At 32.2% G+C, this 136268-nt stretch overlaps 1 protein-coding gene across 1 annotated transcript; it reads left to right on the forward strand.

Annotated features, from left to right (window-relative positions):
• The first annotated feature begins 35361 nt into the window (after positions 1-35361).
• Positions 35362-120897, forward strand: LOC140435661 (prostatic acid phosphatase-like). The gene is made up of 5 exons (XM_072524381.1): positions 35362-35633; positions 37318-37416; positions 39693-39958; positions 85315-85544; positions 120483-120897. The coding sequence occupies exons 1-5, from the start codon at positions 35520-35522 to the stop codon at positions 120887-120889; spliced, it is 1116 nt and encodes a 371-aa protein (XP_072380482.1). The 5' UTR covers positions 35362-35519; the 3' UTR covers positions 120890-120897.
• The last annotated feature ends 15371 nt before the right edge of the window (positions 120898-136268 follow it).

Below are 136268 nucleotides of genomic sequence, written 5' to 3' on the forward strand. Positions count from 1 at the left end.
GGTTTTAGTATTTTTTAGGGATATTTTGACGGGTAAGTTTTTGAATAGTTTAGTAAGCTTGTTCGTAATTTGTGGGAAATAGGAAAGAGAAGCATATTTTGTGGCTGGTTTTGGGGTTAACGGGGAAATGTTTGTCTGTATGCTATTGGATATGGAGGCTAGTATTGCACCGTTGGGTGCTTCCGAAATAGAATGACCATAGCTTTTAGAGAAAAGATATCTGTTGATGATGGATATGGGGTAAGAGTTATCAATGAGAATGGATTTGAGTAAATCCAAGGATTCCCTCTTGTACCGCGTATGGGTCAACGTATGTACTCTAAAGCTAAGAGCTTGTACAAGGTTATGTTTGTATCTTATTGGGTGTGTAGAGTGGTAATTTAAGAACCGGTTGCTCGCCATGTCTTTCCTGTACCACGTAGTGCCCAATGTGTTACTATGTGTGCGTATGATTCGCATATCCAAAAACGGTATGCTGTTATCAACCTCCAATTCACAAGTAAATTGCAGGTGAGGATCAACGCTATTGAAGACTGATAAGGTGCTTAAAATCTTATCAGGTGGTGTTGCTAGGATCAAGTCGTCGACATAACGCTTTACAAAGGGAACCTGGAAATCTAACTTACTGATACTCTCATTGATAAGGTCATCGAGTACGAAATTAACTAGAATGGGGGAAATGGACGATCCCATGGGAGTTCCAAAGATTTGGCGATAATATTTGTCATTAAATATTAGATAATTGGTGTCAAACGTCAGTTTTAATAATTCCGAGAATATTTCCCATGATACTGGACTGTGTGGTTGGATTTCATTCCAATGGTTCCGGAGTGACGTGACGACGCTGGAGAGTGGGAGGTTAGAAAACAGTGATACTACGTCGAAGCTTACTAAGACATATTCTCTTGGTAACTGATAATTATTGATGAATTCACTGAACTGGAAAGAGTCTACTATGTTAAAATCGTTCTTATAGTTGTATGCTTGTGAAAGAATGTCCGTTAGGAATTGGGCTACAATAATGTTAGGAGCGTTTATTGACGATAGTATAGGACGCATACTCAGTTGGGGCTTATGGATTTTAGGAAGACAATAGAACCTGGGGGCGTTGCTATTATAGTTATGGAGGGATTTGGCTAGTTTATCATCGATGATTTTTTTATTTTTTAGTTCAGTGATGAATTTATTTATTTTATTTGTGTAAGTTGAGGTGGGATTGCGGAGAAGTGGCTGATAATATTTATTATCATCTAGAAGTTGTTGGCTCAGGTTTAAGTACTGCTCTCTCATCATTAGTACTGTTGCATTGCCTTTGTCACTGGTTAATACCATCAGGTCAGGGTGTTCTTTAAGGAATGTGGACGTTTGTCTATAGACATCATCTATATCCGAGCTGGCATAGGGAGGTTTATGTAAAAAGTTGGTGAGAATATTATTAGCAGATGATCTTAATTCGAGGAGTTCATTGGCTTTCGAATGTGAAAGTATGTTTTCTATGTCAGCTACGAAATTACATACGGAATAATCGTTAAGCGAGGGTTGTAATCCGAACTTAGGTCCGAGAGATAGAAGTTTTAAGATATTTCTAGGGATTTGGATGTTTGTGAGATTTTTAATCCATTTATCGTGAAATGGTAGACGACTGAAAGAAGTGGACCCTAGATTATTTAATTTTGTTTGGAGGTGAGATAAAGAATTGTTTAGAAAGAACGTATATTTTTTGAGAAGCGAAGTTTCATACTGATCCAAAATGTTGGAAGGTAGGAGAGGTTCAAGTTGGACGAATATGTTTGACATTTGTCGATGAATGAATGCTATATCGGAATGTACCGAGGAAATGTGGAAGTTCAATAATCGTGCTCTTACCTGTGTGTTGATGGCATCCGCTCTTCTTTTTAATTTGTTAGATAATGTTCCCATGGTGGACTGCATCAGGTGATCGGTGCGATCATTTAAGAACCTTGGGTATCTCTTCGTCTTTCTGCATTGAATCAGGAAGGTCTTTTTTGCTTCAGTTCTCGCCAGTTTTTCATTAAGTTTGCTCCATCTCTTGAGTAGTAAGGTACAGTTTAAGCCATATTTTCGTTTGATGGTCACGAAAAAACCCTCTGTATAAGTAGACATTGTAAAGACTACGACCGTCAATTTATATTTCTAAAGTATTCAACTAGTGAATTCAGAGGTTTAATCGGTCATTCAGGTTGGCAAATAAAAATAGAAGTCAACTACTTCATAAGTTTATTGAAGACGTTTCGCTTTATATTTCTAAAGCTTCATCAGTTCTCTAAAATATAACAAATGACATTGAGTTTATAAGAAATACAGATATAGTTCATAACTTACAACTCAATATGTAGTATGTTATCGATGTTATCATATCTACTGTACACTTTACTCCTTATTTAAAACTAACTTAACCAAAAAAGAAAAAACAAAAAACAAAAACAAAAAACACACAAACTTTGCAGAAAATAATGTTTATATTCGTAGATATGAATATTTAAAAAATTTTAAACGAACATTTGGCTTCATTTAGATGGTTCTCCACTGAAGACCAACAAAGTTCTGATTTATTGCAATCTAAGCAAACTACTTGACGCGATACCGAAAATTTTTTTTTAAGGGCCATGTGTCACCAAATTCCAAGGTTTGAGACAATTATGAACTTCTACAGGGGACATTGCATAATTAGTTGGACAGGTGGAATTTATATGGCGGAAATATTTGATATATTATTTTTAATTTATGTTTTAATGAAACTTGGAAATAGGGGATAATTTTGTTATTATTTTGAACAAAAAATACGCCAACTTTTAACTGAAGAATAATTGGTATCATTTATTTCGTAAGATGAGAGAGTGGTAAACCTGGCTCAAATTGTCGATGTCGGTTCTTTTGTTTATTGCCGATGAGTTCTTGAGGATCTCACACATTTCAATAAAGGAGCGTTTCTGATGGTTGTTTTGTTTCGCCAGTAATTTGGTATTTGTGAAATCAATGTGATGTTTAGTGGAAATGGCGTGTTGTGCAAGGGCACAAGAGGGTTTGGAAAGTCTGATGTCGCTTTTGTGTGAAGTTATACGCCCTAGAAGAGATCGACTAGTCTGGCCAATGTAGCGGGAGTTGCATTCTGAACAAGGTATCTGATAGACAACATTAGTGTGCTCTAACGAGCTTAGTGGAGTTTTAGACTTGGAGAATAACTTTCCAATGGTTTTAGTATTTTTTAGGGATATTTTGACGGGTAAGTTTTTGAATAGTTTAGTAAGCTTGTTCGTAATTTGTGGGAAATAGGAAAGAGAAGCATATTTTGTGGCTGGTTTTGGGGTTAACGGGGAAATGTTTGTCTGTATGCTATTGGATATGGAGGCTAGTATTGCACCGTTGGGTGCTTCCGAAATAGAATGACCATAGCTTTTAGAGAAAAGATATCTGTTGATGATGGATATGGGGTAAGAGTTATCAATGAGAATGGATTTGAGTAAATCCAAGGATTCCCTCTTGTACCGCGTATGGGTCAACGTATGTACTCTAAAGCTAAGAGCTTGTACAAGGTTATGTTTGTATCTTATTGGGTGTGTAGAGTGGTAATTTAAGAACCGGTTGCTCGCCATGTCTTTCCTGTACCACGTAGTGCCCAATGTGTTACTATGTGTGCGTATGATTCGCATATCCAAAAACGGTATGCTGTTATCAACCTCCAATTCACAAGTAAATTGCAGGTAAGGATCAACGCTATTGAAGACTGATAAGGTGCTTAAAATCTTATCAGGTGGTGTTGCTAGGATCAAGTCGTCGACATAACGCTTTACAAAGGGAACCTGGAAATCTAACTTACTGATACTCTCATTGATAAGGTCATCGAGTACGAAATTAACTAGAATGGGGGAAATGGACGATCCCATGGGAGTTCCAAAGATTTGGCGATAATATTTGTCATTAAATATTAGATAATTGGTGTCAAACGTCAGTTTTAATAATTCCGAGAATATTTCCCATGATACTGGACTGTGTGGTTGGATTTCATTCCAATGGTTCCGGAGTGACTTGACGACGCTGGAGAGTGGGAGGTTAGAAAATAGTGATACTACGTCGAAGCTTACTAAGACATATTCTCTTGGTAACTGATAATTATTGATGAATTCACTGAACTGGAAAGAGTCTACTATGTTAAAATCGTTCTTATAGTTGTATGCTTGTGAAAGAATGTCCGTTAGGAATTGGGCTACATTAATGTTAGGAGCGTTTATTGACGATAGTATAGGACGCATACTCAGTTTGGGCTTATGGATTTTAGGAAGACAATAGAACCTGGGGGCGTTGTTATTATAGTTATGGAGGGATTTGGCTAGTTTATCATCGATGATTTTTTTATTTTTTAGTTCAGTGATGAATTTATTTATTTTATTTGTGTAAGTTGAGGTGGGATTGCGGAGAAGTGGCTGATAATATTTATTATCATCTAGAAGTTGTTGGCTCAGGTTTAAGTACTGCTCTCTCATCATTAGTACTGTTGCATTGCCTTTGTCACTGGTTAATACCATCAGGTCAGGGTGTTCTTTAAGGAATGTGGACGTTTGTCTATAGACATCATCTATATCCGAGCTGGCATAGGGAGGTTTATGTGAAAAGTTGGTGAGAATATTATTAGCAGATGATCTTAATTCGAGGAGTTCATTGGCTTCCGAATGTGAAAGTATGTTTTCTATGTCAGCTACGAAATTACATACGGAATAATCGTTAAGCGAGGGTTGTAATCCGAACTTAGGTCCGAGAGATAGAAGTTAAAACATCATTCACAAATAATACATCATAACAATATATATATATATATATATATATATATATATATATATATATATATATATATATATATTGTAACGAAAATATTTTGCCTACCTCAAGGTAAGAATATGGGGTAGAAAATTGGGGACTGAAACTATGGGGGCGAAGATAGGGCAAGCAAAATAAACGCTACTATTGCGTACGACACTCAGTTGGTTGTTGGAGAGCTGGGGTCGTGGATAAGTGAAATAAATGGGTCGGATTGGGGCAGCTACAAAAAAAATGAAAGGGTACTTACATAAATCTCCTGGACAAAATGAAATAAGATATGGCAGACAAGGTTACCTCTAGCTATTTAAATTTGGACGACGCTTCGAAGAAAACTTCCTGCTGGAAAAAGAAAGAAAATTTCTTCTTCCCTAAAATCAAAAATACATACAAGGGTTAGGAGATTTTCTAAACTAAAATAAACAAAGGATCAGAGAAACAAATCAAACGTTTATTTTTGTCTCATACAAACAGTTATCAAACATAAAAATGGCACAAAAAAGATACTATAAAAATAGTTGCCAAATACAGTATAAAAAAAACTTACATGTGTCTGTTTACAAACTTCGTTTACAAAGGGGTTGGAGATACTACATACTACAAAACTTACAAATGTTATCGCACAGAGATTAACCTTTTTTTAAACAAACAAAACAAATGAATATCGAAAAGAACAAAGCTAGCTGTCATATGTTAACATTATATTAAAAAAACAATTAAAAGGACAGCTGTTAAACCATAAAATTTACAATTTATTGTTTATTACAAATCCTTTAAATTTTAATGAAAGCAATTATTAATAATTATCAAAAAAATTGTCTGTCTTTACTTTAAAAATTAAAATGTTAATTGTTACCTGGATTCACAGTTTAGCACTTAACTTTAAAAAAAAAACTTGTTAACATCTATGGGACTGGAGCTGCAAAGGACATAACTCTCAACTTGAATAAAAATAAACCATTTCCATACGTAGGCAGGAACGATTGGAATAGAAACTTGATGGAGGAAATCAAGCTGTCGACGGGGACATTCTATATAAACATTTTCCAAATTTCATCAGTGCCGGTGTACTGCACAAATCTTATGGGTGGTTACTCTGATCTAAATTGCCACATTGCATAGAGTATCATCACCTTAACCGGTCTTAAGATATTACACAAAAAAAATTGAATCGACTCGCGATTCAAAATCTCTTCTGTCTGCTTTGCTTGGGGCTTAAATGTCGACTCCTATCCTATATAAACATTTTAACAAAATTTCTTCACTGCCGGTTCACAAATCTTATGGTGATTACTCTTTTCTAGACTGCCATATTGCAGAGAGTATTATCACCTTAACCGGTCTTAAAACATAACACAAAGAAGAAAACCGTAGCACGTCTACTCTGCTTGGGGCTTAAATGTCGAATCTGTCGATGCCTTACATTTTACAAATTTCAACGCAAAATAAATTTCCCTTTACGTCTCACAACTAGTTTTTGCCTACAAACTTAAAACAAACAATATACCCTTTTTTGACCTCGTTCTTAGCAACGAACCGACAAAAAACTTCTTGAGTATTTACTTTTAAATTGGTAAACTGAAAATTTTTTACCTCACAATACATACAGAGAATAGGGGAATATTAATGTAAACAAAGACAAAAAAATATTCTCAGTTAAATACGTCTTAGAAAAACCGTATACCTGACTTACAATATTATATTAGGGGACTAGAAACAACTTTTAAATATTCCAGTTTATTGCGTTTTAACGACAAAAGATAAAAAAAACAGCTGAATACCAAAACTTGATATTTAGAATCTCAACTTAAAATGCCATAATATATTGATCGTTTTAAAATTCATTTGCAAACAGAAAAACGAAAATATTCCACCAAATTTAAAACGCTACAATATATATATATATATATATATATATATATATATATATATATATATATATATATACATCCGATTAGTTTCTCTTTATTTTTTTTGTATAGGCTGGTAAAGTTCCTTGTACAATTCGTTAGTTATCTCTCTATGATTCTTTTTTTATTTACAAAAAACACATAATCCACATCAACCACGCAGGGTTATTAGTGGAGTAACGTACACAAGAGTTCATTTTATTTGCATTAAATAGATGTATATAAACGTAAATCTTTTAAATAATTTATTACATGGTCAGTGTTTATGGTTAAACTGGTTTTGATGTCATCTGAGATTCCATATTTTCTTGTTTCTTCGTGGTACTGGCAGTCAATCAGAATATGCTTTACCGTTAATGGGAGAGAACAGTTTCTGCAGGTTGGAGAAGGTTCTTTGTTGATTAAGAATCTATGGGTCAGTGCAGTGTGTCCAATTCTTATTCGCTTAGTTATTACTTGATCCCTTCTATTGCTACTTTTTTTCGAGTTGATTGAATTATATTTATCTTAATTTTTATAGCCCGAAATATTAGATTTGTAGGGTATATTTGTTTTACACCTAATAAAGCATTTAATAAGTCAGTGATGATAACACATTTATTCTCACTACGCGTTTTGAAGAAAATTAAGGCTTCCGAAATGGCTGTGGTCTCGCATGTGAGGATGCAGCAGTTTGTAGGTATGGATATAGTGTGAGTAGTATATTTACAGTAGTATGCAGCAGCATGTCCGTCATGAGCTTTAGAGGCATCACTGAAAATTTGGAGATGATAAGGATAATGAGATATCACTTCGGAATACAAGTGTTTAATGAAAATCGGATTTGTAGTTGATTTGGGGTATTTTGTGAGGGTTAAATCAATGGTAAGTGGTTGTATTATCAATGGAGGAAAATTAACACTGACTTGTAGAGAGCGATTTAGCTTATCCATATCAAAGTTAGAAGATTTTATTCGTTCTATAAGGGGAGTACTATTTTTAGTTGGTTTTGCCATCTCAATACTGGGATGGCAAATTTGGGAGAATACTGGATGTTGTTTCTGTGCTGATATTTTCTCTATATAGTTTAGGGATAGTTGTTGGCGTCTAATATATGGAGGTGGTTCTCTCGCTAAAACTTGTAAGCTAATAATAGGACTAGTTCTGAAGGCACCCAGTGCTAACCTCAAAGCTGTAGATTGTATGCTATTTAGTTTTTTTTTTTTAAAGCAGTTTTGCTTGCAGCGCCGTAAGATATGCAACCGTAATCTAATTTACTTTTAATAAGTGATTTATAAAGGTTAATTAATGTTTTACAGTCGGCACCCCAAAATTTATTAGATAATATTTTAAGTATGTTTAACGGCTTTGGCATGCTTGTTGTAATTTATTAATATGCACATTCCAATTTAATTTTTTATCGAAAGTTAGGCCTAAAAAACTTACTTCTGTTAACTGCTTTATAGGTAAATCATTTAATGTTAAATTAGTTGTATGGTGAGTTTTATTTTTACTTAAAATTACGTATGGAGTTTTTTCTGCAGAAAAATTGAATCCGGTTTGTAATGCCCAATTTTGAAGTCGATTTAACATAAGTTGTAATATATTTGTTGCTGAAACTTTTTTAAATATTTTTAAGGAAACTTACTGATGTAACGTTGTACTACCTAAATGTACATATAATATGTCTATCAATATATATTTTTATAGTTTACTGCGAAATAACTAACACCATTATTTTTTTACAAGAGTTTATTAAAAAAATCATGAACGGCAAAATACAAAAGAAAAATATAAAAGAAGACAATATTATTATTATATATAGTTACACTAATACAAGTAAAAAGGATACATCAAAAATTAAAATTAGAAACAGAAAATAGAGGGGGTTAAATTATGTAAATTTTCTTTCTACATGATCAGCACAAAATGCTTTTATATGTTCCATACATAACCAGTGTTGCGTTCTGCACATACGATGACCTCAATATAACAATTGGGGTCATCCTGAAGGGGGAGAGAAGATATTTTGTTCAATCTAGAACACGCTGGTTGCCCCCTTTCGGATTGGGTATGTATATTAAAATAAAAGAAATGAAAACAAGTGGACTGTATAAAACTCTATTTTAACACGAAGTAAAAGCAATCATAAATATACATAACCCAATATACCTACAATTATAAATAAAGAAGAATATAAACTTAAAAGAAGAAGAATATATGTAGTACAAACTTACACACAAAAAGAGAACCATAAACAAAACAAAACTGTCGATTGTATATATACCACGTTATAGATAGAAATAATATACAAAAAATAAAAAATATGAATATATATGTCATATAAAAACAAATTATTAAACTCAATGCAAAAGTATACTCATAATACACATTATGAGTTAATATTAGGCAATAAAATACACAACACTGTGATATATATACAAAAGAATAGTGAAATTATTATAATATGAAAAATATACAAATCTACATAAAGGTAATGAAATGTTCTCAATCAAGTTCAATCGCGATCGCGGCACAACTGATAAAAAGTTCGAAGCAAATATGACATCTATATACCAAGTAAACGTACTTGATATATGCAGCAACAAAATTATGGTGTATTGTAGCTTACCCCATAAATCACAGCACCAACGACGTCTTCATCGACGTACATCAGGAACCACAAAATTTCTAATTTCAACTTTTCTGCATCAAACCGACTTCCTCGGTCAAAGGACCGCTGGCAAGTGTCTTAAGGTACTCTTAACCCAAACGCACACACATCTGTGTGGTTTGAGAGATAAAACTCGACTCTGATTGTGTAGACGCATCGCTTATCTCGAATACACATCTGTGTCATTTTGCAGATTGCCCGTCTCGTAGCATGTAGTTTTTAACCCAGATGCACCCTAATACATGAAATCTTGATATACGGGGAGAATCAAAACTACCATAAAGTCTTAATATTTAATAAATGTTTATTAATAGTTGCGAAACTGCAACAACCAGTTTTTGTACAATTGGCAAAAATACCTAGTTTTTCTTTTTATATAATACTTATACATCCCTGTTTTCGTGGGGCTGGGTCATTCCTCGTCATTTGCTCAATTTCAGAAAATTGTGCAGCAAGTAACTGTGATGTTCTCTATATACGCATATTTAGGGCTCGTATTTTCATATTTTTCTGGACTAACGCAATACCTAAAGACTTCCTAAAGAAACAATCGACGAGAAAACCGAAATTCTGCATTCGTATTATTGGATCTCAGTATATAATAAATGCATTTATAGCTGCAATATTAACCAAGCCATAGTACAAAACAAGAAACGCCCACCCACGGGTGGGGTCTGTCAGGATACTTTTGCAGGTAGCGATTGAAGGGATTCATACAATTTTACCAAATTATGCTAAAATGTACTATTCAGTGCTATTAAAAGGTACACCAAGTCTAGGAAAAAAATACAAAAAAAAATTTAAAAAATTAAGCAATTTCATTTATAGTTGTACTGATAGACCCCACCCGTGCGAAGGAGGGTTAAGTGTTGCTAATATAGAGTGTTTCCATGTCCCATCAAAAGTCTGGATTATGTAAAAGAATATTGCAATCAACTTCTGAGTGTTTGCAAAGGCTTCATTGATTGAGGTTTGCAGTGAAATATGATTATCTAATGTAGACCGTCCCTTGCGAAAACCACTCTGAAATGGGGCAAGGAGATCTTTTGTTTCTAAATACCATGTTAGACGGAGATTTAGAATTTTTTCCAGTATTTTGCACATACTGCATGTGAGAGAAATAGGACGGTACGATGAGGGTATATCTTTGGACTTATTGGGTTTAATAATGGGAATAATTATTGAATGAGACCAGAGTTTTGTAAATTTATGATTTAAAAGACAGGTATTGAATAAATCTAACAATATTATTTTTGCTCTGAAAGGTTGGTGTTCTATGAATATTGGTGAAATATCATCATGTCCTGGAGATGATTTTTTGGAGTTTACAATAGAGTTGTGGTAGCATTTAATGGATCACCAGATTCCTTATCAACGTTTTCGAATGATTCTATATTTTGCTTATGTAATAATAATTGCGGCGTTATATTTTGTTCGCTAGAATTTTCTTGGTAAACTTCGGCTAAAGTTTCACCAATAGCTTTTTTACAGGTGACTATCTCATTATTATGTAATTGCATTGATATGCCTAAAGAAGTTGGTTCCTTTAAGTTTCCGAATTTTAGACCAAATAACCTGTGAAGGTGTTGATGAATTTATAAACGATACGTAGTCTTTCCAAGTATCTTTTTTGCTTTTTTTCATAAGACATCTTGATTCGGATCTGAGTTTTTTAAAATTTAGTAAGTTTTCGCCTGTATTATGTTTTTTAAATTTATTAATAACATGTTTACAAGATGAGAGTGCTTTTGCAATTTCACTATTCCACCAAGGTACGGGTTGCCTTTTACAGAGTTTTGTCTTTCCTATATTTTCTAAAGCTGCTTCTAAAATAATATTATTTAAAGAGGTGATATCATAGTTTATATCATTGCTTAAATGGAAGTTTTCAAGTTTATTATTGATATAGGATTGATTGGATTCCCAATTTGCATTTTTTAATTTCCAGGACTGATATATTGGGAAATCAAGGGGACGAATGTGATCTGATGTTATAGAAATTGGAAAGCGGTCACCATTAATATAATGAGTTCAAAGTGTTCCATGACAATGTAGTTGAGAGTGATTGACTGCATAATGATATATCAATGGCCGAAAAAGATCCGTTATAAGAATTAAATCTAGTTGGATTCCCTGTATTAAGTAACAATAAATCAGAACAATCAATTAGGTTTTTCAATAAGTTACCGTATTTATCAGTTTTGTGACTTCCTCATGCCGAGTGGTGGCAGTTCATATCTCCTAAAATTAATTTAGGATGTGGAATTTGGTCTATAAGATTATTTAATTCGTGCCTATCTAGATTACTAGGGTGTGGTAAATAAATGTTACATATGTTAATCTTTTTATGATAGGTAATAGAGACTGCTACAGCTTCAAGATTAGTACTTAGCGCGATCGGTTTAGCTTCCAAATCAGCTCTTCTAAGTTTTTGTAATTCTTGTTTAATTTATTTCTTTAGGGATTGTAGGACATGCGTTAGATATTAGAAGTCTCTGGGCTGGAGAAATGAATCTTCCTACTTTGACTTGACATCCATTTATTTCGATATATTTATAAGAACGAAGAAGAGCATCAACAGTATTTTTTGAAGAGAGGTATATGCATATCCTATTGTTAGCAATTCTGGAGGCAAAAAGTACGTTGGACCCACTAGTGATCCAACATCTACGACGTAATCATGGATTTTTGTACCTTCAATGCTGAAAATGACTATTGCTTGTTGTTTTGTTGGATGTTTAAAATAATTTACGACATCTGAGTAACTGTGTTTAGCGGAGTTGTGTGTAGTATTATTGTTGTATCAAGTCATTTTATTAATTTTCTTGATCAGAAGTTGAGCCGGTACTGTGGTCGGTCCAAAAAGCTGGTCAAGATCCAACTGGAATTTTTGTTATTTTTTTGCATCCTGTATCATTATCGACTACTATCATTGTTGGGGGTCCATGACGTGTTACATAAATTAATAGATCGTTTAGTACATCGATGGCATTTCCTCTATCTATTGGGTAGGCATGTCCTTACTTCGAAAATGTAAAAAATGATTAGGGTTAAAAACTTCTTTCTATTGACCTGGAATAAATCGGTATGAACTATTTCTAGTGGTTTAGTAGAAGTTGGTGTAACCATAAATTTTGGTTCGGGAGGAAGTCTGTCATATTTATTTTCTTGACAAATATCGCAGAAAGTTTTGATATTTTCTATGTCTTTTTTCATATTAGGACAGTAATATCGTTTTCTTATTTGGGTATAATGGTTCTTAATAAATTTTTATTGTTTTTTATGAAGTTAGTTAGTTCCAATAAAAGATTACATTTGTCTAGGTCGTATGCGTGGTTTTTCCAGATTTTAATAGCTAAATATAAGAACGCTTTTTATTAGGAAACGTTTGGACAATTGCTGGAGCTCGTGGATTGTAGTTGACGGTTTTGATAATGATTTAGTTATTATAAAAGTTAAGTGGCTTTTCTGAAATAGGTCGGTCAAGAACTGGATTTTCTGCTGCTGTATGTCTTGTTTCATCTCCGTTGCATCTATGTTTTGTGTCTTTGCAGCGGTGTCGCCAAGAATATTTTCTGGGATTAATTGTTTGCTTTTTCCTTTACAATCTCGCTGACAATTCGATCTTCTTCTGATATATTATATGTTAACCATCCATCATTTTTCATGTCACCTAAATAATCAAAAAATTCTTAATTTGTGAATCAATGTCCTTTTACTTTACCTTTTTTGTAAATAGCCTCGTAGTCAAATTCTTTTAATTTTAGTCTCTAACTTAATAATATGGACTTCGGTTGCTATAAATAAAATAGTTATTGCAAGAGGCGATTATCTGAAAGTATTTTAAATTTTCTTCGAAATAAGTAAGGTTAGAAATACTTAGTTGCGCACACTATCGCTAGGATTTTCTCTTTTCTTGTTGAGTTATTTTCTGTTTAATTCAATGTTCTGGAAGAGAAAGAAATTGGTTTATCACTACCAACTGATCTTTCGAAAAGTACTGGTCCGATGGCGTAATGGGTGGCATCAGTTGTGTGATTAAATGGTTTGGGTAAAAATCCGGGTATTGCAATAACGGGTCGTTAATAATTAATTTTTTGCATGTGTCAAAGCATTCTAAAATTTGGGTGTATGTTTGATTTCTGCATCGTTTTTTAAGCATTTTGTTAGAGGTTTTGTGATTTTTGCGAAATCTCGAATAAACTTGCTGTAATATCCAAGAAACCCCGTTATTTCCTTTGTTATTTTCAAAATTTGGTATTTTCGATGGCTTCTATTTTGGTTGAGTTTGGTTTTATTCCTTATTGTATGACTACTTGTCCTTGAACATTAACTCCCTTTTTAAGAGCTCACATTTGGCGACTAGGATTTTTAATTAGACTTTTTTTAGTCGTTGAAATACCTTTGTGACATTTACAATATGTTCTTGCAGTGATTTTGAATACACGATTACGTCGTCCACGTAGAAGAGACGTATCTCTCCTTGGAGTTCTTTTAATATGTTGTCCATCATGCTTTGGAACGTAGACGAAGCTTTCTAAGTCCAAGTGGCATTCTAACATATTCATAGTGTCCAATCTTTACATTAAATGCTGTTTTGTAATGTCTTCTTCAGCCATCTCAATTTGGTGAAATCCGCTCGCTAAGTCGGTAAAATACTAACATCTAACCAATTTGTCAAGAATATCGCTAATATGAAGAATCTTATCGGTCTTCTATTGTTTTCTCGTTGACCTTTCTATAATCCACCGCTATCCTTCACTTTATTTTACCAAACGAATCTGGTTTTTTTGGCACTATCCATATGAGTGACGACCATGGTGACTTGTTTGGTCTAATGTTGCCTTGATCTACAATTAAAGATATTTGTTTCTTTACTTCTTCTTTGTACACATATAAGTACCGGCATGATTTCTTATATACTGGCTCTTTATCTTTGGTGGTTTTGATAGGGTGTTTAACTTCGTTGGTAAAGCTTAAAGGAGCTTTTGGTTGGTAAAATATAGCAGAGCATTTTCGGTACAAGCAGTGAACTTATTTCTCTTCTTCTTGGTTAAGATGTTTCGTTTTAGTCAAGTCCTCGATGTCGTCACTGTATTCTGGTCCGGAGGTTATTTCCATGGAATATATATGGAAATCTTTAATGTATATTTCATCATTATCACATAGCGCTACAACCCTGGGTGGGTCTTGGCTGACTGTACAATTTTTTTTCTATTTGTTCGGTCTTCCATCAACCTAGGGTCAAATGTAATGTTCATTTTCTGGAGATCTGCTTGGATGTTATCTCTCCATCACATTCTGGGACGTCCGAGTGGTCTTTTGCCTGTGAAAATCTTCTCCGATACCAGATTTACAAGTCTCTCCTTATGCAGTCTGTGCACGTGGCCTGCCCATCTTAGTAGCAGTGATTTAACTTCTTGGACAATATCGGTGTCATTGTAGAGTGCTTTTAATTCGATATTGGTTCTGATCTTATACTGGTTTGTGGTGATGTCATGGTAAGGTCCGAAAATTTTTCGTATTTTTCGTTCAAAGCGTTTGAGCTTTTCTTCGTTTGCTTTGGTCATGGTCCACGTTTCGTATTCGTATGTTATTACAGGTATGACGATGGATATATAGATTTTGATCTTTGAACTTCTTGTAAGATTTTTTGATTTTATGAGCTTATCCAGTGCAAATAGACAGCAGTTTGCAGATTGGATTCTGTCTTATATTTCTTTAGTAACATCGTTGTCAGCTGTGATTACGGCCCCCAGATACTTCAAACGTTGTACTCTTTCGAAATTGAAGGTGTTGACCGTCACATTTTGTCCTATTCTGTCTCTACGTGTCGTTCTATTTATACACATATATTTCGTCTTCTCTTCATTAATCTTCAGCTCTACTTCACTTGTTGCTCCTTCCACCTTGTTGAAGATGTCTTTCGTGGATAGGATGGAGTCTCCAACGGGATCTATGTCATCTGCATATGCGAGTAATAGCTTGGGACCTTGAACCGATAGCAATTCTGTTTTTATTTCGGCCGACCTCATAGCTTTCTCTAATACAAGATTAAAAAGTAGTGGAGATAACGCTTTACCCTGTTTGAGTCCACTGTTGATTTCAAAGCTGCCAGACAGTTTATTATTTACACGTACTTTAGATATTTCACCCTCCATACAGACTTTGGTCATCCGAATGAGTTTCTTTGGTATTGAGAACTCCGCCACCTCATTCCATACTTGGCTTCTTTCTTTGCTATCATATGCCTGTCGAAAGTCTATGAAAAGATTTTGTATAGGTCTATGATACTCCCATCCCTTTTCTAGAAGTTGTCTCAGCGTGAATAGTCGATCTATTGTTGATCTGTTTGCCCTAAAAGCTGTAGTACCTGTTTTATATGCCGTGTTAAGGAGTGAAATTCCTCTATAATTCGCGCATTATGTTTTGTCCCCTTTTTTTGGATGGGCACTATTATGTTTTCCTTTCATCATGCTGGTATCCTTTCTTCTAACCATATGTGCGTTATTAGCTGGTAGATTTGGCAACGTAGTGCGTCTTCCCCATATTTCAGAAGTTCTGCTGGTATCTCGTCCGTACCCGGCGGTCTGTGATTTTTCAGCTTATTTAATGCCTTTTATGATTTTTATGATTTTTAGGGGTGTAAATTCTCTGACGACTGGACTAGTCTGCGAATATATGAAATAGTTTTAAATATAATAACCATATCAAATTTTTAGGAAAGTTTTTTGATAAAAAACTATCTTGGAAAACGCACATTATGCGTATTAAGATATATTGCCAAAGTAGCCTTAATTTAATGCGAACTTTGTGTAACGACAATTAGGGATCAGATTTTAAAAGTCCTATTCACATTTATAAAACTTATACATACTTGATTATGGATCAATTGTTTACTCTTTTTCAAAGAAAACAGTACTTTCTCAACTATACAAAAAACAGAATTAGGGATAGCTAACAATAATAATAATAATAATATGTAATAATAAATGAAAATGGACTACCTAAGTCTGACGCCACAATGAGCGAGGCTTAGCAGACCTTTCCAAACAAATCTCTTTTACGTGTATTTCAAGAAGTTAAAAATGTTTATTTTTTTAATATTTTAAAGAATAAACAAGGAATTTTGGATATAAAAATTTATTCTGTGCGATTGGTTTTATTTGTTGTTCGTGAATTTATGAGGTAAGAATATTAAGGTATTAAGATATTTACTGTCAAAGTTCATATTTTAAGGTTATATTATCTTTGATTAAAACTTTATTTTTTTCCTTATTTCAAGGTATTTTGTTGTTGTTTTTATTGAAGTTATTTTAATGTAAATCAATAAATAATTGAATTTATGTATGAAGTTGAAAAATATATAAATTATTGTTTTATTCTTTGTAGGTGTCAGTGATTTTATCCTGTAAAAGACTAAAGATATTCGTTTTCTTCTAGTTTAACCTTTTAAACGCCAACGTTCCCATTTTGGGAACACAGTAAAAAATAAGTTGGATTCAGAAAATATTGAAATATTTTCAAATATTGTAACAAATATGCTTTCTGTATGTCCCATTCTTACTTTCTGTTAGCTGAAATGTTTTTTTTACTTACGGGATTCATCTAGAAACCGCGCAAAATGACGTCCAAATTCATATCACTTGCTTTTTTGTGCTAAAGTTGTTACTGGGAGTCGATATGTACCAAACTGTGATTTATTTTTGAATAGAAATACAGTAAATGAATTATATAAAGGAAATATTTACAAAAAACACATTTACGTAACTTATTTCTAAAGATATCACGTTCAGCATTCATTGTTCCCAAAATGGGAACGTTGGCAACAGCGAAACACTGTTATTCAAGGTTCCCTAGAGAATGACCGCGCGTAATTGTAACGGCTTGGATTAGTCGTCACGACGTTACGACGAAGAAAACACGTGGTGTTTATAATAATTTTGAGTTTTAGTTTTATTTCAGTGAAAAAATGGATATATCTTTGGATCCAAAAAGTTTTTATGGGTAAGTTGGTGGCAACAAAAAAAAGCATAATACTTAGATATATTTTTATACACTTAGATCATCTATACGAAGGCATAGATTTCTAATACATGCACTCGACGATGTGGAAGCTTCAACGTCCGCAGAACCAGTGGATATTGTTATTCTTCCACCTGATTCAGCTGATCAAGGTACTGAAAGCGACGAGGATACTATTGACGATCAGGTGTTAGATATTCCTGATATACCAGACGAAGTACCCGGTGAAGTAGAAATTCACGCTTATGAATCTTCCGACGAAGATAAGGAAGAAAATGTATCGGTTCAACGTAAATGGAAAAAGAGTGAGAAGGTTGGAATTCAAGCTCAAGCTTCCACACCACCAAGAGTAGGCGATGAACACTTGGGCAAATCTGAGTTCGAAATTTTTTCATTATTTTTTACATCTGAAATAGTTCAATTTATTCGTAATAATACCGAACTCTACGCTCATAGAGATAAAAATATTCACAACTTTACTGTTTCTGAGGAAGAACTTCGTCAGTTTTTGGGGTTACTTTTGATAAGCGGATATCACCATGTTCCTTCTGAGGATGATTACTGGTCTACTGCAGATGACATGCAGGCTCCAATTTTTTCGAAAATAATGAGTCGGCAAAGGTTCCGACTTATAAAACGTTATCTTCATATTTGTGATAATGCCAACCTTCCAGTTGGTAATAAAGTTGCAAAAGTTGCAGAATTATATGATATGCTGAAACAAAACTTCAAAAAATTTGGAGTTTTCCATGAAAATCTCAGCATAGATGAATCGATGATTCCGTATCATGGGCATCACTCGGCTAAGATGTTCATAAAAAATAAACCAATACGATTCGGTTTCAAAATATGGATGTTATGCGGACAAGATGGATTCCCCTATAATTTAGAGATATACTGCGGTAAAACAATAGATAGAAAGATGCCTTTAGGTTCCCACGTTGTAAATAAAATGTTAGAAGTAATTGAGAACCCCAACAACCATAATGTATTTTTTGACAATTTCTTCACCAGTTATTCACTATTGTCAAGCTTGTGTGATAGAGGTATTCGGGCATGTGGAACTGTGCGTGAGAACAGAATAAATAAATGTCCATTGGTATCATCAAAAACAATAAAGAAGCAAGATCGGGGAACATTTGATTACAAATCCGATGGTACAGTTATTTGCGCCAAGTGGAATGACAACGCTGCAGTTACAATAGCAAGCAATCATTTCTCCATCAGTCCGCTCCAAAATGCGACAAGAAGAGTAAAATCTGAAAATAGAAAAGAAGTTCCACAACCAAATTTGATCAAGAAGTACAATTTTGGAATGGGTGGTGTCGACCTTTGCGATAGAATGTGTGCTAGTTATCGTCCAAGATTAAGATCAAAAAAATGGTGGTGGAATTTATTTTCTCACTCCTTAAATTTAGCGGTGGTAGCAGCATTCCGTTTCTACCAACACGTAAGTCCTGAAAGTACTATAACTCATTTGGATTTTCGAAGAAATGTTGCTATGGCGCTAATCAAAGTTGGAGCAAGCTCAAGAAAAAGAAAAGGTGGTCCAACTTGTCCAGTTCTTAGAGATATACGATTTGATGGAATAAATCATATTTCTAAAAGTACATCACAAGGTAGATGTACTGTATGCCAAAGAAACACACGCTTAGAGTGTACTAAATGTGAAAAGCGTCTACATAAAAATTTTTGTTTTGATAAATATCACTCACCTTGCTAACATATTATTTGTAACATTAGATTTATAGTTTTATTTTAAATTTTGTTAGTTTTGTTATAATATATGGAATAAAATATGTTTTTACTGCAATGATATTACTTTGTTATATGTTGTGACTTATAGATGCCAACGTTCCCATTTTGGGAACATGGTTTTTTTCTCAAAAACAGCATTTTATTTTTTTTTTCACAAAACAAAATTATAAAAGATATCCCAATAACATCTTTTTTATGGATAGTTGAAATTTGTTTACAGTTTTTAATGATTCGGCGTTTAAAGGGTTAAGTATTGAACAAGGACTTTTAGTTGTAATATAACATTGTGTGGAAACCTTTCTATCAAATTGCCACAGTAAATGCACACAAAAATGCACAAGTCTGGATCATCTGGACGATGAATGTCACTCAGAAAATGTTTGCATATACTGTAAAAAACAATGAATACACTTCAATCTCACGAAAATGCCCTGTCTTCACAAAACAAAAACAAATAAAAGAGATTATGGCCTAGGAAAATATTTCCTTTAAAGAAGCTGAAAATAAGTATATAAATCCTTCTTATGCAAAAATTATTACGAATAACAAGTTCTCAATATTAATTAATATTCATAACTTTCCACCATCACCTGATGTCAAGTAAAAATCCTCTCAACCTTTTTCAGCAGTCTTAAGGAAACCTTTTATCAAAACAATTATACCTACTTCAAAAAAAAACGAAAACCTTCCCCTCTATCCCCCACTACAGAAACTTCACTAATAAAAAAACTTCTCAATTAACATTAAATGCTAATACTGTTCTTCCTAATCCTTATAGAGACGAATATATGAACTATAATAAAAAGTCCGTACTTATACTATCTACATTCGTTAAACAACTTTATATAAACAACGATATAAGAGAATAATATGTTTGATTCCGATAATCCCACTGATGGAATGGACTTTAATATTAGCGGGTCTGAATCCGAATATTATTAACCTTCCCGATTCCTAACCACAAAATTACAAAAGAAAAACTATGTATTTTGCAATGGAACACTAGATCATTAAAAACAATAAAGCAAGTTTAATTATTTTGTTCAGAGTACACAAATTGACATTATTGTTTTATTAGAATTATGGCTTAATTCCGACGAAAACTTTTGTTTGAGAGGTTTCAATTTAGTTAAAAAATGTAGACTTGATGGTTATGGCGGGGTAGGCATTTTTATAGCTGAAGGGTTAGTGTTTAAAGAGGTTAATACTATTCAATCGTCAAACAAAGAGTTAGAAGTTTGCGCAATTACTTTATCTGCTATAAACTTGTCAATAGTATCTATTTACCGACCACCCGACGTGATTGTCAAATTTACCGATTGGATATAATTATTTCAGCAGTTCAAGGCCCATACTCTTTTTTGCGGAGACTTTAACGTGCACCATGATAGTTGGGGACCTATAATCGACATCAAAAATTTAAACAAGATATATTTTAATTTAATTTAAAAACACACAAAAAGGTAATCTCAGAACGCTTACGATGTTAAAATAACTGATTGTTTAAATGATAAACCAAAATCAATAAACAACACATTAAATTTTAAAATACATTTTACATGTAGTGACTTAGTGGGTCTGACATCAGAAAAAATTTTAGCAGACGCAATAGATCATCTATAAAAAGATCCTTTAAAGATTTAGACCTTGTTATAACAAATGATGGTACTCCCACTAGAATTAATTGTAGTGGAAATCATTCAGCGGTGAACATAACATTAACTTCCCATTTTTTAGTTGATACATTAACTTGGACCGTCTTAGATGATACAATGGGATCCGACCACTACCCAATAGCTATCGACATTCAAACTAATCCTTCATCTTTTTTAAAAAAATCACTTTACTAAATGGAATGACATATTCGCGGACTGGGAATTATTTCGAATACTCTTGGAAAAAGATGTTACTGAGTTACTTACTGAAAATAATATGAATAATGTAGCAACTTTTTTTGAGATGATTTCCACTGCAGCGAATCTGTCTATGCCTGTTAAAAACTCTTTTACTCCCATTTCTCCTAGACCAGTTTGGTGGGATCAGAAATGTAGCAATATGGTAGAAAAACGTAAAACGGCCTTAAAAAATTATAGAATTCAGTCCAATCATAATAATTATTTAGTATATCAAAATGTAGCTGCCCAAACTACACGTTTATTTAAAAACAAACAACTTTGCAGCTGGATTAACTTTCTAAATAAGCTTAACAAAAATACACCACTGACCGAAATTTGGAAGTTCGTTAAAGCTGTAAATAACAAAATTTTTATTTGTCCCAAAAAACCCCTTTCAAAAAATTAATAGATCAAATTCTAAACAAAACAGGTCCTCCTTCTGCTTTTAATTTCGAAGTAAAACCATTTAACAAATTTCTATTTAATCACTAAGATGAATTGTCTTCTTCTTTCACAGTGAACGAACTGGATTTAGCGATTAAAAATAGTCGGAACACTGCTCCCGGGTTAGATGGCTTTACCTATAAAATGATTTATAACTTACCATATTCTGCTAAACTTTTTCTTTTGCAGTTATTTACTGACTGGTGGAGGAAACAAAAATATTCCGACTGCATTAAAAATATTATAATTTGCCTTAAAGTTAAACCATATAAAGATCCAGAAATTCCATCTTCATACCGTCCAATCTCGTTAATATCATGTGTCACCAAAACATTCGAGAGATTAATTAAGTTTAGATTAGAACATTTTGTTGAATATAGATCCCTATTACCAAGCATTCAATATGGTTTTCGTAGAGGACAAGGAACAATCGATGCTGTGAGTCATTTAGTTTCAGAAATACAAATAAGTTTTTCCAGAAACGTATATACATTATGTTTACTTATTAATCTATCAGGGGCCTATGATGTAGTGGATCTAAATATTTTAGCAAAAAAAATGGAAACAATTGGAATTGATAAAACTGTATGTGCCAATATCGTAAGTCCCTTTCATAATAGAAAAATATTTATTTTACTGATGATTTGTGTTTTTACTTCAGCCATGGTTCATATGAGAAATGTTTATATGACTTGAGAGAATGTATTCATTTACTAATAGAGTGGTTTAGGCACATGGGTTTTAGTGTTTTTCGGGATAAGACAATCTTGGTATGTTTTACTCGTCACCGAGTTAAAACTGCTAGAGCTGCTTGTCTAGATGGGTTCACGATTCTATACGTCGACGAATATAAGTACGTAGGTATAGTATTAAATAAAAAATTGCTTTGGACTAACCACATAAAATATATTAAAAAAAGATGCGAAAAAGCCATAAATCTGCTAAAAGTAGTTTCCAAGAAAAAATGGGGAGCTGATGTTACTGTATCGTATACATTCTACAAGGCATATATTCGTTCCATATTGGACTATGGCTATACATTATATGGGGCAACATCTAAAATGAATCTAATAACTATCGATCGTATACAATACAAAGCTTTAAAAATGTGTATGGGTCTAATGATGTCATCACCTAACCAAGCATTCCTTGCAGAAATACAAGAACCTCCGTTAAATATTGTAATGTAAACATAGCAAGGAAGTAAAGAAGGAAAAATTAAGAGGTAATTAGCTTAGTAAAGAGTAATAATTATTTAAGTAATTATTATATATTCCAAATTAATAAAGAATAAATTCGACACAGTTTAACGTATACATTTCAAATTAAAAACAAAACAATTGACCCAGTTTAACACAAGCCTGAATGTTTAAAAAATTACGACACTTAGACCTTGTTGGAAATTAATACAAGGTACAAATTGTTAAACAAGTGATAAGAATTGAGCTGACTAAGAAGTTTTACATAGCGTGATCCAGTTTAACACTTGGAATAGATGGCATAATCAGCGAAAACGTAGAAACAAATCTCCACTTCGGACGTGACAAAAAGAATCTAAGGTACGAGTTGGCAATAGATAAAAAACGGAACGAAGCGGGGGCCAGGGTCCAGTAAGAGCGCGGCGCCCGAGAGTGGCCCCACGCGAGGGGCGGACTAGTGGGAAGTTGGCACTATAGAGCGCTCCACGCAAGAAGTGCGGAGGTCGGACGATACGCAGCCAGTGAGCGCGCTATTTAACTCAACGGGATAGTGTGACGTATAAGTGCCGGCAACTGGAGATTCGAAAGTTCGCGATCTCGAATCCCTGTAGGACTGGAGGCGTATTCATTAGCTAGAGCCTAAATACGCTAAGGTAACTAAGATCTATATACTAACCCAAGGTATATCTAACGATACGGAATTGTCCGACCTTTAATTCCTTGCTTTGTCTCTTCTTGTCTCCCTTCGCGCTTGATCGAAATATTATTGGTCATAACTGATATTTTATAGTGTACAGTCTGTTTAATACATTGTAAACTCGAAATTTGTTTTTGTTATTCCTGGCCGTTACAGGTAGAGACAAGAAGAGATACACATTTCCGCTTATGCAGTGCTCCGGCTTCTAACGTAAGCCCATAGCCTCTCACTCTTTGCAGGACCTGAGACCGAGAAGTCCTTAATCCCTTCCTTCCAAAAATCTCCCTACCCTCTGGTAAATCCGCGAGGGCGGAACCAGTCAGTCCAGACTAGTGGAACCAGTAAGCCTTGTCCCGCTCGCAGGGATAAGTATCCCCTAAGAATTGTAGATGCAATGATAAGGATATTGAGACAGACGTCTTCCTCAATGGTGACAGCCTTTAATAGAGTGGTGACAATTTATTAGAGGGGTTTATTGGATTTATATTTACAGCATCAATCCTAAATTATTACAGCTAGCCACCCTAAATTATTACAATGGTAACAGCGGTCCCGGTTTGGGGAAATTAATTCGGAAAATAGGGATGATTAAGTCACTTCTACAGTTGTTTATTTTTTTTTTTTTTGGTAAACTTTTGGTAAAGTTTTTTTATATTTATAAGAATTTCTTCCATCGTTGAAATCTTGCTTCGCCAGTGGCATTCCAAATTTTTTTTTCTAGTATAGAAACAGTACAGTATCCAGCAAATATTATCCAGCAGGACTTCTTTTCTGAAAATTTTTTTTTCACCATTGACGTTTTGCGTCCAGAGACATATAGACCCTCGATCAACTTTGAAAAATTTTAGGGTATAAGCAAAGAAATCAGTTTGTAAAATTTCCGTCAGGTCCCTCAAGTACTAAATAATTTTTCGTGCTGTAGCACAAAACTTGTTTTAGCGAAATTTTTTTTTTATCGCGAGATAATACCTTCATAACAATCCCGTCCGAAAATCAAAAATTCCAAGAGGCCATAAAAGGTAGGTGAATCGCTTTATAATCAATTAAAGGGAGGACAACTGAAATATTTTTGCTTGAAAAATAAATACTAACCATTATTTTAACAGTTGATTTTACTTGAGATAACAATTCTAATTTATTTTATTTAACAACAAATTATATTCTCTATATATTTATTTTTTTTTAATTCTTAAATTTATCATATCATACTCGATATTAAGATTCAGAAGTTTGCATATCCAAGGAGAAATCCGACGGACTCTGAAAGTTTTTATGGTGGACAATAGATTGATATTATATAAATATGAATTAACCATATTGATTATTGATTTGTAATAGTGGACGGTATCATTCCAGAAATTTTAGTAACTTTTAGTTGTCTATTATAGATGAGATTTTTTGTGAGATTCGCTGATACTCTAGCGAAAGAGAGGAGTAGAATTTGTTGTCGTCTTAGATAAAGTAGAAGTTCGAAACATTCTTCGTGTATTCTATATTTATTGGACGTAGTAGTGATTACTTGAAGATTTGTAGAGATTTCTACAATAGTAAATTTTGGACGGATAACAGCTCGGTATATTTTTAATAGTGTTTCCTCCTCGACTCCCCAACTATAACGAGCCAGTGATTCAAGGATTTTTATTTTTGAGGGCAGCTGACCTGAGGTTCTCGAATATGTGGTCTCCAGGAATGTTTTATCGAAAAATAATGCAGAGAAGCTTTCTTTGATCTACTACTTGGAGAAAATTTCTATTCAGAGAGATGGTTAGAGATTGCGTGTTTTGTCTTCTGGTAAAATGAATAACTTTGGACTTCGATAGGGAGAAGTTAAGGCCGGATTGACTGACCCAGTTGTTTATCTTATTTACCGTTTTCTGTAGTAAAGTGTTTGTGGAGGATATGACATTTCCATGACAGACTAATATTATGTCGTCAGCATATATTCCATATTGTACAGGATCATTTATGAAGGAACTTAAATCGTTATACTAAGGAAAAATAGTATGCTGCTTAGAGCAGACCTTTTTTGATTCTATGGTGTGAGAATGTTTGACGTCGTATAATTTGACTTAGTGTTTAGTATCAGAGAAATCGGTATAGAGTCAAAAGCTATTTCAATATCAAGGGAGATTGCAATTATTTCATCTTGTTGAATAGTGTATGCATAATTGGGGATCGAAGAAGTAGAAGATTGTCCATGGTGCATCGATTTGGGCTAAAGCTGGATTAAAATGGGTCGAGAACATTATTTTGTTCAGTGTGCCAAAGTGATCTTTTACTAATTATTTTTCTAGAAGTTCGCATGATGTACAGGTGAGAGAGATTGTCCTGTATGAGTTTAACGTGTTTGGAAATTGATCGTCCTTTTTGATAGGAATCGTTAAGGATTGTCTCTATAGTGATGAGATGAGAATTGTTGGGAAAACCAAATGTTGTTAAACAGTTGGAGTCTTTTTTTCGTATGTATTTTGGTGAAGAATTTTAAAAAAGATAGAGGAAATAGTAGGATAATAGACGATTAGGAGACGGAAGGCGTCGGAGAACGCTGTGAACCGATAGTAGTAATCGAGGAAATATTAGCATTACAGGAGATAAACCGATAGTAATAATCGAGGAAATAGTAGCATTACAGGAGATAAACCGATAGTAGTAATCGAGGAAATAGTAGCATTACAGGAGGTAAACCGATAGTAGTAATCGTGGAAATAGTAGCATTACAGGAGATAAACCGATAGTAGTAATTGAGGAAATAGTAGCATTACAGGAGATAAACCGATAGTAGTAATCGAGGAAATAGTAGCATTACAGGAGATAAACCGATAGTAGTAATCGAGGAAATAGTAGCATTACAGGAGATAAACCGATAGTAGTAATCGAGGAAATAGTAGCAATACAGGAGATAAATCGAATGATGATACAAGGAAAAAAAATGTAGAAACAAAAAATTATGGAAATATAAGTGAATATGAAAGACACGATACGAGGATATATCGTAATAGATGTTATAGAAACAGAGGAGATTTGCAATCACAACGAAGAAGAAGAATAATAAATGGACACAGGTGAGATGCCACAGAAATAGAGGCACAGCGAGAGGATATTTCGCACCGCATGCGAATACGAATACAGTGCCAGAAGTAAATTGTTTCTACAGCAATGTAGGCAAACTGCATATGGTTCGACCTTAATGTTGAAACCTACGTCGAGCAGAAGACTGCTAAGAGGATAAGCTAGGGTGATACTTGAATACCAACCCGCTGAGAGTCCTGCGGCTCCAGCACGACACTGCAGTAACTACAGACTGGATCAAAAATTGCGAAACGAATTGGGAATTAGGATTTTTTTTTCAATTAAGTAAATAGGAAAATTATTGAAAAAGAAGTTTGTCACAATGAAGGACGATTCCCTATGAGTATTGTATTTATATGCAAGAGAAGAAAAGATGTTGAGTAAATTAAGTACGCACAAAGGCGAAAAATGATGAAGAGATTATTGGGAAAAGTATATGTCAATATTATTACATATTTGACAAAATTAACTTCGAGATTGAACTGAAAAAAATAGAAGAAACAGTTACGATAATATAGAAACAAAAAGTTGCGAAGGAATCACAGAAGGATCAATAGATAAACCGATTCAGGGTATGTTATCTATAGGAATCATAAATGTAAATAATCCAGAAACATAATTAGAAGTTTTATTCCGAAGATACAAAACCAGGAAAAAATTTTATATATGTTATATTTGAAAAAAAAAGGCCATCGAAAAAAACGCAAAATATGCAGCTGTTTTATTTGTAAAAGACGAGAAACCAAAGAAACAAAAAACCATAACTAGAATATTTTATTACGATAGCAAACAGAGTATTCGTTATAAAAACATTACATAACGAAATTAGGTTAATAGTATGATATTTGATACAGTTGGAATGTGCGAGTAAGCAAGTCCATAAACTTGAAATGTGTACAATTAACTGACCAGGTTAAATGTTTTATTATTACAATCCGTATATTTAAAATATTATTTACGATGCAAGAAGAACTAACGAGTATGGAATTTTTTTTTGACAGAGAAGAAAAATCGATGAACAGAAATATGTTTATGTTTCTACAATAAGAACTCTTTGGACATAAGTTTTCGAATTAGTATCTTACACCTCAGAATGCAAGAAAAAGCAATTTTGCGAAAATAGCAGCACCACGTAACAGATTATCTAGGAAAAAAAGTAAAGTTTAATGGACTAATTAATGTCAAGAAGCATTTAATAATGGAAATATCTAATAAGCGCCGTTAGGGAATTCTCCAATTTATCGAAGAAAAAACAAATTTATTTTAAGGATTTATGCTTCAGAGTTCAGGAATAGCATTAGGAGACTTGTTGAGATTTTGGCTCACAAATGCGAGTACAGGCGATTATTAAGAAAAGGATAATATTGAAAAATGAGAATAAGAAGAGATGAAAAATAAGAATCAGCCAATTCTTAATGAAATACAAAAAGATTAAAAGAATCATAATTATTTTAAAAAAAGGTACAAAAATTTGTATCGTACAAGATAAACAGGTCAAGAAGAGTTATAATTAACGACTTCCACATGTTACAGGAAGGATATGGAAGAATAAATAGAATATATAGTACAGAAATATAAGCACTCAATCATAGACCAGGAACCATACCCAACAAACCGCCGAGAAGAAGAAAATGAAGACAGGGAGACGTCAGCCAACCAAATAGATCAGAACGGATAAGGAATAGATTACGCAGCAAGCCCGAAAGAAAATGTTGCTGCATATTCCATAAAACGAAAAAGAAAGGATGGAACTCATACAACAGAATAAGAAATAATAATGGGAAAACAATAATAACACAGAATGATGACAACGAAGAAATGTTTTTCGACGCAGAAGACCAATAATGAAAATATCAATCAACGACAAGAAAGGTTAAAAGCTTGGTATTACAAGAGACGGCCGCTCGAATAATGCTAAAATTTTAACAAGAAATTTAATATAGTAAGGAATCCGATAGAGAAGAATATCATTACCAGGTATAAGTCAAAAATGTACATTACAACAGTAATAAACTAACATAATGTGCTCAGCTGATTATCTCGTTCGTCTGTTGTGTTCTTATTATAAATGAATTTTATGTGTATGTATGTATGTATGTGTATATCTATGTGTATATATAAGAATCATACTTGCCTTGTTGGAACGTATTAATGTTCCGATGTGCATTCGATAATGTTTGCAAATACCCCACATCATCTCCTGGCATATTATTTAGTGTCTCTAAACCTTGTTCACCCCCGTAAGAAATTATTGTGCCTGTGACACGATCCTCTACCGACATACCACATTAGCACGGAAAATGTTACCTCCCATAATCCGAAAATATGGAAAACAAATAACTATAGAAAGGGTAGGTTTTGCAATCCAGTATAAATGTAACGACGGATTAGAATATGGTCGTCACCCTTCCTAACAGAAGCACACATGTTAATAGGTAAAAAAACTCGCCATTAACAACAAGGGACGAAAGACCAAACACAGGTAATATACTCATTCACAGTTAAAAATAAATAGAGGGAATGAAAATAATTTCTTTGAAAATATAAATAGGGCAGGCTCGAAAATTAAACAAAAAAAAGTTAAAAACTAACACGGAAAAACAAATCACTAAATAGAAATACAAGATTATTATTTTATCATAAAAATAAGCAAGAAATGAGGAAAAGAATAAGTATATTAATCAAGGTTAATAAGGATCTAAGCCTCTGCTAATTAGTAAAGAATAGGAGACTGGATTAGTACGGTTCTATACGCTATCCATTACTGCTATGTCGGAAACTAGTTGACAGACTTGGATTCCTATCAACGTAGAAAACAATAATAAAAAAAAAATTTTAAAGGTCAAGTTAGAAATCGTCCACAATTAAAATGTAGTATAGTGAAAATGTAATTCAATACCAAGAATTCATAGTATAGGTCAGTATGCAGTTTTTTCAACAAAGATTTGCCGCTCAGCAAAATGTAATTAATTAGCCTTGAAACATAAACACGATAAGCATTTGAAAAATACGAATTACGAGGCATTTTGTTTTAATAAAGAAATAAAGTTAAACTCTATCTCGGAATTATTATAATTTTTAGGAAAGAGTTAAGGAATAATCTTGAATTTTAAGAATTACATTTGAAAATAGGATACTTGATATAGCTTTCTGATAAAAGCAGAATTCAGTACACATATGATACTGTAAACAATAAGTGATGACAAGTTGAAAATTAAAAATATAAGGCTTAAATTTACAGGGTGTATATATAACATAAATATCATATAGTATATTGTAATCGTTAAAAATGCAAAGTCCCAATTATCAATATAACCTTTAATAACTATTTAAATATCAATTTATTTTATTAGTTTATGGTCATAAGGCATACTAATATGCTATACAATGTAGGTTAGTTTATAAGTCAGAATTATGTAAAGCTATCGCTACAATTGTCTGCAATAAGCAGCTATGCATGTATTTATAGGTTAAGGTGCGTTGGACTTACGCGTAGAAAGTACTAATGCTAACTAAAGTTTGCTAACGGGAGTGCAACTACTCGGACAGTAATAACAGTGCGATTTGTTACAAAAACCGAAAAGAAAACCACAGATACCGTTCAAAACCGATTACATTATTAACTACCTTATTCCTGGAAGCAGCAACCACAACCAGACAGAAGAAATCCACCTACGAGAGGGAGTAACATGTCCATTCATCAATGGCTATTGCTTAGACTCTACAATAGGCGAAATAACCTAGAAACAATACAAAGACAACAGTTGTGAAAGTCAATTGTCACAACTTTATAAAGGGCACGGTGAAAAGATCACTAATGAACAATCCCTAGAAGAGCTGGTAACAGTAGAACAAGATAAAAACATATTTGCTCTAACGATACACAAAAGGGCTATAATATGTAACACAGAGGTATGGCAAACTGAACACCCCCGAATCCTAATAAATTTCCTCGTAAACAACAAAATAAATCCTAGTATGCCACTCCTTCCCCAAAACGTAGACCTAATGACCTACATAAATAGCAAATTCTTTTACATCGAACAAGCCTACCAAAGAGAAATAGAGAATCTATACTTAGACACAGTACTGCGTCGATGTCAAACAAAGAGAGAAATTTTAAAAAACAGATTACTAATGGCCTCATCCCTACCTAACGATGTCAGTCAACTCATGCAGAACATGCCAGGGTACACTGGAAGAGTACTAGGAGAAGTACTTTACATAATGCAATGCACACCGAAACCAGTGGCCATACGAAGAACAAACAAATGTTTCCATGAACTACCGATCTCACTACTAAACCAGTCAAAATTTATGTCACCAGTAACAAGAATAATCCACGAGTACGCCGAAGAAATAGATTTCAACCATGTAACACCTCCGATGTACTACGTAGAAGGACAATGGATCAGCTTGACACCAGACCCAACCAAGGCAGTCAGTTCAACAGAAATCACAGTAGAAGCAGAATCATTAATATACATGGTACCACTACAACCATTAGCAGCTGGCGGAATATACACACAACAAGAAATACAAGACGCACAAAGGATAGTCACGTTCGGATCAGAAAGAAAAGCAGTAGAGAACATAATCACCAGAAGAACAGCAGGCCTAGAGACAATAAATCAAGGGTATACATTAACCAAAATATTTGACAAAAATGAACTAAAGGAGATCGCTCACTCCACCCTCAATAGAATATGGGGATGGTTATCCACATTAGGAAATATCACCAGTAGCCTAATTGGCGTATATTTAATATATAGAACAATTATATATGCTTGTGAAATAATACTGAATGGGTTAAGAATATACCAAACAATAGGATGCAGCTACATAATCATAGCAGGGTTATGGACAAACCTCACCAACTGGGTAATACACCGACATCAAAAAATCAAAGAACGAAGAACAAAATATAAAGCTGAATACAAGCAATGAGCAACCTGAATCAGAAGATGAACATTGGACAAAGAGATGCAGCAAACACATACCAGATACCAATTTATCTGAAGTATAACGCGGCAAAGTAAAGCAGTACCAATCAGAAACTACCAACCAGCGAGAGCACCCCAATGGAGATAGACAGCACTAACAAGATAGTTAACGCGGTACGTGAAAATTGGCAAACGGACATTAAAAGCCAAGACGACGCAAGTGAAGTGCGAAAATCCCCACAGGGATACGTCGATAGTGAACGATCATAAGCAAAACCGCGATTGCCGAGAAACGCGAATTACATTCGGATAGAACAATTTTAGAATTTTAGAATTTTAGAATAAATGACACAATGTAGTCACAAAACACTGTAATAAGTCAAGAATGTTTTCACTTGAAAATTTCAATAAGAATTTAATACAAAAGTAACTCAACTTGTCATACACATAGGTACAATACGGGGGCAGCACGATACATTCACTGACCACCGCACAATATTCTATAAGAAACAATATAATATAACATAATAATTGGGACTTAATATAAAAGAGTACAGTAGGATATAAGTAATGTAAGATGTAAGTAGAATAATTATTATGGGTTGGAAAAGGAAAAAGCCTCTCAGGCCATTTCTTTTTTTTGCAAAGGGAGTAATGTAATGTAAACATAGCAAGGAAGTAAAAAAGGAAAAATTAAGAGGTAATTAGCCTAGTAAAGAGTAATAATTATTTAAGTAATTATTATATATTCCAAATTAATAAAGAATAAATTCGACACAGTTTAACGTATACATTTCAAATTAAAAACAAAACAAGTAACCCAGTTTAACACAGGCCTGAATGTTTAAAAAATTACGACACTTAGACCTTGTTGGAAATTAATACAAGGTACGAATTGTTAAACAAGTGATAAGAATTGAGCTGACTAAGAAGTTTTACATAGCGTGATCCAGTTTAACGTGATCCAGTTTAATAGATAAAAAACGGAACGAAGCGGGGGCCAGGGTCCAGTAAGAGCGCGGCGCCCGAGAGTGGCCCACGCGAGGGGCGGACTAGTGGGAAGTTGGCACTCTAGAGCGCTCCAAGCAAGAAGTGCGGAGATCGGACGATACGCAGCCAGTGAGCGCGCTATTTAACTCGACGGGATAGTGTGACGTATAAGTGCCGGCAACTGGAGATTTGAAAGTTCGCGATCTCGAATCCCTGTAGGACTGGGGGCGTATTCATTAGCTAGAGCCTAAATACGCTAAGGTAACTAAGATCTATATACTAACCCAAGGTATATCTAATGATACGGAATTGTCCGACCTTTAATTCCTTGCTTTGTCTCTTCTCGTCTCCCTTCGCGCCTGATCGAAATATTATTGGTCATAACTGATATTTTGTAGTGTACAGTCTGTTTAATACATTGTAAACTCTAAATTTGTTTTTGTTATTCCTGGCCGTTACAGGTAGAGACTAGAAGAGATACACATTTCCACTTATGCAGTGCTCCAGCTTCTAACGTAAGCCCATAGCCTCTCACTCTTTGCAGGACCTGAGACCGAGAAGTCCTTAATCCCTTCCTTCCAAAAATCTCCCTACCCTCTTGTAAATCCGCGAGGGCGGAACCAGTCAGTCCAGACTAGTGGAACCAGTAAGCCTTGTCCCGCTCGCAGGGATAAGTATTCCCTAAGAATTGTAGATGCATTGATAAGGATATTGAGACAGACGTCTTCTACAATGGTGACAGCCTTTAATAGAGTGGTGACAATTTATTAGAGGGGTTTATTGGATTTATATTTACAGCATCAATCCTAAATTATTACAGCTAGCCACCCTAAATTATTATAATATACGTAGACAGTATTTACCTGAAAAACAAATAATTAATTTCATTTAATACGAATATGATCCAGAAAATAGGTTTTATTAATCCTTGTAACCTTACAACTCCTTATTGGAGAATAAAAAACTCCCCTCCCTTGTCAGATGGCTTTATTAATACCAATCAATATGACATTTGTATATTCAATAGTACCAAATATCCAATATATGAATATAGTTATCAAAGTATCATATTTCGGTTAACCATTATATACCCTGAATATACTGAAAACGCTAATTTAAATAACCTAATTTAAATAAATAAATCAACCACATTAAATGCTTTTGGAAAAAATGTTACTAAAATATTTACAGATGGGTCGAAATGGGAAAATGGAACAGGTGCAGCATTTTTTGTTTCAGACATAAACCATGTCGAAAAATTTAGACTAGCAGATACAGTCTATTTACAGTGCTGAGTCTATTGCGATAAAAGAAACCTACTATGGTGCAAACTAAATCCAGTTCAAACGGTTTCTATTATGTCAGATTTAAAGTCCGTTCTGCAAGCAATTGAAGGATCTGCAATAGATATTGTGGTAGATGAAATGGTAGATTGTGAAGCAATAGAAGCTTGTAAATCAGATAAATTTGTAGAAATTTTTTCTTATACCGACTTAACAACTAACCTAAAAAAAGCTATTAAAGTCAGATGGTCAGAATCTTACAATAATTTTAGCAAGACATCGAAAAATCTTTATTTCCGGCTTTACCCACAGCTTCCAAATAGAATACCGGATATAACTTTTGATTATATAAAAAGATATACTTTAACAGTAACACGTTTAAAATTGAATCATGGCAGTTGTAAGCCGCCCTACATAAATTAGGGATACTAAACTCCCCGTTATGTGACGGTGCATGTTCATAGGTGATAATAATTACATATTTCTGGAGTGTAAAAAAAATGATACGGCTATCTCTAGACTATATAATTCTCTAATAAAATACAACATTCCTCTCCCTCTCAACTTTGGTTCCCTGTTATCAAACCATAATAAACGCGTTTTAGATGCAATAATAAATTACGTTAAAGAAGCTAAAATCGAGATTTAACCTTATTGGCACCTAATATGGACCTATATGTGTATAAATAAAAATGAATCATGTAGCTAATAGACTATGTCTAATGCCATCCCTTTCCTCTACATACACACAACCACTTTTACCCCATGAGATTTATCCCCTTATGTCTCTCTAAAATTTTAGAAGGAAATACTAAAAACTTAGTGCATTGTTTTTTGTTCACTCTAATTTTTCCAGCTTCGACCAAAGCACATAAATATTTTATTAATTAGATGGATGTAATAATAAAATAACAGTCCTTATTCACCTCTTAAACTACAGTCCTTATTAACTGCAAAACGAATATCTTTAGTCTTTTTATGGGATAAAATTACTGGCACCTAAAAAAAAAATAAAACATTAATTATTTAAATATTTTTCAACTTCGTAAATAAATTCAATGATTTGTTGATAAATTTTGAAATAACCTCATAAAAACAACAACAAAATACCTTGAAATAAAGAAAAAATAATTAAAGTTTTAATCAAACATGATATAACCTTAAAATATGAACTTTGACAGTAAATATCTTTGATAAAAGAAAAAATACTTCGATATTCTTACCTTACAAATTCACGAACAACAAATAAAACCAATCGCACAAAATGAATGTTCAGAACCAAAAGTCGTTATTTATTCTTGGAAATATTTAAAAAATCAACATTTCCAATTTCTTATGGGAGAAATACACGTAAAACAGATTTGTTTGAAAAAGTTTTTAAAACCCCAGACATTGTGACATCAAGGCTTACGTAGTCCATAATTCAAGTAGTCGTAGAGATATGACAGCAAAAAACTTTTAATAAGGAAAAAAGAAATATATAAAAGAAAAAAACCGATTTTATATTACATTAGTTTGCATTATACTCTTGCTAATATTCCATTCCTATTATAAAATTTCTACCCTGAGAGAAATCTTATAACCTGGCAACTACGCGCTAAGTATCCATCAATATTTAACTTGAATCATAATAAAACTAAACAATCTGTGAGATACCAACGAATTTATTTTCGTTGGAGATACTTAATCAAAGTTCTATTTGTAAATTAGGTCATTACATTATTTCTAATAGTTTATATTTAGATCACCATACAATTGGTCGGTGCATACATTACAGTGTCATCCAGAGAAAGAAATAATTTTCACACAAATAGCCACTAATGTATTCTTTGTGCGTGTTGTCACCAATTTTATTCTTTGTTTTCTATGACGGAATTATAACGTCTGCTAATTTATCCAATTCGCAAGTTGGAAAATTAATTGCTGTTGCAACGGTATGTATATATTAGACTATATTAAGCAATAAATATAATGATCGTGTTAATTGGAGTAAGTAACGTGCTTGTTAACAAAATGTAAGGAGAGAGAGAGTTCATGTTGTTATTTTAGAATTCAGAGTACTAATAGACTTCTTTAACATACTTTATTTAAACACCAATATTATTGTGTGCAACCATTCAATAACTAATGTTGTTAAACTGCTAACTCTAATTCTCTATGCAAATAAATCTCACGGAACTGCCGTAACACTGGTTCCTCCTTTATAGATATTCGCTATATATGATCATAAGTGACTCGACAATCCATTGTGGATCTTGGCCTGCTTACAAAGAAGTCGCCACTCATGTCCATTCCTGGCAACTTCTCTCCATCTTTTGACCCTTAAAATCTGTAGGTCTTCTTCCACATCTTCATTTCTGGTTTTGAAAATGTTAATCTCTTCGTGTATTCGTGATCTAACATCCTAGCAATATATCCAGTCCGTCTAAGTCTTTACCGAATTTCACAATATCTGGATCGGTGTATAATTGATATAGTTGAAAGTTTTATCTTCGACGCCATTTTACGGATTATTTTAAAACACTGCACCATGTCTCTCATACTTATGTCTACTATAAGTATATCGTCAGCGCATGCGAGAATTTGCGTCGATATATTGAAAATAGTTTCATTAATTCTAATATTTAATTGTCTGATTGCCTTATTGCCTTTTCCAAGGCAATATTAAAGAGGAGATACGCCAGCGCTATTATTTTCATGTAGTTTTTTGGGCACTCATCGTACTCTCGGTCTAGTGCTTCATAGAACATATCTTTTTCATCATCGTCTTTTTCTTCCGCTGGAGCATGGATGCTAATAATGCTAATATTAGCGAACTTCCTTTTAAGTCTTATTCGACATAGCCTATAATCCATAGCTTTGAAATCGATTACAGTAGTACAGCAAGTTTGACCTTGCTGCTTACAATTAATTCGGTACCAAATTCGTGTTGGGTAGGATATCCCTTGTAGTAAATATTGCAGTTTTTTTTCAGGATTCCTAAGCTAATCCACCTCATTTCCTGCAAAGCAATGATATCTGCTTTGGCCTTATTCATCTCTTGTATGAGCAGAGCCGTGGCTCTATAAGCTCTGGCTGATAAAGGCTTCGTACGTCCCACGTGTAAATTTTTAAATCATTATCCCTATTTCGTTGGCGAGTTCGTCGTAAGTTAGACAGTCCGGTACCTTTCTTTGTAGCTCTCATAACAAAAGGTTCTTACAGGGTTGGGGAGTTAACCCAAGCGCCAAACCCCTTTTCGGAGGGCTATTTCAGCCGCTCCCGTCAGCTCCCGACCCAACTCTCCACCCGGGTTGGATACCGGATCTCCAGTAGGGTTGCTCGGTTTACAGGGGACACCAGTATAACTTAACAGTAAACATTAAAACTAAACGAAAAAAAAACAAAAAAAAACATAAGAAAAACTGTCTACAGTCACGTATGTTATCCGACCTGCACATTGGACGTGTTAATACCGTGTAAAAGAACACTAACTTATACACACGTACTAGAAATTCGACATGACTTAGTAATGCTTTTGGCAAGTATATAAAAAGTCTGTGTTGCCTGTCCATCTCATTTAAGGATTATTGAATGTACTTTTAAAGAGCAACAACATAAATACCGATATCTTTTTAGGTCTTTAGACATGGAGAAAGGGCACCTGTAATTTCGTTTCCACACGATAAATACTATGATCCATCATACTGGCCGATGGGTATGGGTCAACTAACGCAGGTATTAAACTTGTATTAACTATTTTTTTTTAATCGATTATGTTTTAATATTTGGTTTCATTAATTGGTAATTGGTTTGGAGTATATTATTATAGCGATAATATTTTGAACATAGCACGTAACTCATCTTGTCTTAGATTATATATTATTTATTGTAGATACTTTAACGATTGGTTTTACAACGTATGTTTACCCTATAGTTAAAAAAAATCAATTCTTCTTCTTAGAGTGCCATATCCCTACGGAACGTCGGCGACTACCATGCTTATAATATTTTTATATTGATCTCGGTCTTGCGCTACGTGTAGCAATTGGTCCGCTGTCAAACCTGTCCACTGCCGCAAATTCCTCAACCAAGAGAGTTTCTTCTTTTAAAAAAAAATCAATGGCTACCCTAAAATACTCCTCATGCAACATAAAATCAACAATTGGTGTGTTAAATACTGTAAAAAGTTTTTAATCTAACTTTAAATATATATCTAAAAATCGGTTTAAAAACTCTAAATTATTTCATTTAAAATCCGTAAACTAATTTTCCAAACCAAATTCTGAATTTCGCTTTAATCTGTGCCTTCTAAGAATTGCAAAGCAAAACAGACGTTGATAAAGATGTAATTAGAGACATGGGGAATCTAAAAATTGCATTCCACAACATATCTCCTCAATTAAGCAAAATTTTTAGCAAATTGGTTTCTAGTACTCGTACAGAGTATATCGGAATAAAAAGAAAAAGACAGTTAAGGTTTGATTTCACGTACAGGGCGCCTGCGCATCCGCTTATACGTATTTCGGCCTAATAGGCCTCATCAGACCGGCTTTCGTAGTCGCTCTGAACGTGAAAATAAATCTTTTCTGTCTTAGGAAGCACCTCTAACATGGCTTCGTATAGACGCAAATAGCGACATCTGATAATAAAATCCGTAAACTAATTTTCAAAACCAAATTCAGAATTTCGCTTTAATCTGTGCCTTCTAAGAATTGTAAGGCAAAACAGACGTTGATTAAGATGTTATTAGAGACATGGGGAATCTAAAAATTGCAATCCACAACATATCTCCTCAACTAAGCAAAATTCTTAGCGAATTGATTTCTAGTACTCGTACAGAGTATATCGGAATAAAAAGAAAAAGACAGTTAAGACACCTAAGACAGAAAAGATTTATTTTCACGTTCAGGAGCGACTGCGAAAGCCGTTCTGATGAGGCCTATTAGGCCGAAATACGTATACGCGGATGCGCAGGCGCCCTGTACGTGAAATCAGGTCTTAACTGTCTTTTACTTTTTTATTCTGATATACTCTGTACGAGTACTAGAAACCAATTCGCTAAGAATTTTGCTTAGTTGAGGAGATATGGTGTGGAATGCAATTTTTAGATTTCCCATGTCTCTAATTACATCTTTATCAACGTCTGTTTTGCCTTGCAATTTTTAGAAAGCACAGATTAAAGCGAAATTCTGAATTTGGTTTCGAAAATTAGTTTACGGATTTTATTATCAGATGTCGCTATTTGCATTTATACGAAGCCATGTTAGAGTTGCTTCCTAAGACAGAAAAGATTTATTTTCACGTTCAGAGCGACTGCGAAGGCCGTTCTGATGAGACCTATTAGGCCGAAATACGTATAAGCGGATGTGGTGGCGCCCTCTACGTGAAATCAAATCTTAACTGTCGTTTGCTTTTTATTTCATTTACTGTAAAGGACAGCAAAAAATAAAAATAAATTGTTTTCGTTCATAGTCATCAAAGTAGATGGAACCTTTATACGTTTACCACTTAAGTGGGAAACAGTGCAAATGTAGAGACTGATAAATCATTTTAAGTGTTTGAATTTGAAGTAAACAACTTAGTTTACTTAGAATCATATATCATAATCATGTTATTTGATACATATCTGTAAAATATATTTATAGATGATAGAAATGTAAAAAAATGGCAATTTTCAACTTCGAAGATGACATAGCCCTAAGTAGTATAAAAATAAACAATTTATGTTTATTTTTAAAATATGCTAAAAATACTTTGGTAACCATAGATATATTGAAAGTTTTACAAAAAAATTTTTAACAAATATCAATCAAAAAGAGTGAAGAACTTTATATAACAATGTAAAGTAAGTAAACCACACTTTTCAGAAGCGTTGTAAAAGTTCAAGACAATATTGACACTACGCTGATGATAGTCATAATTATGTGCGAAAGCCATATTTAATAAAAATGTGAAGAACATTATCTTTAATCTAAACGGTGCTTGAAAATTTACTTCATTTTGTTTTTTAGCAAGGTATTAAAAAACTTTACAACCTCGGTCGATCTTTTCGACAACGTTACCAGAATTTTCTTAGTGACATCTATTCTCCGAATGAAATATATGTGTATTCGTCACAAGTTGATCGTTGCCTTATGTCAGCTGCAGCAAGTCTGGCAGGTCTTTATCCACCAAAAGACTTTCAGTTGTGGAGTGAACACATTCTTTGGCAACCCATCCCTATTCATACAACTAATATAAAAGACGATCATATCATTACTGAAAAAAGATACTGCAGGTAAGTAGACATAAAAGTTTATATATATTGTGATGATGTATTGTTTGTGAATGATGTTAATGAGCAATGAGTGTTTTTTAATAATAATATATATATATATATATATATATATATATATATATATATATATATATATATATATTTATATATAAGTAGACATAAAAGTTTATATATATTGTGATGATGTATTGTTTGTGAATGATGTTAATGAGCAATGAGTGTTTTTTAATAATATATATATATATATATATATATATATATATATATATATATATATATATATATATATACATAAATATATATATACATATATATATATATATATATATATATATATATATATATATATATATATAGGGTTTTTATCGCGGTTCTCAAAGAATTAGTTTGTAAGCACTTTTTGAAATTATCTTTATTATATCTAATATGAAACACACATATATATTTAACATAGCCAATGTAAATTTAAAATAAACTATCTTTAAATTGAAATTGCTATGACACTAACTAAATTATATTAACAAAATTTTGTACCTTTCTGTCACTGAATGCCTAAATGAACTGTTCTCCACTATATAGATTTTAATCACCACTCAATGTCTTCGTTCTCAGCCTCGGTTATCCTTGTTTTTGTGAAATTCCTTTTTCCAATTATCAGCTTCCACCAATTTAAAATATTTTTATTCTTAATAGCATTTATATTTATTCTTTTTAATATACCAATATCCAATCACCACATATATTATATAATTTTAATTTTCAATTAATAGTTTCTTCCATTATCCAATCACCATTTATACATAACATAATTTTAAATCTTCAATAATATTCTTCTAATATACTTTCCAATACTATAAAATTTTAATACTAAATCACTGATTATTGCATACTTTATACTTTCTTCCTAATCACTAACTGTAACTAACTGTGTCTGTCTTCTTAATAACTAATTGTCTAACTGATTACTAACTGACTGACCGACCCGCTGACTGAACTCTCTGAACAACTGACTTCACTAACTGTAACTAACTGTGTCTGTCTTCTTAATTACTAATTGTCTGACTGCTTACTGACTGACTGACTGGCCCCGACTCCTCCTTCTTGAATCCAAATTACCGAGTATTTATATCTTTTCATTGTTCCATAATCATCTGGCAAGAAATCATATTCGAATTGTTCTATTTAGTAAATATCTGAGTCTTCTCGAATACTCTATTTCGCAAACAGGGTTAACTTGAACGTGTTCTAGAGAATTCTTTACTTTTCTATTAAGAATTTTATTGACATTTAGGCTTTTCAGATCAGAATATAAACTTATATGTAAATAAAACAACCTAAATTAATAAACTACACTACCTCAAATCCGTAACTATATGTAAACTAAACATTTTAAATTAACAAATAACCCCACTTTTACATTCGCAACTATTTTTATCTGTCACTTATTCAGAGTAGGTATACTTGGTTGCCTATGTACATGGCTCACTTAAATATATTTACAATATTATAATTATTAAAAAAAACTTTTTACACTTACTATATGCTAATTTATTAAGAATGCACTCATATAAATATATTCTATAGTATATAACTTATTAAAATAACAAAATACTTTTTATATCTAATATTATCTAGTATATAACATAAATTATTTTTTTAAACACTATTTTTCTTTCTTCTATAATTAATATCATTTCAATACTCCAAAATTAATTTTAAAAGAAATAATTCACTTATTATTTTTTAAATATTAATTTTCTTATCCACATACCTTATAGTGGAGTTCCTGGAGCATTCAAAAGAGTAAAACCTCGGATTAGAGTTACAGTGAACGAATTAATATAATCGATGTGGGATATTGTTTGTAAAACTATAAATTGCAATGTTTACCCAAAATTTTTTTGTGCACTCTATTTTTTTTTATTGTTAAAACAAATTATTATAAAAAATTAATGTTTGTTCATATATTTTCACTTTAAACATTTTTGTTTATTTATGTGTTAAATCTTACCTGAGTAGACATATAGGAATATTTTTCAAAGATACCTGTGTATAAAAATAGCAGTAGGGATGTCGAACAGATAGAAAAACGTGGAGGGGAGAGCAAAGCGACAGCTGCTATGTACAATGGAATGTCTCAGCTAGTTTAGTTGCAAGTAACACGTGTTCTGTGAATATTGTGCTTTTATAACAGTAAAAATTTAGTTTTTTAGTGGAAAATTCTTGTATATTTTTGTACTGGAAGGTGTATTGAAGACGACGTTTTTATATTGAACTATTACAAATTATTTCGTATTTCTTAATTTGGTAAGTGATTAGATTGATAACTACAGTTCATTATTGAATTAATTAAATAATAAATAAATCGAAAATTAAAGATCAGTTTCAATAAAAAAAGAAATATATGATAATAATGAATCAAATGCAATTAATTAGATATTAATTTTTTTTTTTTAGATTTCGAACAATGGATAAACCAACGGCTAGCAGCATGGCTGATGAAAATAGCTGCATAATATGTATACACCTGGGTTCATCTTCCAAAACATATTCAAATTTAGGTGAAATTATAAAAATTGGTAGAGGAGTAACCTCTTTAAAAGCTGCTTCAACCGAACGGCAAGATTGATTGTTACCTCACCTACAAACTGAATTTGTTTATGCTCATTCAAATTGTCGACAAAAATATATTAATAAAAAGTATATTGGAGTGTCTAAAAATAAGGCCCGTGAAAATCTCTCATTAACGCCTCCGAAAAAAAAACTTCGAAGTAGCATGAATTTCAATAACTTCAATTGGAAAAAAACTGTTTTATTTGCGGACAAGAAGCTGATAAAACAAAAGAAGCAAAATTAAATAAATCTCGGCGTAGGCAGATTTCATACATCAACACTCCAACTTTAAATGAATCCTTCACGAATTTTATAGCCGTCCAGAAAACTGATTATTATCGAGATATCCATAAAAGGATTTCTTTTATAACCGACTTACAGACACTTGCAGCAAAATATCATTCGGATTGTTATAATTTGCTGAAAAATTCAATTCACCTCTAATGTTGAAAAGAAAATTAATTCAAAAATTTCGATGGTAGATGCAGCAATGGAGCAAATATACAAGTACATAGAAGAGAATGATGATATATTATCATTTCAACTAAATTTGGGTCCAATACCATTATATGCTTTAAAAAAATTAACCATGATGTATTAACAGAAAATTGGTACAATCAAAAATATAAGAGTAAAGAAGAAGAAGAAGAATTTCATATTCTGAAAGCGGCGATCGAAATTATTCGGAGGGATATAAGAGCCCAAGTATACGATAATGTAAATTATACGCCAAGTGACAAAATGTAAATCGATAGCTCATGCAATTATATCAGCTGTACGACCAAGATCTTTTTTATCGCCACTTCATATTACTTTGGCTGTGATGTTTCATATGAAATTTGGCTCTATATAAATATATATATAAATAAATATATGTCATTCTTTAGGCTTCTGTGCTTCGTACAAAGAGGCTACATTATACGAAGCATCAGCAACTTTTACAGCTCCACCAGAAATAAAACCTGGCACTTTCGTTCAATTTGTGCATGATAATGCTGATTTCAATATCAACACTATTGCTGGTAAGGGAACGTTCCATTATATGGGAAGCATTGAAATAGTTACTCCAAGAGATGGTATAAAACCTCGATGGCCTATCAAGCGTCTGAAGACACTACCACCAGAATCTGAATTTATCAAACACGGAAATATCCCTCTGCAAATATATCCAGCTTCTACAGGTTTAGGATTTTCAAAGATAGTAGTTAAGTTACCTGAAATTAAACCGGATATCAAGAAATTTACTACAAATGGGCAATTAAATATTTTGTGGACGTATTTGAAGTTTAAAAATAATAACAAATTTCTCGGATGGAATGGATTTATGAATTTATTAACTAATGCACGTGATTTTGATGTGTCATCGATAATTTTTTTGCCTTTTATTAATGCAGCTCCAAGCGATTAACACAATTTACACAACTATGAAAAGTTCCGTAGAAAATGCTAAAAAATTGAATATGAGAACATGCATTTTAACATTCGATCAACCTCTATACATGAAAGCACGGGATATTGCTTCTGCTGTGCATTTTTCTGATGAAGTATTAGTTGTTGTGAGGCTAGGCTCTTTTCATGCTCTTATGTCTTACATGGGATCTATTGGTTATATTGTGGCTGGAAGTGGGATAAAAAAAGCTCTTTCTACCATATATGCTGAAAATACAATTGATCACATAGTATCTAGACATGCGTATGCTAGAGCTGTACGTGCTCATACTTTCTTACAGCAAGCGTTATCACAATTAATTTTTAAAAATCTTATGGAACACAATACAGGTTTTGCAAATGTACTGAATGATGAAGATAACTCTATGATTTTTGAAATGTTCAACTACACCGAAATAACTGAAAACCACGGATTTCAAACGCTTACTAAAATTTTTGAAAATAAGCTACTTGAGCTTGAAAATAAGAATAAAACTTCAAAACTATGGATTACTTATTTTCGAATGGCTACAATATTGAAGGACTTCATTGCTACGGACCGTATGGGAGATTGGAATTTACATTTGTATAGTATTGAGCTAATGATTCCATTATTCCATGCATCAGGGCATTTTCCCTATGCGAAGGCTTCACAAATTTGTCTACAAGATATGAAAGAATTACAGCATAAAATGGACCTGACGGAGTTTCAAAAATTTTCGGCAGAATATTTCACATCTAGGCGTTCGGATAATTATTTTTCTGGCATTGCAAGTGATCAGACTATTGAGCAAACTTTAATGAAAGGGATGGGTGTCGAAGGAGGTCCTTTTAAACGTGGTGCCACTGAAAGTGTTGTGTATAAATGGATCAGAGGAGTTATTTACAGTAAAGATATTATTGAAGCTATAGAAAAATTTTGTGACATGTCTTTCAGAATTTCACTTTTTTAAATGTACACAATAGAGTACGTTTCATTTATAATTAAACTATAAACTGGCCGAGAAATTCCATTGTACATAGCAGCTGTCGCTCCGCTCTCCCCTCCAGGTTTTCCTACCTGTTCGAGATCCCTACTGCTATTTTTATACAGGTATCTTTGAAAATTTTTCCTATATATCTACTCAGGTAAGATTTAACATATAAATAAAAAAAATACTGTTTAAAGTGAAAATATAATGTCAAACATTAATTTTTTATAATAAATTGTTTAAACAATTAAAAAATAGAGTGCACAAAAATTTTTTGGGTAAACATTGCAATTTATAGTTTTAAAAACAATATCCCGAAAACTTGATAATTAAAAGTTCTCCTATTAATTTTTAATAATTGTGTGTATATTAAACAGTATTTAATAGTTATATTACAATTAATTAGTATTCAAGATTCCCATTGATGTAGCCAACGAGTAAACATTACCTTGTGATGTGATAATTCGAATTATTTTGTGTGTTATGGAAAAAGCAATTATTATTGGACTATAATATTATTATATTCAACTGAAGTAAAACTGCAGATACAGGCAACTGTTATATTCCTATTATTTTATCCACAGTGTCCTAATAGGACGACTGTTGCAATACTAAAAATTAAGTGAAGTGTTTTTGGTATCCAGGAACACTCACAAAAATGAACTCAAATCAAAACCTCACAACTCCACAAGTCCTCCCCACAAAATCATATGTCGCTGCTACTTTATCCAAACCTCCACCTCCTACTTTCCCACGTAAGGAGCAAGCCATTTTAATGCACGCTATTCCAAATACTGTTTTATTTGACTATGTTAAAGCTATAGGGGACATTGTTATCCCAAAAAACATTACCTTTGCATCACGTATTCCAAATAACCGCATCTGTATTTATCTTTCCTCGCCTACAGTTGTCGATAACCTTCTAAAAACACATCAAAATATCTCTATCAACTCTACAGTAGTTCCCATCAGAAGACTTATCACCCCAGCTAAACGCCTTCTTATATCTAACGTATCTCCTTCAATTCCACATTCCATAATTGAGAAAGCCCTTAAAGATATTGGATTACAGCTGGTCTCTCCTGTATCATTTGTGAAATGTGGTGCACTCGGAGAAGGTTATGCACACATAATGAGCTTCCGAAGAGTAACGTATATTATCCCCGATAAAGAGAACTTTTCAATAGATAGAAACTTCGTTATTACATACGAAAACACACCTTATAGAATATTTATTTCTACGGATAAATTGCATTGTTTTTTATGTAAAGAGGTCGGACATACCGCTGACTCATGTACCAATAATCCAACTACTTTTTCTCAAACTGAACTACCCCATCTAGAGCCCTCTACATCTGAAATTACTGATATAATTTCTGACGTAAACACTCCTGTTCAATCAGACCTAACTACTTTAAATTGCACAGAAACCCACACTGAAATAGATACTGAAACTATACACCCATCAATTCCACCCACACAAGGACAAAAAAGAGCTATATCAACAGACAGCAATTCTGATATTCCTTCTCTATTATCTTCAGCAAGTACACCCGAACCAGCGTCTAACCAAATGCTTCCTCCGTTATCCACAAACACAAACACTATCTCCAAACCTCACAAGAAAAAAGCAAAAACTACAAAATCAGAGGAACATAATCTAACAGCTAGTTCACTACAATCCGTAGCGGCCATTTATAAAAATAATCCATCTGGTTTAACTTTGACCGAGACTCAGTTTATTGCTTTCCTAGAAAATACACATGGTAATCCTAGTCCACTTAATGAAGCTTTTGTTTTTACGTCAAATATTGAAGGACTTTTACAAGACATAACAGTTCTCCATTCAGAAACTAAGGAAAGATCCCTTAAAAATCGACTTACGAGACTTCAAAAGAAAATCAAAAGACAGCTAAACTCAGATGACTCTGATAATATCAGCGTCTCATCTGAACTCCTAACCGATGATGAAACCAAAATCCTTATCTCCCAACAGCCAGAACAACCATCTCAGTTGCCCCTTACCCCTTCAACTCAAGATTCACCTTCAATTTAATCCAATGGAACTGCGATGGGTTCTTTCCCCGTATTGAAAGAATCCAACAACTAGTGACAGAAAAACAACCCGATATCATATGTCTACAAGAAACGAACTCAAAAATATCTAAGCTTCCCACACTAAAAAAGTTCGAAGGATATCATTATATCAGAACTAATTGTGACAGAGCCAGTGGTGGGACATCTATTTTTATTTCAAGTGAAATATATTCATCCCATCTTCTCATCACCACCGAACTCGAGGCTATCGCCGTAACTACTTGGTGTCCTAATAAACTTACGATATGCAGTGTTTACATTCCTCCTAACTACCCCCTTAAAGAAATTGAAATTCTAAATCTTATATATCAGCTCCCCGTTCCATATATTCTAGTAGGTGACTTCAATGCTCATAACTTTATGTGGGGGTCAAACCATACTAATGGCAAAGGTAAAACTATAGAAAACGTTATCAATTGCACAGGCTCCTGTCTACTAAATACAGGCTCTAATACGCATCTGAACTTTTCCTCTGGCACATTTTCGGCGATAGATCTTAGTTTTAGCGACCCAAAAACATATACTTCACTAACTTGGAAAACTTCCGATGATCTATATGACAGCAACCACTTTCCAATATTTGTATCATCTGATATCTCCAACCATGAACAAACTATAACCAGAAACTTCTGGCGGCTAAAAAATGCCGACTGGATAGACTATACTTCACAAACAGATAACACCTTACCTTCTCTATCCCTATCCGACAATATTAACAATAATCTATTATTAATCACAGATTCCATACTTAAAGCTGCAAATTTGCACATAGGCAAAAATAGTATTTCCCATAAAAGAAAGGCAGTACCTTGGTGGAATACATCTTGCCAAACTGCAACAGAACAACAAAAATTAGCTCTTAAAAATTACCGTAAAAACAAAAATCTGGAGAATCTTATTGAACTAAAGAAAACTAGAGCCAAAGCCCGATTTATTATAAAACAAAGTAAAAAATCATCTTGGAGAGAATATGTATCCTCTATTAATTCAAACACCAATCCGGCGGACCTCTGGAAAAAGATTAGGCAAATCCAAGGAAACAACACCAACCTCAAAATCTCTAGTATTGCTGTAAATAACACTACAATCACTGACAATCAAGAAATCGGTGAAACCCTAGCAACGCACTTCGACACTAAATTCAAAAGTAAAATAGATGCCTCCTTACGAAAACCATTACCTAACGCCCCACCCTGTTCCTCACCCGAAACAATAATGGACATCACACATCTTAATTCTCCCTTTCTTTTTGAAGAACTAGTATCAGTTATTCAAACTTGTAAAAACAATGCCGCTGGTCCTGACGACATTCCTTACATATTAATCAAAAAGCTCTCAAACTGTAGCCTACTCAAAATACTTGAGATGTATAATTTAATCTGGTCATCTAACCAATTTCCCAATCAATGGCAAACCTCTATCGTAATACCTATTAAAAAGCCTAACCTAGAACGTTCCTTGGCCAACTCTTATAGACCTATATCACTAACTTGTACGATGTGCAAAATATTCGAAAAAATGATTAATAAAAGACTCCTATGGTTCATTGAAAAACATAAGATATTTGCTAGTGAACAGTCAGGATTTCGTCAGAACCGTTCAACCCAAGACAACCTTGTAATCCTCCAAACTCATATATCAGAGGCCTTAAACAAAAGACAAGAAGTCGTAGCTGCCATATTTGATATTGAAGGTGCTTTTGACACTATAAGTAGGCAATATATATTAAACAAACTTATCCTTCTTAATATTAATGGTAATATATTTAACTTCATACGAAATTTTCTATCTTCTAGATCGTTCAGAGTCTCTGTCAACGGTATTTTATCTTCTACTTATACTTAAACTGATGGCGTACCTCAGGGATCGGTACTAAGTCCTACACTTTTTAATCTAGCAATAAGTGATTTATGCTCTCACCTCATTTCCCCTATTAAACATATCATGTATGCTGATGACCTAGTAATTTACTGTCATGGACAAAACTCTTCTACCACCTCGAAGCTTATTCAAACTGCTGTTGACACACTTTTAAAAAAAACTAGTGACATGGGGTTATCTTTATCCAATGTAAAATCTAAAATTATAAACTTTAGTAGACGTCCCCCTTCTCCATCTCCACTTATTTTGATCAACAATGTCCCTCTTCCTGTTGTTAAACAATGCAAAATTCTCGGATTAACGTTTGACTCACGACTAACTTGGAAGCAACATATATTTGCAATAAAAAGAGAAACGAGCATAAGACTAAACATAATAAAAACTCTATCACATCATTATTGGGGATCTGACGAAAACTCACTTCTTAAAATATACAGATCACTAATACGCTCCAAGCTAGATTATGGTTGTCACATATATATATCCGCCTCCAAAACATATATTAACCTTCTAAACTCAATTCACAACACAGCCCTTCGTCTTTGTATTGGCGCTTTTCGATCTAGTCCTGTAGATAATCTTTATTGCGAAGCTAACGAACCTCCTCTTTGTATAAGACGAAAACAACTGCTACTCTCTTATGCAGCATCGGTATCAGCTAACCCCTCTAATCCAGTGCATCCCTTATTTGTAATGTCCACGTATAATTTACACAATACCAATTTCTTACCACCAATAAAACCTATTCCACTAATTTTAGCACAGACACTTAATGATATCTCTCTTACACATACCCTTCCTCTTTATCTCCCTCCATCTCCTCCTTGGATCATGTCCACGCCCAAATTTAACACCTCGCTCACCAACTTCGATAAAAATAAACATCCGAAAGAGATCATTATAAATGCATTTAAAAACATTATAGATACAAATAAATACGACCTAATATTATACACGGATGCCTCAAAAAATGACACAGGAGTAGGCTGCTCTGTTACAACCTCTCATTCACTAATTAAGTCATCACTTATACCAGCCATCAGCAGCGTTCATACTGGCGAATTATTTAGTATATTGCAAGCTTTTAACCATATATCTCCACCTAATAAGCAGGTTGCCATATGCACAGATTCTTTAGCATCAATCTATTCTATCAAAAATATATTTACTGATCATCCAATCGTCCAAAAGATCCTAGACTCTTACCAAATTATCTTGTCCCAAAACATAACAGTTACCATAATCTGGCTGCCATCACATATTGGTATAGAAGGCAATGAAACTGCAGATCACTATGCTAAACTTGCTACAGCATCACCTGAAATCACCGATAAAATTCAAATTTGTAAGGACCTAAAATCATATATTAAAAGAAGAACCAGACTCCTTTGGCAGCAGCATTGGAACTCTAACCGTTCGATCTTGCACGAAATACAACCGTCAATAACCAGTCAGCCTACATTTGACTATTCAGCCCTCTCAAGACGAGATCTCATTGTGATAAGACGACTTCGGATAGGACATTCAAAACTCACACACGGCTACCTAATGTCCTCTAGCATCCGTCCCTCCTGTCAAATCTGCCAATCATATTTGACAATCAAACATATTCTTACTGAATGCCATCAACATTTGGCCAGAAGATTACAATACAAACTCAAAAGTGAAGTACGAGATGTCCTAAACAACCCTGACCAAATAAAAGCTGTGCTACAATTCCTTAGAGATGAACACTTATATCAAAAAATATAATTAGATTTTAATTTAGACATTGTATAACATATTATTATTATTCCGTATTATTGTAACATATTCTTAATGTAACACTTAATGTTTGTGTAATGAAAATTCATGTTATAGTACCTGTGTAAGTGGCCATAGTAGCCGAGCACGTTAAAGTTGAAATAAAAAAAAAAAAAAAAAAAAAAAAACAATATCCCACATCGATCATATTAATTCATTCACTGTAACTCGAATCCGAGGTGAAAACTCCCATTCGCTACACTATTAGTAAATATAATAAATTTAATAATTCAATTTTTTTTTAAATTGTTCTATTAAATACATTCCTATTCCCTGTCTATGTCAAACTGTCATGTCAAATAGAGCAATGGAAGCTATATCAGAGAATAAAAATATAACCTAATGATCTATATTGTGTTATGTTTATTTATAGACAAAAACTAGGTAAATATTTCCGTTCAAAAGGCTTTCATCCATATGAATTGGTAAGTTTTATACTTACCATATTATTTTTAGAAAGATATTTATAGAATCAATTTAGTATCTAACCCCAAATTATGATTTTTAGGCCACAAACAATTTCCATATGGATAAAATCAACAAATATGATCTCAAATTGATTCACAACAATGAAATCTACCATCAACATGAAATGGATCTATCAGTGAGCTGTTAGTGTTGTTATTATTAGTGTTAAAAGTATAAGAAACATTATTCTTTCTAAGTGAATGAATTAACACTTTGTCTCCTTTTTGAAATGTGATTGGTTTTTTATTTTTCGATTTTGTCTTCTGATATATTTTTCAGCTTTCCTTTTAATTCGGTTATTCACTTTCTGCATTACTTGTTCTAACATATCCTGATTATATTCACTAATCCATTTTCTGTTTCTTATATGGACAAACATGAAATATTCTGGTATTATACTTCCTCTGTATTTAAATTATGTGTATTATTTAAAAAATATTCTACTTGTGGTATATGTTGCTGCCATGTTTCATTAATTTATATTTAAATGGGAATAAGCCACAATTAAAGGTTAAAATACGTTTATTAACGTTTCCATTTCCACTTCGGAAATCGTTCTCAAAATACAAACATTAGTTTGTCATTTCAGAAAGTTTACTGAACAAAATTTTGATTGTTAGAATTGTCAGATTGTATCTGACCACTTGGATCTGATGTCCTATGTCTTTCCCTACTATGACTTCTACTCACATTTTCTTGCCTTGTACTATTTCGTTCCCTGTCTTCGCAGCTTCTATTCCTTCGTACACAATTTACCTGTCTGTTGTAATTAGGTCGTTCTGCATTTCTTCTATTGTTAAAATCTTGTCTATTATTATTAGTATTGTTATTAAAATGTTGTCTATTATAACTAGTATTGTTATTAAAATTCTGTCTATTTTGATTATTGTTATTATTATTAAAATTTTGTAAATTATCACCATATCTATTATTATTATATGATTGTCTGTATTGTTGATAATTATTCTTATTATATTGAAAGTTATTATTGTTTTTTCTGTTGTTGTTATTATTACTTGTCATATTACTTCTTTGTATTCTTTGAATAAAATTAATAAAACTGTCTATTGTTTGAATATTTTGTACAGTTACTGTTTGCACAACATCAGCATCAAAATGTTTAGATACATTTAAGACTGTTTCATCCTCTCTAAGTGGTGGTTCCAAATATTTTGCAACCGTTATCAGTGTCAATGCATAATCTACCATATTTGATCTTAAATTATGATTATACTTTCCAAAATATAGAATTTCTCTAAATTTGGCTTGCTCTAATTCACCCCAATAATAATTTAAAAATTTATTTTCAAATGTTTGAAAATTATCTAAATCATTTTCAATACTAGCAAACCAAGTTGCTGCATTGTTATTTAATGTCAGTCTAATATAATCTTTAATATCATTAATATTATTCACTAATCTTAATTTATATTTTAAACTATTTATGTATAATCTAGGATGCAAATTTTTTATATTACCAGAGAATTTAATCCCAGTCTCATTTGATAAATTTAAATAAGGTCTCCCTATGTCTCTCATTTGTGAAATATCATCTATTCTCTGTTCCACATTTCTTATTTGATTATTATTTATTTGAATATTTTGTTGCATATCTTCTAATTTTTCTTCTGTCTTTCTCCTGTCTTCGTTAATTTTTACTTCTAAGTTACATTTTTGCAACTCTATTTTCTGTTCTATATCTATCTTATTATCTTGAATAATCCTCTTTACCTGTCCTCTCATTTTCTATCCTTTTCTTGTAGTCATTCCGTATATTTTTTATTTCATTTGCTACTTTTTTCTCTGCAGCTTCAAGTTTTTTTTCCATTTGTTTTTTTATTTGTTTTACAATTTTATTATTATTATCTTCTATTTTCATTTCTAATTTTCTATAATTCTCTTTCAATTTTTTCATGTCTTCTTTGATTTCTTTTGAATTCTCTTCCATTTTTTTTGTATTCTCTTTCATTGTCTTGTTCATCTGCATCATTAATGGCATCAAAGCTGCCATATTGATATTTTCCTCTCTTTCTGGATTCATTTCTGCAGTATCTTGTGGAGCTTGAACTAAAATCTCCTCTTGTACAGGTTGTGTTTCTACTTCAACATCTTCTTCGTTCTTTTTGCTTCTTGTACCTTTCTTTCCTTGAGACATTTTGTGAATTTACTTGTTCAAATATAATTAAAAATAAAATCTATAATTTTTTCTTTCTAATGAAAATTAATTTAATTATATGAGAGCACTTATCTTCCCAAACTAATTCTTTTAAATAGAGAGCGCCCCACGTTGGGCGCCAAAATTGTGATGATGTATTGTTTATGAATGATGTTAATGAGCAATGAGTGTTTTTTAATAATATATAAATATATAGGGTTTTTATCGCGGTTCTCAAAGAATTAGTTTGTGAACACTTTTTGAAATTATCTTTATTATATCTAATATGAAACACACATATATATTTAACATAGCCAATGTAAATTTAAAATAAACTATCTTTAAATTGAAATTGTTATGACACTAACTAAATTATATTAACAAAATTTTGTACCTTTCTGTCACTGAATGCCTAAATGAACTGTTCTCCACTATATAGATTTTAATCACCACTCAATGTCTTCGTTCTCAGCCTCGGTTATCCTTGTTTTTGTGAAATTCATTTTTCCAATTATTATCAGCTTCCACCAATTTAAAATATTTTTCTTCTTAATAGCATTTATATTTATTCTTCTTTTTAATATACCAATGTCCAATCACCAAATATATTATATAATTTTAATTTTCAATTAATAGTTTCTTTCATTATCCAATCACCATTTATACATAACATAATTTTTAATCTTCAATAATATTCTTCTAATATACTTTCCAATACTATCAAATTTTAATACTAAATCACTGATTATTGCATACTTTATACTCTCTTCCTAATCACTAACTGTAACTAACTGTGTCTGTCTTCTTAATAACTAATTGTCTGACTGCTTACTGACTGACTGACCCGCTGACTAAACTCTCTGAACAACTGACTTCACTAACTGTAACTAACTGTGTCTGTCTTCTTAATAACTAATTGTCTGACTGCTTACTGACTGACTGACTGGCCCCGACTCCTCCCTCTTGAATCCAAATCACCGAGTATTTATATCTTTTCATTGTTCCAGAATCATCTGGCAAGAAATCATATTCGAATTGTTCTATTTAGTAAATATCTGAGTCTTCTCGAATACTCTATTTCGCAAACAGAGTTAACTTGAACGTGTTCTAGAGAATTCTTTATTTTTCTATCGAGAATTTTATTGACATTTAGGCTTTTCAGATCACAATATAAACTTATATGTAAATAAAACAACTTAAATTAATAAACTACACTACCTTAAATCCGTAACTATATGTAAACTAAACATTTTAAATTAACAAATAACCCCACTTTTACATTCGCAACTATTTTTATCTGTCACTTATTCAAAGTAGGTATACTTGGTTGCCTATGCACATGGCTCACTTAAATATATTTACAATATTATAATTATTAAAAAAAAACTTTTTACACTTATTATATGCTAATTTATTAAGAATGCAGTCATATAAATATATTCTATAGTATATAACTTATTAAAATAACCAAATACTTTTTATATCTAATATTATCTAGTATATAACTTATAGTACCTCGGCCACGTGATGCGGAACGAAGAAAAATATCGAATTCTTCAACTTGTTATGCAGGGTAAAGTATTTGGCAGAAGGGAACCGGGACGCCGTCGTATCTCGTGGTTGAAAAATCTCCGACAATGGTTTGGGATGACCTCAGCGGAGCTGTTTCGGAGAGCAGTCAACAAAACCATGATAGCCTTGATGATCGCCAACATCCGGACCGGATAAGGCACTGAAGAAGAAGATATAACTTATAAATTATTTTTTTAAACACTATTTTTCTTTCTCTTATAATTAATATTATTTCAAAATATATATATATATATATATATATATATATATATATATATATATAATCTTCTTCTTCTTCAGTCTTAAGTAATCCATCTTTGGTCATAGGTCTCCCCCACCACCACCAGTGTTTTCTATTTTGCGGCACTTGCTTCCAGTTGTGTTCTCCGATCTTCTTTATATCATCAGCCCATCTCATTTGTGGTCTTCCTCTGCTTCTCGTTCCTAACCATGGTCTCCATTGTTGTATTTCGTGGCTTTATTTTTCATCCTTCAGTCGGGCATTGTATCCTGGCAGGTAGGCTTAATTTGACAGCATGTTCTTCTGCGTCTTTTACTTTGGTTTTGCTTCTAATCCATTTGTTGGTTTTTTTGTCTATAAATCAAGCATTGATCTTTGCATCGCTCTTTGTGTCTACTATTTTATCCATATTAGAGTTGGTAAGTGTCGACGTCTGTGAACCATACGTGAGTATAGGGAGGATACACTGATCGTAAGTTCTGATTTTCAAATATTGTTCTATTTTAGTGCTTTTTAAAATTCAACTCAAATTTCCAAATTCTGCCCACGCTAACCTTTTCTTCTGGAAATTTCGGCAGTTTGATTTTCTTTGTTAACTTTCATTATCTGACCCATATAGATGTATTCGCTTACTGTTTCTAAATTTATGTCGTTTAACGTTATTTCTCTAATGTTTGGTGTATTAGTCAATATTTTTGTTTTTTCCAAGTTCATCTTAAGACCTACTTTTTTCGAAGCTTGAAATAGTTGCTTTATCATGGTTTGTAGTTATTCGAAACTTGTAGTGAATATTACAATGTCATCAGCGTATCTCAAATGACTCCCAGTTTACTTCCATTAAAATGTATTCCTTTATCTGCCCAGTTAATGTCTTTGAACACGTCTTCCAGTCCATGTGTGATTAGCTTTGGTAAAATAACATCTCCCTGTCGAAATCCTCTGTTGATTGGTATAGCTTTGGTTTTCGCAAGAGTATATCCTGCAGTTGTTCATAGCTCTCTCTAATGTCCAAAGCTCTATGGAGTCGAATGACTTCACTTCACTAAGTAGTGAAGTGACTAGTGAGTGTCTGGGGGCTCGGGAGACTAAGACCTCGGAAGCCCTGAAGAAGACATCAGAGAGGATGTCGAAAGCTCGGCCCAATGGATATCGACGCGGTTCAACCCGGAAGACTGGTGATTTTAATATTAATTTTTATAATAGTATTAGTCTCAGCTCTAGGTTTAATATATTTTAATATATATATATATATATATATATATATATATATATATATATATATATATATATATATATATATATATATATCTATATATATATATATATATATATCTATATATATATATATATATATATATATATATATATATATATATATATTGTGACGATTAGGGTTTATAGAAAATAATTTATAAGTTATATACTACATAATATTAGATATTTGGTTGTTTTAAATAAGTTATATACTAGAGAATTTAATAAAAATTATTTATGTGAGGGTATTTTTAATAAATTAGCATATAATAATTGTAAAAAGTTGTATTTTAGTAATTTTAATGTTGTAAATAGATTTAAGTGAGCCATGTGCTTAGGCAACCAACTATACAGTGGATTGACAGATAGAAATTAATCATAATACGAATATAAGTGGGGTTATAATAATAATGTTGGTTTGAGGGTTTAATTTATATATATTTGATGATTTAAATGTTTATTCTGATCTGAAAAGCCTAAATGTCAACAAAATTATCAATGGAACATAAACGAATTCTCCAGAGTGCAGAGTGTGACTATTGTTTACAGTCGAACATTCTGGAATAATGATTATGTCGGTGGATGGAACAGATATTTTTTCGAGAACATCGATATCGAAGAAATAGAACAAATTGGAACATGGTTTCTTACCAGATGGTTCTGGAATATCCACAAGGATATAAATACCCGTGATTTGGATTCAAGATGGCAGTTTTTGGAAGTTTTTAGTCAGAAGTCAAGCAGTTTATTATGAAAGTTAGTACCTAGACACATTTAGTTAGTGAATAGTGAAGTAAATTGTTCAGAATTTTCAAGAAGTCAGTCAGAAAAGTTTAGTAAGAAATATGAAAGTTAGTTGGAGACAGTGAATCAGGTACAAATAGTCAAATTGTTTAATATAGTGATTTAAATGAAGATTAAAAATTATGCATATAATTTAATGCACATTTATAATTATACACAAATAATTATTGAAGATTAAAAAAAGTATATTGGAAGAAATTAAATTATATTATGGTTGGAGATTAGTATAAATCAACTTATAATAATTGGATATTGGTATATTGAAAAGAAGAATAAATATAAATGGTGTTTGCTGGTGGTGTATAAATGCTGGTGAAGAAAACTATATCTTAAATTGGTAAAAGCTGATAATTGGAAAAAGTAATTTCACAAAAACAAGGATAACCGAAGTACGAAGACATTCAGTGGTGATTAGAATCTATATAGTGGAAAACAGTTCATTTAGGCATTCAGTGAAAGAAAGGTACAAAATTTTGTTAATATAATTTAGTTAATGTCATAACAATTTCAATTTTGAAGATAGTTTGTTTAAATTTTACATTGTCTATAGAATTTAATTAGTTTTATAAGAGTATCAATTTAAAGATAGTTTATTTTAAATTTACATTGGCTAGGTTAGATATATATATGTGTTCCATAATAGTTATAATAAAGATAATTTAAAAAAGTACTTACAAACTAATTCTTTGAGAACCGCGATAAAAACCCTATATTATTAAAAATACTCATTGCTCATCATTCAAACAAAAAATACATCATAACAATATATATATATATATATATATATATATATATATATATATATATATATATATATATATATATATATATACAGTAGACTCCCTCTATAACGAGAACTAAAATGACAGACTAATTACCTCGTTATAAGCTTAAATTCTTAAACTGCATCAACCACTTAAGGGCGGCATGGTCGGTTCGGATTAAAAACTTCCTTCCATAGAGGTATTGATAGAAGTGCTCTACTGATTTCACTACTGCCAGAAGTTCTCTTCTCGTGACGCAATAATTCCGCTCAGGTTTTGAAAGAACTTTACTAAAATATCCGAGGACTCGTTCCTGTCCTCCTTGAATCTGAGACAGCACTCCTCCAATTCCCACATTACTTGCATCCGTATCTAAGATGAACTCTCCTTCTGGCAGTGGATACCCCAAAATTGGTGCTGTTATTAAATGCTTTTTCAACGTTTCAAAGGCATTTTGGCAGTCTATATCCCAGCGGTATTCTCTTGCTTCCTCTGTAAGTTGCGTTAATGGCTTAGCGATATCCGCAAACTTCTTAATAAACCTCCGGTAGTAAGTACATAGTCCAAGAAAACTTCTCACTTGATGTTTGTCAGTTGGTTTTGGCCATTCCTTAATGGAATCGATTTTTCCCTTATCCACGGCCACTCCTTCTTTACTGACTATATGACCCAGATAATTGACTTTACCTTGAAATAGCTGGCACTTCTTGGGGTTTAGCATCAATTGGGCAGCTTTAAGTCGATTAAAAACGTTTTCTAAATTCCTCAAATGATCTTCGAATGTCTCCCCCAAGACGATTATGTCATCTAAATAAACCAGGCATGTTTTCCAAGATAACCCTCTCAACACATTTTCCATAAGCCTCTCAAATGTCGCAGGAGCATTACAAAGTCCAAATGGCATAACGTTGAATTGCCACAATCCAGATCCTGTGGTGAAGGCTGTCTTTTCTTAATCGACTGGGTCCATCTCTACCTGCCAGTATCCAGACTTCAAATCTAAAGTAGAAAACAATTTACTTCCAGCCAATGTGTCCAATGTGGCATCGATCCGAGGCAGAGGATAACTATCTTTCTTGGTAACGTTGTTCAGCAAACGGTAATCCACACAGAACCTCGTCGTTCCGTCTTTCTTCTTAACCAGGACCACCGGAGAGACCCATGGACTCGTAGAAGGTTCTATCACCCCGTCTTTCTTCATTTCCTGAACAATCGTTTCAGCTTCCTCTCTCTTCGCCTGTGGTAATCGTCGAGCTGTTTGACGAATTGGCTTAGCATTACCAGTATCAATTTTATGCTTAACAACGGTAGTTCTTCCCGTCTTTCCTCCTTTCGGTACGAAAATATCACGATACTGCCGAAGAAATTCCCTTAATTTCCTTTTCTCCATCTGATTTAGAGACTGTCCTGCAACTGCAACCATTTGGTCGAATTTGTCGTTGGAATTATCAGATGTTGTCGCCTGACGGATTATGGATGTCACAGGTACACAAGTTCCTACTTTTGTCTCTTTCTTTATGGTCACTGGGTAGTCGTTGACATTGATAAGCCTCACAGGAATTTCCTTAGCCAAAGTCACCAATTCCTTTCCAATTATGATTCCACGGCCAACCTCATCGTCGTGGTTCCAAGGCTCCATCATAACAGGTCTCCCTTCGTTCACAATTCCCTGTAGCCGCGCTACTATGATCGTTTCGCTTCTCGCAGACACGACTGTATCTTCTTTAATGGCTGCTTGCACAGTGTTGTCATTATGTGGATGGAGAAATACTTCCTCGTTGCCAACTTTGATTACCTTATTCTTAAAATCCAATTGGAATCCATGCATATTCATTACGTCCATTCCTAATATAACATTCTCTTCGATGTCAGCAACTATAACAGTATGGACAAACTTTTCTGCTCCAATTCCCAATTGTACCTGGATTTCTCCATGAATGTTGGCATTTTCACCTGTAGCGGTTCGAAGTCGCAACCTCGTTGGTAACAGTTTCTTTCGGCTGTTTATAACTGTCGGGCGTATAATGGTTCTGGTCGCTCCGGTATCCACCAACAACGTATGTCTTTTACCATTTATTTCTCCATCTACATATACACTATCTTCACGACATTTCAAAGAAGCTATTAGTATGAGAGGGTCTTTGGAAAAGTTCTGGGTCGAAGCTGCCCCCCTAAGGCTGACCCGTTCTAGTTTTCCTGATGGTGAGTTTCTTGATTTGCGTCGTACCTAGGGTGTTTACAGGAGCTTCGTACGTGTCCTATTTCGCCACAATTCCAGCATCTGATGGTCTTCGTTTTCTTGTATGTCATGCTTTTCATCATATTAACGAGCTGGTCAAGTTTATCTTCATCTCCTTCCTCTTTTACAGTCCTAACTTTACTGTACCCGCCAGAGGCCTGCGTAGCTGACTCGTATTCGAGGGCGGCGGATAAGACATCAACCAGCGTCTTGTGACGAGATAATCGTAGCGTTCTCTGCATTTCATGATCACGAAGACCATCAATAAACGTTTGAACGGCCAATTTTTCCATCATGTCTTCGGGAGCTGTTGGATAAGCATATCGTACTAATCTGGCAGTATCTACCTCATATTCTTGAAGAGCCTCATCTTTCTTCTGTCTACGATTTTTAAGCTGCGACTGATATACATGCTCCAAATGTTCGTGGCCATATCGCATATTTAACCTCTTCTTCAGTTGTTCGAAATCATCGGTCTCCTCTACGGCTATGGTCTGAAGCACATCTAAGGCATCTCCTCGAAGAGCGATAGTCAGGTTTAACGCCTTTTCTTTTTCAGACCATCCATTTGCTCTTGCGGCTGATTCGAACTGTTTCATGTAGTTGTTCCATGATGATTTTCCGTCGAAAGTTGGGACTTTAACATGAATAGAACCTCCACTTCCTTCAAATTTCGGCCATGTCTCCAACTTACATTTCGTCTCGTCTTCTTTTATCTATACTGTAATCGGATTCTTACGTCTCTCTGCTGTCCCTGTTTCCTCCATCTTCCTTTCCATCTCTTTCCATATCTTTTCTTCGAAGGCCAACATATCGGCAGCAACTTGGTTTTTTAACGAAGACACTCTATCGTCAAGAGCAGATATCTCTGAAGTGACTTTAGATATGTTAGCAGAAACTTTGCTTTCCAGAGAAGAAATCTCGTTAGAAACTTTGCTTTCTAAAGAAGCGATGTCGCCGGAAACTTTGGCTACATCAGAAGACACTTTCGAAATATCGTCAGAAACTTTGTTCTCTAATGATGCGATATCACCGGAAACTTTGGCTACATCACCAGAAACTTTCGAAATCGACGAGAGGACAGCATCATGCTTGTCTTCAAATATATAAGTTTCCGGATCCAAACCTTCTTCTTTTAAAGCGTTCTTTAGTCGTTGGACTAAATCAGCCTTTTTCCCGGTAGAAGCTAATTCCCTATCTTCAAGATGCCTTCTTAAATCCGTAACTGTGAGCTCATAAATCGTCGTCATTTTCACAATTTATTTTATATTCACTTGTATTATTATTATAAGTCTAATTTATGTTCGATCTCACTTCTTACACCACTGTGATGATTTTATTTCAATGTCTATTTAATTTATAATGTCTTGTTCTTATCTTAATTCATTACTGTGATGATTTTATTTCAATGTCTATTTAATTTATAATGTCTTGTTCTTATCTTAATTCATTAAAAAGCACAATAACTGATATTTATTTATTTATCACTAAACATACATAATTTATTAAAAAGCGAACGTAACATTTAAATTCGCGAGCGCGTCTTGAGAATTAACTGTTTTCTATTCTCCAAAAAGTCCTGTTATATATTCACTACTGTTAGACTGGAAACGTCTACGGCCTGCTAGACAGAGCGGCGAATTGTTCTCAGAACCGGTATGGTTAAATCAGCTTGTCTCCAGAAGGTTCGAATTGTTGTTTTTATTACAAAGGGGGACCCATCGTGTGTCAGGTAGGCATTACCTAAAAAATACGTGAATGAATGAAAATATTAGTAATAAATATATTTACGGTTTTGGGTCAGGATTTATCGTAACAATATATATATATATATATATATATATATATATATATATATATATATATATATATATATATATATATATATATATATATATATATTGTGACAATTAGGGTTTATAGAAAATAATTTATAAGTTATATACTACATAATATTAGATATTTGGTTGTCTTAAATAAGTTATATACTAGAGAATTTAATAAAAATATATTTATGTGAGGGCATTTTTAATAAATTAGCATATAATAAGTGTAAAAAGTTGTATTTTAATGTTGTAAATAGATTTAAGTGAGCCATGTGACTAGGCAACCAACTATACATACTCCAAGTGTCATATTAAGAATTTTTACGAATATAAGTGGGGTTTTAATAATATATTGTTTGAATTGTGTATTTTATTAAATTAGAGTGTTAGTTACTAATTTCAATGTTTATTCTGATCTGAAAAGCCTAAATGTCAACAGAATTATCAATGGAACATTAACGAATTCTCCAGAGTGCAGAGTGTGACCATTGTTTACGGTCGCACATTCTGGAATAATGATTATGTCGGTGGATAGAACAGATATTTTTTTCCAGAACATCGATATCGAAGAAATAGAACAAATTGGAACATGATCTCTTACCAGATGGTTCTGGAATATCCAAAAGGATATAAATACCCGTGATTTGGATTCAAGATGGAAGTTTTTAGTCAGAAGTCAGGCCAGTTTATTATGAAAGTTAGTTGGAGATACCTAGTCCAATTGTTTAATATAGTGAGTTAAATGAAGATTAAAAATTATGCATATATTTAATGCACATTTATAATTATACACAAATAATTATTGAAGATTATAAAAGTATATTAGAAGAATATTGGATGGACATTGGAAGGAATTAAAATTATATTATGATTGGAGATTAGTATAAATCAACTTATAATAATTGGATATTGGTATATTGAAAAGAAGAATAAATATAAATGGTGTTTGCTGGTGGTGTATAAATGCTGGTGAAGAAAACTATATCTTAAATTGGTAGAAGCTGATAATTGGAAAAAGTAATTTCACAAAAACAAGGATAACCGAAGTACGAAGACATTCAGTGGTGATTAGAATCTATATAGTGGAAAACAGTTCATTTAGGCATTCAGTGAAAGAAAGGTACAAAATTTTGTTAATATAATTTAGTTAATGTCATAACAATTTCAATTTTGAAGATAGTTTGTTTAAATTTTACATTGTCTATAGAATTTAATTAGTTTTATAAGAGTATCAATTTAAAGATAGTTTATTTTAAATTTACATTGGCTAGGTTAGATATATATATATGTGTTCCATAATAGTTATAATAAAGATAATTTAAAAAAGTACTTACAAACTAATTCTTTGAGAACCGCGATAAAAACCCTATATTATTAAAAATACTCATTGCTCATCATTCAAACAAAAAACACATCATAACAAATTGGCACCCAACGCGGTGGCTCTCTATTTAAAAGAATTAGTTTGGAAAGATAAGTGCTCTCATATAATTAAATTAATTTTCATTAGAAAGAAAAAATTATAGATTTTATTTTAATTATATTTGAAGAAGTAAAGTCTCAAAATGTCTCAAGGAAAGAAAGGTACAAGAAACAAAAAGAATGAAGAAGATGTGGAAGTAGAAACACAACCTATACAAGAGGAGAGTTTAGTTCAAGTTCCACAAGATACTGCAGAAATGAATCCAGAAAGAGAGGAAAATGTCAATATGGCAGCTTTGATGTCATTAATGATGCAGATGAACAAGACAATGGAAGAGAATACGAAAAAAATGGAAGAGAATTCAAAAGAAGTCAAAGAGGACATAAAAAAAATGGAACAGAAATTGGAAGAGAATTATAGAAAATTAGAAAAGAAAATAGAAGATAATAATAATAAAATTGTAAAGCAAATAGAAAAACAAATGGATAAAAAACTTCAAACTGCAGAGAAAAAAGTAGCAAATGAAATAAAAAGTATACGGAATGACTACAAGAAAAGGATAGATAATGAGAGGACAGAAGTAAAGAGGATTATTCAAGATAATAAGATAGATATAGAACAGAAAATAGAGTTACAGAAATGTAACTTAGAAGTAAAAATTAACGAAGACAGGAGAAACACAGAAGAAAAATTAGATGATATACAACAAAATATCCAAATAAATAATCATCAAATAAGAAATGTGGAACAGAGAATAGATGATATTTCACAAATGAGAGACATAGGGAGACCTTACTTAAATTTAACAAATGAGACTGGGATTAAATTCTCTGGTAATATTAAAAATTTGCATCCTAGAGTATACATAAATAGTTTAAAACATAAATTAAGATTTGTGAATAATATTAATGATATTAAAGATTATATTAGAATGACATTAAATGACAATGCAGCAACTTGGTTTGCTAGTATTGAAAATGATTTAGATAACTTTCAAACATTTGAAAATAAATTTTTAAATTATTATTGGGGTGAATTAGAGCAAGCAAAGTTTAGAGAAATTCTATATTTTGGAAAGTATAATCAAAATTTAAAATCAAATATGGTAGATTATGCATTGAAATTGATAACAGTTGCAAAATATTTAGAACCACGACTTAGAGAGGATGAAACAGTCTTAAATGTATCTAGACATTTTGATGCTGATGTTGTGCAAACCGTAACTGTACAAAATATTCAAACAATAGATAGTTTTATTAATTTTATTCAAAGAATACAAAGAGGCAATATGACAAGTAATAATAACAACAGAAAAAACAATAATAACTTTCAATATAATAAAAATGATAATCAACAATATAGACAATCATATAACAATAATTATAGATATGGTAATAATTTACAAAATTTTAATAATAATAACAGTAATCATAATAGACAAAATTTTAATAATAATACTAATTATAATAGACAACATTTTAATAACAGTACTAATAATAATAGACAAGATTTTAACAATAGAAGAAATACAGAGCGACCTAACTATAACAGACAGGTAAATTGTGTTCGAAGGAATAGAAGCTGCGAAGACAGGGAACGAAATAGTACAAGGCAAGAAAATGTGAGTAGAAGTCATAGTAGGGAAAGACATAGGACATCAGATCCAAGTGGTCAGATACAATCTGACAATTCTAATAATCAAAATTTTGTGCAGTAAACTTTCTGAATTACAAGTTAGGCCATTGCTATTATGAAAAACCTTCTGAATTTATTTCTCTAGATGAAGATAAAATTATTGAATCTATTAATTTAATTTATATAAATGCTTTGGCCAAAAATAAAATGATTAAAATTATGATAGATACTGGTTCAGAAAGTACTTTAGTCTCGGAGAATTTTATTTTTAATACATTAAAATTATCAGATATAAAAAAGATTCCAAAAATTAAAATTGTTGGTGCAAATAATAAGAAGTTGGGTGAAATTGATAAACTAGCCAATTTTAAAATTAATATTCTTAATAAAGAAATTAATATGCAAGGATTTATTGTCAAGGATTTATGTGTTGATATATTAATGGGAAATGATGAATTGGAAAAGAAGAAAGTAAAGATAGATTTTGAAGAAAAAATGGTAACTTTGGAAGGGCAAATAATCAAATTTATGCAGAAAGATGAGGTGGAAGAAGGAATAAGAGTTGATAGGATATTATTAAAAGAAAATAATGATGTTTATGAAGAAGAAATGTATCTTGATGATAGGGAAATGTCCCAAAAGAATGTAAAGAATAATTATTGTAGTGAATATTTAAGGAATGGAAATTTTAAGCAGATGGATGCCTACGAGGCGGAGTGCGTAAAATTGGAAGCAAGGAATAATGAGTACACATTGAAGAATAATGTGATTTGTAAAGAAGAAGATATGATGAAAGTTTTAAATTGCCCTGAAGAATATAAATCAATGGTCATTTCCATATTGCAGCAACACAAGGGACTTGTCAATAAAGAAAATAGATTTGCACAAAATTATATCCACAGTATAAAAGTTAAAGAAGAAAAAGACTTTAAAACAAAATCATACCCAATACCATATAAATACAGAGAAGAAGTAAACAAAACAATTAATAATATGTTAGAAGATGGGATCATTGAGAAGGCAGACACACGTTTTATTAACCCCATAGTAGTAGTACGAAAAAGATCAGGTGAAATCAGGTTATGTTTGGATGCAAGGAATATTAACAAGATTACTGAAAAGCAATTTGAAGCACCATTGAGTATAGATGGAATATTAGGAAGAATTACAGGAATGTCATTTTTCACTAAAATCGATTTACAGCATAGTTTCTGGTTAATACCTCTAGAAAGAAAAAGTAGACAGTATACAGGATTTCAGATAGATGGAGTAGTATATCAATTCAAAGTAGTACCATTTGGTCTTCAATCATCTTGCAGTGCTCTATGTAGATGTCTTCATGATATTTTGGATCAATATGAACATTTTGTAATTCACTACATTGATGATATATTAATTTTTTCTAAAACGGCTGAAGATCATGAGAAACACCTAAAAACTATAATAAATAGATTAGATAAAGTTGGACTAAAAATAAATCAAGAAAAATGTACATTTTTTCAAAAAGAAGTCATATATCTAGGTTATAAACTTAACACTAAGGGAATCGAAATGGATCCAGAACGGACACAAGTCATTCAGGAATATAAAACACCACACAATTTAAGAACTTTAAGAGGATTCATTGGAATAATTAATTATTATAAAAGGATGATACCAGATCTAAGTATAAAAGAAATTCCATTACTTGAACTACTGAGAAAAGGTGTAAAATGGAGATGGGATCAGAGAAGAGAACTAGCATTCCAAGAGATTAAAAACATTTTTCTGTCAAATTTGAAAATATACTATCCTGACTACACACAGCCATTCATATTAAGAACAGATACATCAATAGAGAGATTATCAGGGGTATTATTACAAATACATGATGGGGTCGAATACCCAATACAATTCATTTCAAGAATTACAAAGCCACATGAAAAGGGTTACTCAGTTTCAGAATTAGAACTAGCAAGTATAATACACTGTGTCACAAAATTAAGATTTTATTTGTTGGGTAATGAATTTACTATAGAAACAGATCACCAAGCTTTAACGTCTATATTAAATAACAAATATGGAAACAGTAGAATACATCGGTGGAGTCTAATACTTAGTGAATACTGCTTTGAAATCAAATACATTTCTGGAAAATCCAATATAGTGGCAGATGCTTTATCAAGGTTAGAAAATACACCACAAAACGGGCAGCGAACAATAAAAATTGGATTAAATCAATTAGTAGAAAGTACTGGATTATATTCTAAAGAAGAAATTATAAGAGATCAGATCAATTTGAGTGAAAATCAAAAAGTCCTTAGGAAAGATGGGGTATATTATAAAATAATAAATGGCATAGAAGTATATGTAATAACTAGAACTTTAGCAAAGAAAATATTGAAAAATTTACATAACAATTATATGCATATTGGTTCAAGAAAGCTATGGATGCTATTTAGGGACAATTATTTTGCAAAGAATGACATAAGTATAGCAAAAGAAATTACTACCCAATGCCCAATATGTCAACTAAAAAAAGAAAAGAATTTCAAAAACCAGAACACATATAAATCTAATGTTGTATATGAAAAACTAAATACAGTTTCCATGGATTTTATTTCAAATTTAGTTCTCATTCCAACAGGAAAAAAGCATATACTAGTGATAGTTGATTTATATACAAAATTTATTAAACTATATCCCTGCTCTAGAACAAATGTTAAAACATTAAAATTATATATTAATCAATTTTTCGAAGAAATAGGACCATTTAGAAATTGCATAATAGATAATGCTACATATTTTAACAACCAAAAATTTCGGACATTTTGTGAGAAAAAGGGAATCAACATTCATTTTACAAGTATCAGACATCCTCAGGCAAATCCTGCAGAAAGATATATTAAAGAAGTTATAAAATATTTAAGGATACTGTGCCAAAGTCAACACGAAACTTGGCAGCAACATATACCACAAGTAGAGTATTTTTTAAATAATACACATAATTTGAATACAGAGGAAGTACCAGAATATTTAATGTTTGGCCACATAGGAAACAGAAAGTGGATTAGTGAATATAATCAGGATATGTTAGAACAAGTAATGCAGAAAGTGAATAACCGAATTAGGAGGAAAGCTGAAAAATATATCAGAAGACAAAATCGAAATATAAAAAAACCAATCACATTTCAAAAAGGAGACCTAGTGTTAATTCGTTCACTTAGAAAAAGTAATGCTAAAGAAAACCGTTGTAAGAAATTACAACCAATGTTTGAAGGTCCATATACAATTGAAAATCAGAATAGACTAAATAGTTATGTGTTAATAGATGCAGAGAACAGACTAAGAGGCATATTTCATATCAACGACATTTTTCAATATCATGAAGAGATTGAATAATGATTTCTATACCTTTAACACAAATATAATAACACTAATAACTTACTGATATATCCATTTTATTCAATAGACTTGATTTGTTAAATGGTAGATGGTAGATTTCATTATTTTGAATCAATTTGACATCATACTTGTTGAATTTTGTATATATGGAAATTAATTTGTACCCTAAAAATCATAATTTGGGATTAGACACAAAATTGATACTATAATTGCTATAAAAATGTCTTTCTAATATAATAAAGTGGAAAAACTTACCAATTTATATTGATGAAAGTTATTTTGAATGGAAATAATTCCTAGATTTTGTCTATAAATAAACAGAACACAATATAGATTATATTTTTAATTAAGGTTATATTTTATTCTCTGGTATAATATCCATTGCTCCATTTGACATGACAGTTTGACCATAGAATAGCCGAACTGTGCTCCGTTGTTCTCTGTTTTGACATAGACAGCGAACAGGGATGTATTTAACACATTTTAAATAATAAAAAAAAAAAAAAAAATTTGATTTATTAAATTTAATAAGGTATGAGAAAATTAATATTTAAAAAAATAATAAGTAAATTATTCATTTTAAATATTATTTTTGGGGTATTGTGACAATTAGGGTTTATAGAAAATAATTTATAAGTTATATACTACATAATATTAGATATTTGGTTGTTTTAAATAAGTTATATACTAGAGAATTTAATAAAAATATATTTATGTGAGGGCATTTTTAATAAATTAGCATATAATAAGTGTAAAAAGTTGTATTTTAATGTTGTAAATAGATTTAAGTGAGCCATGTGACTAGGCAACCAACTATACATACTCCAAGTGTCATATTAAGAATTTTTACGAATATAAGTGGGGTTATAATAATATATTGTTTGAATTGTGTATTTTATTAAATTAGAGTGTTAGTTACTAATTTCAATGTTTATTCTGATCTGAAAAGCCTAAATGTCAACAGAATTATCAATGGAACATTAACGAATTCTCCAGAGTGCAGAGTGTGACCATTGTTTACGGTCGCACATTCTGGAATAATGATTATGTCGGTGGATAGAACAGATATTTTTTTCCAGAACATCGATATCGAAGAAATAGAACAAATTGGAACATGATCTCTTACCAGATGGTTCTGGAATATCCAAAAGGATATAAATACCCGTGATTTGGATTCAAGATGGAAGTTTTTAGTCAGAAGTCAGGCCAGTTTATTATGAAAGTTAGTTGGAGATACCTAGTCCAATTGTTTAATATAGTGAGTTAAATGAAGATTAAAAATTATGCATATATTTAATGCACATTTATAATTATACACAAATAATTATTGAAGATTATAAAAGTATATTAGAAGAATATTGGATGGACATTGGAAGGAATTAAAATTATATTATGATTGGAGATTAGTATAAATCAACTTATATTAATTGGATATTGGTATATTGAAAAGAAGAATAAATATAAATGGTGTTTGCTGGTGGTGTATAAATGCTGGTGAAGAAAACTATATCTTAAATTGGTAAAAGCTGATAATTGGAAAAAGTAATTTCACAAAAACAAGGATAACCGAAGTGCGAAGACATTCAGTGGTGATTAGAATCTATATAGTGGAAAACAGTTCATTTAGGCATTCAGTGAAAGAAAGGTACAAAATTTTGTTAATATAATTTAGTTAATGTCATAACAATTTCAATTTTGAAGATAGTTTGTTTAAATTTTACATTGTCTATAGAATTTAATTAGTTTTATAAGAGTATCAATTTAAAGATAGTTTATTTTAAATTTACATTGGCTAGGTTAGATATATATATGTGTTCCATAATAGTTATAATAAAGATAATTTAAAAAAGTACTTACAAACTAATTCTTTGAGAACCGCGATAAAAACCCTATATTATTAAAAATACTCATTGCTCATCATTCAAACAAAAAATACATCATAACAATATATATATATATATATATATATACAGTAGACTCCCTCTATAACGAGAACTAAAATGACAGACTAATTACCTCGTTATAAGCCGATCTCGTTATATCAGACAATCATAATACTGTGCATACATATGAATCTGTAGTTTTCTAAACCATTAACTTCCTATAGTGAAGCCATTCGGAGCAATATAAGATGCTAATAAATATTGTTTGAATGGCGTTTTTGAAAAAAAGTTATTTACTTTTATTGTCAATGAAATATATTAAAACATAAAAGAGTTGTTTACTTTTATTATCAATGATATACGTTAGAACAAAAAAGCTGTACTTAAATTTTTTTCCAACTAAATAATGTATAAATCGTATTTTCAAGGATAACATAAACTATTGCTTCTGCAATTTTAAGAACTCTGTTATTTTTAACTGCTTTAAATGGTCTAGTATCATTCTATCATATATTTTCTAAAGATGTGAAACAGTTGTATTTATTCATTGTAAAGAAGTTTATTGCGGGCTGCAGTTAAGTTTATTGAGGGGCTGTTTGAAAAGGTATTTATTTATAGCCACGACCCGACTAAAAACGTAAAAAACACTTACCAAAAAACACGTTTTTGGATCTTATTTATAATATATCTTTCGTTATAACCAAATTTGCTTCGCTACAGACGGTTATAGTTCAATAGAAATTTCACGGGACATCTAATGTATCTCGTTATAAGCGAAACCTCGTAATAACCGTGTTCGTTATAGAGGGAGTATACTGTATATATATATATATATATATATATATATATATATATATATATATATATCTATTGTTATGATGTTTTGTTTGTTTGAATGATGAGCAATGAGTATTTTTTAATAATATAGGGTTTTTATCGCGGTTCTCAAAGAATTAGTTTGTAAGTACTTTTTTAAATTATCTTTATTATATCTATTATGAAATACACATATATATCTAACCTAGCCAATGTAAATTTAAAATAAACTATCTTTAAATTGAAATTCTTATGAAACTAATTAAATTCTATAGACAATGTAAAATTTAAACAAACTATCTTCAAAATTGAAATTGTTATGACACTAACTAAATTATATTAACAAAATTTTGTACCTTTCTTTCACTGAATGCCTAAATGAACTGTTTTCCACTATATAGATTCTAATCACCACTGAATGTCTTCGTACTTCGGTTATCCTTGTTTTTGTGAAATTACTTTTTCCAATTATCAGCTTCTACCAATTTAAGATATATTTTTCTTCACCAGCATTTATAAACCACCAAGCAAACCAGCAAACAGCATTTATATTTATTCTTCTTTTCAATATACCAATATCCAATTATTATAAGTTGATTTATACTAATCTCCAATCATAATATAATTTTAATTCCTTCCAATATCCATCCAATATTCTTCTAATATACTTTTATAATCTTCAATAATTATTTGTGTATAATTATAAATGTGCATTAAAATATATGCATAATTTTTAATCTTCATTTAACTCACTATATTAAACAATTGGACTATTTGTAACTGATTGACTGACTCCAACTAACTTTCATATTTCTTACTAAACTTTCTGACTGCTTGACTTAAACTTTCTGACTGCTTGACTTAAACTTTCTGACTGACTGACTTAAACTTTCTGACTCCTTTGAATCCAAATCACCGGGTATTTATATCTTTTTGGATGTTCCAGAACCATCTGGTAAGGAATCATGTTCCATTTGTTCTATTAAATACATGTCTGAATTTTCTGGAACAAACCATTTCGCAAACAAAGCCATCTCCGGTGATCTAGAGAATTCCTTACTTATCTATCGAGAATTTTGTTGGCATTTAGGCTTTTCAGATCAGAGTATACATTTAAATCAGTAACTTATATAAATTAAACATTTTAATTTAATAAATTACACATTTTAAACAACATATTATCATTATAACCCCGCTTTATATTCGTAATTATTCTTAAACGTCACTTCACAGTATGTATATCTGGTTGCCTAGTCACATGGCTCACTTAAATATATCTACAACATCATAATTACTAAAAAAATACTTTTTATATGCTAATTTCTTAAAAATGCCCTCACATAAATATATTTTTATTAAATTCTCTAGTATATAACTTCTTAAAATAACCAAATACTTGTTATATCTAAAATTATCTAGTATATAACTTATAAATTATTTTCTTTAAACACCAATCATATCATATCATATATATATATATATATATATATATATATATATATATATATTGTATATATATATATATATATATATATATATATATATATATATATATATATATATATATATATTGAGATGATTGGTGTTTAAAGAAAATAATTTATAAGTTATATACTAGATAATATTAGATATAACAAGTATTTGGTTATTTTAAGAAGTTATATACTAGAGAATTTAATAAAAATTATTTATGTGAGGGCATTTTTAAGAAATTAGCATATAATAATTGTAAAAAGTTGTATTTTAATAATTATAATATTGTATATATATTTAAGTGAGCCATGTGACTAGGCAACCAACTATACAGTAAGTGACAGATAGAAATTAATAATTAGGAATATAAAGTGGGGTTATATTAATGTTAGTTTAAAATGTTTAATTTATATATAGTTACTGATTTAAGTGTATATTCTGATCTGAAAAGCCTAAATGTCAACAAAATTATCAATAGTTTAGTAAGAAAGTCCATTCAGTTAGTCAATCAGTTATGAGTTACAGTTACTATGATGGCCAGTTTTAGTATGAAAATTAGTTAGAGGCAGTCAATCAGTTACAATTGTTCAATATAGTGAGTTAAATCATGATTAAGAAACAATATAAAGAAAATATTATTGAAGATTAAAAATTATGTTATGTATAAATGATGGTAATGGAAGAAGTATTAATTGAATATTAAAATTAAATAATATTTTGGTGATTGGATATTGATATATTGAAAAGAAGAATAAAAATAAATGCTGTTTGCTGGTTTGCTTGGTGGTTTATAAATGCTGTGAAGAAAAATATCTTAAATTGGTGGAAGCTGATAATTGAAAAAAGTAATTTCACAAAAACAAGGATAACTGAAGCTGAGAAGAAGACATTTGAGTGGTGATTATAATCTATATAGTGGAAAACAGTTTATTTAGGCATTCAGTGACAGAAAGGTACAAAATTTTGTTAATATAATTTAGTTAGTGTCATAACAATTTCAATTTTGAAGATAGTTTGTTTAAATTTTACATTGTCTATAGAATTTAATTAGTTTCATAAGAATTTCAATTTAAAAAAAGTTTATTTTAAATTTACATTGGCTAGGTTAGATATATATGTGTATTTCATAATAGATATAATAAAGGTAATTTAAAATAGTACTTACAAACTAATTCTTTGAGAACCGCGATAAAAACCCTATATTATTAAAAAATACTCATTGCTCATCATTCACAAACAATACATTATAACAATATATATATATATATATATATATATATATATATATATATATATATATATATATATATATATATATATATATATATATATATATACAGTAAAACCTCCGTTAACCGAAATATTTCGGGGGGAGGCCGTTTCGGATAACAAGAGTTTCGGTTAAAAATAAAATTGTTTTTTATAGTATTCTTAGTCAAAGTATTAGTTTTAAAAATTCTATGAGGTGATTTCGTAATGTTTTCTAATAAGTAAATACAGAATAAAGTAATAAAATTAAGGAAAATGAACAAGTTTAACATGCTTTTTTAAAGAAATCTTCTATTTTCTTTTGCGTTTTTGTTTGACAACGATGTTTTGCAGCTATATCTCTTTATCGTTCATTTGCAGAACGTCATGAGTTTGCCTCATTCGATTGTTCGACGAAATGTAAAGCAATCTGAAAAGGACAAAACTTTATGCAAAGACAACAAAAATTAAGAACCTAATCGTGTCCCTAACTAATTAAAGTTCTTACCTCTACGGCATTAAAAATCATTGGAGGCAGCGTGAGTCGGCGGTCTCATGCTACCTGTTGTCTGTTGGGTCGTTATCTTCGTCGTCTGATACGCTCAGGTTGTCTAAATGAAGAAACATATCAATGATGTCCTGGTCGATGAATTCGCTTTCTGAGTCATCGGCTGCTAACCACTCACGTATCTCTTCTTGGTTAATTTCTTCACATCCCGGCAAAATTTTTTATTAAAGTTTTAATTTTTTTTGTCGTTTCTTTACCATTTCCTTCTTCAGGATCATCAATCAAAATCCCATCAAAAAGGTTGTTCCAGCATTTGGGGATTTGATCTTGGCCCACGACTCAGTACACCAATAAACAACATATTTCATTGTTAAAGATTGAGAATCAACACTTTTGGATTCATTTGTCTTCTGTAATAACACATGTCTTAAGAATGTTCCTCTATGATATCTGTTGAATGTCTCTATTACTCCCTGGTCTAACGGCTGAATTAAGCTCGTGACATTCGGTGACAAAAATCTGACCATTTTGTAGATTTTGAGGGTGACTTGACGCATTTTCAACAACCAACAATGCTTTGATGGGAAGGTTTTTTGATTTTGAAAAAGGATTTTATTTTTGGGACGAATTCATGTTCGAACCATTCTGAAAATAAAGTGGTCGACATCCATGAGCTTTTATGGCCTCTATAAAAAGCTGGAAGTGCTTTTTCGGAAATATCTTTTAGAGCTCTTGGTTTTTTGATTTCCCAACACACATAGGCACCCATCGGTGAGTGAAATTAATAGAACTGTTTACGTTTTGCGATAAAAATTTACTTTTTATTGACGAAATTATTGAAACTCAGCCGTTTCGGTTAAACGAGGTTTCGGTTAAAAAGGTTTCGGTTAAGGGAGGTTTTACTGTATATACATATGAACATCATTAAGTTCTGGGGAAGAACCGCGTTGAGCATTTAAAGCTCGACGTTTCGGCACCCATTTTGGAGCCATTTTCAAAATTGATACGGTTCCGTTCGACTTCGGAGTCTCAATCTGCCCACTCTCCAGACTCGTGACGTATCAGTATCGTGTTCTGTATAAATACAAGAACCGTCAAACGGTACTGAGGTCTTAATCTGCCTACTCCTCAGTATCGAGTGACGTAAATTCTAAACGCGGTTATGTCCGAGTACTTAGTGATTTTTATTTATATGACCGCGGAAATCTATCCGAAGATATATATTTATATATATATATATATATATATATATATATATATATATATATATATATATATATATATTTATATATATATATATATATATATATATATATATATATTTATATATATATATATATATATATATATAGATATATATATACATATATATATATATATATATATATATATATATATATATATATATATATATATATATATGTATAGATATATATTGTTATGATGTGTTGTTTGTTTGAATGATGAGCAATGAGTATTTTTAATAATATAGGGTTTTTATCGCGGTTCTCAAAGAATTAGTTTGTAAGTACTTTTTTAAATTATTCTTATTATAACTATTATGAAACACACATATATATATATATATATATATATATATATATATATATATATATATATATCTAACCTAGCCAATGTAAATTTAAAATAAACTATCTTTAAATTGATATTCTTATAAAACTAATTAAATTCTATAGACAATGTAAAATTTAAACAAACTATCTTCAAAATTGAAACTGTTATGACACTAACTAAATTATATTAACAAAATTTTGTACCTTTCTTTCACTGAATGCCTAAATGAACTGTTTTCCACTATATAGATTCTAACCACCACTGAATGTCTTCGTACTTCCGTTATCCTTGTTTTTGTGAAATTACTTTTTCCAATTATCAGCTTCTACCAATTTAAGATATATTTTTCTTCACCAGCATTTATAAACCACCAAGCAATTCAGCAAACAGCATTTATATTTATTCTTCTTTTCAATATACCAATATCCAATTATTATAAGTTGATTTATACTAATCTCCAATCATAATATAATTTTAATTTCTTCCAATATCCAACCAATATTCTTCTAATATACTTTTTTAATCTTCAATAATTATTTGTGTATAATTATAAATGTGCATTAAAAATATATGCATAATTTTTAATCTTCATTTAACTCACTATATTAAACAATTGGACTATTTGTAACTGATTCACTGACTCCAACTAACTTTCATATTTCTTACTAAACTGCCTGACTGACTTACTAAAACTTTTTTGACTGCACTATCTTGAAAATTCTGAACAATTGACTTTACTAACTTAATGAGTCTATCTTCTACTAACTTTCATAATAAACTGGCCATCTTGAATCCAAATCACGGGTATTTATATATTTTCGGATGTTCCAGAACCATCTGGTAAGAAATCATGTCCGATTTAGTTCTATTTCTTCTATATGGATGTTCTCGAAAAAAGTATCTGTTCGATCCACCGACATAATCATTATTCCAGAATGTTCCAACATAAACAAAGGTCAAATTCTGCATTCTGGAGAATTCGTTAATGTCTATTGATAATTTTGTTGACATTTAGGCATTTCAGATCAGAATAAACATTTAAATCATTAAGTATATATATAAATTAAACATTTTAAACTAACATTATTATTATAACCCCACTTTATATTCCCAATTATTTCCTAAAATGTCACTTGGAGAGTATGTATAGTTGGTTGTCTAGTCACATGGCTCACTTAAATATATCTACCACATTATAATTACTAAAATACAACTTTTTACAATTATTATATGCTAATTTCTTAAAAATGCCCTCACATAAATATATTTTTATAAAATTCTCTAGTATATAACTTATTAAAATAACCAAATACTTTTAATATCTAATATTATGTAGTATATAACTTATAAATTATTTTCTATAAACCCCAATCGTATCAATACCCCAAAATAATATTTAAAATAAATAATTTACTTATTATTTTTTTAAATATTAATTTTCTCATACCTTATTAAATTTAATAAATTACTAATTCAATTTTTTTTTTATTTAAAATGTGTTCTATTAAATACATCCCTGTTCGCTGTCTATGTCAAACTGTCATGTCAAATAAAGCAATGGAGGCTATTATATGAGAAAATAAACATAATCATATATTATTGTGTTATTTTTACATATAGACAAAACCTATGAATTATTTCCATTCAACAGGCTTTCATCCATATGAATTGGTAAGTTTTACACTTTATTATATTAGAAAGACATTTATTTATAGAATCAATTTTGTAACTAACCCCAAATTATGATTTTTAGGGTACACAATAATTTCCATATGTATAAGACAATAAATATGATGTCAAATTGATTCACAACAATAAAATCTACCATCTATTTAACAAATCAAGTCTATTGAATAAAATGGATATATCAGTGAATTGTTAGTGTTTTTATATTTGTGTTAAAGGTATAGAAAACATTATTCATTCTCTTCATGATATTGAAAAATGTCGTTGATATGAAACATGCCTCTTAGTCTGTTCTCTGCATCTATTAACACATAACTATTTAGTCCATTCTGATTTTCAATTCTGTATGGACCTTCAAACATTGGTTGTAATTTCTTACAACGGTTTTCTTTAACATTACTTTTTCTAAGTGAACGAATTAACACTAGGTCTCCTTTTTGAAATGTGATTGGTTTTTTTATATTTCGATTTTGTCTTCCGATATATTTTTCAGCTTTCCTCCTAATTCGGTTATTTACTTTCTGCATTACTTGTTCTAACATATCCTGATTATATTCACTAATCCACTTTCTGTTTCCTATATGGCCAAACATTAAATATTCTGGTACTTCCTCTGTATTCAAATTATGTGTATTATTTAAAAAATATTCTACTTGTGGTATATGTTGCTGCCAAGTTTCATGTTGATTTTGGCACAGTATCCTTAAATATTTTATAACTTCTTTAATATATCTTTCTGCAGGATTTGCCTGAGGATGTCTGATACTTGTAAAATGAATGTTGATTCCCTTTTTCTAACAAAATGCCCGAAATTTTTGTTTGTTAAAATATGTAGCATTATCTATTATGCAATTTCTAAATGGTCCTATTTCTTCGAAAAATTGATTAATATATAATTTTAATGTTTTAACATTTGTTCTGGAGCAGGGATATAGTTTAATAAATTTTGTATATAAATCAACTATCACTAGTATATGCTTTTTTCCTGATGGACTGAGAACTAAATTTGAAATAAAATCCATGGAAACTGTATTTAGTTTTTCATATACAACATTAGATTTATATGTGTTCTGGTTTTTGAAATTCTTTTTTTTTGTTTAGTTGAGATATTGGGCATTGGGTAGTAATTTCTTTTGCTATACTTATTTCATTATTTGCAAAATAATTGTCCCTAAATAGCATCCATAGCTTTCTTGAACCAATATGCATATAATTGTTATGTAAATTTTTCAATATTTTCTTTGCTAAAGTTCTAGTTATTACATATACTTCTATGCCATTTATTATTTTATAATAAACTTCATCTTTCTTAAGGACTTTTTGTTTTTCACTCAAATTGATCTGATCTCTTATAATTTCTTCTTTAGAATATAATCCAGTACTTTCTACTAATTGATTTAATCCAATTTTTATTGTTCGCTGCCCTTTTTGTGATGTATTTTCTAACCTTGATAAAGCATCTGCCACTATATTGGATTTTCCAGAAATGTATTTGATTTCAAAGGAGTATTCACTCAATATTAGACTCCACCGATGTATTCTACTGTTTCCATATTTTTTATTTAATATAGATGTTAAAGCTTGGTGATCTGTTTCTATTGTAAATTCATTACCCAACAAATAAAATCTTAATTTTGTGACACAATGTATAATACTTGCTAGTTCTAATTCTGAAACTGAGTAACCCTTTTCATGTGGCTTTGTAATTCTTGAAATGAATTGTATTGGGTATTCGACCCCATCATGTATTTGTAATAATACCCCTGATAATCTCTCTATGGATGCATCTGTTCTTAATATGAATGGCTGTGTGTAGTCAGGATAATATATTTTTAAATTTGACAGAAAAATGTTTTTAATTTCTTGGAATGCTAGTTCTCTTCTCTGATCCCATCTCCATTTTACACCTTTTCTCAGTAGTTCAAGTAATGGAATTTCTTTTATACTTAGATCTGGTATCATCCTTTTATAATAATTAATTATTCCAATAAATCCTCTTAAAGTTCTTAAATTGTGCGGTGTTTTATATTCCTGAATGACTTGTGTCCGTTCTGGATCCATTTCGATTCCCTTAGTGTTAAGTTTATAACCTAGATATATTACTTTTTTTTGAAAAAATGTACATTTTTCTTGATTTATTTTTAGTCCAACTTTGTCTAATCTATTTATTATAATTTTTAGGTGTTTCTCATGATCTTCAGCCGTTTTAGAAAAAATTAAGATATCATCAATGTAGTGAATTACAAAATGTTCATATTGATCCAAAATATCATGAAGACATCTACATAGAACACTGCAAGATGATTGAAGTCCAAATGGTACTACTTTGAATTGATATACTACTCCATCTATCTGAAATCCTGTATACTGTCTACTTTTTCTTTCTAGAGGTATTAACCAAAAGCTATGCTGTAAATCAATTTTAGTGAAAAATGACATTCCTGTAATTCTTCGTAGTATTCCATCTATACTCATTGGTGCTGCAAATTGCTTTTCAGTGATCTTGTTAATATTCCTTGCATCCAAACATAACCTGATTTCACCTGATCTTTTACGTACTACTACTATTGGGTTTATGAAACGTGTATCTGCCTTCTCAATGATTCCATCTTCTAACATATTATTAATCGTTCTGTTTACTTCTTCTCTGTATTTATATGGTATTGGGTATGATTTTGTTTTAAAATCTTTTTCTTCTTTAACTTTTATACTATGGATATAATTTTGTGCAATTCTATTTTCTTTATTGACAAGTCCCTTGTGTTGCTGCAATATGGAAACGACTATTCATTTATATTCTTCAGGGCAATTAACTTTTATCACATCTTCTTCTTTACAAATAAAATTATTCTTCATTATGTACTCATTATTCCTTGCTTCCAATTTTACGCACTCCACCTCGTAGGCATCCATCTGCTTAAAATTTCCATTCCTTAAATATTCACTACAATAATTATTCTTTACATTCTTTTGGGACATTTCCCTATCATCAAAATACATTTCTTCTTCATAAACATCATTATTTTCTTTTAATAATATCCTATCAACTCTTATTCCTTCTTCCACCTCATCTTTGTGCATAAATTTAATTATTTGCCCTTTCAAAGTTACCATTTTTTTTTCAAAATCTATCTTTACTTTCTTCTTTTCCAATTTATCATTTCCCATTAATATATCAACACATAAATTCTTGACAATAAATCCTTGCATATTAATTTCTTTATTAAGAATATTAATTTTAAAATTGGCTAGTTTATTAATTTCACCCAACTTCTTATTATTTGCACCAACAATTTTAATTTTTGGAATCTTTAATATATCTGATAGTTTTAATGTATTAAAAATAAAATTCTCCGAGACTAAAGTACTTTCTGAACCAGTATCTATCATAATTTTAATCATTTTATTGTTGGCCAAAGCATTTATATAAATTAAATTAATAGATTCAATAATTTTATCTTCATCTAGAGAAATAAATTCAGAAGGTTTTTCATAATAGCAATGGCCTAACTTGTAATTCAGAAAGTTTACTGAACAAAATTATTAGAATTGTCAGATTGTATCTGACCACTTGGATCTGATGTCCTATGTCTTTCCCTACTATGACTTCTACTCACATTTTCCTGCCTTGTACTACTTCGTTCCCTGTCTTCGCAGCTTCTATTCCTTCGAACACAATTTACCTGTCTGTTATAGTTAGGTCGCTCTTTATTTCTTCTATTGTTAAAATCTTGTCTATTATTATTAGTACTGTTATTAAAATGTTGTCTATTATAATTAGTATTATTATTAAAATTTTGTCTATTATAACTAGTATTGTTATTAAAGTTCTGTCTATTTTGATTACTGTTATTATTATTAAAATTTTGTAAACTATCACCATACCTAGTATTATTGTTATATGATTGTCTATATTGTTGATTATCATTTTTATTATATTGAAAGTTATTATTGTTTTTTTTGTTGTTATTATTATTACTTGTCATATTACCTCTTTGTATTCTTTGAATAAAATTAATAAAACTCTCTATTGTTTGAATATTTTGTACAGTTACTGTTTGCACAACATCAGCATCAAAATGTCTAGATACATTTAAGACCGTTTCATCCTCTCTAAGCGGTGGTTCTAAATATTTTGCAACTGTTATCAGTTTCAATGCATAATCTACCATATTTGATTTTAAATTTTGATTATACTTTCCAAAATATAGACTTTCTCTAAACTTAGCTTGCTCTAGTTCACCCCAATAATAATTTAAAAATTTATTTTCAAATGTTTGAAAATTATCTAAATCATTTTCAATACTAGCAAACCAAGTTGCTGCATTGTCATTTAATGTCATTCTAATATAATCTTTAATATCATTAATATTATTCACAAATCTTAATTTATGTTTTAAACTATTTATGTATACTCTAGGATGCAAATTTTTTATATTATCAGAGAATTTAATCCCAGTCTCATTTGTTAAATTTAAGTAAGGTCTTCCTATGTCTCTCATTTGTGAAATATCATCTATTCTCTGTTCCACATTTCTTATTTGATTATTATTTATTTGGATATTTTGTTGTATATCGTCTAATTTTTCTTCTGTGTTTCTCCTGTCTTCGTTAATTTTTACTTCTGTTAAATAAGTTACATTTCTGCAACTCTATTTTCTGTTCTATATCTATCTTATTATCTTGAATAATCCTCTTTACTTCTGTCCTCTCATTTTCTATCCTTTTCTTGTAGTCATTCCGTATATTTTTTATTTCATTTGCTACTTTTTTCTCTGCAGCTTCAAGTTTTTTATCCATTTGTTTTTCTATTTGTTTTACAATTTTATTATTATTATCTTCTATTTTTTTTCTAATTTTCTATAATTCTCTTCTAATTTCTGTTCCATTTTTTTCATGTCTTCTTTGACTTCTTCTGAATTCTCTTCCAAATTTTTTATGTCTTCTTTGACTTCTTTTGAATTCTCTTCCAATTTTTTTATGTCTTCTTTGATTTCTTTTGAATTCTCTTTCATTTTTTTGTATTCTCTTCCATTTTTTTTTATTCTCTTTCATTGTCTTGTTCATCTGCATCATTAATGACATCAAAGCTGCCATATTGACATTTTCCTCTCTTTCTGGATTCATTTCTGCAGTATCTTGTGGAACTTGAACTAAACTCTCCTCTTGTATAGGTTGTGTTTCTACTTCCACATCTTCTTCATTCTTTTTGTTTCTTGTACCTTTCTTTCCTTGAGACATTTTGAGACTTTACTTTTTCAAATATAATTAAAAATAAAATCTATAATTTTTGCTTTCTAATGAAAATTAATTTAATTATGTGAGAGCACTTATCTTCCCAAACTAATTCTTTTAAATAGAGAGCCACCTCGTTGGGTGCCAAATTGTTATGATGTGTTGTTTGTTTGAATGATGAGCAATGAGTATTTTTAATAATATAGGGTTTTTATCGCGGTTCTCAAAGAATTAGTTTGTAAGTACTTTTTTAAATAATCTTTATTATAACTATTATGAAACACACATATATATATCTAACCTAGCCAATGTAAATTTAAAATAAACTATCTTTAAATTGATATTCTTATAAAACTAATTAAATTCTATAGACAATGTAAAATTTAAACAAACTATCTTCAAAATTGAAACTGTTATGACACTAACTAAATTATATTAACAAAATTTTGTACCTTTCTTTCACTGAATGCCTAAATGAACTGTTTTCCACTATATAGATTCTAATCACCACTGAATGTCTTCGTACTTCGGTTATCCTTGTTTTTGTGAAATTACTTTTTCCAATTATCAGCTTCTACCAATTTAAGATATATTTTTCTTCACCAGCATTTATAAACCACCAAGCAAACCAGCAAACAGCATTTATATTTATTCTTCTTTTCAATATACCAATATCCAATTATTATAAGTTGATTTATACTAATCTCCAATCATAATATAATTTTAATTTCTTCCAATATCCAACCAATATTCTTCTAATATACTTTTTTAATCTTCAATAATTATTTGTGTATAATTATAAATGTGCATTAAAAATATATGCATATTTTTTAATCTTCATTTAACTCACTATATTAAACAATTGGACTATTTGTAACTGATTCACTGACTCCAACTAACTTTCATATTTCTTACTAAACTGTTTTGACTGACTTCTTGAAAATTCTGAACAATTGACTTCACTAACTTAATGAGTCTATCTTCTACTAACTTTCATAATAAACTGGCCATCTTGAATCCAAATCACGGGTATTTATATCTTTTCGGATGTTCCAGAACCATCTGGTAATAATTCATGTTCGATTTAGTTCTATTTCTTCTATATGGATGTTCTCGAAAAAAGTATCTGTTCGATCCACCGACATAATCATTATTCCAGAATGTTTCAACATAAACAAAGGTCAAATTCTGTATTCTGGAGAATTCTTTAATGTTCTATTGATAATTTTGTTGACATTTAGGCTTTTCAGATCACAATAAACATTTAAATCATTAAATATATATAAATTAAACATTTTAAACTAACATTATTATTATAACCCCACTTTATATTCCCAATTATTTTTTAAAATGTCACTTGGAGAGTATGTATAGTTGGTTGTCTAGTCACATGGCTCACTTAAATATATCTACCACATTATAATTACTAAAATACAACTTTTTACAATTATTATATGCTAATTTTAGCAATTATTATTTGCTGAAAAATTTTTTTAATTTTGAAAACATTTTTTTTAATATAAGAATAATTGAATTTATAAATATTTATAAATTCAATTATTCTTATATTAAAAATAAATAAAATAAAAAAAATAAAAAAAATGTTTTCAAAATTATAAAAATTTTTCAGAGAAACATTTATTAGATAAAAACATTTTTGTATTAAATATTTTGAAGATGTAAGCAGTGATTTTTACTTACCAAACTAATTTTTATTTGGTAAGTTAACAAAAATTGTTTTTTCTTTTTAGTTCAACCTTGTAAGTATTTTGTCTTTTTTAGCTCTTGATAATAATTGTAAACACAATTGAAAGCTCGAGAATAAAAAAATAGTTAACCAATAGCCCTATTATTGACTCCAACCCATCCAAAACAGTTGCTTACTATTACAGGAAAAATACTTGTATTATTGTAATTGATTAAGTGGTATGCCATATAAACATGTTTTTGTCAGGTTAATTTATAAGCAAAGGTACCTGAATTTGCAATGGGATAACTGCAAACACGAAGAATAAAATATATTTTATTAAGAACTGATTCTGGCTGAGGCTGAGCTTAGAGCTATAGTATTTGTCAACGAGATTCGCATAGCTATGATGATTTACAAATTACGATAAAAGATGGAGTTTGAAAAAGCTGCATTTATTCCTAATAAGCCTAAGTAGAAGCTAAATTTTTTTCATAATTTTATTATTTAAAAGAATAACTGCTATTTTCCTTGTTTGTATTGACCGAGTAATACATAATATCTTAATTTTTTTATTTTTATTGGTGGATAGAATATATTATCGATTAAACAGAATATTGTTTTGTGATTGTTGTTATATTATTTGTTAAAATTTTCTGATTTAATGTGTTACTTTTATTTTTTTAGGAAGTCCAAAATTATTATGGAACGTCTTAAAAATCAAACATATTCTCCGATATTACAAAAATATTCAAACGTGATTGAATATATCTCACTTAAAACAGGATGGAATCCTATATCTCTACCAAATATTAAAACCCTTAATAGTGTCATCAATACCTACAAATCTTACAATAAATCCTTTGTGCCTGAATGGCAGTACACGTTAGAGACGGGCATTTTGGAGTATTTTTCAGGTAATAGTCCATGGGTATGAGCATATTGTTTCTGTCCTAGTTGGGAAATGATAAAGTATATTATTTGTTTGTTTTATTTTCCTTTTTCTTGCACAGAATGTTAACCACATTAGTTTAAAAAAAACATTCATAGTTTAACCGCAAAATCTTAAAACATTGAAATAACCGTTAACGTCTTATCTGTCAGTATAATACTAATACCAACTATCTTAAGATAATTTTAACAAAAAAAATATTTTGCAGTATTTATTGTTTTTAAACAGCAGCTGATATGTAACAAAATGTAAAAAAATGAACTATTTTGCACTACAAAAGAAAACTACTTTTACTATCTTTCATGTACCAAGATAACCATTTCAATCGTCGTTATCAGCCCGAACAATGAATATTAATTTTCGGAGTATTCGTCGAATCTTCTTTAATCAGTAATAATACAATTTATTATACATTGATTCAAAGATCCGTATTGAATTCGTGGATCATTGTACTAAAATAGTTGGCATACATTGAAAAGAGTTTTTCATTGACCAATCATTGGCAAAACTGTATCTTCGTTCCATTATTCGTTTTTTTTTTTAATTTAAAAACATACAAAACTTTCTAATGTTACACCTAAACTTAGACAAATATTCCTTATCGTTCAATTAACTTTCCAGTACACGCGCGGAGTACATACGTAATCCATTAAATTTTATAATATTTCTATTTGGACTATACTGAATATAAAGTTGCCTATCTCCTTATAACCTCAGAGCATAGTATAAGGAACTGTTTTAGTATGCGACTGTCGCTTGATGTGTATAGGTGTAAGAAATAAATTGTGTTCTGTTACCATTGCAATCCACGCATGTACTTGTATTTTGTATTCGGCAGTTAAGGTAAGTTTTCTGCGTAAAAAAGTGTGACAAATATTTATTTTTTATTTTTGTTTTAGTTATCAGCCATGTCCCGAGCAAAAAAAGTAAGATTCGGAGACTCTTATTTTGAAACAATGCTGATGGAATGGAATGATGAAATAGAGAACGAACAGAAGCCGAATTTAATTTGTAGTGACGACGACAGCTGGTCAAATAACTATAATGTTTAGCAATATGTATATGATGATGTTCTAGAATAAGAATGTACCACGTCTAAACAAAAATCGGAACAAGACTGTAATGAAGAGGTTCAAGGGGAAAAATATGAAGAAAAAATAATTTCAATACTATCTTGGCAAAGACAAAAAAAACAAAGTGGAGTAAGATGTGTCCTACGCTTACTTCAAGAACTTGTACAACAAATTTTTTTTTGAAGTTATATAATAATATCGTCAAATAAATTACGCGTTTTACCAACATCTATATTAAGAAGGTAAGAGCAAATTTTCAATGCTACAGAGATGCTAAAATGACCGACGTCGAAGAGATTTGGTGACTTACTGGTATACTCTTTTTAGCAGGTGTTATAAAATCTGAAAGACTAATAAATGTTTTGCAAATGTAGGGGATAATAAGAAAGGTACTGATATTGAAGCTATTTACTTGACAATGTCTCTAAACCTTATCCGATTTCTACTGAGATGTTTGCGGTTTGATGACTTTAATTATAGACAACAAAGGAGAGAGTTGGATAAACTTAAAATTAAAATATATTTGCGTTTGTAGATGGCAAATATGCATATACCCATATTATGGAGATTTACTGTGGACCACAACCAACTGGTCCTTTTGAAACTAATTGGAGTAACACAGAGGTTGTTAAAAGAATGGTTAAACCCATAGAAGGAACAGGCAGAAATGTAACCATGGATAACCTGGTTTACCAGTATACCTTTGGCCATGGACTTGCTTCAAAAGTCCTACCTATTGGTTTACCAGTATACCTATTGTTGGTATAATTCGTAAAAATAAGAGGGAGCCACCACAAGAATTGATAACGTATAAAAACAGAGACATACATTCTTCACTATTCGGATTCCTTAAAGAAAAATATACCTTGGTAACGTACATCTAAAAAAAAATAAGGTCGTATTAGCTGTTTTAAACATGCATCATGATGACAGTATTGATCCTGAAACAAAAAAACAAGAACAAACCCGAAATAATAACTGATTAGAACAAAACAAAATTCGGTGTGGATCTGGTTGACCAGTTGTGTGCACAATATGATGTTTCCCGAAACTGCCCACGTTGGCCACTCACCGTGTTCTTTCATTTATTAAATATGTCAAGAATTAATGCATTTTCCCTGTAAAAGTCTAATAATGTCACTGCATCACTCCCAAGAAGTACTTTTCTTCAGGAAATTTCGTTTGAGTTAATAAAACCACTGATATTAAGGCGACTAGACATCAATCACACATCAACAGAAATAAAAGAAAAAAATAAATTTCTCTTAAAAATAAATAAGGGAACTACTAAAGAAGTTTCGACTCGGTCTTCCGACCTTGGGCGTTGTCATATTAAGTTGTAGACGAGCAAGGAATAAGAGCACAAGAAAATGGTGCAGGGGCTGTGATCAGTGGACTTGCCCAGGACATTTAAAGCAAATATGTGTACATTGTGCTGAGATAAAACAAAAAATGCAGTCTAAATCAGATTAAGATGTTATCGTTAGGATATTATAGAACCTAGTTTGGTTTGTAACGTTTGGATGTAGGTAACTTTGATTTAAAGTATTTGTTTTTTAATTTTCATTGTTTTCTTTAATTTTTTTAATTTAATGTACATTTTACTTATAAAATACAGCCAAGTATAGATTGCAGTGGTATTATTAAAACCTTATTAAAACAATAACACTATTTTCCAATAATATTGCTTCTCCACAGCTCTAGTACGTATGGATTAGTGATGTAATTGAGGGTAAAACAATTAAAATTTACCCAAAACTGTGAGATGTAAACTACTAAAAATTTACCACTATATACGAGACTGACCTAGCGAAAACACATTAGGACCAAAGCTAAGCGAATTATATTGGACAACCGGCAGAAACTCTTGGTGTGTAGAAAACATCTTATTAAAATTTAAAATCTTATTAAAAAACCTTCGAGAAGGAGGGTAGTAGTTGTCATGAAGTCATGTATGGCTCATCTCTTTAAATTTCTATCTTCGGTTATTTTAATTAATTCGTAGATAAATTGCTTGTAGATATCTGTGAGCTGATCAATCCGTCTTTTTGGGTATATTTTGATTTTTTGCCTACTACCCGATATGTTTAAAATATTCTAAGTAGATGCACTTTACTTACTGAGCTTTTCTATTCTTTATGTATCATGTGCTTGTTTGTAGTCTTCAAACCATTTGTGCAATGCCGTTTTGATCTCTTCGTGATATTATAGCTTCTTCTTCTTCTCGTGCCACTCCTAGCGGAGATTGGAAATCATCATGGCCACTGCGACTTTGTTAGCAGCGCGCCTAAAAAGTTCAATCGAACTACACCCGAACCATTCACGTAGATACGTCTCTAATACTACGTCTCACGTAGATAGCTACGTCTCTAATATTACACCAATACCTCATGTTTGTTAGTCATAAAAGTTGTTTTTTTCATCCCCTGTACCGTTCCTTGTAGTAAGATTAGTTTGAGAATTTGGTATTTGCTGGTCCTTTAGTATAGGTTCAAAGAAAGATATTTTTATTTCCTTAACAACGTTGAACGTATCCATTCGCAACCTGTGCTTCTAACTCTTATCCAGGCAACACATTATTTTTACTTACGTAACCGGGCAACTCGGGTCCGTTTATTATTTTTTGATTTTTTATTAAAGTTAAATTTAAACTGTTTAGATTAAACAAGGGGCTACTATAGTATGCGGTCTACCTTAAGGGTGCGATCTACCTGAAGGATTTTCACAAAATAATAAAATGCAAGAAACATTTTGTAGACAAAATATTTATTCACAAGTAATAAACATTTGGAGCCAAATAAACACTTAATTAATAAATGAATAAAATCTACCAAATCTTTACTTTTGTAAATCTACCAGACTATTTTATTTGAAAAGAGGGGTTGATGTTTACGCATGTCCTGGAAAATCATTATGGTGTTGTTGCTTTTCATTATTATGTGAAAACCCTCCTGAGAAAGGAATATGTTAATTAGCAGCTCATGTATAAAGTACTGACATCAATATGAATAACAATCTTCACAAAATGAATAAAGCGCATAAGTTAGAAGAATATTTCCTATTATTTTACTTTTACAAATTAATACTTTGTCATATCAATTTACTATATTTATTAGTTGGGACTAAACCACAAGATTAGCTTATTCCCAGCTAGAATAGCAAATTGATATGACAAATTAAATTATTGTTAAGTATTAGATTAAAAAATAATAATAAAAATAAAAAAGCCATAAATAAGTCATTTATTTTTCTTTATTGCAATACTTATAAAACTTTTTTAGTTAACCAGTGATCATTACAAACATTTCTACTACATATTTCACAAATTTGTTTTTGTTTTCTGTCCTTTTTTGTTGGGCACATGTGACACATTTTTCCTTGGTAAAACTGGATAATTTTCTAATTTTTCCTTTTTATTGTGTGGTTCAACTTCCTGTAAGCATTTTTTAAAACACTATTGTGTTTTCTATTGTAGTACCTTTGATGGTCTTCTCAAATTTTGAGGCAACACTAGTTGTTCTGCTGTCGTTGTAAGAAGCAATCTTTTTTTTTCGATTTTTGTTTTTGTTTTACTTTGGATATAAATTTGTCCAAGTAATAAATAAGGCTACCCTAGCCACCTCTAAAATATTCATAAAAAATGCAAAACGCCAACGGTTAGTTCGTCTTTTGCACGTATATTTATAAATCATTGGGTTTAGCATATCGACACCACATTTTGTACTATTAAAATGGAGTATCATATCTGGTTTTTTGTCAACATCATCTGCACAGTAAGCATTGCGATGCATAGACAGGACTACGACACTTCTTTGTTTTTTCGAAACGTAAGAAACAAGAGATGCTTTTGGAGTGAATCCGAAAATTAAAGAATTCTCTAAAACGATTCCCGGGGAAAAAATATATTATTTTTTTTTTCACTGTGCCCACAAGAGTTAGTGAATTTGCTAGTAATTAATGTGCAAGAGCAAGATCAGTGAAATAGTTATCGCAGGTCACATTTCTCTTGGAATTATAATAAGGCTCAACAAGTTGCTTTACAGCTTGAGGTACAAGACCTTTGGCTACTGTATTTCTGTTTTTTCCTGTATGTGGTATTCCACCTAAAGGGTAATATGATTCCGAGTCACAGGTCCACCATATTTTCATGCCATACTTAGCTGGCTTTGAAGGCATATACTGCTTGAAAAGACACCTACCTCGATACGGAACAAGTTGCTCATCTCATCGTCATGTTTTTGCCTTGTAAATGGTATTTCTGAAAGTTTTGGTTGACTTGGTTCCACACATCAGTAGATAGATAGGGTTCCTTCTGGAGCGGAAGTGACGTCACACGTCGATCGTCAAGCGTACGTATCCTCATGGGTCAAGGCCACGCCCCCCTCGTGACGTAGGAACGTGCCTAGGGTCTCGAGGCCACGCCCCTCGACCAATGGTGACGTAGGAACGTACCTCGTGTCTCTAGACCACGCCCCTCGGCCAATGGTGGTGTAGGAACGTCCCCCCATGTCTTGCTGACCAATGGTGGACGTCCTCGTGACGTCGGAACGTGTCGTCAACCAATGGCAGCATAGCAGCGTCAGTGGTGGGATTAGCAACACCCCCAGCGACCAATGACAGCTCAGAATTTGAATAAACATCATAGAAATGGCGGTATAGCGATAAGGGACCAATGGTGACATAGTAACGCCCTCCTCGTGACGTCGGAACGTGTCGTCGACCAATGACAGCATAGCAGCGTCAGTAGTGGGAATATCAGGCCAATGGTGGCATAGTAACGCCCTCCTCGTGACGTCGGAACGTGTCGTCGACCAATGACAGCATAGCAGCGTCAGTGGTGGGAATAGCAGGCCAATGGTGGCATAGTAACGCCCTCCTCGTGACGTCGGAACGTGTCGTCGACCAATGACAGCATAGCAGCGTCAGTGGTGGGAATAGCAGGCCAATGGTGGCATAGGAACGTCCCCCAATGTCTTGCTGACCAATGGAGGACGTCCTCGTGACGTCGGAACGTGTCGTCAACCAATGACAGCATAGCAGCGTCAGTGGTGGGAATAGCAGGCCAATGGTGGCATAGGAACGTCCCCCAATGTCTTGCTGACCAATGGTGGACGTCCTCGTGACGTCGGAACGTATCGTTGACCAATGGCAGCATAGCAGCGTCAGTGATGGGAATAGCAACACCCCCAGCGACCAATGACAGCTTAGAATTTGAATAAACAACATAGAAATGGCGGTATAGCGATGAGGGACCAATGGTGACATAGTAACACCCTCCTCGTGACGTTAGAACGTTTTCCTCGACCAATGATACCACAGAAACGTGTCCTCGACCAATGGTGGACATCCTCGTGACGTTGGAGGCCAATGGTGTGCATCAACGGCCAATGAGAAAGACGTGCATCGAGTAATGGTGGAGTCGTACCACAATATTAACGAAAAGACGCCCCCAGTCCCCCCCATTCCCCGAAAAGACGCCCCCCCCAATAATAACGAAGCTACACGTCCAACGTAACCAATGAGAACGATGTTCAATCGCTGGTCGGTGACTGCGTTCTATGAATTGACAAAGAGAAGAAGACGAATGACAGAAAAAGAGAGCAATTTTTCCTCGTATTTTTTTGTAATTAAAACCTACAACCATTAGCGTAAAACTTCTAAATTTTTTCAATTTATATTTTACGAGTTACCTCGTATATATTTTATCGATTACCATAATAACAAAAATTCGTTTATTTTTCAATTTATACTTTACATGATCAGTTGAAATCTTTATAAAATAGATCTTGCTACTGAGAATAATGACATCATCGGATACGCCGGCTATTAAAAATGTCTCACGCGATCACGATATATAGCCGGAAACACGTGCACATTCCAATTCCATTATTTAATGTGAGATAAAATATATTCGCATGGAGGCAGGAAGCAGGTGCACAATCCGGTCTAGTTAATAATTAAGCCCGGCATGTGATGCATAAATGAATAGTCTTACGAAATATTGCGCAACATAGTTTTAGCGTGGGAGAGGCAGTTAGATAAAGAGCAGATGCACTACATATCGTCAGTTCAATTCTGATCATCCTTCAGACAAGTTGTGTGTTTTGTGCAGCGTCAGCAATTATACAAAGTACCGTTCGGAGAAGTTCTGTGTTTGTGAAGTGCCGGCAATTATATATACAAAAGTAAGTTTTATAATACTTAACCTTTTTTATATCATTTAGAATTCATCATTATCTTTACTAATTTCCAATTCTTAATAATTTTTCTGATTTAAACATTTTATTCAAATTACTTGGTTATATTCTCCGTTCTAAAAAAAAATGTTTGTAAATAGTGCGGTATTTGTAATTTTTTGTTTCTATGAAAGTTTTGTTAGTTAAAACTATTTCATTGTTAAATTAAAAAATATACATATTATAATAGATAGAATTTTTGTAAAATAATATTGCTAGTCAAAGATATTTCACTGTTAAATTAAGAAACTGCTAGTCAAAGATATGTTACTGTTAAATTAAGAAAATACATATTGTTGCAGATGGACCTAAAAAAGATTAATGCATCCTCTCTGCTTACAGAGAAGAAAATCAAGACAATTAGAAAGCTGAACAGCCTACCCGTAGGAGTACCCCAGAAGATAATTGCGGCAAGAGAAGTCGATACGAAATTTGAGAAATCCATCCTTATTGAATTAGAAAAGGAGGTGACGTTCTTGCCGCAAAGGGTGGTTGAACTCTACAGGCCGCATTTGGAACATTTCAGCGAGGGAAAGTACAGCTTGGTGTTCCGAGGAAACGTTGCCACTGGAAAGGTGCAGCCAGCCGCCTCGTTTGAAATAATAGAAAATTAGAGGATTAAGAAAATATTGGTGAGTTTTTCATTTATTGATTTATTGCTTTTTACTTAATCATGAGTAACATTGGTGATCTTAGTAGTGACATTGTACAACATTTAATTCAAGCGCGTGATGTTTTGTTTCGAAATTATACACCGCGAGAAGCGAATATTTGGTTAAATCACATTAAAAGGCATTTGACTTTGTTTACTAAAGCGATTCGGTGTGGGGACTTGGAATTAGCTAAATTACGGCAACTACAGACAAACGCGGGGCATTTAAAGACAATTAAATCGGAAATTCAAAATTTAGGTCTTCGCGTGGGTGGTGGAATTACTAAACATCGTCGGGTTAAATGGGAAGATGTAAATTCCGCATTCAAGAGTAGAATCAGAACAGGTATAATTATTAATCTAGGACACAAAGATTTAATGCAATTTTTCGGGGATTGTTTTAAGTTATTTAGAATTCGAATTAAAAACATTTTAAAAAAATTAAATATGATAAAATGTAATATGACATTATGTGGAGAATTTATTAGAAAATCAAATCAAGGAGGTGATATTAACCAATTTAAATATTTTAATACCCAAAACGAAGCCATAGACGCAGGAACGGACTTGGTTTTATGGTTTCACACAAACATAGTCGATAAACTAATGTCTAAGCTATCGGAATTTGAAGAAACGGGATCAGGGTGGGCTTTGAAAAAAACAGTTTCTTTAGAAGTCAATATAAATAAATATGAAGTGGGAAATGGAGCTACGTCGTTCATTAGACTACCAGAACAAATCCAAAAGAAGCACGCATGTATTAATATCAAAAACGATGATGAAGCATGCTTTTTTTGGAGCATAGTTTCAGCGAGTTATCCAGCTAAATGCAGTTCAGATCGTACATCTTCATATCCACATTATGCGACTGTCTTAAATATCGATGGGCTAGAGACACCTATGACTATAAAGGGTATTTCAAAATTTGAAAAGTTAAATAATATTTCTGTAAACGTGTACGGGTTAGAAATGAATGTTGCTAAAGAGAGAACATTTTACGTAACAACGCCGGTAAGGCTATGCAAAACCAAATTAACTAAACATGTAAATTTATTGATTGTACAAGATAAATATTTTCCAAAATTGAATGACTACGAAGCACCTATGGCTCACGATGAATCTGTAGAAATTAAGTATCATTATTGCATGATTAAAGATATGTCTCGACTTATGTCCAGGCAGTTAAGTAAGAAACGTAATAAAAAATTTTTATGTGATAGGTGTTTGAATTATTTTAGTAGTTTTGACAGATTAAATGATCATGCAAAATACTGTGAGAAAATTAATGAATGTAAAGTTTCTTTTCCATCATATCAGAATGTTGAATTTAAAAATCATATTTATAAACAAACAACTCCTTTTGTAGTCTATGCCGATTATGAGTCAATGTTGAACAAAGTTAAAAATAGTCCATTAAAATGCAAAACAATTAAGTATCAGCAGCATAAAGCCTTTAGTGCAGGTTATTACGTAAAATGCTCTTACGATGAATCTCTATCGTTTTACCGAAGTTACGCAGGTGAAGATTGCATGGAGTGGTTTGCCAAGGAAATGACGTTGTTGGCGGCATTTGTGCAAGGAAAAATTAAAGATATTGTACCTATGAATGTCACACCCAGTTTTAATGCATCTAATTGTCACATTTGCGAAAAAACGTTTTCAGATAAGGATGTAATTGTTCGTGATAATGACCATTTTACCGGAGATTTTCGAGGATTCGCACACCAAGTGTGTAACTTAAATTTCAAAAAACTTTTCGTTGTCCCAATTTTTTTTCATAATCTTAGCGGTTACGATTCGCATATGATGATTAGAGATCTTGCGAAAAATGGTAGTATCAGCTTACTACCAATAAATAAGGAAAAGTATATTTCATTTACAATATACGATTCTGAGGTCAGTATTAAGTTGAGGTTCGTTGATTCACTGAGATTTTTAAATTCATCATTGGACAAGTTGGCTGCCACATTGCAACCTGAGGATTTAAGATATTTAGCTAGCGAATTTCCAAATACCACTCCCGAACAAATGGAATTATTGAAACGAAAAGGCATATTCCCGTACGAATATATTGAGTCTTTCAATAAATTGAATGAAACGCAACTACCATCAATTGATAAATTTTACAGCTCATTATCGGGTGAACACATCTCCAAAAATATGTATCATCATGCTCAGAATGTTTGGCAGTCATTCGGTATTAAAAATATTTTGGAATATAGTATGTTGTACATGAAAACTGATATTATGTTACTGACTTGCATTTTTGAAAATTTTCGACAAAAATGTCGAAGTACATACAGTCTTGATCCTGCATGGTACTATACCATGCCTGGATTTTCTTTTGATGCAATGCTTAAATATACTGGATGTAAACTTGAACTGCTGAATGATATCGATAAAATCATGTTTATTGAGAAAGCTATCCGAGGTGGTATAAGTTAAGTAAGTAATCGGTATTCTGAGGCAAATAACAAATACATGCATAATTATGATCCATCAAAGCCTAGTAAATATGTGCTATATTTAGATGTCAACAATTTGTATGGTTGGGCAATGTCTCAATTCTTACCATATGGGGGTTTCGAGTGGGTCGATACCAATATTGATGTCTTGTCTATTCCTGACGATGGAGATACAGGATACATATTACAAGTGGATTTGGAATACCCAGAACACTTGCATGACTTACATCGAGATTTACCGTTTTGTTGCGAACATCGTGTGCCACCAAGAAGTAAGCTTCCAAAACTTATGACCACCTTGTACCATAAAAAAGAGTACACTTTGCATTATCGCAATCTAAAACAAGCTCTGAATGCAGGACTCAAACTAACAAAAATCCATAAAGTGTTGAAATTCAAACAGAGCGCTTGGCTTAAGCCATATATCGATCTTAATACAAAATTGCGAACTGCAGCAACTACAGCATTTGAAAAAGACTTGTACAAGTTAGCCAACAACGCCATATTTGGTAAAACGATGGAAAACATTAGGAAACATCGCATTGTAAAACTTGTATCAAAATGGGATGGAAGATATGGAGCGAAAATTTTGATTGCTAGTCCAAGATTTCATAATAGAACTGTGTTTAATGAAAATTTAATGGCAATCGAACTTAACAAAACAGCTCATTTTCAACAAACCATTGTACATCGGCATGTCAATTTTAGATATATCCAAATTGTGTATGTACGATTTTCATTATAACTTTATGCTGCCATATATGGGAGTTGAAAATTATAAGCTAATGTATGGGGACACTGATAGTTTTATCTATAAATTAAAATGTGATGACGTTTACAGAGATGTTATTAAAGCAAATTTATCCAAATTCGATACATCAGACTATTCTGAGAATAATATTTATGGAGTACCTCAAGTCAACAAAAAAGTTCTCGGAATAATGAAAGATGAGGCAAACGGTCGCATTATGACTCATTTTGTCGGACTTAGATCTAAAATGTATTCGTTTAAGATTAGTACGACGGATGAGGATCGAAATGCATTGTGGGATAAATACAAGAATAATATGGATGATGCAAATATTGAAAGACTTGCAAATAATTTAGGCGTCACAAAAAAATCTAAGGGTGTAAAATATTCAACGGTAAAAAATGACATTACTTTCGATGATTATGTTAAGTGTTTAAACGAATTTACAACTAAAAGTGTTTCCCAATCAACGTTTCGTTCCTACGCCCATGATCTTTTTACAATAACACAAGAAAAAATTGCATTAAGTCCGTATGACGATAAACGTTACTTGCAACAAAATTCTCATGACACTTTACCTTGGGGTCATTATGAAACCACAATGATTGAGTAAAAACAAAAATTAATAAATGAAAACATAACCAATTTTTTTATAGCTTTATCAATCTCCACACGAAAATGGACTGGCTATTTGTTAAATGAATATGTAGAATGATAATTGTAATTTAGTGAAAATCAACATTTGTAATTATTATAAGTAGAAAATAAAAACTCTAAAAAATATACATCGTTTTCCTGTAATTTTAAGTCTCAGCTTATCTTTTCCAGCGTTGTGAGACATTCAACGTGAAAATAAAAAAGACATGTTTGCATAAATAGCATTTATTTTGATTATTACATAAAATCATTTACAACTTTAATTTTATAATAATATAAATATTCTCTTAAAGCATTACTTAACAAAGTGTCTGTGGAAATTTCGCAAAACGCAGTTAGAGCTTCAAGTGGTCCATATAAACTGCTTCTGCTGCAAAAGTTTGATTGTATCAAATCGATAACATTTCTATAATAAGCATAAAAGTGTAAATTATCCAATAACGATACACGATGACACACCAGACTGCTGTTTACTTCTAGGATTTGGTTGACATCACTTTCATCTAGATAGTATTCCAGACCATGCTTTTCAATAACAAGGAACTTGGTTGAATCATACACTATTTGTTTAATTTTACAATAGTCTCCACAATGAAACTCGATAGGATTGTAATCATCTTGAGAGGTGCTGTTAAAGAAATCGCAAATCTTCTGCTTAAAAATTCCGATTATATCATCCCACTCGAACGTGTTTAAACTAATTCTTGCATTCTTGTTGTGCTGACACAAAATAATGGCTGATGAGAAATGACGAGCTGGAGAAAGGCCAACTTTGATTATACAGTTGACAAGTGGAAAGGATGCTTCTAGTAAATAATATGGTTCATTTTTGGCTGCTTCTTCGAATTTCGCCAAAACTCTATCTAATTCAGCATCATAATCGATATCATCTGATGGTGAATCAGCAGCTACCACCATATCGTCTGATGAACTATAACCACTATCTTGAGAACTCATATTGATGAACTGGCAGGAACAACTGGGCATGAGCTTGCAGCATTTATGAAATTTATACTTTTTGTCACCCCCCACTCATTTAGTGTATATCTACGCGGTGTATGTAAAAGTAGATCCTAAATGATATCTTTAACGTTAATCCAACTATTATGGCTACTACCGAATCCCAACCATTGAACATACATCTTATTTCCACGTCTGCGCAGTACTTTCTCTACTAAATATATGTCTTTATTTTTTGTTTTCTGTAATTCTTCTTCGTAGAATGCTCCTTTGATAGGCGCTCCAGTCATATCTTCAATCAAGTATGTTGTGGGATTCGTTATTTTAATTTCAGTAATTTTAAACAGTTCTGTTGTCCAATTCGGTTTATATCCCTTATCGAAAATGTGTTTATTTTTACTAATGCGAACCACGTCACCAACTTTCAATTTTCTTGGACCGGCAATTTTCAAGTGAGTATAATATTTTCGTAAAATTTCATTTTCGTTAGATTTATTAACATCAATAGGTCTAAGTCGAATTTTGCTGTGTTTCGTGTTGTTGTACTCTTTTGTAATTTGAGGCAAGATATCAATCCATTTGTAAGTTCCATTAAGACTGAAATACTTGTAAAGTTTTTCCTTCAATGTTCGAATAACTCGTTCACATATGGCTGCTTTTTTAACACTAAAGGTATTATAGTGATTAATACTATGCTTTTTCATGAGATTTTGAAACTTGGAATTGAAAAATTCTGTGCCTTGGTCTGTTTGTAAATTTTTCGGACATCGTCGAGTATGAGCGAGAATATCCGAAAATGTTCGAGTAATTTCCTCACCTGTTTTCGTCTTTAATGGTCGAGTCCACACAAACTTTGAAAAACAATCAATTACAACAAGAATGAGCTTGTAAGATTTATTTTGACTGGCATAAGGCCTCATCTCAGCAAGGTCCATTTGCCACAAATCATCTAATCCTTTAATGATTGTTCGTCGACGAGGATAATTTTTTCGTGCAGGCTTGTGTAGCTCGTTAACTAGTTGTATCTTCTCCTCGGTAAATGCCATGTCTAGCTTCCAACGATTCGATTCTTTGAACTAACGCTAATTCGTTGTTCCGTTAGCTTTATAATGTAAGAGGTAATCTTCCATTGCATTAAGACGCTCATCTAAATCATGTGATTTAAGATCCGCCGTTTTAATCTTTTTTTCTATTTCCAACGTTTTCATCATAATTTGTGCATTTTGGTTGGCGGCATCTGTAATATTCTTCGTCATTTCTTGTTTAAATATATCAAGATCATTTTTAAATTCATGCATTTGTTTTGATAAATCAGATATTTTCGAAGCAGTCATTTTATTCTCATCAGACAACTCGTTAACTTTTTTACTTAAATTAACTTCTATTTTACTAATGGAGTTTGAGATTTTTTGTTCGAGTTGAGTATCTTTTTGAATTCTATTCTTTTTGTATCAAATTAATCTCTTTTCTTAGAAAAGTTTTCGCACGAACAATGCTGTCATCTACATATTTCTTATTGGAAAGATGATTACCTGCTACAGGAGGATCTCGTGTAATGTCTTTATGTACTTCATGTATCTGGTTTTGTAAATCCAAAATGGATTGCTTTAAGCCTTCACGTAGCTTTTTAACAACTTGTTCATTAGAACGGTAATGATGACGACCAAACTTGTCAACACTCATGTTGGAAATGATGTTCCAATAATCCAAACATTAATATATAATATCTGCTTCACGTAATTCGTTGGTAATGGCAACAATTTCGTTATTGTGGGATGTGTTTCCTGCTTCTTGGGAAGCAACCAGCAATTTGAGTCTGTCGCATAGTTCGTTTGGATCATCCCAATATACATATTCAATAGGATTATCGTTGTAGATCAAATGAGAATTATCGACGAGCCCTGACCCTTTGGAGCTAGATGGTGAAGATAACGATGTTCGAGGAGACGTTGTTATCGATGATGAACGAGTCGTTTTTGCTAAACGAACAAGACCTTCGAAAGGTTGTCTCTTTAATGCAGTAGATCGAGTTTTCGGTGGCGATTTCTTTGTTGTTTCATCGGTAGGTTTAAATAGCGGTTTGATAATATGATGATATTTTTTCCCAGTTGCACCTTTAAGACGACCTTTGGAATCCAGATGAACTTCTGTACTATTTAATAAACTTTTATAGTGCTTTAAATCTGTCTCATTATAATCTTCAGGGTTATCATAGAAAATTAGTTGGTATAGACCTGGCGTTCCCGGCACCCATCCTCCTTCCCCACTACCATCACTGATAAATTGTATACTACCTTTGTTTTTGTTAAAGTTTATTCGTCGTTTACCCAACATCCAGCCAATTTCATCATTGTAAATAGGTCCGTAGTTTTTATCAATTTTATTATCTTTCATCCAAAATTCTTTTATACTTATGGCTCATTGGAGGATATTGCTCGATATATTCATCAATAGCCTCTTTCGAAACATTATTAGGATCAAATATGTCATGTTCGTTAACTTGATCGATTGATACTGCATCGGAAAATACATCATCATCTCTGGCTTCTTTTTTTATCTCTTCCTCCGTTTTCACCTCTTCTTTTTTAACGTGTCTAAGCTTGTTATTAATAGCATGATGCAACGTTTTTGACGATTGCGCAATATCTGTTAGAGGTTTAGCTATGGGCTTAAAGAGTTTATTTAGCGACTCATCTTGTTCTGTTTTACCTAACTTTAATGCCAAATACTTTTTGCGAATGACACGAGCTAGTTCGGCAACTTTACGCGTGCGCGCAGCTACCTCTTTGTCTGACATATTGTTATACAATGCGTGTTTTTCGATCATACCTACAGTTTTATAAACTTGTCGAAACCTTTACGATATCGTCCGTTAGAAATATCGAAATCCTTAACAATGACGAATGTACCGTATTTGTCCTTCCAACATTCGGAACAAAATTGTTTAAATTGCTCAAATGTCATATCAGGTGATACGTGGTCATCAAAGACGTGTTTCAAATTGAGCTCATCTTGCTTAAACAATACAATAAGATTCGCATTATCACGTAAAAGTTGTTTGCCTGCTCGACTGTATGATTGACATAGGTATGCACAATCAATGTCTTTATGTCTACCCATACAGTAATATTCACGTATTGTTTGTTGTGGATCCGTTGATACGTCATCAAATATGAATATTGAGTTTGGTTTAGCTTTACTTGGGCTTATAACATCATCATTATCTTTAAATGGAAAATAACCTACTTCTTTCACAGACTCCAACACTTCCTTCAAAAATTGATACTTGGGCTGAAACAACGACATTGAATAAACGTAAACATTTTTGAATTTAGCGCCATTCAGGTCAAAAAGTAATGCCAACATAACATTAGTTTTTCCACATCCGCTTGGACCACATATGATAGCACGAAATGAATGTGGTAGCAATGCACCATGTTTGCTGGTTCTTGTCACGTTGTCGACAAAATCCAAGTTTTCCACTACTAGTGTCTTGTCTTGTTGAATGACCTTCATCTTGTGATTGAGATGTATTTTGTACACATGGTTATATAAAGACATTTTTCAAAAAGCGATTCATTTCAATGTTGATCGTTCAAGGTGAAGGAGTGTTGAATTCTCTGATCAATAGTCTACCGTTTGAATTGCATGCTCCTGGTTACCAATATCTAGGACCTGGAACTAAATTACAGAAACGTCTAGCTCGTGGAGATCCGGGGATAAATCCGTTAGATCGAGCTGCGAGAGATCACGATCTCGCATATTCCCAAAGTAATTCATTGAAAGATCGACATAAAGCAGATTGGGTGTTGGAAAATAAAGCGTGGGAACGAGTTAAAGCAAAAGACGCATCTTTGGGTGAAAAAACCGCTGCCTGGTTAACTACTACAGCAATGAAAGCTAAACGAAAACTGGGTATGGGTATAAAACGTGGTAAAGGTGTTGGTTCATTTAAGCGACATGTGTTACAGCCAATTATCAAAACATTAAAACGTGCTCCTCCGTCACCAAATCTGCGTAAATCCGCTCTACTTGCACTTGCAGCAGCAAGAACAGCCGTTAAGAATGTAGGTGGGAAGAAAAATGTACGTGTTCCAAGAATTATTCCATTTGAACCAAAATCTGGTGGGATTTTACCTTTAATCCCAATCTTTGCAGGCCTATCAGCTCTCGGAAGCCTCGCTGGGGGCACAAGCGCGATAGCGAAAACTGTTATCGATTCAAAGAATGCTCAAAAGAAACTAGAAGAAGATAAACGTCACAACAATGCAATGGAACATCTAGGCAAAGGATTATACCTGCGAAAAAACGCTAAAGGTGGCTTTGGATTATATTTAAAAAAGGCAAAAAACTTCCGCTGAAGCTACCTAATAGGCCTTTAACCAATGTAGATTTAAATAGATTTGTTAAACTACTTAAAATTTCAAATTTCCGCGGCGTGTTCATGCGAGATAATTTACCACGTAGCCCTCGTAAACATGAATGTGCTATTATTAATCTCGACATTTCCACAAACCCCGGTACACATTGGGTAGCTTACAGAGAGATAAACAACGATATAGAGTACTTTGATTCATATGGTTGCTTGAAACCACCGCGAGAACTAGTATCCTACTTGAACGGTGGAAGAATTTTCTACAATAACGATCAATATCAAAGTTATAACCAAATTAACTGTGGACATCTTTGTTTAAAGTTTCTCTACAATGGAACCATCTAACGATATATTGAGAAGTGCCATTTGCATTTTTATGAAAAATATAACGAGCGTTGTTTGGTATGAACTACCTCAAGATATTCGTCGCGCACTAGAAGATTATTTACCCTGCAAGAAAGACTATGATAGACATGAATGGAGTGATGTTTGCGGCATGTCTATGGAAAGTAAATGTGTATTTTGTAAAGTGTCATAATATGAGAAAAATTTGTAACAGTATAAGAATAAATAAAGGAATTTTTAACATATTTTGCTATTTAATTTCATACACCTATTCAAATGTATCAGTCATGTCTCGATTGTTGACCTTGACAAGTACTTCCAACGAGTTTTCGTTTACTCCTCAAGTACCTCTTGTGCTTGACCCTAACCGACAGTATTATGTAGCAGTGTTGGAATTTCATACATTTATTTCGATTCCAAACATCGATGGCGAAAAGTTTTACTACTACGAGAAAAATGATCGAAAAAAGTTGTGTAGCATCGATATTCCGTCTGGATCTTATGAAATTACCGATATCGAAACGTATATTTATAACGCATTAATCGATAAATATAATTCGATTCGAGATAATGAGTTCATCTTAAGACCCAACAATAATACGCTCAAGTGTGAAATCTTTAGTCAAGATCATGCTGTTACTTTCGAGAAAGATGACAGTCTCGGCAAAATATTGGGTTTCTCATCAAACAGAATATTGGTGCCAGGAAAAATGCATTCTTCGGACCAACCTGTAAACACTATAAAAGTATCGAGCCTACTTTTTGAATGCAACATTACCGAAGGAGCCTTTTACGAGGACAGACCTGCGCACACCGTTCTACATTTTCCGATAAGTGTTGATCCTGGTTTCTCTATTGACGAACGTCCTCATAATCCTATATACATACCAGTAAGCAATAGCATACGTGAAATTGCCAACATTACCGTTAGCGTACTCGATCAAGATTTAAGACCAGTCAACTTTAGAGGAGAGAAAAGTACACTTCATTTGGATTTTAAGGAAACGATATAGATGGGTTTAATTATAAAACAAAGCTCTACGCATCAATATCCATTAGTCTCACGCAAATCTTACAAGCGACGTGACGTGTCTGCTGTCAATAAAGCCTTTCTTGTTTCCATTGGATTACAGCTAAAAGATGTCAAAACGTCAATACATTCGACGACAGGTTCAGGAACCTCAACCACCTATTTTAGATCTGTACCAGAAACCTCAGTTCGACGATACTATTAGAAAAGAAGAATTTCGTACATATACACCTTACATTAAGTCATTTAATAATAGCGACGTTGTCGAGTTTATAATCAATCAATCAGATGCATTTTTTGCCATACACGAAACACTTTTGGAAATTAAAGGAAGTATAAAGAAAGTGGGTACTGGAACTGTTTCTCTTGCACCGAATGCTGGAGCCTTCTTGTTTGATACATGTACATACATCCAAAGTTCACACGACATGGAAATAGTTCGAGATCCTGGTGTAGTTAGCACTATTAGCAGTTTGTTGTGTTACACTCCTGACGATTCCAAGTATCTCAGTACTGCAGGATGGAACTATCCCAATAATCCACATTTATCGGGAGACAGCTTTAGTTTACTGATTCCGATAAAACATATTTTCAACATTTTTAACGATTACAATAAATTAACCTATGGTCGTCAAGTGTTTCGATTTGTTCGAGCACGTAATGATAGAGACAGTATTTTAGTGGAAGAACCTAATGCCACAACAACAACAACAACAGTGTCTTTAACTGTTACCAGCATGGAATTGAAGGTCAAACATGTCTTTCCGAATGACGATGTGAAAATTGACCTAATGACTCCGATTAAGAATAATACGCCGATAACCATACCTTTCCGTAAATGGGAACTTAATGAACTACCTTCACTTACGGCTGGATCCCGACGTGAGATATGGAGTGTAAAGACAACTTCAGCTGTTGAACGTCCACGCTATGTCATTGTAGCTTTTCAAACTTCTAAACGAGATGACATTCACGCCAATCCAACGTTATTCGATAACATTAAGGTGTCCAGCGTACGAGTGGTTATTAATGGTGAATATTGGCCTAACGAGAGAATGCAATTGGATTTTGCGAAAAATGATTATGCTATAGCTCACTACAACTATACCCAATTCTTTCCCAGTTATACTCATTCGTCAACAAAACATCCAATCTTGGATTATAATGCTTTTAAAAAATATGCTTTGTTTACTTTCGACTGCTCCAAACAGGATGATACGTCATTTAGATCGGGAACCGTTGATATTAAGTTGGAAATCGAAGCAGATGAAGGTTTTCCTGCAGGCACTCGAGCGTACTGTTTAATTGTCCACGACAGTCTACTCGAATACTTTCCCCTAACTGAAGTTATCAAAAATATCATTTAACTTGACTTATTCAATCATATCCAATTCAGTATACTATCAGCCATCATGAGGATTGCATTAGTTGACATTCAAGGATTCACCGTAGATGGGTGGTTTGTTCCCAAAGAACTCAGCATTGAAATTGGCTTTAAACATTGCCATTATATATTTAAACCTCCACAACCGTTTGCTACATTAAGTAATCAAGATAAGAAGACTGCTGTGTACTTGGAGAAAAACGTGCATGGTCTTCGGTATTCTAATGGAGATGTTAAATATTCAAAAATAAATAAAATACTGGAATCTAAGTTGTTGTATGCAGCTGACTACATCTACGTTCGCGGAGAACAACAAGCAGAATTTTTAAGATACAAATGTTATATGCTTGACGTCTGTCCCATAATTATTGATGTTTGCAAGTTTGATGATTCTCCATACTCCACTGGAGGCTTTGCTCCACATGAATACAACTGCCACGCTACTGGACTATTTTCCTGCTCCTCGATAAATGTGGATCACCTCCGTCAATGGCTGTGTAACAAAATATTACCTATATAAATTGGATTTTTTTTTTTAATAAAAGATTAAAAGTTTTATTTTAGTTTTATTTTAACAGTTTTACATATTTATTTTAATGCAAGATGATTCGCATTTACGATTTACAAGAAATTTTTTAATGATATTAATCGCTATAAAGGCATTTATTACGAATATAATACTAAAGAGTATAATCGATAAACCATATTGATCGATGTCATCATTATTAGTTTTGTACCATTTTGAATCACTTTCGGTGTTATTTGGGGATATTAGCTTGATCTTATAGAATGCTCCTCCTGATTTTGGTATCGCTTTGAAAAATACTGGAAGCTGTCCATAATTCACCACTTCATGATCCATTAGAGTCCAGTTCGGTCGATTACAATCAGTTTTTTCATCATTAAAACATATCGCCTGGTTCTTAACGTTGTTTGGAACGTTTGTATAAAGGACATTGTTAACAATAGCTGTAAGGATGATGAATGAGGTTGTTAGTGGAGGCATCTTGTCGGTTGAATTCTTTTTAACGGGTATTGTGTTGTTTTTGGTAACTTTCTTTCTGACAAATTAAACTCTGCAAATCGTTTTTCAATTGCAGTTCTATCTTCGTACCACTGTATATCGGCTTTTAACTTTTGTATTTTTTCGTACAACTCTTCTAATCTACACCGTATGGAAGTCATCGATGAAATAAATGTCTTTCGCTCCAAAAGCCAATATAAATAATATTCTTAATCACCCCCACTACCCTGGTATAATAAATAGAAATAAATGTTTTAATTCTTTATTCAAAAATACTGCTATTTAATTCACTAATTGTATCTTCCTTATAATAATACAAATATTCCCTTAATGCTAAACTTACAATACTAGTATCACAAGAAGCCTCACAAAATGAATATAAAATGTCTATTGGTTGTAAATCGTTTTTGAATGAAGTAGCAATTTTTAACGCATTACAATAGTAATCTAAAAATCTCAGTCCTTCGAGAAAACGAATGCGTGGTAAAATTAACTTTTCATTTCCTTCAATAAGATTTTTAACATCTTTTTCAAATATCTGCAAAGTAACACCAAGTTTATTAACATTGAGCCATTTAAGTTGATCTGTCGCTTGAGTTTCAATTGCTAACAATTCACAACATTCTGGAGGTTCATCTTCACAATAGCATTGCAGAGGCATCAGGAAAAACTGATTATATTTACGATTAAGTTCATCGATGAATTGGATCCAATCACATATACCGAACGATATCTCATTATTCTCGCTGCTTAATTTAACACCCGGCCCAAATGATCGAGCTGAACTTAATCCAACTAATACTTTTAAATGCTCAAAATTATACAAAGTATTAAGCAGCATCATTTCACTTTTGGCTCTTACTTCCACACTGTTCATGTTGTAATGACCTTAGACCATAAAAACTGATAGACACGCCGTAATGCTATTCTCTCGTCTCGAAGAGTGAAGCCAACATAAAACGATTCACACAGCTGTGGGTGACGTCAGTGTGCGGCAGAAACGGTAGAAATTAGAAGTGTTTATACGCGTTGTAAACTTTTTAAAGTGTTCCAATTTAAAAATTTTCCGATACATTAATATTTTAATTATGGTGGGGTCTTGCAGTGCATTTAATTGTACGCAGCGACAAAAAAAGGGACAGATATATCATTTCATGGGTAAGTAAATTCACAAATTAAACTTGAAAAACATACCAGAAATTTAGCACCTATTATTTTACTTTTTCCTCCCAAATTGTTTAAAATAGATACATATGAGAGAGAGTCTTATATATAATTTTCATTTTATAATTAGATTGAAAACTAAAGGATTCAGTAAATAAATTGTTTTAGATTTCCTAAAGATTCATCATTGCAAAAACAATGGATTATAGCGATGCGCCGTGACAATTTTAAACCAACAAAGAGTTCTAAAATTTGTTCCAAACATTTCACAGCGGATTCGTATATTACTAGCGGTTGGAGTTCAAAAAAACAACTAAAAAAAGATGCTGTACCCAGCATTTTCGATTTTCCAAACCATTTAATTAAGCAAGTTACAACTAGAAAATTTCCAAAAAAAAGAGAAACTGTCTCAGTCAAACCAACAGGATCTAAAAGGGAAAATATAAATGTAACGAGTGAATCTACCACCATAAAGGCTTAAGTAGAAATTTCAGACGAAACTACCTTAGAACCTCCCTTGAAAAAGCGAAGACATTACCTTGGTGACTTTGAACAAGAATCATCTAACAGAGACCAGGGATATAAAGTAGTAGTAAACAAATTAATTCAAAGGAAAAACAAACAAATCAAAATGTTGCAACAACGAAATAGAAGGCTTATTAAAAAAGTAAATACCTTAAAATCTTTATTAGAACATCTTAAAGAAAAACAGATGATCGATGAAGATTCCTCTCTGAAACTTTCGGTAAGGAAAATTATTAATACTTAATTATTAGTGATATATTTAGCTTTGGCATGTATAACAGTGTATTATTTTATATTGTTTGTAGTTAGTCGATCAAGTTTTGATTATTGCTTTTTATTTTATTAGGATACGATGCATGCTTCTGCAAAAACTATCTTTAAGCAGCTACTTAAATCTAAGAGCACTAAAACATATCCACCGGAGTTAAAAAGCTTTGCGCTCACTCTTAATTTCTATTCACCAAAAGCTTACTTGTATGTCAGAAAAACTTTTCCTAACATGTTGCCTCATCCACAAACTCTTCAAAAGTGGTATCAAGTAGTAGCTTGTGAGCCTGGATTTCAAAAAGAAGCAGTGAATGTATTAAAACAAAAAGTAGTTGAACTTAGAAATAAAGAAAAATCATGTATCTGTGCTTTGATGGTCGATGAAATGTCTATACACCAAAAAATAGAATGGGATGGTGAAAAGTTTTTAGGGTAAGTGTAGCTTAATATTTATTAGCAATTATAAAAAGTATCAACATTATATTTTCTATTTAAATAATTGAAAACATTAATTTTAGGTATGTTGATATAGGAAGTAAACCTCAAAGCGACTCTTCCGACATTAAAGCAAAAGAAGCAATTGTATTCTTAATTAATAGTTTAAATGATTCATGGAAGCTGCCGATAGGCTACTTTTTAATCGCTGGGTTATCAGGTGTTCAAAAAAGTAATCTAATAAAAATGTGCTTAAAAATAATGCACGAAGCTGATGTCACAATTACCAGTTTAACGTTTGATGATGTAGCATCAAATATTAGCATGGTTAAACAACTTGGAGTTGATTTATCGATTAATTCCAATAAAGTATATTTTCTACATCCAGCAACAAATCAACCAATATATATAATATTTGACCCTCCACATATATTGAAACTTATTCGCAATACTTTAGGTTATTACAAAATTTTTTTTGACGGGAATAATAAAGCGATTAAATGGGAATATTTGCAAAAATTAGTAGACATTCAAGAAAAGGAAGGCCTTCATCTTGCAACTAGGATAACGCGAAGGCATTTAAATTGGTATAAGGAAAAAATGAAAGTGAAATTAGCTGCCCAAACATTCAGCCAAAAAGTTGCTAAGGCAATACATTATTTGAGAAATAAAAGCTCAAAAGAATTTGTACATAGCGAAGCTACTCAAAATTTTATTGAACATATCAATGATATTTTTGATATTTTAAATAACCGAAATTTATTGGCAAAACACCTAAAATCTAGTTTACAGCAACATAATAAACAAGCGATTTTTCAAAAAACTGAAGAATCTATAAAGTATCTTAGTTCACTTAAGGACTTCAAAAATGGCGAACCCCTATATCTAAGCCAAAGAAAGACGGGTTTTATTGGTATGATCATTAGTTTAAAGTCACTAATGGGAATTTGGAAAAATTACGTAGAGGATATGGATGGAGGTCTGAAGTATCTTTCGGCCTATAAACTTTCTCAAGATCACTTAGAAGTTTTCTTTAGTTCTATTAGGAGTCATGGAGGTTACAACAACAACCCACCGGCAAAACAATTTAAAGCTGCATATAAAAGACTCTTAATGCACACAAGTGTTACAGGATCTACCCAGGCTAATTGTATAGAACAGGCACCTTCCATAATATTAGCAATGAGCACAACAAATACCTACGGTGAAAATGAAAACTGTTGATCATCAACTCATTGACAACTTTATAAGTGATGAAAATAATAGGGAAACAATAACTAGTAACCAGGATCAGGATTACACTGTAAATAATTTAAGTTTTTCAAGAACATTGTCATCTTATGTTTGTGATGTTGTTGACTATATCGCTGGGTTTGTCGTTAAGAAAGTTAAGAAAACATTAGATTGTGACATATGTTTGTGTGCAATTGAATGTGATAATTTACAATCTCCATTCATAAAAGACAAAAATTATAGCATATCAAAAAAATTTTTAATTCAACCTTCTAAAGACGTCATTCATATTTGCAAAATTGCTGAAAGCGAAATTAAATTTATGTACAATTCAAAAAAATTAAACGATTCCAAAATAATGACAAAATTGATCTTAAACGTCATGAGTAACGTGCATGGTTCTGTGTTTAACGCATACAAAGAACATATGTTTGATCATGATTTTGAAACAAACCATTTGTTTAATCTAATAAAGATCATTTGTTTCCATTATTGCAACATTAGATTGTACCACGAGGGTGAAAAACTAAATAATGTAATACGAGTTAGAAGTAAGTTAACAAAAGCTATTTTGTTTTGTGGTCAATAAATTTATAGATTTCCTACATATTTTTTTTACCTAACCTGAAACTTCCACCCAAAAGAAAATTACTCTCCTTTAAATTTATTTTTGAATATCAAACAAGAAGAGATATACCAACGATATATAATAATATAATAATATAATACATTCAAATAAAACATTTATTTTTACAATTTAAGGCAAAAATATTTATTAATTACTTTACTAAATAATTTATCTTTCATATTTTTTACAAAATATTGAAGTTATATTAAAATTAATCTAAAATTGGGTAATTTTACTAGTGCTTTGCTAAGAATCCAAGCGGGCTCTTGCCGCATTGTGACGTCACTTTCGCGGAAGGTGTTTGCTTCATCGGTTCGGTACAAGGCGTGTCTATCAGTTTTTATGGTCTAAGGTAATGACTACGTTTTACGAAATAACGCTGTGAACATGAACACGTTTAATTATATCTTCTTACCTCTCCCACGCTAAAACTATGTTGCGCAATATTTCGTAAGACTATTCATTTATGCATCACATGCCGGGCTTAATTATTAACTAGACCGGATTGTGCACCTGTTTCCTGCCTCCATGCGAATATATTTTATCTCACATTAAATAATGGAATTGGAATGTGCACGTGTTTCCGGCTATATATCGTGATCGCGTGAGACATTTTTAATAGCCGGCGTATCCGATGATGTCATTATTCTCAGTAGCAAGATCTATTTTATAAAGATTTCAACTGATCATGTAAAGTATAAATTGAAAAATAAACGAATTTTTGTTATTATGGTAATCGATAAAATATATACGAGGTAACTCGTAAAATATAAATTGAAAAAATTTAGAAGTTTTACGCTAATGGTTGTAGGTTTTAATTACAAAAAAATACGAGGAAAAATTGCTCTCTTTGTCTGTCATTCGTCTTCTTCTCTTTGTCAATTCATAGAACGCAGTCACCGACCAGCGATTGAACATCGTTCTCATTGGTTACGTTGGACGTGTAGCTTCGTTATTATTGGGGGGGGCGTCTTTTCGGGAGGAATGTGGGGACTGGGGGCGTCTTTTCGGAGAATGGGGGGGACTGGGGGCGTCTTTTCGTTAATATTGTGGTACGACTCCACCATTAGTCGATGCACGTCTTTCTCATTGGCCGTTGATGCACACCATTGGCCTCCAACGTCACGAGGATGTCCACCATTGGTCGAGGACACGTTTCTGTGGCATCATTGGTCGAGGAAAACGTTCTAACGTCACGAGGAGGGTGTTACTATGTCACCATTGGTCCCTCATCGCTATACCGCCATTTCTATGTTGTTTATTCAAATTCTAAGCTGTCATTGGTCGCTGGGGGTGTTGCTATTCCCACCACTGACGCTGCTATGCTGCCATTGGTCAACGACACGTTCCGACGTCACGAGGACGTCCACCATTGGTCAGCAAGACATTGGGGGACGTTCCTATGCCACCATTGGCCTGCTATTCCCACCACTGACGCTGCTATGCTGTCATTGGTTGACGACACGTTCCGACGTCACGAGGACGTCCTCCATTGGTCAGCAAGACATTGGGGGACGTTCCTATGCCACCATTGGCCTGCTATTCCCACCACTGACGCTGCTATGCTGTCATTGGTCGACGACACGTTCCGACGTCACGAGGAGGGCGTTACTATGCCACCATTGGCCTGCTATTCCCACTACTGACGCAGCTATGCTGTCATTGGTCGACGACACGTTCCGATGTCATGAGGAGGGCGTTACTATGCCACCATTGGCCTGATATTCCCACTACTGACGCTGCTATGCTGTCATTGGTCGACGACACGTTCCGACGTCACGAGGAGGGCGTTACTATGTCACCATTGGTCCCTCATCGCTATACCGCCATTTCTATGATGTTTATTCAAATTCTGAGCTGTCATTGGTCGCTGGGGGTGCTGCCATTGGTCGACGACACGTTCCGACGTCACGAAGACGTCCACCATTGGTCAGCAAGACATGGGGGGACGTTCCTACGCCACCATTGACCGAGGGGCGTGGTCTAGAGACACGAGGTACGTTCCTACGTCACCATTGGTCGAGGGGCGTGGCCTCGAGACCCTAGGCACGTTCCTACGTCACGAGGGGGGCGTGGCCTTGACCCATGAGGATACGTACGCTTGACGATCGACGTGTGACGTCACTTCCGCTCCAGAAGGAACCCTATCTATCTACTCACATCGCATATTGCTGCTAATTTGCCATTCCTTCTTCGTTTAGACCTCATATCCTTATCGTCAAATCGATCAAATCTTAGCAAATTTTTGAATCATTTTAACCCCATGGTAGCTTTAAATATAGTAGTACGTAAACCTTACTCCAAAGCATATTTACAATATGGATGTTGGCACTCAAGTACACTGCAGTTAGTAGTAGTCCAATAAAGGCATATAGCTATGTAAACTCGCAGTATTTCTAGTTCTCTATCCACGGGACTTTTTTGGCTTTTTTATTTATATACTTCACTATTTCGTTCACAATTTTTTCGTCCACAAAAACAAAACACGAAGGAATCAACAGGATCATCTACACTTTTATCAGGGGCTAAAATTACTCTATGCATTTTGCCTTTTTATTGTTCTGAAGCTATTTTCTTGTGGCATTTTAAATTAATTACTATTTAACTGGGAATAAGCCACAATTAAAGGTTAAAATACGTTTATTGACGTTTCAATTTCCACTTCGGAAATCGTTCTCAAAATACAAATCAATGTTTGTATTTTGAGAACGATTTCCGAAGTGGAAATTGAAACGTCAATAAACGTATTTTAACCTTTAATTGTGGCTTATTCCCAGTTAAATAGTAATTATTTTGCCTTTTATTATGTCGCGGGATCGCATACGTCCTGTCGGTTATAATTAACTCTTCTAGTTAATGTCATCATTAAATTCAAAAATTACGCTCTCTCAAATCTGGGAACTTGTAGCTACACATTCTTCTTCATTATCACTTAATACTACTTCCTGATCATCCTTTTCACTTGCTTCCGAAAGATGATCTTCAATTACAGAGTTACTTTCCATGCCACCTACTTCAGGGGATTCTTTATCATGGAAATCCCATAAATTATTAGCAATATCTTGCAGTTCTGCAGCTGATAAATTTTCTCGGCAAATTTTATTTGTATTATCTACTTTCACTGTAATTCAATATCATTTTAGGAGCTTAGTTGCCGACACTAACATCGATATTAAACGACTGATAGCAGATGCATTATTTATTTCACAATATGTATAGGTACCTACCTAACAATATTATTGCTTTCCAACAATGATTACTACTTTTTAAAATTTATTTAGAATAGATATAACACCTATTGTAAGCATATCTTTGATAGTCACATCAAAGAGATGTTTACATGGTTTGTTACACGTTTATACTATATTATTGGATTTTCGGAATCATAAAAGTCGTTTAGATATTCTACAAAAACATTACCTGCCTGCTAGATTAACTTCTGTAACAAATATTCACACTTTAAGTATAAATACAAATAGGGTTCGACGGGCCCGTCTTGCCCCTTTACGTGACAAAATTCTTTCGACGCAATAATTTTAACAATAATAATGAATATTTTGAATAGTTCATGACTATGTTGAAGAAAACATACTTCTAAACAAATTCAGTGATGCATAAAATTCAATAAAATTTTTTTTATCAGTTTATGATAAAAGGCTTGGCGTCTCGGGCCCGTTGGACCCACCTTGCCCGGATGAGGGTTAAAATTTTTTCATTCGTAAAATGCGAATTTTTTGTTTTAAAAATGCTATTCTTGTTTTTGTTTTTGTTTTTCACCACAATCCCATTTTTCGTTCACATTTGATATCCAAATATTTAAATCGTAATACTCGCTTATTTCTATCGACTATCAAGATTATTTTGAATATCTGTGATCGACCTGTTGCCATAAATTTAGTTTAAGTAGCATTGATCTTTTGCCCAAAATGTTTATTAGTGGCGTCAATTCTATCTAACATATGCTGCAGATCGTCTAATTTTCGGGCTAGAAGAAATGCTGTACCATCACCATATCGTATAGTTGCTATTTAAATTCCCTTTATTTTAATATCTCTACTTTCTCGTTTGAGAACTATTTAAAAAATATATACTTTAGTATATATTGGTATATATTAAAAAATTTTGGCACTCACAAGAAGGACTATCTTCTGCAGAGCGCATATTGTTTTTCTTTCGGCTATTTATTGATATACCCTTTTTTTATTCTACAAGTGTTCTTTTCATAATACCTTCTTTTAATATTTAATAGTCATGAAAATAGTATACATCCTTGCCTGATATCTTGTTCTGGGTGAAATTCATTTAAAAGGATATCAAGGACTTTTAATGCTTTAGTGGCTTGGTTTTATTGCTCACGTATAACGAAAATGAACTATTGCAGTAAGCCTACTTCTTTTATTATACGTCGTAAGTGATGCCATTAGTTTTTCTCAAATATCTTGTAAATTGTGTCCAGTCATTGGGCGTTTATCTGAAATGCCATATTTTATTGCAAAAAGTAAAGCAATTTTATTCCAGTTTCTTGTTAATTTCGGCATTTCTGCAGTTATCATGTCTAGAATAATTGATCCCTTTTAAGTTTAAACTTTTCGTTCTCTAGTCTTACTTCGCTTTTGATTATTTATAGTTATAGTACATTTAATCCACTAAAGCAAGCGTTGTGCAATAAAGGATTTGAAGGTAAGATCTTTATTAACTAGGGAGTTAGAACATGCCGTGGTTTAGAATTTTTACTTATCCTCTGTAGGGTATATAGGGTATTGCAGATGCTGGTTTACATCTACATTTCTTAATCTACTTTTTTAAATTTATTATCAGGGCTTCCATATGACCTTTAATCATCATTCAATCTTCACTTATCCACTGCTGGACATAGATCTCCCTCATAATTTTCCATCTATTTCGATCTTGTGCCTCTTGCATCCAATTCCTATGACAACGTTTTAGATCGTCAGTCCAACGTGTTGGTGGACGACCTCTACTTCGGTAGGCATCATCTCTTGGTCTACATTCCAGTATCCGCTTTGTCCATCTATTGTCTGTCATTCGAGCCACGTGACCTGCCCAGTTCCATTTTAGTGTTGCTACTCTCTCTACTGCATCAGCCACTCCTATTCTTATGACCTCAATTCTATCCCTGACCTTTAAAACCCAACAATAAAGGTCCTTGTTGTGTATTTTATTTTTCTAAACAGATTTTCGACTGGGTATGTTGATCGCCATTCTGAATTATTTTGCATATATCGTAAATATATTGTTGTTTTTTAGCTCTGTATCTTCATTTGTCGCTTTCTTTGTGCACTCTAGCTCACAAAGATCTTTTCTATTTCTAACGAGTTGGAAGGTTTCCTCTGTTATCCAGTACTTCCACTCAAAAAATTATTTGTCGGTAGCTGATTCATGGGCGTTGTTACACAATATTTAACAGCTCTTCTTATTTCTTGGGGTGTACATGATATATAATTTCCGAGTTTAAAGGTTACTAACTAAAATACCAACCACCAGAGTAGCTACAATTTGATGGATATCAATCACGAAGCCAACCTAGTGTAATTGCTATTAGAATAGCAGATTGTTTAAAATGTACACTTGAAGAATTCAACGATGAAACCGAGAACAAGCTTTATAGAATTAATTGCAGTAAAAGGAAGAGTATAAAAAACAGCTCTCGATCTTAATCAAATAAAACACAATAAAATAAGCAAAAGAATTTGTATATACAAGAGAGTTTGCTTGCTATTTATTATTTTTATTGGGAAAAGCCACAATTTTAGTTTAAAATAAGTTTATTCTGACGTTTCGATTTCCAGTTCCATTTCACTTTCCAATATTTTGTATTATGTTAAAGTAAAATTAATCAAACTTAACTTCCTTCAAAGTAAAAGTATGGCTTATTCCCAATAAAAATAATAAATTTGATTAAAATGCCACAAGGCTATTTTCTTCTTCAGAACAATCTTTCTCAATTTTTGCTATAAGCTCTGTAATTTTGGCCTCGTATACATAGTATTTTGTTTTAAAAAGCGTATGTTTCATTGTGCCAAGTCTACGTTTTTACGTTAAACATTATGTTTATAAGGGATTAAGCTGCAATTAATTGTAATGAAAATTACATTTTTAACCAATGTTTAAAGTTTCAATCGCCATTGCGGAAATTGTTTAAAAAATATATTATGTTAAAAATTGAGCACCAATTTTATAAGCAACAAGTTGTGAGCGGATTATTTTAAAATTGATGGTTTACTTACTTGGCCTCGATTTTGAAGGCAGTATAGCCTGCTGTTAGTTAAAAAAAATCTGAGTGTGATGATAGTACCCTCGGGATGTTAAACTCTGACTGTTTTACTCTATTTTTTGTGTGAGATGTGTTTGTGCAATGTGTGTTTGTGTAGTTGTATATTTGTTATATTATAATGAAAATTATATTTTTAGCTAATGTTTCACGTTTCGATTTTCCACTCCAAGAATCGTGATCAAAAAAAGATTATTTTAAAAAATCCAATATGTTGGTTTAAGAAAGTTATGTTTTTGAAACTTGATGATTGACGTAGTTGGGCAATGCCATGCTGGTCTTTAAAAAAATCAAAGGGTGGTATTTTTACCTATAAAATATCAAATTCTGACTATTTTGTTTTTATTTTCTTTAATATATATTTTTGTAATGTGTGTTTACGTAGATAAATTGTTTGTGTTTTGTATGTTGAATATGAATTGTGCACAATTATTGAAAATGATATATCTCCGACTTACTATTAATACGCTATTGTTAGTATTTCTTGTTGTTGGTTGCTTCTTTTAGTGTTATTAGTCTGCTACATTCCACTAGTGAATTAATTGAAACGTCAATAAACGTATTTTAACCTTTAATCGTGGCTTATTCCCATTTAAATAGTAATTAATTTAAAATGCCACAAGAAAATCAGAACAATATTCCACTAATGAGTTTAAATTTTTCTTTATTAAGTAAAATGAGAGCTGCTTCGTTTATTTTTCTCTTTTTTTTTATGTCTATTTCTTTCATGATTAATAATGTATTTTTTATTGTACTCTATGCTCGTTGTCTTTAAGCATGTTTGAATATCGATTGATCTGTCGAAGTCTCAGTTTTTAATGTATGTTTTATGCTTATATATCCTGTCAGTGGTCTTGCGGATTACCCCATATAGAAATTGTTGTATAAACATGGTATCTTATACATGCAGTTCTTTGATCTTTCTTGTTTGTTGTCGAGTTTGGTTTTGGACAGGAAAGATATCAGTAAATTGGTTGTTTCCAATGTAGTTGTGACGTACTAATTTTTTACCCTTTTTAATGTTTTCGATAAGCCATTTATGTATGGTATTGTTGTCTTATGTGAATTTCTTTCTGTGAGTGTTTTGGGTTGCTTATGGTATTCAAAAAATTTAAGAAAGGAAATAACAAAACATCACAAGCAATACAGACAAACTTAAAAGAAGGAATTTAAAGATGACAACAATACCATATATAAACTACTTATCTAAAAAATTAAAACTGATATGAAATAAGTACAATATCACAAAAACATTTAAAATAACCAATATACTAAGATCTGTTTTATTCAAAAGCAAACCAAAAAACAACAAGCAAGAAAGATCAAAGGACTGCATTTATAAAATAACCTGTGAATGCAAAAATTTCTACGCTAAAGAAGCCGCAACACCACCAAGTACCAGTAAAAATAACCTTAAAATATATCAAAAACACAGAGACAAACCACATATATGCCAACATGCCTGGCACAATGAGCTTAAGCTCTTATCCTGCTTAATGAATAAAGAAAAATGTGTAGCAAACCCATTAGCAGAATGTAGCAGGTTTGACTGCCAATACTAAAAACTGCCAATACTAAAAAACAAGTCAACAACAAGAATATACCGACAATAGCTGAATAATAGAAAATTGAAAAAATATCATTTACGTTATACAGAATACATATATGAAAGTATTAAGATCAATAGCGGGCATATCATTAAGAGACAGACAACCAATGCAAAATTCAAAATATTAACAGGTGGATAAAAACAGGAAAAAAAACTGGAACGAACATGTTAACCGAATGGGACCAGATAGATTAGCGAACATCTGTAAAAACAACAAGCCGTATAGCAGAAGACCCGTTGGAAGGCCGCCAAAAAGGTGGAAAGATAATGTACAGTCAACAAGGACTGAAACAGAATAAAAGAAAGACAAACAAGAGTAATCCTAGTCGCGCGAAGAAGAAGAAGAAGAAGAAGAACATACAATACACAAATATATAACTATATAAATAGGCATTATACAAACGCATAATTCACAAACAAATAATACAAAAAACACACACAGAAAAACAGTTAGAATTTGATATCCCGACGGTACACAGCACTCTTAGATTTTGTTCAGCTAAAAGAAAGTTATTGCCTACAAGATCGAGGCCAACAACTTATTTTGAATATCTGTGATCGACCTGTTGCCATAAATTTAGTTTAAGTAGCATTGATCTTTTGCCCAAAATGTTTATTAGTGGCGTCAATTCTATCTAACATATGCTGCAGATCGTCTAATTTTCGGGCTAGAAGAAATGCTGTACCATCACCATATCGTATAGTTGCTATTTAAATTCCCTTTATTTTAATATCTCTACTTTCTCGTTTGAGAACTATTTAAAAAATATATACTTTAGTATATATTGGTATATATTAAAAAATTTTGGCACTCACAAGAAGGACTATCTTCTGCAGAGCGCATATTGTTTTTCTTTCGGCTATTTATTGATATACCCTTTTTTTATTCTACAAGTGTTCTTTTCATAATACCTTCTTTTAATATTTAATAGTCATGAAAATAGTATACATCCTTGCCTGATATCTTGTTCTGGGTGAAATTCATTTAAAAGGATATCAAGGACTTTTAATGCTTTAGTGGCTTGGTTTTATTGCTCACGTATAACGAAAATGAACTATTGCAGTAAGCCTACTTCTTTTATTATACGTCGTAAGTGATGCCATTAGTTTTTCTCAAATATCTTGTAAATTGTGTCCAGTCATTGGGCGTTTATCTGAAATGCCATATTTTATTGCAAAAAGTAAAGCAATTTTATTCCAGTTTCTTGTTAATTTCGGCATTTCTGCAGTTATCATGTCTAGAATAATTGATCCCTTTTAAGTTTAAACTTTTCGTTCTCTAGTCTTACTTCGCTTTTGATTATTTATAGTTATAGTACATTTAATCCACTAAAGCAAGCGTTGTGCAATAAAGGATTTGAAGGTAAGATCTTTATTAACTAGGGAGTTAGAACATGCCGTGGTTTAGAATTTTTACTTATTTGATATCCCGACGGTACACAGCACTCTTAGATTTTGTTCAGCTAAAAGAAAGTTATTGCCTACAAGATCGAGGCCAACAACTTCTTAGTTATACAATTTTTGCAGAATTTTTAAAATGAACTTTTTTCAAAACGATTTTCGGAATAGAAATTAAAACGTCAAACATTAGTTAAAAATGTAATTTTTATTAAAATCAAGTGTTGCTTGATCCCATGTAAACAATATTTAACGCATTTCTCTTATATTGAATTAGCTAAATAGATAAAATACATTATAAAGCAGATTTCAGTATATAATAGCTTTACAAGTGTCTTGTTTATTATTATATCCTAAAAACTATACTATGTAATATTACATTAATCTACATATTTTTAAGAAATCGTTTATGGGATACAAAGTTCCACTCCAGAGATAGCAAGATTGCGCGTTGGTCCCTTCTTCAATTATATTATTCAAAATTTCGATAGTTTTATAGACTCGCAAGCCCCACAGACACCTAAGTTTCTAGCCATTTCTGCACATGGCACGATGATATCTTCAGTTCTTGGAGCCATGGAAGCAAACAGAAACAAAATAATAAAATTTGGAGACAGCCTACTTTGGGAACTAAGACAAACAAATAATGGAAGTTATTATTTGAATGTTTTATATAAAAATGAAACTGATTTTGTGATTATAAAGTTGCTTAAATGTGAATATGATTGTAATTATAATAAGTTTAAGAAAATAATGTCAAATATTATTGTAAATATTACTCAGTGGGAGTACGAATGTAACAATTGAAATAAATATAATTTGTGTGAAAAATATTCTTTTTTTAGCGTTTTTAATAATTATCAAGACCATTTAAAGATAATTTTTATTAAATTATAAATTCAACAACAAGAAAGCAAAAGTAATTGTAGCAAAACTACAGCAGAACAGAATAAGTATCCATATGAGGAGCTAACGATTATACTTCTTTTAGAAATTCTTGATAACACAGTTTTTATGAACCACTACATTTACATTTTATGTTATATTGTATTCTGTTATGGTTCGATTAAGATAGTTCTTAACGTAGCTACATTAAAAGAGGGAAGAATTCTCAAAACATTAATAAGCACTGAGGTTAATGCAAAAAGAAAAAAATGAAGTCCTTGAACAAAATGAATAGAGTTGGTAAAAGTTGATCTAAACTTGTTGAGATTTTAAAATTGTAAACATCTAGCGCAGGAGAGAAATAATTTACAAAAACTATTAAAGTTTTGGGCTTCTGAGAGTTGTTAAGCTAAACTTTAATCTTGTGTCATAAAAATTATGCCATCACGCATTTCCAAATTAAGTATAGACGTATCCGAGCCCACTAAAATAAAATATTAATAAACTACAACTACAAGAAAAGAAGATGAAAAGATAATGTAAAAATATATTGACAGTTTATTAAAAGAAGAATATATGACAAAAATGAAGATAAACAAAGAGAAACTTGCTCAAACACTATAAAACCATATAAACAGGTTTGATAATACCTCTAAAGACTTATAAACAAACTATTTTCTTGTTGCATTTCTATGTTATGTACTCTAATTAATGGGAATTAACCAAAATTTTGATCGCAAATATGGTATATTTGACGTTTTGATTTGTACTTTTTTTTATGAAAGCCGTTTATTGTGCACAAGTCGTATTGCAACCAATTGGCTTTATATTTTCTATTCACTACCGATACCCATTCCAAGATTCTGAAATCCTGTACAGCTTATACAGGATTAAAGAATGGTTACCAACTATTTTTTAAGTCATTTTGTAATCTCCCAAAAGTGCTTTCGTTTACGTGTGCATGTTATGTGCAAGGAAGTCTGTCTGAACTCTATTTCTGCTTGTTTTCTGCAGTATTTAAGCTCTATTAGCCCATATTCGTCAAATATAAATTTTTCACGTATTTGACCGGTTATGTTTTCCAGTGAGAGTTATATTGCTTTCAGTGACCTAGAACCCATACTAATGTCACACTGATATATGCCACCAGCCTGTAATTCTGTTAGCCTTCTAAGAATATCTTGCCACTTGCCTTTCTGTGCGTATATTAAACCGTTTTAACGTAAAAGCCGTCATGTTTGGTTCTCTTACACACTGCAAGAACAAAAATCTCTGCCTTAAAAGCAGAGGTATATTCTTCTAGTCAAATAGTAGAAAATGTTTACATTTTCACCACTACTTTATATGCCTGCACCTGATACTTCTATAGTCTTGTACCTGTCTGTGTACCAGGTATAACCCTGCAGTGTGAGTTAAGTGTTTCCTCTTTTCCCTTTCCTCTCATTGGCAAATGTCTACATAAAAAAGTATGTTATATTTTGTATAAAGGTTCTTTATATGTGCTAGCTTTGTCATTATATCACTAATACATATGTAATTTTTAGTTTTATCACAATGTTATAAATTTAATACATGTCTGGTTTTAAACTTCACATTTTTCCATGAGTGCGTTTGGCTATTATTGACGTAGTTTCCGCTCTCCTGATTATTGATGAAATATAATGATTCTAAGTAAGCCTCAAGTATAATATTACTTATATTACTTAAGATACTTCACCCACCAGATTTATGTTCTCACTATTTAGGCTTAAAAGACCCTTCTTCTTCTTGTAGTGCCTATCCGTTTCGGATGTTAACGACCATTATGTAAATCTTTAATTTACTGTAGAAGGCCCTAAGCCTCTTTTACTATAGTTAGAGCCTGTTGTATTTTATTTATCACTACACCATTAAATTTTCCGTGTCCAATTAGTAATGGATTAGATAACTGCAGGATATCATTCCCTGATGCTTAATGTATGCTGATAATTAGATCTCAGTAAAAGATATTGAAAGGGTGAACACTCACCCTTTCTCTCACTCACATATCAAAGAGTGAAACAGTGAACACAAGCTCTTAAAAAACCACATATAAAGCTTGATGGGAGAAAAATTTAAATTTAAATTTATTATGGATGTGGTCGATGGACTGACAGGCAGCTGGAAATAAGAACGAGAGGACAACGTTACTTGTACAGAGAAAATGAAATAAATTTGCACTACAGTAGTGCATTGATTAATGATTAGTGCAGTATTATCTGGGGGCTCAGGAGACTGAGATATCGGAAGCTTTGAAGAATACATCAGAGAGGATGTCGAAAGCTCGGAGCTCGGAGCGCGAAGCCTGTTAAGTTTCATATTAATTTTTTAATACAATTAATACAATAATAGAATTTATGCAAAAAAAATTTAGTTAATTTAGTTAAAAAAATTATTTATAAAAAATGGATTTAATCGAAAATATTATTAAAGTGAAAAATAAAAAAACAGTTAAAATAAAATAATGTTACTGTCATTTGTTATGAATAGATAGTGTTTTCTCTTCAGGAACTCATATCAGCCTGTATACGTCTTAACAATGTGATAATTAAATTTTGAACATGAAGTTGGTCCAATTCTTCCAACATTGTCTTAAGCTCCGCACTAAGTTCACGTAAGTTTTTTGGGCGGGGTAGACGAACTTGAATTCGTCTTCTCAGTGTGTTCCATGGACGTTCGATCGAATTGAGATCGGGGCTGAAAGCTGGCCACTTATACGGATAATTCCAATGTCTTCTAAATGTTCATTAACGATTCTACCATGGTGGTGACGCACTTTATTCTTCATAAAACTAAAATTACGTCCTATCAATGGCGAAAAAGGTACCACATTCTAATCTTAAATTATTGTTACATACCCTTCTCCTATTACAGAACCTTTATCAACAATAACTTAGTCAGCACGGGCATCACAACTCATACCAGCCCAATCCATAACTGAGCCTCTCCTATAGGTTATTCTGTCGGCAATATTGCAATGAGTAAATCTTTCTTCTCGTCGTCTCCAGATTCTTTCGGTAGAATTTGGCGTTCTTAATCAAAACTTGGACTCATCTGAGAATGAAACATTACTCCAATCTGCGTAATTTAAATATTCGTATCCCCTTGCAAAAGCAAGTATCGCAGCAAGTATACCGCAAAAGCGATATCCCACGGATCGCGCTGGAGATTAAGCTAGTCTTCTGGATAATAAATTCACTTTATGAAGTTGTAGACAAACTATTCACCAACTTACATTAACATTTCAGCTGTTCAGGCGATTAGCAAGCTCAATTTAAGTTAGAGGTCCATTTCTTTAACACAAAGAGATCAAAAATTAAAATTCACTTTTTAGCATTACCCAGTTATAAAAGTGTTAGAAGGTAAATAACTAATTAGAAGGTAAATCTGACAGGAATGTAGAACGACAATATAAGGTAAGTGTGTATGCCTCTCTTCTTTTTACTATGTATGCATATTGGTTTTTTAGAGGTTTAGCCCATTTTTTTTATCTTCCTTAAGCCGATCGTCTCATAGGTCAAGTGGCGAGTTTGCCTCGCCCTTCAACAAAGGACTAGGTGGTGCCCTTTATTTTTTCCTTTTCATTTAGTACCCAATTCCCTCATTTTCATTGGTACATTTTAATTCGTCCAAATTTTTTAGATATACCCCCTGTCCAAATCTATTGACCCACGTTCCAAAGCTAACTGTTGTGTCCTTCAAAACACATGAGCGTTACTTTGCAAGATGAATTAACTTGCACTGGATTTTCTTTTTCACTTTGCATTCCCCACTTTCCACTCAGACAAGTTACGTTACAATATCAACGACGAAGTGCTAACAAATCTAAAATTATCAAATGGCATAGTTCTAATCGTAGACTGTATTGATAATGCAAAAAATGCTGGCAGTACTACAGGTAGGACAGACCAAGATAAATGTCTCACAAACACAACTGGTTCTGTTGTATAAACTATAAACTTCTTGGTTCTCAGCACAAGTATCGACATTGATAAAATCAAATAGAGTAATCTGTTTCATTTATAATGAAACATGAGAACCCGATTGGGAAATAAGACTGGCATGGGCTGACTTAGATAATCTGTGAGACACGTTGAAATCAGGACTTTCTATACATTTTTTAAGTGGTAGATACTATAGAAGTTTGGAATGAAAATTGGACTCTGGAAGAAAGAAATTTTTTCAGTTAATGACATGCCTGTCATTCCAATCGATTTCAGAAATAACTCTAAATAAAGTACAAATCTCACATGTATTAGTATCATTGACAGAATAATATTGGGTGTTAGCATGCCCAACAATTAAAGATTCCATGGAAAAAATAACTACCTAATGTGGAATTGGGCAGTACAGGTCGCAAGAATGGACTGTAATAGGTAGACTTAAAGATTGATCAAGTGAAAACCCATAGTAAATTCCTTTGGAAATAGTGGACGTCCTCTACCACGTCGGACCGACGATTTTCGGTACATATAACAAACTGGACGTAAATTACACAGGAAATGTATGCACTCAATTGAGGCTTTCGTCCAAGAGTTAAGAAATCTATAAGGTAATTATTGATAATTGAGGAGCCTTAAACTAAGTAGAGACTTAATAATAATACAAAATAAGGATATACCATAAAACATCAGGTATGTTAATACAAAATCACAGTTGTCATCAAAACTAATGATCTGAAGTTTAGATTCAGATAATCACAGTTAAAAGTCGTATAACGATTTAACCAGCCAGCTACTACGATGGGAGTAATGTTAAAGAAGGCAACATGAAGTCACCTCCTTATTTCTTCTTACAATAATGTTTGTTGTAACTGAAAATAAAAATAACAATCTTCAGTAACTGAATCATCTTAAACAAGCAAAAGGTGCTAGAATCTACGGCCCAATCATAAGAAATTAAAGTGTCAATTGTAATGAGCGAAGTATTTTTACGAAATGAGGTGCCCAAACACAGGATATTGTCTGTGTAACCAATAATCTAGTCTTTAGGTGTACATAAGTTTCTAATTTTTAAAAGACATATAAGGAGTCAGATTCATTATGCTCAATATGCTCAATTATTATGCTAAAAATGACACAACCTTAAAAAGAAGGATTATTGGCAGAACGCACTGAAAGAAAAGCATAATTCAAACAGACAACAAATCAGACAAAGCACAATTCATTTATTGTAAAAAAATAAGACAGGTAATTGATTTAATTAGAGATATAGGCAGTGATTTTTAATACAAAATAGTAAAAAATTACTGATAACAACTAAAAAAAAGGTGTATGTGATGTATATGTAGAAGCATTAAAGGTACTTATTTTAAATGAGTTCTTTATGTATTAGTGAAACTATACCAAATAATTGGCTGAAGTTCACATTCACAGCTTTATCAAAAAAAGTAAACGCAAATCAATGCAATGAGCATACATTGATTTGTTAATTAGCGACTTATTAAAAGTGTTTCTAATATTTATTCATGTGCAGATTTATAGCAATTATAAGGGTAAAATAGGAGATGGACTAGATGAAAGACATTATTATACTCGAGTAATTGTACATAACTTGTATTGGAACTAGGTTACTTCCGTTCAAATTGATGGACATTAGAAGACATACTTATCTTAAGTTTAACAAGGTTGTCTATGAATTTTTATACTCTGAACTTTTTTTTTGGTAAAATAAGATTTTACTATACTTTCGTATAGACCATAATTTGATATATTTAAGTTATTAGTTTGATTAAAAAATCAAGTTAATTTAAAAGGAGCAGTACGTATTCAAAAAATTAACCACAATATAAAATATTTTACACTTACAGGTTGACCCTTCATCGGAAAGACTTTGAAGAAGACTGATCTGGATCGAAACGCACCAGCTAGTTAAAATTACAGTAAAGTTATATCCCGAAGTAAACCATACACTTCTGCAGCCTCCAGCATGGTATCATACACGTATTTTTAACGTTTGATGTTCCTTGGATAGTCACTGCAAAATAAACTGACGGAAACAAATATTGAAGACCCATCTACATTACAATAGCCTGTTGCTCTATCAGTTGACGGAAAAAGAGGATCGTCCTACCAAAAAAAGAAAAGTAGTGCTGCGGATAGCGAATTTTTACGTATGATAGAAAAGACTATTTAATCTACTAGTTATCACCCACCACAAACACTCTCTGTGGAATGCAACGATGACAAATTATTCTGCCTATCTTTACATACAGAGCTTCGTAAGGTAACTAAAGAGCAGCGTCTTCAAACTAAAATCAAAATAATTAGGGTGTTCTAAACAGCACAATAGCCTTCATGTCTTATTAAACCATTTTGCAACGTACATAAAGCATTTACAGTTGAATTATTCACACAGCGTACAACTATTTGAATAATGCAAATACCTAAATATTTAGTAGTACGTTTTGGTTTTACTGTAATAAAAATAAAAATTGTCTTACGTCACACTTATGATGAGTTTTTCTTCTGCAGAAACAGTCTGTCTTTTTACATGGGGATAAATCCTCTTTTATAATTTCTAGCAAATCAACGATTTTATGGACGTTCGAAAGCAGTTGAAATCATAGACATGATTTTTTAAATCTGGATATAGAGTCACAAACATACTTTACTTTACTTTACTTAATCAGTAGACCCATTTGTACCTTTCGGTGTTGGGCCGATTATAATACAATTCATTAAATTACAATATTTGACAGTCTTCTGAGGTGTCCTAGTTCTTAACGAACTTTCTCCATTCCTTTCTATTGGATGCCATTTGTGTTGCTTCCTGCCAAGTCTTACCCTTACTGTTCTTCCCTATTGGTTTGGCGTCCCACACTCTTTTTACTTGTCTATTATTATCCGGTTTAGATGTCCGAACCATGCCAATTTTTTCTCCTTGATTGAGTCTAGTATCGGTTTAATTTTGAGTCTTTCTCTAATTTCTTCATTTCTGATTCTATCAGTTCTTTTTACTCCGATCGTTCTTTTGAGGTATTTCATCTCTGCTGCCTGAATTCTGCTATGATGTCTTTTGTTTAATATCCAATTTTTTGCTCCATATGTCACTGTAGGTCTATATATTGTTTTGTATATTGTCATCTTGGTCTTTGTTGATATTTCTTTGTTATTAAGGAATCCCATATTTAGTACTTGGCATAGTTTTCCTGAGTTTTCCATTGTGTTGTTAAGGTCGTCCTCGATGTCTCCTTTGTTGTTGATTACTGCTCCTAAGTATTTGTATGAATTTGTCTGTATTATTTTTTGTTCGTCTATCATTACTTCTATTTTATCTTCCGTTCCTTGTTTCCTTAATATTTTCATTATCTGAGTCTTCTCTTTGTTTACGTTTAAGTTGTATTTGCTTGCTTCTAGGTTCCATTTCTCTAAGTTGTATTTCAGTTTTTTTGCAGTTTACGCAATTAATACTATGTCGTCTGCAAATTTACACATCTCAGCATTTATCATTTGCATTCTGTTCCAACAGATGCAGTATTTCTTGAATATTTTCTTACATTCTTTCACTATGTCACCTATTACATTTATGAATAGCAATGGGCTGAGACTTCCCCCTTGTCTAACTGCTTAAGTTGTTTCAAATGGTTCTGACTGTATATTTAACGTTCTTACTGTATTTGTTGTGTTCATGTATGTATATACTCTTTGTTGCTTCTATTAGTTCTTCACTTACTTGTTTCTTCTTTAGGCTTTCCCATATATCTTTTCTTTTGATTGAGTCGAATGTTTTTTCCATGTCTATAAGGCTCAGATATATTTCTTTATTTTTCTTTAAGGCTTTTTCTATTACTTGTTGCATGGTGAATATATGGTCTTGTGTGTTGTGTCCTTTCCTGAATCCACTTTGTACGTCCTCTAATTTATGTTCTATTTCTTTTCTAATTTTACTTTCTATTATGGTTTCGTATACTTTTGGTGCTACACATAGTAGTGATATGCCTCTATAGTTCTTACAGTCTCTTGTGTTTCCTTTCTTGTATATAGGTATAATTACTGCATTTGTCCATTCTCTGGGTATTACTTTTCTCTTTCATGTTAGGTTATATATGTAAAAAAATTTTTCTTTTGCTTTTACTCCTATATATTTATTCATTTCTAGTGCTACTTCATCGCTTCCTGGTGCTTTTCCAATCTTTATCTTTCTTATTGCTTCTTTCAGTTTTTCTTTTTCTATAGTTTCTGGATTTTCCGTGTTTCTCAGGGACACTCTCTTGTTGTGGCTTTCCTTCTCCATTGTATTCGCTTGATTTCCATTCAGTATCAGCTGGAAATGTTCCCTCTATCTTTCTATTATTGTCTTATCGTCGTTTATTATTGTTCCTTCCTTGTTCATAATTTGTTTCAGTTTCGTTTCTTTGTTGCTTCTTAGGTTTTTCAGTATTCTGTAAAATAATGTTACGTTTTCTGTGCTGTTTTCGTCCATTTTTTTCCCGAATTTTTTCCAACTTTTCTTTTTCTCTTTCTTAACTATCTCTGTAACTTTTGTTCTTTGTCTCTTATAATTTTCATATTTTTGTTGTGTTTTAATCTTGTATGTATTCTTTCCAAAATTTCTTCTTTTCTTTTATTTCTCTTTTCACTTCATCGTTCCACCAATATGTTCGTTTCCCTCTGTTGTTATTTCTTGTAGTTTCACATATTGATTTAGCTCTTTTTATCATCGCATTTTTAAATTTTCCCCATTCTTCTTCTATTGTTACTGTTATTTCATGTTCATTATCCATCTCTTCCTCTAGCCCTTCTGAGCATCTTATTTTCGTTGTTTCTTCCCTTAGTTTATAAATTTTTATTATTTCTTTATGTTTTCTGCTTATGTTCTCATTTCTTTTTATTTCTTTTCTTTTGCTTTTGAATGTGGTTTCTAGTAGATAGTGATCACTATCAATTTCAAAACTCCTTTTTACCCTTACGTCTCTTATCCAGTTCTTCTCTGTTTTTTGCACTATAGTATAGTCTACTTGATTGTTCGTCTCTTCATTTGACTTCTCTTGTGATCTTATGTATCCTTTTATGTTGGAAGTGTGTGTTCATAATCACCAGGTTATTGTCTAGATAGAATTCGAGTAGTAATTTTCCATTTTTGTTTATTTTTTCCTCCCCATAAGAATCGATGACATTGTTCCATTTTTCTGCTTCTTTCCCCACTCTACTGTTCATGTCTCCTGTGATCACAATTTTCTCTGTACAATCATTTATCACTTCTTGTAATTTGTCCCAGAATTCATTCTTTTCGTATTTTGTTGCGTCTTCATCTGGTCCATAGCATATGATTAGGTTTGTATTGGTTTCCTCTGTATCCATATCTATATCTACTCTTAGTATACGTTCGTTGTAATATATCCAATTTTTTACTTTGTTGATACTCTCCTTCTTTATCATGCACGCTACTCCTGCCTGAGCTCTCTTCGTTTCTTCCACTCCACTGTATATTAGTAACATTCCGTTTTCTAATATTATTGACTCTTTTCCTTTTTTCTTTGTGTCTGTTATAGCTACTATTTCAATGTTCTTATCTCTAATTTCTTCCCCCAGTTCTATTTCCTTCCCATTTATACCTCTCACATTCCATGATGCCATTTTCCAAATTGTTTTGTTCTTTTCTGTGTTTAAGTTGTACTTCAATTTGTTTTTACTTCCGTTTGTGTTATTATCTTTAGATCTGCTCATGTCCCTGTTCTGTGCCTGTTTTGTTTCTTGTTCCGTCATTGTGTTTTCTTCAGCTAGTTTTTTTAACAAGTTGGTTCTGTATTGTATGTTACTTTTTCTATCCGGCTTGTCTTTTGATTCCATTTCTACTTAATGCCTTTAATTAATATGAAACCATATCCAATTTTTGTCCTTTTCCCATTAGTCTTTTCATCTGCTGCTATCTTCCTAAGATTTCTTTGTATTTCTATCTCTTTTAATGTAAGGTCATATTCTATATATACTCTATGTTGCTTTTCATTAGTTAACCCTTGACTTTCAGTATTTTCATTTTATCTTCATATTTTGTACCCTATTTATATCTGATTTTACTCCCATTTTTGTTTCTATGAAGTTGTCCAGTTGCTCTTCTTCTATTGTGTCTATTGGTAAGTCTCTCATTATTAGGTTATTTTTCTTCTTTTCTTTCTGATATGCTTCCAAGGATATTTCTATTTTATCTCACAATAGAAATAGGAGTCACAAACATACCGTGAGAAATTCTATCATGCAAAATAGAACGCTTCCTAAACCGTATGTTTTCCCTTCTTTTGTGACTTTTTCATCAACGATACGCCAGCCACAACAAACCTGTTTTGTACAACTCCATTCTGAATACAGATCGAAAACTCAGGTGGAAAATGACTCAAGTGAACGAACGAAACAAAATGGGCGTTTAGAAATGCGCTACTCAAATCGCCTCATCTGAACAAGCTATTAGTGTGCGTTCACACACACTGCTACGACGCGATCGGCAATGCGATGCTTTGTTATGCGATGATATCAAACACTTGTATCTTAAGCGCCTTGTTTAAATAGCGCGCGATTTAGTGCGATGCGACGCGATGCTAGTAGCGGCTAGTATGCGCTTCGGTTTGGTTTTCAAGAATGTTTGATTCCGTCGCCAATAGTCGCATGTCTAGCGAGCGATATGGATGTGGAAAAATTAATAAACAATGTAGAGTTCTTCCGGCGCGGCCCTATGAGATCAACGATCAAAAAACTATCACAATAAGGACTAGGTGAATAAATTATGATTTTAGGTGGAAAGGAGTTACAAGTAAAAAGTAAGTATTAATTACTGTTTATTAGTAATTACGTTACTACATATGTTCTTTCTTATTTGAGGTGTTTGTGATTGGAAAAACATTCAGTCTTTTCCAATATTGTACAGCGCAATGTATCAGCATTTCTTCTGTAGAAAAACTTTCCATATTGCTAAACAAATTTCTTGTACTATATTTACAACTGTCTAGACTCCTAATCAAAAAGTGAATGCTAAACTTCTATAAGACATTCCAGTGGCTAGGAATCTAAAAAACAATGTTTGTAGGATAGATCATCAAACAAAAACCGCGTAGTAATATTTTTAATATACGAGATGTTTTCTGTCAGATTATGCAGCCAAAAAACGGTGGAAATCTCTAAGGGATGTGTTTAGGACCGAACTGAAAAAAATTCTGAAACCTAAATCAGGAGATGCAACACCTTCTTCTTTTACATTTTCTTCTTCTTCTTTTACATCATCATGCCACATTTTAAAGTTTAATTTTCTTAGATTTAATGGCATGTCGCAACATGACTGGCAATCTACCATCAACTGAAGAAAGTGGTATGAAATCTTACTTAATGATGAGTCTGACCTATTATCACAAGATAATAAGATTCTAACTGAAGAATATACTGCAGATGATAATATATCACAGAACTTTCAATGACAATACTTTATTAGATAAGGAAGAACCCCAACCTAGTCGGTTATCCTCTAGTAAGCGCTCCAAAAATAATAACCAAGAGCGATTCATATCTTTGGAAGAAAAAAAAATTAGAGTAAATAGACTCTGCAACTAACTCGATCCATAATGATGATAAAGATTATCATTTTTTAATGAGTTTCTAGCTACCTTTAAATGTGTGAGGACATTAAAATGTGGTTTCTTTGAAAGAAGCAAGAGCTTCTGAATAATTGTACTGTTCACAACCAACAACACAAAAAATCCCATACGAGTATAGTTACAACGATTCCATTTGGTTCACTTATGTCAGATTCCACACTATCTGATTTGCAAATATAAAAATGTGTACGTATAATAATAAAACGTTACTCTATTATTCTTGTGTATTTTTTATACGCATTATAACAGTTGCGCCATTGAAAGACTATATTGGATAGACACCACACTTTTTATATTTCCCACGATTGTGCACGAACGAGACTCCCTGTATTTTTTTGGAGATTTAGGAAAATATTCGATGTGCTATTTTACTATTCAAACTTACCTTAAAATTATTGTAATCCGTTCTTTAACGCCTAACGGTTTCCTCCAGTTTGTGTGCATTTTCTCTACGTAACGAGTTATACCTCTCTGAATGTAATCAAATGTTTCTAGAGACATCCGAAAATATTCCGCAATATATATTTCAGTTTTCTTTCCATCGTCACGTCCGACACAGAAAATACTACAGTGGCGAGCTCAGAAGCATATCATTGTATTGAAACACAAACAGATAATAGGTTGCTATGTAATAGCATAGCATCGCATGCATAGCATAGCAAAGCATCGCATCGCTGATCGAGTCATAGCGGTCTGTGTGATGGTGTGAACGCACACTAGGGCCTAGGCTTGTTGCTAGTGATGTAACGAATATTCGCATATTTTTGCATATTCGCATTCGCGAAATTTGTGCGAATGTTTTGTGAATATGAATGTGTATAAAAAAAATAATTTGAAGATTAGGTTAATAAAATAAAAATCCATTCACTTCCAAGTTTTTTTTATTAAGAAAACTCACTTTACTTTACAAGCTTAGAAAACTACAAAATTAGAAAACAAAAAATAAATGATGCAATGTAAACAAACAAAAACAAATTATTCTCTGAAACTGTTATTATCCTGAAGTTTTTAATTTTAGACAATCATCTTGAAAAAGCTAAGAATTATTCATTATGCAAACTAAAAATAGTGTTTTTATTAGTTGAGTAAAGAGTTTAAACAAACAAACATAAACAGTTCGACTTCAGTTAGATAAGTTCAGGACAATTTATTAATTCAGCAATTTTCTGAACAAGATACGTATAATGGACCCTACACTGTAATGTAATACAGTACATGATTTGTATAATTGTTCTGAAAATTGCTGGATTACTAAATTTATCTGAACTTATCTAACTACACACCTCACGCAAATGAGACTGCCGGCAGTGCCGGAGACGATGTCGGTGGCATATATTCGCATTAGCATTCGCATTCGCGAATGTTCAAAAAATGACATTCGTTACATCACTACTTGTTGCACACTTGCGTCTTTGCAGGTAGCGTGTACGCTGCGAGTAAGATGCGTGCGCATGGTTTGTTTGTTTCCGGTCAATATACATTGAGCGGTTTCACGGCATGGGCGTCGACGGTGTCTTCAGTCTCATCACAGAATACTAATCACAACAAGAAGCGAAAGCTTTGTCGGAACCTTTGATGTTGGGAGGACAGAAATTCAGAGTGACAGTAGCAATAAAACTATGCATTCGTACACGAAGAAAAGTAGTGAGGAAGTCGTTCAAAACTGTAGTCAAGTGATAGTTACACTGAGAAATGAAGTAATCATTTTTAAGTAATCTGTTTTGTATGAATTTTATTTTTTCTGTAAAATTTAATATAACTTATATATTAATTCTGTACTGATAATTAAAAAGTTGTTAAGTCAAAAATATCGATTTGTTTTTTTTAACAAACAAATTACCGTATTAAAAGTATTTCAGTACGTTAAAAAACCGATAAAAATCGATTGAATTTGAGAGTTAATTTCAAAATAGAGATGAAAAGCAGTTGATTTCTATTACTTTTTATCGTTTTTTAAGGTTAATAAAACACTTCATCACTCAAAATCTACATTTTGACTCAAGACTTTTTTACTTATCACTACAGAATTATACTTTTGAAATTTCTATTAACTTTGTCTTAAGGTGCTGACTTTTTTTGTTTCCTGTTGAGGAATTTCTTTGAATGTGAATATCTATTAACCTCCAACACCACGATATTTTCGCTGCGCGTAAAAACTCTGCAGCTGCGGCTAGAATGACTGTATACCCCTTAGATTTCTTTCTATGCATCTGAGGTCTCTGAAACTTCTGGTTGTATTGTAGTAAATTCAACTCGCCAGGACATATCAAATTTATGGTAGGAAAGGGTAAAAAGTTGTAATAAAACAGAATAATAAAAATTTATTGTAATTAATATACACGTATACCTCTTCGATTTCTCTCTATGTGCATCTAAAGTCTCTGAAACTTCTGGTTGTACAGTACTACATTCAATTCGCCTGGATATATCACATTTGTGGTAGGGAGGGGTAAAAAATTGTAATAAAACACAATAATAATAATAGAAATTTATTGTAATTAATACTAATAATAATGTTTATTTAGGAAGCTTAGATTATAATATAGATTTACAAAAAATAAGCATACTTAACACTAAATAAACATGAAAAATCACTGAAATAGAGCTACCGTAAAAGTAGCACCCCTTGTGTGTGATACTTAAAAAATATATGTACAAAAAAGCAAATATTTAACAAATGTATTAATATAAACAGTTACATATGCGCACTTACAAAAATACATTCATTTTAATATAGCATGTGACATAAATAAGTCAATAAATTCAAGAAATATTGTAGTTAGTAAACAAAGTATATTTCGATATTTTTTATTTATTACTATTATCAATTAATCTGCTCCTCGCAGAATCGTGTTATTTTGTTTCCAATCCATTGTTTAGTTTTATAGTGGTATCTATGTTTTTTATAACTCTTAATTTGTTTTAAATTCTCCGGTAGACAATTGTATCACTTGGGCCCTATGTAGCCAACATATTTCTGGAGTATGGATTTATTACATTTAGATAAAATTGCATTATTCCTTATATAACTAGTTTGGTGCGCATGATTGCTAATGTATAATAGTATCCTTTTTTATTTCATGTATGTGTATAAGGGCTTTGTAAGAGGACAATTTACGTACAGTTAAAAATTTATTCTCATTGTATAACAGTTCGCTGTAATATCTTAATTTTTTTCATAAAAATTTAATTAACCACTTCTGAATGTTTATAGAATGCAAGTAAATATTCCTTATTCCGCCCCATTCTAAAAGACCATCATAAGCATGGATAAACATAACCCGCATGGGAATAGAATAGAAATATATGCTTTATTGTCATTGAAAATTTTACAATTTTATGGACGAAGCTTACAAAGACTCAGAGGAAAAAGACAATAACAAATTGCATAATCAACCGTAGGAACTAATAAGTTTAAGCTACTTGATGATGACATTGATACTGTACAAGATATTGTAATTTCTTAGTTATTAATTAAGAAACTCTTCTACTGAATAAAATGGTCTTTCAGATAGATAGGCTTTTGTCATTTTACGAAACTTCGGGAACGATGTTGCAGATTTATGTCGTAAAGGGAGGTCGTTGTAGTTTTTTTGCAGAATATAATATAGATTTGTTTACTAACTGTGAACGGCATCGGTAAATAAACATCAAAGGTTAAATTTTCGTTTAGTAGTCACGATAAGGTCTTGCTGGAAAGAC

The sequence above is a fragment of the Diabrotica undecimpunctata genome, chromosome 3, assembly GCF_040954645.1.
Source record: "Diabrotica undecimpunctata isolate CICGRU chromosome 3, icDiaUnde3, whole genome shotgun sequence".
NCBI classification, from domain to species: Eukaryota; Metazoa; Arthropoda; class Insecta; order Coleoptera; family Chrysomelidae; genus Diabrotica; species Diabrotica undecimpunctata.

Bases quoted from the DNA above. Each gene is read 5' to 3' on its own strand.
- LOC140435661 (XM_072524381.1), top strand. From the start codon at position 35,520: ATGTATTCTTTGTGCGTGTTGTCACCAATTTTATTCTTTGTTTTCTAT. The intron at 39,959-85,314 runs GTAAGTAGACAT...TTATTTTTTTAG, and splicing joins ACTGAAAAAAGATACTGCAG to GAAGTCCAAAATTATTATGG. The intron at 85,545-120,482 runs GTAATAGTCCAT...CATATTTTTAAG, and splicing joins CATTTTGGAGTATTTTTCAG to AAATCGTTTATGGGATACAA.